We start from the raw sequence: 121,896 nt of genomic DNA on the forward strand, positions 1-121,896 counted from the left end.
ACCTCAAGAAGAGGAGCCTATGTTTTCCTTATCTAAATTGGAACCTTCAAATTATGGGATTCTAAACACAGATTCAAATGACAAAACTACAGGTTCTACACCATCAATCATTCAATTTAATAGAGAACGTATTCTCGAGCATGGTTCTCATCATGACTCTGTTATTATAAACAAAATTCACAATCAGCATCAAGGGGCTGCTGGGATTAGCAGCTATGATGATTTACGGCCTAAAGTTGTTTATGAAGTTCCTAAACACATTAGTTTTGATAAAACGTCAACTCAAGACGCTAATCATAGTCCCAAAACGTTTTGTGAAGGCTGTAAGCTGAAATGCCTTAACAACCTCTCCAAGTGTGTACAAGCAGCAAAACACATAGGTGAATCTATCGCAATGAAAGCAGATTGTGCTTTGAAAAAACTAAACAGTCTTAAAGGAGAACATGTGGACAGTGTTTAATACCCTCTGATAGATAACGCTCTTTCCTGATACAATGTTAGAATTGGCCTCTCTGTACAATACGTTGAGAAAATACAAGCGAGAGGAAAATACAAGAGTTGTGGTAAGTGACATTTTACAAGTATTATTTGCTATTAGACAAGTAAACTCAAATACTGTATTGATAATAATAGTCAAAGCCATTAATAATATTGAGAGTATTTTAAAATTAATCTATTTGTCATTTAGAATTTACTAAACTGAACCTGAAAAAAATATACACTAGATACAATAACTGAACTTAATAGTTATGAGAAACTAGCTTATAGTATTATGTACCAATAGACCCTTAACTATTAAAAAATAACTTATTGGTTGGTAATTGGTAACTCCAATCAGATTACCACAACGATTCGGTATTATATAATGAATTGAAACCTGCTCAGACAAATTTGATTTGATATCCTACTAACAGTTTTAAGAAGGGCTCTAGAAATGTAATAAATAAACTTTCAAACAAAAATATTTTGGTGAAGAGATGTCATTTTACTCTAGAATTTGAAAAGAATCCAAAACTGGTTCATTCTTGGAACTAAGACGGACATTTTGCATATGGTTTGTGATGTACGCAAGATGTGATAAATGCTAATTGGTTTTCGCCACCTACTCATACATGATTGTGGAGGTTACTGCAACCCTGGTGTGACTTATCACACAAACTCTATCACAACCTGATAGGATATCTCAGTACGGGTTTCACACGTTTTGTTTCCACACTTCAGTATGGCCAGTGTCGTAATCTGTCTCCTCTGGCTCTTTTTATGTCCTCGTGTTCTTGAGGTAAGAAATTCCATTGTATCATTAAAAATATTACTTTGTAGGCAATCAAATACGTTTAAGTGAAAGGTTATAGCAAGATTAATCAATGAGTACCAAAATGCATTATTTGTGAAGTAAGAAAACACGACACAGATTTTAGTATTGAAATGTCAGTAGTAATTCACATAAGAATTCCATATTTCATTAAAAAAAATATAATCATTATCTTTCTAAATGCCGGTCCAAACCCCTCAACCATCATAATGATATATACAATTATAAAGTTATTACAATTAATTACAAAGATCGCTATAATAGACATGAAATATTGAATATAAGTCAATCAAGGGTGTTCCAGTTGTATTTTTAGGATAAATCCATCACCATCTTTGTTCATAAACTGTAGGCGGAGAAAATGTATGCATTTACTTAATATTAAGTTCTTCAGAGAAAGTTATCCAAGATATATAAAACAAAAATTTCTCCCTCGTGCCATTTTTAGCTTGCCTACCTTAAAAGTAGTAAGCTTTAAACACCAGCTTAATATTTATTTGTGTTATTAAACACACAAATACATAATTAAACGATTGTCATCCAACGATAGTCACCATTTTCAGCCAAAAAGTATGTACTCATATGATTGACTGTCGCTCATTAAACTGTTATTTACTGATGTGTGATGATGGTTCATATTTAACGTGTTGAGTTAAAATATGTGATCCGACTACCATATTGCTTGATATTTACTCTTTCGATAGCCTCTTATTTCGACTCTCACAAAACTAGCGTGTCTGTTGATCGATTCTTTTCTTAGGGAACATCCTTTATTGATTTCATAAAAAAAACTATAATAAAACTGTGTTTATAAAATATAAGTTATGATTTAAAGCTTACATGTTGAGTACATTTAGAACACAAAACAAAATACTAACTTTAATTTGACCCTATGTTAGATTAAGTCAACTTAGACACCTTTATTTCCACTATTGTTCTTTTCTGGCCAGACACTAATAACGTTTCTGACAAAAATGTTTACTTATCCCTAAAAACCCATATTCTTAGTCAGGTATAAAATACCTATGATTGCTACCAAAACTCTGCTGCGAATGTGGCCAGCCGGGACTGTGCGCATACCATGTTGACATAACTCCTAAAATGCATGCTGGAAATCCAGTAAACATTCAACAAAACAAATGAGAAAATCTACAGTGGTTTTAAGGTAATTATTTTAAATTATTTATCTTAATGATTAAATTACGTTTTAAGACGATATAGAATAGTTAAATGCTGTATAACGGCTAAATTGGGTAGGGATAGTTTTATAGCACTGTACTACAAAACCCTAAAGACACAGGATAGAACAGTCGAGAGGAGTAAAGTCCAGGATTCGGAAGGAAGAGGTGGTTTCCAAGTTCAGCTCAGACCCGCGTCAGTGTAAGAAACAAATACCGAGGAAAATTAGCGCCGATAATCAACGGATCAACAGACTTTCATCATCGCCGATTCGGAAACAAATGGAAACAAAGGAAAGGAATCAGCAGGTGGTTTAGGTCGCTGTCCTCACACCTAATCGTTCCCTAAAACGATCGCGGCTAATTCGAAAGTAAGGAACGTTGGTGCCAACGTACGTCAAGCGATCCAGCGGCCAGGAAAATAAACGATAATTAAATAAAAATTAAACGCGAACCCCTCGTTACTAGCAGTAAAATTTAATCTTATTCGTCTTCTAATTTTGCTACATCTAAGTATTTCCAGATCAAAATGAACTACCTAATAGCGTTGTACGTGCTGTATATATTATTATTAAAAGTTCCTTTAGTGGCTCGGCAATTTATTCAGTACGTGTCAAAAGGCAAGTATATACTAGCAAAGTTTAATATAAAATACGCCTAGACTTACGTGAACCTTAGCGCAATGTATCGTGGTGCGAGGAGAGAGCCAGGCAGGCGCAGTGTACTTATACTCGTATGCCGTAGAACCTTAGCTCTGCGCTGTCAGGTGCTACGCCTTTGAAGCGATCTCCAGCGTACTTACGCCAAAACTCCGTGGTGATCGTTACCTGGTCGGGCTAGAGCCCGTGACCTGATGTCTTCTGAGTTGACGTTGTGCTACTAGAGGGTAATTGTAAGTGACAGAAATAAAGTTCATAACATGTTATTTAAACTAAAATAGTTTATTTAATAAAAAACCCTTTACCTTACTTAGGCCCCTGTACAAAAATAACATGTTACCTGACTTATTTGTGAAGATTCAGAAAGTGGCTAACACTGTTTCCTCCACAAGGAAGTGATAATATTTACTTTTTATCTGATAAAAATGATGTTTTGAACTTAACTGTACATGTCAAAACAGTTGATGCCTCTCAACTAACAAAAAGTTTGTTGCTCCCGGCTTGTGCAAGCATACCTTTAAAGTGGCTATTCTGACTTATGGGTTTACAGATTTCGTTTCAAATTGTAACCGTTAAAATTGTAATAAAATGTTTTAAATAGTTGGTATTTTTAAATGTCTTATAACCATACTGTTTTTTTCATTCTTCGACTTTAAAATTTTTTAACAGTCACCATTTCGTTAAAATTAAAGCAAATAACAACATTATTTTTTTAATTTCCTCTTATTTGACGTAACATACCTGCAAATTTTGGTTCCTGTAGCTTTATAGTTTTAGAGATATTAATATGTTATAAAAATTACAAAATGGCGGCTATCGCCTAAACGACACACTTCTCGACCTATGTTTATAGGACTTTTTGTGTTTGGAACGATGAGTACTATTAGCAACAAAAGCTTATGAAACCATTTTCTGAACACTGTGTATAGGGTACTCATATAATGTAGTCCCGCACAGGCTTAATATTTGCTGAACGATTACAGATAAAGTAATGTAATTATTATCATTACTACACCTCAAAATTTACTTTTTTGAACATTTTTGTTCTATAAGTTTTCTGTCATATCAGGGGGACACAAGAAGCCAGAAGACAATCTTAAATAATGAGAGCATAGGTCGATTATTATATTAAATTAAAGGGCTCTATTAGAGTATGCATTAGGGCAATGAACCAAATCTGACTTGAATCACTTTATCCTTTACAAATGGTGCTGGTTTACATTTTCAAAAGTTACAATATAGGCCCTGTTGTATACGACTTAGTGTTATTTGCTTGACTCAAGTTGGCCAACTTTGTAGTTGCATACTGGGCCTAAGAAATAAGTTTTAGGGTAGTAAGTGATTCTTCACAATATGGTCTACAAGGTTTGATAAAAGTATTAAACGTAATCATACCATAGATGTACATCATTTTAAAGAGTTTGTCTAGGAGAGATGGATGCCGAAACAGCAATCAATAAAAAAGTCAATACTATACAAATTGGGATATGTTCAAAGTTCTTACGGAATAAGTTATGTTTACTTACCAAATATTTTTAGAATAAATGTTCGCACTGTTCACCTCCGGTTATTTGACACATAAAAACTATTTACAGTATTTCGTAGTATAACTAGAGGAATCGGTTGATACTCTTGCATTTTGTATTTTGTATTTTTATCTCAGACCATCTAAATTATTAGGCTTTGTCCTTTAGGTAATGCCAAGAACAATGGTATAATGGAGACAAATCTGGTGAACGCGGTGGCCACTCTGCAGTCCCGCGTAACGATGCACCGTTGTGTGAAACTATTGTTTAATTATTCTATTCCTTGTACGCTATAGTGTGCTGGCACTCCGTTCTGTTAAAACCAGATATTCTGAAACTTTGATTGAAATGTTTTATAAAGTACTGCCATGACATAATTTTGGAGTAAACTTTTTTGATGCTACTAGAAAGGAAGGACCCACAAACTGGGTACCTGTCACACCAAGCTACGGCGATTAAAGTCCTCTTCGTTGAACTCGTGAACTAAACAAACTTTACGAGTATAAGGCTTAAAACGAGACTCTTTCAGAATCTTTTTCACGGTCGTAACAGGTATGTCACGTGTTTGTGTTGCTAAGGTAAGGGACTCCTACGGATCATCAGTAAATTTCTGCAATATCTCTAAAGATTTTTCTCCAATATTGTCACAGTAGTTAACCTTCCTAACCTACAGTGATTGGAGATTTTAAAGTTCAAAGAATGAACAATACATAGATAAGACATTTCCGTTGAAAGTGATACCAGGTTTTCCCGTTTGTCAATAAATTACGACCACAATTATTGTTAGCACTTGTTGATAACTAATTTAATAATGTCCTTTTGTATGACATACATAATTCAGTATCCAATTAGCAGGAATTTTATTTTATTTATAAATGCGCTTAGATTGTGGCTTCTAATAAAATGTTCGTCTAAAACCAACACACACACACGTTTTATAAATATAGGGTTTAAAGTACTACCAGTCAGCTAATATCTAAATCCATTTGCTTTGTATTGATTTAATTATTACTTTAATTATCAGTTACAATACGCTTAAGCCAATAATACGTTACATAACTATGATACAATTTTTATTGAGAGGATGAACTCGTATCTAAATTATAGATTAACAGAGATTTTACGTTCGCTTTTTAAGTTGCGCAGTGTTCTATAGGACAGCTGCCTAGGGGTCATCTTGTATTACCTGTACATAATATGATCTTACAATAAGAGTACATAATTTTACAGTCCATCTGCACAGGTTGCACCAGAGTTATCCATCTAGGCAACTGTAGAAATCAACTTTCTAATGTAACTGAATACTTTAGCAATGATTATGGAGAATACAAAATTTGTTATATCACACTTACAATATTAATGCTAATAAGATGAAGTGCATAGTGCAGTGTATTATGAAGTATCCAGTCTCAGTGATCAGATTATTGATTTTAGAATTGTAGGTTCACACGTAATTTTGACGAGGGTGGCTGACATTAGGTTTCTGCAGGGTAGGTCGATGAGTCCACACCGACACCCATGTGTTACTGATCCTACTTTCCTAAACTGATCTGGTTGGATATATTACTTTTCTACTTGAACACTCTTTACTCTAATGATGTTTCGCATAGCATAATACTAATATAAATTTGCCCAAACCAACATTTAAAACATGTAACCTTACTATATTAAAACACTAATCTGAGTCAACGATCTAAATAACGGAAAATCCAAAACAGCATGAGCATAGATATACGAGGGATGTTAGGGAAGTTTAGATAAGTTAAGTATTACAAAATTCATATTCCACACATATATGTTTCATGAGATTATCTAAATTAAAATTTGTAAGTAATTGCTTGAATTTGATACTAGGGCTTTAGTGAAGAGGACCGCGCAATGGATTGAAACAACTGTTATTAAAAAACAATGGCACGATAACTCCTTATATAACTATATTAACCATTTAACATATGTTTGTTTTAACTGGCCCAGTTTTAGGTTTTAGTTTATAAAGATTATGGGTTTTATTCCATGAGAAGTATTCTATGTTTAGATTATTTTTAACGCCTAATAAATTAAGTTTTCCGTAAATGGGTTTTAAATGTATTTTATAGTTTATTTCGTGAAACAAGTTTTTTTACTTGTTTGAAACGTGTTTTGTAGCTTGACATTTGTATTGATACATTAATGTATTCACATGACTACCTATATGTAATACATTCAAGACAGTAAGCAACATAGTTCAGCCAATAGTGTATCACAGCAGAAATTAGAACTGGACTCAAGATTTGACAAACATAAATGATAAGGATACAATGATCATTTATGGATAAATGTTATAACAAATAAAATGATGTGTGAGTTATGATTAATTGGAATTAATATATTTGATGGCAGTAAAATTAATTAACCAAATGTAATGTATCACACAGTGGCGTAGCGAAGGGGGGGGGTCCAGGGGGTCCGGACTCCCCCCGAAATTTTAAGACATATTAAAAAATAAAGCATGGAGCAGGAGAAAAAAGGACAGTGATCATTACTCTTGTCTACAAACATTAAATTGATTGAAGTGACCGTTGTTAAAAATATAATTGTCCTTTCGTTTAAATCATAAAGTATCAAACGATACTTTTGGGCTCGGCCTTTCGGATAGTGTAGTGTAATCACGGTATTTATATAGGGCGCGGTCACGTGACGTCGCAAAGTAACCTGAACCGTAACACGGCGAACAGTTTAAATTAGCGACCACTTCGTTCAAATTCGTATTGGGGACGTAAAATGACTGCTTAGAATAAAGTTACGACGTTGATTTTAGGTGTCATTAAACTGTAAAAGTGTATATAATTATCGAAAAAAATCACTTTCGGTCGGAAAATACACTTGAAAAACTCTACTGATTAGAACTTCAACTAATTTGGACTTCAGTGATTGAGGTAAACGTGGTGTTTTGTTTTCGATTGAGTTAGGACGACGATTTTTGTTATCATTAAACTGTACACTGTACCTATATAATTATCGAGAAAGAAAATCACTTCCGGTCGGTAAATACCGAAGAAAAGCTCTCTACAGATTCAAGTTTTGACGATTTTGGATTTCATTGGTTGAGTGGTTGAGGTAAAAGTGGTACTTAGGATTATGTTAGGACGGTGATTTTATGTATCAATTGAACGCCGACTATTACCTATATAATTATAGAAGAAAAATTGAAAAAATCACTTCCGGTCGGATAATACACCGGAAAAACTCTTCTGATAAGAAGTTCCGATTACTTTGGATTTCACTGACTGAGGTGTTATTTCATTTTCCTTAGTATATTCCGATCGGATGTGATTATTTTTGGTTTTTTCTCGATAATTATATATTTATTAGTCGGCGTTTTATTAATCTCTAAAATCAATGTCCTAACATAATTATAAGTACTACTTTTACCTCAACCACTCAACCAGTAGGTATTAATTCAACGCCGACTAATACATATATAATTATCGAGAAAAAAACAATTAAATCACTTTAAATTAGCGAATTTTTTCCTATGGAGTCCCACAGGGATCTATACTTGGACCAGTCTTGTTCCTTGTGTACGTCAGCAGGCTGAACTCATCGCTCCTGAGAGGGAAAATGGTTCAGTATGCTGACGATACAGCGCTCTGCATTTAAGCTCCAGCAAAACATAAATTAGAAATCATTTCCTTTTTAGAATTCATGTATTCAGTTTTTTTTCTAAATTAAATCTGCGGACCAACAACTCCAAATCAAATGCACTAAATTTCTGTTTGCGGCAAAGAGAGATTGAGGATCGCGCTGCTGTGATGGCGGACGATGTCCTGATAGAGGAACTGATTCCACCAAGTTCCTCGGAATGTACCTTGAACGAGGTCTGACTTGGGACGATCACATTGAAAGTACCTGCTCAAAGGTTTCTTCAGGCATTTATGCTCTACGGAACCTTCCAAAATTTTGCTCCCGGGATGTACTAAAATGGCCTACTTCGGTCTTGTACACCCCCATCTAACGTACGAGTTGAGGCTATGGGGCAGCTGTTCTAAATACAAATTTGAGCGAGTATTTAAAAGTCAAAAGAAAGTTGTCCGCATCATTTCAAAATTGAAATCCCGAAATTCATGCAGAGATGCCTTTAAGGAGCTTGGATTGCTAACTTTGCCCTGTCTCTACATCCTCGATGTTGCCCTGTACTGCCGATTTAAGTGCGAGTTGGTCCGGGGGGCAGGGATGTCCATCAATACGGGACAAAAGGCAGGGACAACCTTCGGTTACATCCGCACAGAACAGCCGCATTCAAACGTTTGCCATCTGAGGTTGGTGTTAAGCTGATCAACAAGCTCCCTGATGAAATACAAAAATTTGAATGAACCAACAAAATTTAAAGCTCGATTGAGACACTTTTTGGTGTCGAGAGTGTTCTATTCAGTGCAAGAGTTTATGATGAGCCGCTGGGATGAAATTTAAAGTAGTTGGATCATCCTCTATTTCTGGAGGTAAAATTTAGAAGATTTTAAAACGTATGGCTGAGTCTTAGGAATGAGTGTGGACTGTGTATGAACGGGTATGAATGGGGGCAATTTAAAATAGATATACATATTTCTAAATAATTTAATTTGACGATTGTATGCAATTTTTATAATTGTTGACACAATGAAAAGTATTATTATATTATTATTATTATTACTTCCGGTCGGAAAATACCAAGGAAAAGCTCTACTGATTCAGATTTTGACGATTTTGGATTTCACTGGTTGAGTCGTTGAGATAAAAGTGGTACTTAGAATTATGTTAGAACATTGATTTTATGTATCAATTGAACGCCGACTATTACCTATATAATTATAGAAGAAAAATTGAAAAAATCACTTCCGGTCGGATAATACACCGGAAAAACTCTTCTGATAAGAAGTTCCGATTACTTTGGATTTCACTGACTGAGGTGTTGGTGTTATTTCATTTTCCTTAGTATATTCCGATCGGATGTGATTATTTTTGGTTTTTTCTCGATAATTATATATTTATTAGTCGGCGTTTTATTAATCTCTAAAATCAATGTCCTAACATAATTATAAGTACTACTTTTACCTCAACCACTCAACCAGTGAAATCCAAAATCGTCAAAACGAATCAGTAGAGAGCTTTTCTTCGGTATTTACCGACCGGAAGTGATTGTTTTCTCGATAATTATATAGGTAGTCGAGTACAGTTTAATGATAACAAAAAAATCGTCGTTCTAACTCAATCAAAAATACCACGTTTACCTCAAGAACCGAAGTCCGAAGTAGTTGAAGTTCTAATCATTAGAGTTTTTCAGGTATATTTTACTTCCGACCGAAAGTGATTTTTTCCGATAATTATATACTCGTCTACAGTTTAATGATACAAAAACATCGTCATTATAACTCATTCATAAATACCTCAATCAGTGAAATCCAAAGTGGCCGAACTTCTAATCAGTAGAGTTTTTTCCGGTGCATTTTCCGACCGTTAGTTTGATCTGTACCCGAGCAACGCTCGAAAATTGCCCTCCTTTTCTAAAGGATTTTCGGCCCTCAGTGGCCCAATGTCCCCGAAGGGGTATTTCATTTTTTCCACAGAATATAGTTGAGTCAACTATACGCTTGAGTGAAGCTCTGTTTTGTTCTTTTTCTTTCTTATCCAGTGAATCCAACATCACTTTGGTGCCTTCTACTCGGCCAGAATCGAACTTCGTAAAGTTTCTGTAGCTATACAAGAGAATTTGTGGCACTAGAGTTGCTGTTGAGAGTTTAATTTGCCTATTACATCTTTCCACTTTCTATAAGGCGTAGTTACTAAAGCCCATATTTTTTTGTATTTACCTTTTACCAGTGAACTCATTGGCAAATAACACACAAAACGTCCCCCGGATCCCCCGGTTTCGGACCCCCCCCCCGAACGAAATTTCTGGCTACGCTACTGGTATCACAAACACCCCTGGAGCCAATAGGTGTTGAGCATGCAAACATGCCTGACAGAAATTTATCCGGAATGATGTTTAATGTATCCAGTCTGTTTAGTGATCATTAAACACGATATTGTCGCCCTCAGGATCATTGACACCATCGGGGGAGAGGTCGACTTGACGGGGGCGCGATATACTATGCCGCCCATATCTTAAGAACGTTTAGAGATGAACACTGTAATGAAAGCTATTATTACATATTATAAAGTCGTACTTTTAGTGTTTTAAAAGGTAAAAGTAAAATTTCTTTAAATAATGCACATTTCCAATATATTTTGAAGTTGAATTAAGGAATAATGTTTAATTTAATTGAAATTAAACCGTACAAAATCCCAACAAAATGCCTTTAATATCTTTTAAAGATGGTTAGGCATTGTTAATAGTTATTTGTAACTTGTTAGAATGTGGAAAAGTTGACCAAATTGAGCCGCGTCATTTATTTCCGCAATGAACTCAAGCAAGAGATTGAACATGTACTGAAAGTCTGATACAATTTTACTTTTGATTATTGTGAAATATACCATAGTGACTATGAAACACGTTGTTGTGCCCCCCCCCCCAGTGTGATCGATAATTCGGTGTGAATGATGGGGAGCTTGATGGGGGGGGGGGGGTGATTTTCCGCCTATTTTTCAGTTAGAGATAAATAGTTTTAACTAAAGCAATTTAAGATTAAAAATCTTTACTTCCGCAAATTTAACCACAACACAGTCGTATCTATAATACTTTTGAGTTAAATGTAAAATTTATTTTTAGTAATATGTTTTACACTATATTGTTTAACTCTAAACTAATTTTTAATTAACTATTTGTGTGGAAGTGTGACGACAGTCCATTAGAGAATTCTTTGAGTTAAGAAATTTTATAAGCGGTAAGCGGAGTGACTTAAGCAGAAAAAGCAATAAAATTCTTTCTTAATGTATTAAAAAGGAAATACCATTTTTGAGGTTTTCAAAGAGGGAAAGAATAGTATACAAACTTAAAGGAATATACGAACCAATTTGGCGCAGGGCTTGAGCGATAATGTATTTCACAGAATATTAAAATAAAGGCAAAGAAGTGAGGAACATTTTGATCACCAATGTGAGATGCTCAATTTAAAGGAACATTTCCAATTCATTAACCATCGAACAAGTCTTGTACAGTATATGTAAACTGTAATAAAATATAATAAAAATGTAAGTATGATTTAATAAATTTCATCGAAATTGAGACAAATTCCCTTGAAATACTCTTTTAAATCTTCCTAACACCAAGGTACAAATTATAACTGAAATGGAATTAGTTCATTTTCGACACTTGTTGTCGTGTATTATTAATACATTATTGAAAAGTTCCGAAAATGGCGTGTGTATGAAATTATTGGAAATCAATTTAACGCTAAATTGCATAGTGACTCATCAAAGATTTCAAAACGGTGTTCACGTTATATTGCGTTGGAAAGAAACAAGACAAACTTAGTTAAGTATATTTTCCCTTAGGTAATTAGTAACATAACAATCTTATTAAGTAAGAAGTGCTTTTTACAGGAGCTTTTAGTGATCACTTAAAAAATGGCCAAAATCACATAAAACAAAATGAAAACTTAAAAACCAATCAATGGAAAGCAGACACACGGATTTTCTATGCAAAAGATTCCTTACTGTTGAGGTTAAGTGTAAGAGAGGACCTTATAGTCCTAACTTTGCCTCAATAAATCCAAGTTAATTTAATTTACCGAGTAAGTCAGACGGAAACTTATTTGTACATAGTCAAGAGAAAGATGTTTTTGTATTAGGAGTATCGTACTGGAACGACAAAAGATATTAGATGCCACAGTATGTGGTTAGTTGCTGGTGTACGTGACAGGACGACGTTAGGACGCCATTGTTCTTCAGAAGCACTGAGAGTTGTAATATCAAACACTATTCATATTTTCACAGGTTGTGATTTCAAGTCAAGATTACGCTTGATATACAGGTTTGATCTAGTAATCCTAAGATTTATATTTTTAAATTATTACGACAAAAGTAAAACATTGTAATAATAGTACATATATTAGGTCTTGTCATTGTCCTCAGCTGCTAGTGATATTGGTTGTTTACCCGTACATCAGATTCGTTTCTCCAAAAGGTTTGACATAGCTCAACTTTACTACTGGAACAATTCAACTATTCAATTCTTAGATAAGCGTTGACTAAAGTTTATGACGGTTACTACTATGACGAATACAAAACTATTCGTCCTAAAGTGATAAAACTGACATATTTACTTAGCAACTTAATACCGCTATACATCTTCCAAAACTGCTCAAAATTGTCCTGTGGATGTGATGCAAATAAATCGCCTCGCTGCAAGTATTATAAGTGTTAGGGGAAAAGTGAAAAATACTATTTAAAACATGAGGAATACGACAACAGCAAAATTTGAGTGGTGCATGGGCGTACATGGGTGATATTTTTGCCTACATGTATTGGAAACAACAATGAACATAGTGGGTGTTGTTTCAATTCAACAATAACAGTTACAATCAGTGACTCATAATAATCTTACATAATAATCATATATTTTTAATATGTCTCGACTACCGTAAAATTGCATCTACTATGTTGCCATTTTACATTAATTTTAATATCCGGCACAATATAAACTAAATCATAATTAATATTACAGCCTACAATCAGCAACTGATATTTTTGTGAGCTACTACGTACTCTCGATATAAAGAATGAGTACACTTTCTGACAAAGCATTCAGGACAGGTAGAACCACAACTATGCAATAAATCACTGAGAGTATGCATCTCTTATAATGCCAGTATGTTTATCTATTCAACTATTTGATCTGGCTTTGATATAAAACTGATGGAAAAGCAAATGTAATTTTAAACCTTTAACACAGTATTGCACAGTGCAGTATTTAATTTGTTTTTATCTTATGTACACGATATCTATTAAACGTTACAAACTACAAATATTACTATAAATATTTATACTAAATAAAGTTTTAGTATTAAATGCTTTTATGGTAGATTTACAAAAGTTTTAGTTAAGTAAAAATACTAAAGCTCAAATATGGTTAAAACATATAATTGAAAAATGTAATATTGAAAGACACTTTACTTACTAAATAATAAATAGTTAAACTATTGAACGTTTCTCTAAGTGAACATTTTCTGCTATTCTAACTCTGAGTACAATTTTTTATCTCTCTCTCAATGGGCCTTAAGATCTTGATCTTCTTGATTTTATCTTGGACGGCAAAGTAGATTGCGCCCCCGCAAAGTTGCCTCCCCCCGACTCTGTTGTTAACCACACCGGGGAACGAGAACGTCGTGTTTCAAGATCACTATATTATTTTTAACAATAATGAAGATTTATTATTATTATGAAGGTTTGTTTTTCCGAAGGATCTCACAGTTGTCGATGTTTCAAAGTTAAACTTTTAGGTTCTCGTAAACTAGAAGAATTCGGAGAAAATAACAGTTCAGTTATTGAGGGCGTTTAATCATCGGTTGATCAACATAAACCCGAGCTATGTTTAATCAATGAAAACGATTTGTAAAAAAGGAATCATATCATTCTTAAGTTGCATGAAATTAATATATTTAAGTTATACTAAATGATTTGATTGTAAAAAATGCATATTATTTATTATCAAAACTCGGTAATTGTATGAAAAAACTATGAAGAATACGTCATGTTGTGAAATGACTAGGTTTTCAGGAACCGTGTTAAAAATAAAAGAATGTACTGTAGCTGGCGAAGTAAGTATAGATAAGCCCTCTCCGAGACCCCGGGACAAACGGGTTTATAGTTTATATAAACGGGTTCACGAGTTGCCGGTTAAGCGGGCTACAGGTTAGAGCACATGTACAAAGAGTTAACCTAATGAGGTTTGATTCAGGTTGTTTGTTGCAGGCTTGCTCCCTGGGTCCTGACAAGAGCCCTAGCTCCAGGAGGCCGAGACCGGAGCTCGATGGCCCCACTCCGTGTGACAACTACGGTTACATTGACCCCTTACTACACTCCCTCCACAAGGCCTTGTACCGCAAGTGCTCGAGATGTCCCTCACCGATAGATCACAAACTGTGTAACAAGATTTCCAGGAGCTTACCCCTATCTTAGCTTCTCGGACTGTTTTTTTTTTTTTTTTACCTGTATACTGGTCAGTGAGTGACAGGACGTAAAAAATGACATAAATGAAGTCCTTTTTGGGTCGTTAGCAGCCATTTGTGCCACTATTAAATTCATCCAAACTGAGATAAGTGCTGTAAGAAAGGAAAATCACCAGTGCACCTCACTTCAGAATGATGTTGACGGGCTTAAGGAGCGAATCAGGACCCTAGAATAATTTTCAAGAAGAACAAACATTGAAATAAGCGGGATCCCAAAAGCTCCAAGAGAAGATGTTGCCAGGACCATGAAGGACGTGGGAGCAGCGTTAGGAGTGATAGTGGAGGCCAACTAGGTTGCGGATGCACACAAAATCCCGTCATTTAAGCGAGGTCGCATCCCGTCGCTGGTGATCCAGTTCCAGGTCTATGTTGTTAAGGACTTTTTGATCTCCAAGTATAAAGAACACAAGAATATCATCGCCAGGATATTAACTCTGCGTACCCTCCAAACAAGGTCTACGCCAACGAGCATCTGTCTCCAAATAACAAGTTCCTCTTGTCTAGTCTGAAGAAAAATTGTAAAGAGATAGGCTACAAATACGCATGTGTACGGAAAATATTTGCGAGAAAGGCACATGCTGAGAGTTGTCAAAGAATAAACTGTATTGATGACATAACAAACTTAAGTGAGCATGACAACAATCTGCAGGTCAGGAGTTTTTATAAGTTAGTTTTACTAGTAAAAATGTGTTTTTATGGTTTTGTTTTATTTATTAGTTTTAGTTCTCTAATTTATTAATACAACATTTATATATGAGGGCTGACAACATGCATGGTTTTGATTCATTGGATTAATTTCTTTCCGTCCCAGAAAAGCGCATATAGTCTAGATTTCCTTAATGCCAAAATATGAAGCACGAGAAAAACTTTAATAATCTTTTGGTTAAAAGTTAACAAACTAAAAGTAATATTGAATGGAAGTGGCGAGGAAATCTGTATAATATTGAGGGGTATCATATGTTTGCTCATGCAATCATAATTATAGAGCGGTGGTCGTTATATGTTTCATAAGAAGTAATATAAATGTCACAAAAATCACATATATAAATATGCGTACTGCATGTGTAATTTTGTTGTAAATTAAACTAAAAAAATTTGCTACTTTCCTTTGTATATATAGATTACACGAATAAAAGGAAAATAACTTAGTGTTATTAGCAGAAGAATTACCAAACATCAAGACAAATGCTATAGTTGTGCAAGACGTCAACATAAACTTATTGGACTTAACGTCCAGAAGCGCGCAGAACTATAATATGATGTATAAGAACGCATTTATATCACTGGTTACTTTTCTAACAAGAATTACAACAAAATCCAGGTCTGTATCGAATAAAATAACAAATACCATTGACTTAACCAAACCAATTTTTACGCTTCAAAACTTAAAAGATGTCAGCGACCCACATCACAACAATGGAAATTATAAGTAACTTACATGCATTTAGAGCAGATAAGATAGTAAACAAGCTTCTGCTTAATGGTGGTACTATTGTGTGGCCGAGTGTTGAGCCGAAGAAGGAAACAATGATTTTGTTAACGTCCCATCAGATATTGATAATTCGTCCTTAATAAACGACCTACTTACTCAAACTTTTCTCATACAAGTCGATGCTTTTGCGGATTACATAGCTTTATTTTGTGCAAATCAAAATATTATAACCATTTGGAAAACTTGTAACAATGATTTAAATATTTAGAGACACTGGTGTATTATAAATGAAACGGAAATATATTTAAGTAAAACCATGTTTGTTAATTTTGTTCTGAGAGGTTTTTATTTGCATAGAAAGCTTCAGTTTCACAGTAGTAAATGTACTGACAAAGCCTTTGACTGTAACTGATAATAGAGAAAGTAAATAGTTTTAAGTATTTAGGAATTGTCATAGATGAAAGCGTAACCTGGCAAAATCGTATTATCAGCCTACACAAGTCAAAATCTCTAAATATATGAATATTACATTTTTTAAGAAGTATTTGTGACCTATCCCTGTAGCGTACACTTTAATTCACCTTAATTAATTCTCGCCTTTATTATGGAATAACTTGTTGAGGAAAAACTTTTAAATACCTGATAGAAAAGTTAAAGAGTCATACAAAATCACCATCTATGAATTATTATGGCAAAAGAGATACGAGATCTTTCTTTTCCGCTCTGTACAGAATTGAAAATATTACCGATAAGTGTAAATGAATAGGCATTTTATATATCAGAAGTGGTAATCAAGTTCATCTAGTTCTAAACTTGAAAACGAAAATAAGCAGTTAAAAGATGAAATAAAACAGTTACAAATTTCAGGTCAAATGTAACAAGATCCCTTTTACAAAACTAGAAACTCACAAAAAATATTTTTAGAATTCCTAAAGTTACTTTTAGGCAAGCTCATTATTATGGTGGTCCTAAATATTTGAATTAGTTACCCCGTTATATAAAACACACTAGTAGTATTAACACTTACTCCTCTACATTGCATTCTTGGTTTCTTCGAAATAACGAAATCGTTTTTTAATTACAGTATTACATTTAGTCCCTAAAAAATCGTAGGCTGCTTATAAGCTTTTCTCATTTTTTTGTTTATTTGTTTCCATTCCATATTGTAAATATGAGTGTAGTACTTACTTGCGGATTATTTTCTTTTCATCATTATAAAAAGATAGCTGTAATTATGGTATGTTTTGAAACACTGTTTAATTAAGTGTTATGTATTTGTTTCCATTTAAAAGCAAGATGTTGCAGAGCTCATTATGTTACCTTTGTTTTAAACTAATACGGGCATTGTTTTAACTTAGCATTAAGAATGAATAATTTCCTAATTATGTAAGTGTATATTTTAAATAATGGAAATAAATTATTTGCCATTCTGGTATTTCAAATCTAGACTTCTAATATATATATTTATATGAATCTCTTTAATATATATATATATATATATATATATATATATATATATATATATATATATATATATATATATGGAAACAGAGATTGGCGGGTTCCTGACCGATTATAATTACCCTATCATTTTCCTGTTAAGATGGCATAGCACAGCACTGTAGTTTGTTAATGTCTGATAGATACTCTGAATGTGACAAGTCTGACACAAGATTCATATCTCTTGGATATTAAAGGTACTAAAATATTAGATAATAATTTATACATGTGCGTTATTTGTCATGTAATATACATTAGTTAACTGTATTTTAATTTGCATTTATTTTATTGTTTTGATACTGATTTAAAATGTCTGAAATAAAGAGTTTGTACAAGATTGTCTGCTTAAATTTGGCTTTTCCAGTGGGAGAACAAGAATACAATATTATGTATAATTGGAGGGGTTTTAAAAGTAAAAGAATTAAAACATGTATTTTTGATTTTGTTTATTTGCGCATTATACAATAAAATACTTATGTATGATTCATTTCATGTCGTATAAAAACATAGTGTCAAAAGAGAACATGTGCAAGAAGATTACATTCTTATAAGTTTACTGCTTCTTATTCTTGTCTGCCAGCAAGTCTTGGACCTTGGACTGAAAAAAGAAATGAATGTAAAACATACGGCTGAAGTGTTACATTTCCAACAGATATCATTGTTATTACAAGGAGTATAATGCTAATTTTACAAACACTACAAAGATCACATTACACTACTCGTAATTATATACTAACAAATGATCTCGAGTAATCTAATAGATTAAGTAATCTAAGGGGGGGGGGGGTAATCAAGGGTAAGTAATCTAATATGTTCAACATTTTGGAGTGTAGATATTATATAACATTTGGTACTGCAGCTACTGTATCAATGCAACATCAAAATTACTTAAACCTCGCATTTACTGGAAATTTTATCTTAACAACTCCGAGATATTGATGACATCCTGAGGTCTTACAAAGGGTACTCCGTTGTGATAATTTCTTGGAATTGTTTTAGAAAGATTTTGGTCACAACTTTTTAAATCACTTTTCTTGTACACAATAAAACAAATCTAACATTCATCAGGTGATTGTCAGTATTTAGAGTAGTATTTTTGTTCAATCGGAAACGCATAATAATTGCATCCTGAAATGATATTTAAATAACAATTTATATGTAATTTTATTGCATTCCATTTTAATTTAAGAAAAGGATAATTTCTTTAAGACTTAAGTTATTAAAAATGTGCTTTTCCTTCAGTCGCTTTTCGTATATGTACTGTGAAACATTAAATTCTTATCTTCAGTGGTTTTACCTTCGGCATAGCTATAAAATTACCCAAAATTCCCGTTTTCAATGCCTATAATTCGAGGGTAAATTGAGAAGGCTTTCTGTTTGGGAAGTCACATTAAGGGACTATGACTCTAAGATTAACTGGTGCAATAAAACACTGGTAGAGTATTCTGATTTCCTATTTCAAAGACCTTACCTCGAGCTGGCTGACCGACTTGGAGAGCTCAGTGCCCGCCTGCTGAGCAAGAGCCTTGAGATCCTCGGAAGCCGTACCCGCGTGCTGCTCCACTGCGTCCTGCACGCTCTTGCTGACTGCCGCCAGGTTGCTGTATCCGGTCTTCACTTGCTCCAGCAGTTTGCCCACGTCAGGGTTCCTCTGTGCGAGCTCCTCCACTGTCTTATTGATCTTGGTCTGCACCTGGCTCAGCATCCCGGCGAACGTGGTGCCGTTCACGTTGTATTCGGATAGCTGTAAACAGCCGAACAGAATTTCAAGTTTATTGTTACTAAGTACTAATTTCAATAACATCTTACTAAGTAAATATTTATTTAAACATTATACATTAATCAATACAATGCAGATAATGATTGGTTTTGACATTCAGGTAACGTTTATCGAGTATCATATGCTGTTTTTGTTATTTTCATGGACCAATAATAAAATTGAATCACATTCGCTAATATTCTTAATATTTATGAATTTAAATTCTATTATGGATATGTTTCTCATCACTCATATTTGTGATGAGTAACATATTGAGTGATGTGTATATGTTTCTCATCACGTACATAGACATTATCATCACATTCTCTCCACGTAGTGGCGTATGAAAATGACTCAATCTTGAAATATGGAATAAAACAGAAATTAAAAAATGTAAATAGGTGCCCATATCGTTATATAGACAAATTGGGTTTATTGTTCCGGTAAATATAGTTTTAGGGGTGGTATTTTGGTATCCATGATCACTGTGAGAAAAAGGATTATGGCTTTTGTAGAACATCGCGTTATTTAGTTTTCATTATTTAAAACCATTCCTCTTTTATAACGTCTCTATTCAGTGCACTCCTCAAACCTTTCTCTTCCTTTCAATGTTTACCATTGTGGTCAATCACGTGTATGGAAATGGCATTTTGATCAATAAAATGTACACAAAAATGACTCATAGTTTTACTATTTTCAGTAAATCGTAATAGCATTTATTTCATATCAATAGGTATGATTGTTGTCATGATTATTGTCAAAAACATGGGGAGATGTATTATTCCAAAATAATTTTGGCATTAAAATCAATAAATATTTGGAATATTTCAATAACATGAAAGTCTCTGTGATAACAGGATCAGTTGAAATCATGGAACATGTCCGATTTTCAGAGACGCCTCACACAATTAAAACTTTAAAATATATCATATATACAAATAAAACTAAGAAAAAAAGAAGTACCTTACTTAAATCATGATACTCATTTCCCCCACTATAAGATATGAAAATGTTTGTTTGATCGTAAAATTAATCTAGATGTATTTTTTATATAAATTTACATTAACACAAATGTTATCTATTCTGTGAATTAGGATTAGTAACATGGGATTGTTGAGAGTGAACTCTACAATCACGACAATGTTGTTTGAAGATTATTCAACATTCTTGCAAACAAACTTCAATAAAATTAACATTTTTGAAAAATTTTCGTGATTTTGAATTTTGAAGTAGACAATAATTGATAACACGGTAACTAATAAAACATATTTTACTTGTACTGATCTATTATTTATTTTTTTCTTAGCATATGTTTCCTGCAGAGAAATGTAATGATGCTTTTAAAAATTAATTTTAAGGATTTATTTTATTTCCCTTGTATCAAAAATTACCTGCTTCTGGAATTTCTCGGCGCTTTCTTTGATCTTGTCGACGTTTTCTTGGAGTGTAGTCTTCACTTCTTCCTGAGTAGAGGGGATGTCCACGCCGATTATACCTTCCACAGTGTGGGTCACATTCTGGAATTTGGTGTTCAGGTTTTCAAGTAACTTGGAGAAGGACAGAGGCTCCTCCGCGGTCTTATCTCCTCTCACCTGTTGACAAAAGTATTACAATTAGACTTTATAAAACGTAGAAGAACCTAGGAAATATTTTGTAAATCCTAGCAAGTAATTTGTATAGACATGCATATGTGTGTAATGAGCCGAATGATTGGTATATACCAATCACGTTATAAACAACTGCTTAAATCATGGTATTATAGTTAACCTATTTAATATATGTATAAAATATACTAATATGTACTATATATATATATATATATATATATATATATATATGTTTATATATACACACACACGTCATTAAAAAAGTAGGATTGCGTGTGTGTGGGAGAGGGATTACGTGTAATATCATCGTTATATTTTATTAAGATTTAGTTTTTAAATATATAAAAAAATCACATTTACTGTGACGAAAATTTTGATGTGATAAAATTATTTACTGCAGTGTATCCAATTAATTTTAGACGCCTTATTAAAACGTTGATACAAAACTAATAGGCGGCAATTTTCCTTTCTCGTCAATATTTACTACTCAACTATTTCCTATAACCAAATATTTTTCTAAATCATGAAAGGCTTAACTGATGTGAGATATTGATTGAAAAAAAAAACACAATTGGATTTCGAATATTAGCCATCATCATATGTTAGAAAACGAAGTGTTATATATTTTTTGTAACATAACGATGATAAATGTTTGGAATCCTGCTATCTTTTCAAGCATTCTATTGTCATAAACAAAGCTAAATTACTTTTTACATTAAAATACTTCTAACAAAGGTAATCAATATAATTTTTTAACAATACAAGACGATTTATGATTTGATTTATAAAATAAACAGTGTTTGTAAAACAGATGAGAATGGTGTACTGGAAGGGATTCACTTATTAATAATCAGGTAGATGCGGAAATTGTTGCATATGCAACGCGTGTCAACACTGAGACAACCTTGTCTGAGTTTGTACAAGGCTCGGCGACACGTGACAGGTTTGTCTGAGGCAAATGATCGCGACGTTTGTCGGGTATTATATATTCAGTACGTATGTAATCTAATAATGCCGTCCTTGAAATATAAGTAATATCGAAACAATGTTCGGGAAAAGGTGCCTGAAAATTTTGAAAATATTTTTTGTAGAAAAATTTGTTGTAAATATGTGTTCAAAACAAACTCTTCGCTTCCAGATTGTAAATAAATGCCGCGTGTACACTTGGTTGAAGTGGAAATAATATATTTAAAATAAATTGTTATAAATGAAAAATGTTTTAATTAAACTGAATTGATGATATACAAGCCAAAACCATTTGGTGTCTTGCTAATTAAACAAGGCAATAACTTGTAAATTCAGTTGAAACTAGAAAAATTGAAATTGTCTTGTCCAGGTAATGCTGAGTAACTTTCTTATGTGACCCGAGGTGTCAATCAAATTCAAGTCACATATTATTACATTTTATAGTTTTTAATTAATATATATAACTCAATTTTGTATGTAGTAAGTTGACAATTTGTAATTCATTTACGTAGCAAAAGGGATATTCTTATTGATAGTTAATTAAAAATGAAGTAACCATTAATTATTATTATATATGTATGATATTAGCCTACAGTTATGGTCAAATACGTATTTATTTATAGAATGAAGAGAGAATAAACAATTTAGAAGTTCATATTATCTGGTTAAGAACACTTCGTTCTATCTGTTATGTTCAAGATAAACCACACACAATATTCTTACGAAACATACGTAGCCATTAAAGTAGTCCGTTGTCTAATACAGACAAAACACAGTTATCAGCAAGTAAAGGTCATACATAGGACGAGGGTCACTGGTGCCATGGGGCAATCTCTCCTAGCAAGACCTCTTCAGTGTTAAATTGTTACAAACATTTCATTGCCTCATCCTAAGTTGCAAACCAAGCAACATTGATGCCATGGGGCAATCTTTCCAAGCAAGACTTCTTCAGATTGTTTCAAACATTGGATTGCTTCATCTAAAGCAATAAACTCAGGTAGTACTGGAGCCACCTCTCCCAGAAAGACCTCTTAAACGTTAAATTGTTACAAACATTAATTTATTTTTCAGTCAAAGTTGCAAATCAAAGCAATACTCCTATATTAATAGTTTCATGTTCTTTATGAGATTTTGTATAGAGCGCTTCTCAATACTCTATTGTTACAAAGCTGGGAAACGTCGCACCTTACAATTACTATAATTTTCAAATATTTGAATCGGATATAGAAGGAACCTAGTATAAATTAATAATATTTTGTCATATCAATAAATAAAATGGATTTAAGTAATGTAGAAATATCAAATACACCCCTACGACTTATTTAAAAAATACAATTAGCTTTGCAAATTATACAAGATTATCATAACCTTATCGTAAAATAACAACTAAAATCATATATCCTTCCTAGCGGGACCACGGCATCAGTGACAATGCTTATTACTATAGTAATGTATTTGTAGATTTTTTCATGAAATCAGGACCTGCCATTTGTGCCATTTGTGTGTCAAGTATTAATCTATTTTAATTTCTGTTATTTCTTATAAATAGGCAACCTGATACAGTAATATCTGTTGGAGGTCCTATAAAATATGTAAAACATGACCACTCACTTATTTTAGATATGTATATTGTTCATATGAATAAGTTAAATAAGAGATGAAACAACTTGTCGTAAACATGTCGAATAAAAAGATATGTTAATTTTATAAATATTCACCAATTTTATTAATTAGAGAACATGACTGTTGTTTATTTTATATACAACTGATATTTACTAATATAATGCTTTATTAGATATCAATGAGTTATTGTAGTCTTAAAATATTATATATGGAACTGAAGGTTATGATAATTTGTTCCTTTATATTAAATTTATACATTAATTAAATCAATGTGTTATTCATATCAACCTCATTATAAAAAAGTGTTTTAAAACTAAACTATTTCAAATAAAATTTCTCTCAGTTTAGTATAGAATGTAGTGAACCGAAGACCGGTAGTGCCCTTGAGTATGTGTACTCTCGGTCATGCCTATTATTGCTATAATATCGTATATTCTAATCCTTACAACTGAACATTTGTGTTTATATTTGTTTTCGTTTTTTTAATAACTCTATTAATATTATCAGTAACTTTTTACGCTATATCTTGTTTCATTCCATAAAGATTTGATGTTTTTGTGATTGCCAATATACATTTTATAACATCATAAAATCAACATTGTGGAATGATCAGAAAAGTAAGTATATTTTCCATAAAGTATGTTTTATTATATTATATTGCATTTATATTTATTTTCTGTTAAATTTATTATTTAATTTTAATGTCGCATTAAAACTGTTTGTATTTATTAATTAATTTTTAATTTTGATAAAACAAAAATAATTATTTTATAATTATAAAATAATGAATTCTTTTTAATAATAATTATTCGATATAAACAATATTTTTTACAATTGTACACGTAAAAACGAAATAGGAATGAGAGGAATTAATATATTATAGTTTAACAGTACTTACAGAGAGGGCAAGGACTAGGAGACAGACGAATGAAACGGTCCTGGGCGACATGGCTGCAGCAACTGTACTGTGTACTGTGAGTGCCGTGTCCCTGATCTCCTCACTTTATATAGTATCACTTATCGGCTCTGGCTGTAGTTAATCTGACGCATACTACCTTTGTCAACAGTCGACAGGCCACGCCACCTCTGACTCACAGTTGTAATGTTTACTTTTGTCTTTAGCAAAATTATGTTTTTATGACCATACATTATAATGAAAAGATAGTATTTATTTAAATTGAACTTTTATAAAGTTATTTTCGGAGTTATACTTTTCAAATTAATTAGTTAATATTATATGTTTTCGGAAGCTAGATTTTTATTATTGTTCCGCTTTCTCAATTAAGTAATTATAGTGAACTTGTATATTAAAAATACACATTTGAAAAATTATGAAAGATTTGGAAAAGTAAATTTTACCTCTTTTAAACCAAGGACTGGATTGAAATAACTAACACCAAACAATGAAGTTTCAGAGATCTTTAGCATTTATTTTAGTTGTAATTATATAAATATACATTATATCAAACAAATTATATACAATGTATGCATATAAAATATACCATAATTAAGTATAAGGAAGTTTATATTTGGTAAACAGTACAATTATTTTTGATATCAACATTTGATATGGTAAAGGTGTTAAATTTAAATTATTTGACGATTGATCTCAGAAGCATCTTAAAGCAAACTATTTTAAAATCCAATACACTCCCCCTCATCCAAAACCACCCTACAGACTCATTTCGAAAATCTTAAATTATAACGCATGCCCCTTATGACACCTCATCACACAATAACGATCGTACAAAATGTTACTGTAGATTTCTGGTGAAATTAAACCGATTCCATATTTACTTATACTTATACATTAGATTTCACTGTTGAGCACACAAGCTGTACATAGCAATAAAAACTTTTTGATAACTCGGGTACTTCTAAGGGTTTACACGTTTATACAAACTAAAGGAGCGTGAGTGGAATCTCAAGTAAGGTTAATTTGTAGAACACGCAGTCAACGGAAGAATCGGGGTGCTTCAAGAGGGCTGCCCCAGATAGATATTTCCCTCATGTAACAGAGCTGGCAAAAGGAAGGTTTAAGGGACCTGACAAGCCAATGACAAGCTCAACGTACGCAGTCTTTAATCAAAAAAATAAAATATTCTATTACCTCGTTGAAAATGTAGGGGTGTGGATAGTTACATGAATCGCAGGAAAACAAACTGCAGTACTGAGTTTGGTTTCACAAAAAATTTCAGGTTCCAGCTTAGAATTTCCCTTTAAAAAACTCTTCCTACAAAACTGTGAACAATACTTTACAAATGACACAAAGTTCGTAACTCAAAGGGTTTTCTTTACCACCATTTAACACTTTACCACTCAATTAGTCTATTAATTCAATTCTTTTCTAAAAATATAAATCTTTAACAGTATTTTCACTGTGTATCTTGTGGAATACTCGTTTCAGGAACGCTCGATTTGACTCGTTATGTTAGCGTATGCTTTAACATAGAATTAAAGTACGCGCGCGCTCTTGTGTGTAAGTATAATTTGTTATCTTACTGTGAATACTGTAAACAAATTTTCATTGAAAACATGAGAATAATGTTTTATGAATTCACGAGAAACCTTCACACAGTGTCTCAAAAATGTATTGGCATTTTTATCATTTTCAAGCATTTATTCGACGTTTTTTTCAAAAAGGAAAATAAACGTAATGCTTGTATTATCCGAAACTATAAATGTCCCGCAAATAATTCTATTAGTAAATTTATTTCTATGGTAGGCCTAAATAAATTGTTTAAAATATGTCAATAAAAACTGTCCGATTTGACCACTTAAGTTAATCGTTGATTTTAAATGTCGTTTGATCTACATAATTTGTATATATCACCAAATAGTATTGTAAACTCCAAAGTATTTCTCTTCCTGAATTTATTTATCATTAAATGTGATATTCTCAAAATAGACATTTTACTTTTAAATCTTCTGATATGTGTAGATTTTCCATTCCTATAGAATAAGTGTAGAAATATAATTATTGTAAAACATTTTTTTACTTTTTTATTTTAGACCAATGACCTCCTTCAAGGGCTTAAGTTAAAGCTGACAAAAGTTCGCAGATGTATAATCTTTGTTAAAAATCCCTACACGATTCCAAGTAGTGCTCGATAAAATCATGTAGTAAATCCGGTTAGTTTTTTCTCAGAATGTGGTTGGTTACGCAATGAACTTTAATGCGATATTGAGGTTATTGCGAAGTTTTAGAACTTAAATGACCTGTATTGGTTCAATGTACTAAGAGTATGAGATATCTGTATAATTAGTACGATACAATGTAATTTAATGTTGGTTTAAAAAACATAGCTAACTTTGCAAGTGATTTGGAAGTTAGGTATTTGCAGTGAATTAACAATTTTGCGTCATCATCTCCTGGTGGAAGTATGATGAGTCTGAGGCTCAAAGTACAGATTTATTACTAACTACAACAACAGTACAGCTATATATTGATTTAATAATTAGAGAAGTCTACAATTGCTATGCAAATTGGTTACATTGTTAAGTACTGTCTGTGAAAATCACAGCGGCAAATCTAGTCTCATAAGCACTATTATCATGGTTATTTAACAAATCAGAAACTGCGCATTCAGACAATATAGATTCATACAATTATATGGCAAGAATATGGTTGAAAAATACTATTTTTGACACTGTTTCTAACACAAAAAGTGATCATGATTTGCTCTTGTTCGTATGAAAATAATATTAATATTTTCAAACCAGTACAAAATATAAGATAAGTTTACTCGTAATGTACCGAAATAAAATAAAACATAAACTCTTATCAAAAATTTTACAAACCCAGAAAATGTTATCAGTTAGACAATTTTATCAATCCTCAGTGCCACCTTTTTAATGGTGCACCAAGGACCTGCCTCAGCTAAGCTCTTGAATATACCAAATTAGACTGAATTTGGGCAGAATTATGGACCTTTGTTCGTTTATTTTAAAAACATTTCAACGTCTAATATGGAGTGGTGTGACGTTCTCATCTAATAGTGTATAATGCGCAATTACTTTTGAGTTCATTGGGGGTTTTCACAAAGCACTACTGTCAAAATCAAAGCGGTGTCAAAAGAAACGTGATATAGTCAAAATTAGCTTAGAGGAACATTCAGAAATAACAAGATGGAGAATAGTAAGATAAATTTTAGATAGGTAGAACCATATTGCTTACAATCTCTAGCCGCTTATTAACTTAACCAACTAATAGCTTGTAGTCTTGAGAAAACCCACTTAGATAATTGACACGTTTAGGTGTATGTTTGCGACAACGCTTTTTCCGAGGTATTGTCATGGCAAGAAATGAGCTCTACTCGCTTGTTGTCAAGAAGTAAAAGATTGAAATAGGCATTACAATTAATGCCAACAAAATTAAAAATATGGCAATATCATTGTGCACTGACCTATAGGTCAGCAGCTGAGATTGCACTTCTGTGGTGGCAGGGAGACTTGCGCTGCATGTGAATGAATTGGCTGTCTCATGTTTTAAATAGAAACGATACGCATATGGTCACATGGTCAAATGGTCAAATGCCGAATCAATTATAAATTTCGCGATTATTGCTAGGGATGAAGAATATACAACAACTCTAATCCTACTTCAAGTAACACGTAATCCTGAAAACTGGTCTTGTTTGTTATGTTTTACGTTGTTTTCAACTATCAGAGTGTGGCCTTCCTGTTGAATGATAATAATGATGCTACTTATAATTTTAAGAATACAGGAATAATCTTTCTAATTGTAAGAAAGAACAAACATCTAATCACTACTAACAACGATAAATTGCGTAACAACATATTCGTAGGTTTCGTAAATAACAGCTGCGCAGAGATACAGCTACAGTGAGCAGCAAACAATACATACCGCATGAAAGTCCAGTTTATTCTAAATAAAACGGTAACAAATAAGGAAATACTAATACAGGAGATATCTTCAATCAACACCGTGTCAAACTCAAGCAGCACCCTGCCGCGAATACGAGGATATGCGGATGCAATAGGTCAACCAAGCGTATACCTCACTGCAATGATCAATATTCAATTTATTGCTGAAACATGTGATTAATTCTCGATTCCATTAGAGGTTACTGAGTGAGTGGTTGTCAATCCCATAAATAATACACAAACTTTTAATTCGATCGTTAGGATCGTATATTTATTTCCTTTATTCAATAGCGATGCTCACGAAATGCGAGGGCTGACATGTAGTTAGTCTGTGGTTCATTAGTGTATGGTTTTGTGCAGTAATATCTACAAGTGATTTGTTTAACTGAATAAACCGAATCTAATAATTAGCACCGAGGGATATATGTTAATTATTTCATGATTCATTTACGCCACTTTATATTTTGTGTAATGCACCCAACATCCGAACTGACAGTGCAATGGATGCCACCGCAGTAATGTAAATTTCCAAAAATAAATACCATAACTACTATACACTTGTGATCTCAATGCAACACAACACGCTACTCACGTTTTATTTGTTGTGATTCCTAACCGACAGCTGGTCAAGATATATCCACATACATTTACATTAAATGTATGTATAAGAATACACTGGAATACATTTTTCTGTGAAGAAAAGCCAATGTGCTCAGTAAATAGTTGTCAACACACAAATCCTTGCTTCTTCACACGGTGCATTAGTCTTAAACATAATCCCTCCAAACTGCTTCGAAAAAGCATCCGCCACAGTTTCAAGAATGACTTTTATAATGTCAATGAGACTTTATTACTATGGCCTCAATAAATGATTCGTGTACTAAAAGACAGCCACATAGAAACTGACTTGGCATTGAACATATCTTACCACCGCTTTTACTTTTCGTTCGTATTATTGCTGGGAGATAGCTAAACCAAATCCCGGAGCCCACGCTGTAGATACAGTGATATATTGACTACCCGAGCGCAGTGTCTGTGGTTCACTGATGGATGTGGTCTGTGTGACTAATATGTGATTAACAAAAAATCTGTGAAATGTATGCTAGTTTTATATCACGTATTAGATTATATTTTATACTAGTCATGGAGATATCTTCGTATTTTAATCGGCATTACAACGTTTTAGTCATAATTATTTTGGGAATCCTCAAACTCTCAATAGTTACATAGTAAGTAACTTCTTGATAAATACATTTTAGAGTTTAGGAACATTACGCTTATGTAGGGATGAAATTAAGGAAATAATTCATATTTTACGCTCTTGCATATCTGCCGGAACACTCATACAGCGAGTTGTTAATCGGCAAACCGATAGAGCTGGTTTCCTCATAAAGTATGATTCAGCATGAATCACTCTGAAACAACGTAGCTGTTGTGAAAATACACACCAAAGAGTACAGTGTCGACACAGGGTAGGGTACGAAACGAAAAGAGAGAACGTAGTAATTACAAATGTAGTTATTATTATGTAGTATTTTGATTAAATAAATTGCATTTTTCACCATTAAGAGGAAAAACTGTTTTAAGTTATGCCCATTAATGCCTGTCTTTTATAGGATTAACTGAACCATTCTTAAAAATCAGAAAATTAGGTAATATTAATCAATTTATTAACCACGAAGGGCGTGTAACTAGTATTAATAGTTTAACAATCAAAGACTAATATTTTAATTCCATAAACATTACATATTTTGAAAAATTAGTTCAAACAAACAAAAAATAATGTATTTGATTATAATTATTTGATGGTGTATTGTGATTTCATACAAAATATTACAGCCTATTACCTCCTAAACTCCTCTTGAAAATACCACCTAGTAATTTACTGTGTTATGGTGGTGGCTTGGTACCAAACGATCTAAGCAAAATGAGACTTTGTTGTAGTGAGTAGTACTACAGTTTTCGTTCTTCTGTTACAAAATTTAAAAACTACTTCTTAAAAGTTTAATTTTCTTTCTGATAAGAAAACTGTATGAAAACAGCCACATAACATTAGATAGTTTAATCACATATAGTTGTACTGCATATGTTGTATGGAGCTATCCACTCCAATGTTGGTGTTCAGATAGTTTTAGTACATAAACGCTTAATAATTACAATAATTGTTAATTTGTTTAGATTAAGAATGTATCGAGCCTAAAAAAACGTATTCTGCCTTAAAGTTTTAATGCAGACTTTTTTATGCTTGTATACTTTTTTAACATTTGTTTTTCATAGAATGGTAAATTATAATTACAGTTAACGAACTGGTAAGCTATTGTATGTTTATGGTATCATTGGAGGCCTTGTTTCCTTTGTGTATTGTGATCGTTAAAACATTAGCAGTACTAATTGGCAAACAAAAATATATAGCTCTGACGTCAAATATACGAACTTTCACTATCATCAAATCCATTAAAACGTTAAGTCCCGTCTTATGATAGCAAATACTATTATCCTTATATTTGATGTTTATCTAAAATGTATAGTTGCATATCATTTTTGACTATGTAAATACAACGGTACAGACACAAAGTATTTAGTTTTCCTTTGAGATAGATGAAGGCCAATCTGTTTAATGAGTCGAAACTAAAGGTAACGGCTACTCTCATTTTATATCACTCATTCCTCTCACATGATATTGCATTATTCTTCATTGATCTCTTTGGAGTTTTACATAGAAGCTAAAATGGTATTGTATATTGTGTATTTACTTATGAAATTTATCGTTTAAAACCAATGAGTAATCTGACAATAGGTGTAATTCGGTGCAAAGATTATAAATTTTTATCTTAAAGAATATTCCGAGTTCAAAAGTGACATCACAATACAAATTAAAATTTCAGTATTTTATACAAGTTTTATAATAATACATTTAATCTAGTAATCTTAAACTCTCCATTGAATTTTTGGATTTATTTATATATCAATTAAACGTCCTGTGAAATAAGCGGTCAGTCATGACATTTATTCTACAAATACTATGTAATTGAAAAATACAATTTGAATAGGTTACAAAACATGGTAGGGAATGTTAAAGAAAACAAGCAAGCTACATATATTTTATAACATATAAAAATGCGGAGGGATTGATGTAACTCATCTCAAACTTTCTAGATTCTTTTATCTTTGAGAATTAGGACTTGGTGCGTTCCCGGGATGAATACTTTGAATGAAAGACAAGTAAATGTTTCTTTTGATGTCACCAAAAGCCAGAGAGAACAGAATGGGAAGCAGACAAATAGCGAAAGTGTTATGGATCCATCTAATTGTGATTTTTTAATCAAGGTTATGAATTGAAAAAATAAGCTGGAATGATTATCCTTGGTTATGTCACAAATTATCCTTGGTAATGTATTAATTTGACTTATATAAACTCATATGACTTATCTACCTTTGATTAACTTTAATTGAAGCTTCGTTGTAAATATAATTCAAGTCATCTTTAATTATGATTGAGTGGTCCTCTTTGTGAAGACACCAGGGTTGCTAGTTCTGACGCCCTAGCGGCTATCGGACTGATACCATTTCTTATAATGGTCTTGCTTTTAAATACTAATTTTGTTGTGATCATCCCAAAGTTAACCTTTTTCGAGAACATTGTTTCGCTTTTCAAAACCAGTTTAAAGAGTAGCGTGAGTTATTTACAAATATCATTTATTTTGGGCTAGATATAATGTGTCAAGAATATATACAATTGTTATTAGTCTAATGACTAGTTAATTAAAACCTTACTTTAAGTTATGTTACTGCCATACACAATTTTTGGTATTCAACCATCATCAGTGTAAAGTAACCTCTAAATAAGTAATAATTAACTAAATATACATGTGTGGACCATTTAAACATATGTTAAATTTATATGACACAATTGTAATTTTGATTAGTATTCTGTATTTAATATTTTTATTTTTTCAAAAATTGGGTTTGTCTTATTTTTTAGATTGTTGTAGAATGTAAAACATTTGTGTACTGATCATAACTACACAAATGTTGAAAAGAGAGTGGGAATTTTAGATATCGAAAGGAAATGAGAAAAATTAAACACGAAAGAAGAAGAAATTAAAGAAGAATTAAACACGAATTACACATCTATCTAAATTATAATAAAGATCCTCATAACATTTTAAATAGCAATCTGAAAAATAAGAAATAACGATAACCCTGTAATGTGGAGTTAATAACATAATAATTATTATTATAACAATACATCAATAACGTAGTTAAATTCACAAATTATCCTTGGTAATGTATTAAGTTTATTTATACAAACCCATATGACTTATCTACCTTTGATTAACTTAGTTAACTGATGCTTCATTGTAAATATAATTCAGGTCATCTTCAATTCTGATTGAGTGGCCAGGCGTGCACCAGTGATAAATAGTAGAGGTCAAACAAACCATTGCGTCACATCCCTAGCCTCGCTACGCCATTCTATGTCAAGTTCAAGACAAAGCCCAATCAATATTCTGCACTTCCGGTCGCAGCCTTCTGAAAAACCCACAGTCACAGTTTTGTGTGTATTAATTTTACTAATTTTCTTATTTTATATGATCTTTTAAGTAACAAACATTTAAATGATTAATTAGTTTCAGTTGTTAAAGTTTTGTCACGCGTATACTACACACGATTGAAATTAAATAAGAGTAACCTGCATGTCAGACAACGATTTGTGAGAATGAGTAGGAAAATTTCAATGAATATAAAATTATATCTGCATTTTGTACAAACAACGTACTAGAAGTATTTTTTTATCCTATCTAATCATATAACGTAAACAGAAAATTAGTTTTAATTCTCGAAAAGACCATTTGAAATGCAGTTTGGACAAAAACATTAAGAATTCATAAATTGCATATGTATATTACAGTTTGGCTGCTGTTGGATACAAATAAAGGTAAAGAAATATTAACTTTTAATACGTATGTTTTTGTGTTGTGACACTTTTTGCAGTTCCACAAGATCTAACTCTTTACAGAGTTACATCTAACTCAGTATATTGTATACTACAGGTACAATTAGGTATCTGAATATAAAATAAATAAACATAGAATCTAAAAATGTATGAGGCTTTATGAGAAATGATCTGGACAGCAAACTTTCTTCGAATTTCATAAGTAGTTAGGAAATGTCCATACAATATTTTTAGATTTACAAAGAATTATAGATACAACACAGATTTCAACATATTTTAGGTAGACATCTGAACAAACGGACATAATTAAAATCGGAGAAAGATTTCTTATTCAAGTCTAGATCGTGAACATCTTTACTTTTACAATGGTGGACATTATTATAAAATTGTATAGGAAAGAGAACTCTGACTTTTTAATATCACCTACACAGACTGTGTGTGAACTAGTATTTCTTCCTGGGTCATGTGTGATTACAAAATAATATTTATCTGACCAAATATCCAGTGTTTTCACCTAAACAGTTTTATCTAACGATAAAAAAGGGTGTAATCTGGCTCTTGCCAGAATCGCCTTATCCATATTTTATCGTTATCTTGTTATTATCCATATCTTTTTAGACAAGATATGGAAAATTTAAATACTGCAACAATATTAAACGATACACAATCTGTTACTGCGTTATTGCTTCACGTGAGAAAATGAAACGAAAGATCGCATTTTGACAGGTGTCAGCAACTACGTTATCCAGTTACATTTATCTCATTAGATATTGGATTTACTTCACCCTTGAGAAATCAAAAATCTCATATCTATAGTAATGAATACAACCCATACTGTATATATGTACTTATGTATGGCATAGCTCCTCGCGCAAGAGAATGTACGGTACAGTCCTTCGTAACATTATTCATTTCCCATTCTCATTTGAAAATAATAACAGTTAAAACCTCATTAATAGTTTACTTATAATGCCTGTGGTATTTTAAGTCAATATCATCGTTCCTCTAGCTCTATAAAAACTCTGAATTGGAATTTCACCATAAAAAGGTTCAAGAAAATATTCAAATAAAGAAAACTTCATCAGTCATTCAAATACTGTTCTAAGTAGTTTTACTTTGTTATTAAAAATATTCAACTTTGACTTTTTTATGTCCATGGAAAATGCTGCTCTGTAAAAAAGGAATGGGAATATATATTATCGACCCTTACCAAAAAATCTCACGATTTTATGACTACTGAAAATTTATCTAAAGTTTGCAGTTAGCACTATTAAATTTTAGATTTAGTTTTTATATACTTTTGCGTAAGAAAGTCTGCTAGTTCAAAATCAATCTGTAGATTCAAGTAATAGCTGCATCTGGTCCGTTGTTCTATCTGTTTTTGATACGCTGCTGGTAAATGAATCGTCGTATTCTATTTTATGGAGATTGTAAAAAAGGTGTAGATAAGTAAATACAAATGCGGGAGGCACAATTGAATCGGTTTTTTTTAAAAGGGCGTAAGTCAAGAAATGAAAAACTTTTGGAAAACTAAAAAAAAACTGTGTAGGTAAAAGATTATGTAACAAAAGTTGGTTTTTATTTTATTATCCTATAAAGTATAAGAGTAGAGGTATTTTTACAAAGTTTCATTAGTGAACGGTTAAAAAAACAAACGTAATATTTAACTTTAAAATTTGAAAAATATCGCCCTTTTAAAAAAAAATCAAATCTTTGATAGAATGATTACAAGATATTTCATGAATAATAGGCATTTATTTACATAGCAAAGTACAAAATGTACATGAAATTACAATGTGTGTCCTTTATTTAAAAAATAGTAACTAACAAGTTTAAATAAATGTAGAAACCATCAAAAAGTTTAATCAAGTTCTGTTTGTTCTAATTCAAAATCACTATCAAACCACATTATGTTCACAGTCAATAGTTGGCCATTTGTAAATTTCTTCATAAAACAGTGAGTGTTCCTGTGGAATGTAACTTCTTAGCTTCTTTATGTCCTCTATCTTAGGTTTTTTTATCGGTACTACTCGGTTTTCTGGATATGCCAAATTGGCTGGGGGACAAACTGCTTCTTTTGTCTTTGACATTAAGAATGTATGTCGATACAATTCCATTAATATTTGGATAAGGCTTTGATACATCCTTTGCTGTCACTGTTGTACTCAAACATGAACAGAGAGCTAATCTGAAATGACACCTTGTCTTCTTTTTTTGTTTGTTTGCCTTTTGTTTCTTGCGAAACACATGACTTTTTGTAAAATATCCCCTGCCACTTCTTAAAGTCAAACACAACATCAGATGACACTTCATGGACTGTAAATTTGTCAAAGCGTGAGGAACACTGCAAAATGATTTGTGTTATCTCATGAACAGTAAAGATTCGGTCATTTTTCTTCAGGGCCTTGGAAATGATCCCAAAATCCCTATCACAGGGAAGAAAACTGTGACCACGTAAGGGAAAGTATTGAGTCACTTTCCTAAAATCTCCCCGAGTCTGTTAGATACAGACACAAATCTTGACAGGGCTGATTTTTGTTCTGTCCAGAACAATTATCACTAAACAGTCGAAGTTCAGTATACTGATCAGACACCGACTTTAAATACTCATTGAGGAAAGAACAAACTTCATTAGGGGTTTTTTTTGCCACTCCATTCATGGTACAAAAATATTGTTGTCTTGTTGTCTTTTAGGTTGTGTATCCCAAAAACATTAACTGATATCTGCCTCATGTAATAGAGCTCTTGAACCGGTAATTTTGGAATTGAAATTGTCTTCATGTAGTCAAAGGCTAGGGATAACACGTGTTTTTCATTTTTTACCCTCTTCTGATTGCTCATGTTGTAAAGCTGAGTAAAATTTTTTTACTTTTGGCTTTATGGACAAGCAGTTCAGCAACTGCTGCTCTTTTCGCCACATCATTCAAGTTTTGGAGATTTTATTTTAATATTGAGCTCCTCACAAGTGCTACATACATCCACTTGTGGGCGACCAAATGGATAGTTAAAATTATCATGGTAATATTGCCAAAAGAAACTTAGGCTAACCTTAGGTATAACTTGCGGATGTTTTTCTTGATACATTTGCCCACATTTTTTTAATGTTTCAGGTCTGCAGACAGTAGTATTTTTTTTTGCCACAATAATGTGTTTCTTTGAGTGGAAAAGATTGTATGTGCTCATGCACTAAATGATAGATTTCGACAGGCAAAGCATGGGCTGACACCTTTACCTCTTTTGTCCTCAGGAGTTTTGCCTAGAAGTTTTAGATTTCTAATCCTCCTAACTCGTTTCTCTCACTAATGGAGAACACGGATAAAAAAGCTTTGAAACATACCTCATTCCGTGTAAACTCCTACCATAAGATGATAAGAAAAAATGAAGCATTTTTCTTTCCTCTGTTCACGACGTCTTTCTCTAGGCCGTCTTTGTTGCACATCTACAGCGTCAATTAATCCTTGGATATACAAGTCTTGCTCATTTTTGGAAGGAATGTCATAAAATCTTTGGAATACATCAAGACAGTCTTCCTCACGCGAGGTTTTTTAAACATTTGTTGGCACATCTGTAACAACATACAAGAACTGTAGGCTACAATACTTAACCATGACAAAGAAAACCTGTAGTCCTATTCATTAAACAATAACCTAACAATCTAGGTAAAACTCATCATGATAGGTAAGAAAGCATTAGTGAGGTATGCCATATTGAGTTTTAATTTGTTTTAAAGTTTGATTTGTGATAATTAAACAACTTAAACATTTATTTAGCTTACCTGCAATCAAATTGTGGTTTCTTGGCTGGCACTTCTTTCCCCTTATGGCTGACATAAGATTGTCCCTTTACTCGAGCCTCTTTAAACAATATTTAGTTTGTAATTAGATGGATCTCGACGTTTCCTCTTACGAGGACTTCCAATCACAACATCATTCATCATCTGCTTGTAATGAAAGATAAAATATCTCAAGAAAGTAAGGTTAGAAAAACACAAACAACACGTCTTCATTAAGAATGAAGATGTAATGATGAAACAGCTGGCGTGTTTCAATTTTTTTTGAAAGGGCGTAAGTCAAGCATACACACAGCAGCTTTTAAAGGTTTGCAGCTGACTTACGCCTGTTTAAAAAAAATCTAATACTGACTTACGCCCTTTTAAACTGAATCAGAATTTCAAGTATTTTTTTTCTACCATAAATGATAACGATACAAACGCCCTTTTAATGAAAATCAATGTATCTAGTAGTATAGAGTTCGAAAAAAATTAAAAGTGGAAATCGGAAAAATGATGACTTACGCCCTTTTAAAAAAAAACCGATTCAATTAGGACAAAGGCTATCAGCCTGTCTGTTAAAGAGTCAATAAGGCTGATGACCCATTACACCATCTCCTGTAATGGTGATTAGTTTGAGACTTCCCATTATGTAATTGAAAGGTAAAAGTCAATAATAGTTACTTAAACAATTTGTCATCATTATGATTTATGTCATTCGCATTTATTAAAAGAGGACCGCAATTTGTCACGTTTTTTATAATATTGTATATATTTTTTATAATAATCAGATAAATAGAGAAGAATTGATTTTTTACACAAACGAACAACAATTCGTGCTCAGGTATTGAGGTGACAGACATGCACTGCAGATCAAGTATGCCTTAATTAATAGCGGGAATATTAAACACCATGAATATTGAGAAGAGAATGTTAACCATTATGAATATAGATAAGATACAACTTCCAACCCTATCATTACATACTGACATCTCAAAGTTTGTAACAAGTTAGTGTCTGGCTAATCAATAAACTTAGAAAATAAGTCGAAACATTATCTAAGATACACCTTCTTTTTCAATGCATCCAAAAAGTACGCAGATATTATTTTCGTCTATGGTTTTGCCAATGGAAATACTCGTGAAGATAAACGAGAGTATGAAAGACGATTTCAGAATAGAAGAACACCTACTCACGTAACATTGGCATCGGTTTTCAATAAATAAATGTGGTATAGTTGGGGACCATTTAATTGGACATTTGTTTTTGGAAACCGCCTTACTGGTCTTGTGTTGTACAGTACATTACTTTCTAACTTTCTAAAGACGTTTCAGAGAATCAACTGCCAGTTCAACTTGAAGAAGTACCACTTGATAGAACATCGAGTGATATTCCAACATGATGGAGTACCGGCACATTATTTACAAAATGTTAGAGAGCACTTGCAGATAGGTTTTCCAGGCAGTTGGATTGGTCGAGGTGGACCATTTATTGGCCTCCTATATCCCCTGATTTAAATCCCTTTGATTATTACCTTTGGTGTCATTTAAAACAACTTGTATACCCAGAACCAGTTAATTCCAAGAAGAATGATTGAACCGAATTTTAAACGTTTGTGAATTACTCTTAAGAACTACCGAGATGCTATCAGCTACACGTGGTAAACGCACTAGATTGTGCATAAATGATCAAGGAAATCTATTTGAACACCATTTATAAGGTATTCAAATTGGAATAAAAGATCAGCAATAAAACGTTTATTTTTACGAAGAATGTTCATTTAATAAACAGATATTGCAATTACAACGAAAAATGAAAACTCTTAGTAAAGATCGGTTAGTAAAACTATGTTTAAAATGTTATTGCTAATAAATGACTTAACAAATCAAAAACAACTTTATGAATGAACTTCACAAGATGTGTTGTACGAGTATATATAATGTGTTCCGTCAATTATTGTTCTCTTGCCCAACACTAATTAGGTCGGTTTGTTAAACCTCAGTCAACAGAATGTGACGAGCATGTTGTGACCCTGATAACAGTTCAAAGTTCCTCGGAAGATTATGTTATCGGTTATTGTTCTTTGGAAGGGGCCCCTACAAGCAAACAGACTTCCCTAATACTGATAAAAATATCTTCTTGTGTACAAACCTTATTTATTATTTCCGGTTTAGGCATTAATAAAACGTTTGTTATCTTTCATTTTCAATTGAGTATCGACATGAATGTACTTAAATTTTAAAAACTCACAAAGTAAAATTTAAAATAAATCATATTACTTCAATACCTTCTTTTAGCAGTAAGTTTTTATCCTAAATGTCGTTTGTTTCTGTCACTGTTCATGACTTGTAAGTACGTCGATTTATTCCGTGCATTAAATTGTTGTTAAATGTATAGAACTTTTAAAATAATTTATAATGATGATTCATTTAGAAACAGTTTAATCAACTGTGGGAGGGCGTTGGTTATGTAGAAGGGGCAACCCTTTTACATAATACGTAACTTCCATGTTTAGTTGTAACACGTGTGATAGATTGGACCAAATTAAAATGCCGATCAAAGTTGAGTCATCAGAGCCCTAAGAGTTGTCAGCGTCCCCCGGGGGCAAGTACCAATTTGCATTTTTTAATAACATAGTGTAGTTTTTGTGAAATCGATACGGGAACTTTCCCCAAGAAAGGAATCGATCTCAAAAACGCTATTTTTGTTAGGGTCTAAGTGGAAGAGCATCAAAAGCGTTAAAATGAATGAAGTTTATTCCAGTAATTTTACAAGTAATCTTTGATATAGGCTAATTATAACTCCACGGACAACAATATATACATATTTAGTAAAATAAAACAATTTAAGAAAAAAATAAACAGTATGCTATACTACAATAATATACGATACTGGAAGGCCGACATGAGCAAACCTTCCTCTACGTGGGCCTAGTTGTATCTAGCCGCCTCCATTAAAATTGCAGAAAAGGCTGGAGAAATTTAAAAAAAGAGTAAAAACAGCTGTCTATTGCTACTTGAAATTCGCTATGTAAATGTGATTTGGGTTGAAGCGGTGGCAACAATATATATTTTTTGAAACATATAATGGTATGGTACTGGTATAGTTTAAATACATTATAATATATTAACTATAGAGGAACTATAGAGTAGTGAGGTGAGATTGTGTCCCATCAGTAACAGTTACATGTCTGTCAAGGGTCAGTCAGGTCCGCTGTACCCAGTGAAAATGATCTCTGCCTCTGATAAGCCTAATTGTAATAACCACACAACTAATGCGGTTTTTATAATCTGGCAAAGACTGAGCGTTGATTAGATCAGAAGCCTGGAAAAAACGAGAAAAAAGTCAGAACAGTACATGTGATTAACAATGAGAATTTGTTGTGGAAAAGAATATATAAAGTGGCTAAATTCTGTTTCAAGGGCATATCTGTTTTTATATAAATGGGGAATTTCTGAGAATATGGAGTGAAAATTAGAGGAGATATGAACTAAAAGAGATTTTATAAATAACTGACGAACTGAAAGGATAGATAACTCCTGAAATAAAGTGTCGGTAGGAAAACGACGACCTTTGTAGAAACCAATTTGTAGTAAGTGTTGACATAAAAACAATATGTGGATCGTTGTATTATTAGTTCACCAAGCAATATTTCCAAATGAAAGCAACGATTGAATATAAGCGTAATATAGTCAGTTTTATCTCGCATGCATTAAGAACATCACTCAGTTACCGAAAGGTAAAATTTAATCTTCTTAGTAAATTTAACTAAATTGTATGATGTATCCATGTCATTCTGTGTTCAAAGATAACTCCAAGATACTTGTAAACTGTTGTTCTCTCTATACTTTCACATGTACAGAATTCATTAACATACTTTCTACAGCTATGGATGATCAGATTCACCAAATGATACATTTTTCAATCGTATTTTTTTAGCTAAAAACCTAAAACAAATCGCCAGTCATGTGAATAAAAATTAATCATCGGCAACCAACAAGATTACGACCGATTATTTGGCTAAACATTGCAACTTTCAGTACCTTCACCTTATCGACTAACGGTGACATAACTATTATTTAGTTGTCTGACGGTTGGTATTTTTAACGTGTTCATTACCTTATCATTTCAGTCTTCACAAAAAAAAAAAAAACTTTTGTGGCTGACGATACATTTTTCGAAAGGAAAATGTTTATACATTTTCGAAAAACTAGGTTGTTCCCGTATACAATAACAATTAGCTCTTGGATCATATTATAGGACCCATGTAGGTCAGAGGCGCTCCGTGTTGTGCTGTACGGTACGAGGAAAGTAGTCTGTTGGACGATCGATAAGCCGGTAGGCAAACGAAAACAACGAAACCATAAAAGATTATGATACCCCAATCCCTAAACATTAAAAAATAAATAAATTTTGATGAGACTATACAGATTTTAGTTTTATACGCAAACCGACATCGGGTTTACCTAAATTGTGACGTGTGATCTGTCTAAATTAATATACAGTGTTACAGTTGATTCGCTCTCACATATTTTTGTTATCACTAATTTCCAAACCATGTTTGTATATACTATTAAAATCAGTGATATGTGTGGTTATGGCAATTTTCACGAACTCCAAAAGAAGTAAACTTGCGGCCTTCTACACAACGCAGGAAAAGGTTTGCGGAATTTGTATCGTCGCTTTTGTACAGTGATATCAATCTTTATTTTTTTAAATTAATTACTACTTGATGGAAGAGGAATTTAATCATAAGTTTATTGATGCCTATTATTTTAGATTTTTTATTTAGAAGTCACTTTGACCAAATTCAACAATTACTGGGTCCATATGAATCATGTAATGACTCATTATAGATAACAAATCTCATATAATGTGAACAAAACTTGTGAGTAAATTTCTCTTTCATCAAGTAGAACACCATAGTCATTAATTAACGCCATTAAGACGAAGCCAGTCCCTTGTTATTTTGCTGTTACATTTGTTTCTATAGTTCAAATAGTAAAAATCTACACGTTTTTATAAACATGGAAAGTGTGATCAATTTCACGAAACTTTGTTAATTTACGGAGAGCGAAAACGAGCGGCGCAGCGCACTATACAAATTCCGCAAACCTTTTCCTACGTTGTGTAGAAGCCCGCAAGTTTACATCTTTTGGAGTTCGTGAAAACTGCCATACCCACACGAGAGTGCGGTTATATTTTGATTAACTTTTGCTGAAAGTTAAAATGACTACTGCACATTAGAGGCCAAATTGAAAGTAAATGTAGTGCTAGGCCGATTGTCTTTGAGTTACATAATTAAATTAAAAAACTATGATTATAGGAACTATTGATTGATGAGCCATATCCTACACCACTAGACCCTAGTAATAATACGGGTGGGCACAGTACAACATATTCACAGGGCCTTTTATTTGTGTAAAAAACTTAAGTGGAATATAAAAACGTCTAAAGAAAAGTAAAATTATTAAATCTTCTTAGTCTTCTCTCCATTTGATTAATTAATTATTCGAGTTCATATTGGATGGTAAGATAACATTTTTAAATTGGAAAGTCTCGCTATATATTTGATTTAGAAACTATGTTAAGATGAAACGAACGTAATTCTGGTATGAATTTTAAAAAGTTGTATAATGTTGGATGTAAAATTAGTAAAAAGATTTAAATTATTAGTCCTTGATAAAGAGCTGTATACAAAACTATTCTCAATAAAGATGCAAAAAACTAGAAGTTATAATATTTTATATCTCCTGCAATTTTTATTATTGGAACTTGATATTTGTTGCAGTCTCTCTCTCTCTTTACTCAAGCTTGAATAAACACAGATTACTACGGAGCTTTATTTTAAAATTGTAGCTTCCTCTATCTTCTATAGCGAGTCCACTTCACTGTAAAACATAGCTCATTCTATGTTGAAAATTTAATGTATTTAATTATCACCATTTTCTTGGAATCATTCAAATTTTATTTCTTCACATGTATCAAGAGTTTAAAACGAAGTATCACGTTATACTTTTCCTACTGAAAGTACTTTGTTATAAATATAGCTTAATAGTCAATATTTTGTTTCAAAACTCATACTTTTATCTTCAAAATTTGTATTTGCGTAAGCAAACAATACAAAAAAGCGGAAATTACGATAATTTATTTTGGCCAAATGTTGAGAAAGAACGTATCCCAAAGAAACTTTCATTATTGTCAGTAGATAATGAGGGTAATGTTAGGGGGCTTGACTAATATAACTATAGATAATTAAGGCAATGTTTAACGCCTTGGCATTACAATAGATAATAAGGATGGTGTTGGGGATTAGCTAATATAACAATAGATAATGAGGATGGTGTAGGGAGATTGGCTAACATAACAATAGATAATCAGGGTGACGATTGGGGGCTTGGCTAATATTACGCCCCTGATCCCGGCTGCTGAACCAGAGAACATAACGTGCCTTGGTTGTGTAAACTGCCTACCTAAGTGATGTTTTGATACAACCAACTAAAGAAGCCGAGTCAAGGCTCCTTGCGTGAGTTATCATGAGATCTGTATCAACGAACGGCCTTCTGTCACCGATATAACCTACTGCGTCTCCTCTACCCGCAGCTGGAGATCGTCTGTCACCTTACTTCCACCATGTTGCTAACCAAGTGCCTGGGTTTATTCTTGATCGCCGGCGTATTCTTCGCCTCTTCTGCTCAGGTATCTGTCAGAACGCTATAAAATAGTTAAGGTATTGAAATCTGTTTTGGTTTGGTTATTCTTTTAAATTCCAGGATACATTTCTTCAAGATAACTTCCCTGCATATTGAGAAAATATTACAAAAAATTCTTCATTAGTCCACACGGAGACTAATGAAGTTTCATCAGTTTTGTAACCAGGCCCCAGAAACAACTGCTGACGGTAGGAACGAGACTTTTTACAATATGTATATAAGATATGACCAGAGTCAGGCGTATTTTCAATAATTTATCTCCCTGCAGTCATCTCATACTATCCAAATTAGTTTTCGAGATATTGTGTGGATAGACAGACAGACAGACACAGAAACGAAACTTTCTCAGTCCCTCGTTAAATATCGCTAAAGCTCTATTACAGAGAACTACTACATTGTGATATCACAGTAGTATTTTCTGTGTGGCGTGTATGAAATATTATATTACACTTTTATGAAATATACTGATAGGGAGTTGATAATAATGAATAAGCCCTTGGTTCATTTATTACAAACTCAGATTAACTTTCTCAATATCAACGTTACTAGACATTTTATGGTTATTTCACAAACGATGTGTAACAATTAAGAAAAGTAAAATTTTAGACTCAAAGGTAGAAATATTGCTCACGAAAAATAATCATTAATACAGCAGTTCACATTTTTTTACAACTAATTTCTGTGTAACTATTTATTACCTCAATTTATTTTGAGTACCACTGACCACTTTGTAATCTGCTGTGTATACACAAACCGCTACCATGTTACCAACTTACCATGTTAGGAGGGTTTTGTTTTGGTTAACATTGACAAGTATAAAAAGTATAGTTGTCAATAAAATAAATTAAATATGAAATAAATGTGTGTAAAAAAATTAATAACTACTTGGTTGATTAAAATGATGTAATATGCATGCATGTAAAGTATCTGTTCCACCCAGGAGGGATTACTTCTGGCTGGTTTATACCTTTCAGTTGAACCTACCATTAGGCATAGCAAAACCCGATGTGTCACTTAAATCTGGGCAACCTTATGGATGTCCAGGAGAGGCACATCACTAACCGCAAATGTCGAGATTCTTTAGTAATTCTTGAGGGTGCAAGGGTAATTCGATAAGTCTAGTCTACTGCGGGAGATGACGTAAGTTGGTGGGGTTCGTTCCCTAAGTATCAGATGTTCTTGCTAGCCTCAACAAGGCTGTGCTACCCCCTGCCTGCTTTGATTAGAGAGGATGGCTCAAAGCTGGTTTCACCTTCTTCCGGGGAGGCATGACTTTGAGATTAGTGCCCTAATTCTTTCTCATGGATCTCGATAGGAGGCGGCCCCTACCCCATAACCTTACCCATCCTGAATATCCTGTCACTCCGGAAGCAGGGCTGTTTCTTATAGGACTAAGTGAAATTTATACGTATCTTGTCCTAAGAGAACAAAAACGTATCTGTTGTAAGTGTGTGTATAGTGTGTCGTACGTTCTTTGTGTAGTTTTTATTGTAAAGTGTATACTTCTTGATTATTTAAACGATGAAGTACAACATTTTTAAATTTGTTTTTATTAATTACATCTTCAAAATGTGTATATGTTTATATGATGTATATGTGTACGACGAAAAATAAAGGCTTAAAAGTACATGTGGTTTAACATTGTTCTTTTGGGAGATAACTCAAGGTTCTTTAAGTGGTATAACGGTTTTTGTTCATAGTGCACCTTAATTTGTTTTAACTCCAGAGTTACACACATTCAGATTTCGCAACATCAGTACAAGTTTTGATGGGTTGTCATTGACGTTTCTTTTCCATATGCACTAAATGCTATTGTGTCGCTACATAGGCTAATACAAATTCTGCAACGTACGCGAACTATCCGACTGAGTTAAAAATTAGAATGTTAACTATTAGCCTGATCATATGTGTAAGATAGTTACTATATTTAAATTAAAATGTCTGTTATTTGATGTTGCTGTTTCATATATCAATGCATACAATTTATTGAATATTTAAGTTTTTACAGTTATACTTATAAGTAACTTGTAGCTTATTCTATAGGCAGAATTCCTTCAATAAAAACTATAAAATAGTGTCTAGTAATTATACAATTATGCAGGCTACCATCACCTGGCATAGTTTTTATAGCTTTAGTTACTTTTAATTTGACAAACGTTTCATTTTCTGCTTAAATTACATTATTGAACAATTCCCATTAAACTTCTTCTGTGTAAAACTTGAGTATATTAATATATTACATGAATTAAAATTACCATTCTCAAATTGAGATCACTCAAGACTGTTAACTTTGAAAGCCCAAATAATTCATTTAAATTTTATTATTAGTAGATCGGAAACGTACAAAGAAATTTGAGAATGTTTTCCAGCTTCACTAAGGTCCCTTAATATTTAATAAAAATTGTATTTTGAGGTGTTTTAGTTTGTAATCTCGGACAAAATATTTCCCTTTAACAGACAAAGAACGTGGGCAGTTTATTTGATAATGCAGTTACCTACTTAAACATAGTTATATTACTACAAAATACAAGAATGAATACTACATAAAACTAAAAACCTAAGACCTAAATTTTCATACGATACTTTGGTTCTATTAACGTCTATTAATGTTCAGACCTTGCAGCTATTTTACTCAAAAGAGTAAAATAATAAATTTAAGTTTTACTCAGTTTCATCATATTTCCTTCATTTTCCAGTAAAAACATGTATTTTACATTACATTAAAAACTTTAATGTTTGCGATATACGGTAATGAAATGTCTAACAAGCGTCTTATCAAACGTCTCAATTACCTATCAATTTTATATTCTTACATGTTCTTCGGTTAAACGGATAACAGCTTTGAAATTAGCTATCTAAAGTTACTTGTTTTAAGCAAAATAAAAAATTACAAATTTTTGATTAATGAATACTATAAGGTAATTTAACACTTTTATGTAAAGCAGTGTAGATACTGCAAGCAGAAATATGTTTGTCTATTATTTATCAGTATCAGTAAGTAAATTTATGTAAATTATTTCAGTTTCGTTATGTTTGTATGTCTGTTATTTAAAGTACACTACTCGTAATTTTAATCTTTACTATAGAATATTTACCTGAAAGATAATTAATAAGATAACTTCTTAACTTTGATTAGTAGAAATCAGAATATGTTTATACTTGGAAGATTGACAAACACTTACATTTTTATCTAATTATTTGGTGTTGTGGATTTTTCTTGATTCATAAAATGTTCATAAATTCACTTGTAAAATAATAGATTTATTAACAGTAGCGTATGTCACAGGGATCGTGTTGTGATGGAGGAGAGGCCGTGATAGTACCGGTTCCACACCCGGTACCACACCCGGTTCCAGTCCCCTGCTTGCCAGCAGCACCTCCCTGCTACCCTGCAGTCCACCATGCTGCTCCCTGTTACCCTGCAGCCCACCATAATCCCTGTTACCCTGCAGCCCACCATGCTGCACCCTGTTACCCTGCACATACGCCCTTGTACGGCTCCTCTTACTGCCCTCCCGCTCACTACCCTGCGATCACTAAAAAACTCAGTTGTGAGCAGAAGTTGTGTTCCTGTTTGAAAAAACTTATATGTTAATCGAATAATAAATGTTATTATTATTACTACTCTTATGTTATTTATTTGTCACCCACAATAGTAACCGTGCCATAATTCTAGATGAGCTATTACCCATATCTCCAACTACAGCTATGAAAGAAATAAAAATATAATAGTCATAAATAAGTACTTTAGTTATGTAACAATAACTATATATATGTCAATGAAGCAAAATCCCTATAACTATCATAAACATAAGCTTATACGTTTTATCGAGTGATTTCATCTTAAGATTATCTCCAATGATTTGTTTTAATATTCTACAATTTAACTGAAAAATCAAGATTTTTTTACCTTTGTTTGAAACTTCACTCGCGATATCTCCTTAACTTTTGAACCTTGAACTTTGAAATTAATTATGAACGTTTGTAAACACATATGCAAAGAGTAAAAAAAGAAAAGATTCTGAAAATCTCTATGTATTCTAACTGAAACGAACCACAAAAACCACGAGAATGGCAAAGTAAAGCAACGCAATCTACAATAAACTTGAAGTGAACGTTTAAAATTTGAATAAGCATTGAGTTAGGTTTGTATTGTTTGTAGATAAGATCCTATTTAGAGTAATCTTTAACCCTCAAATTCTTAGATATTGATTTTTAGAGATTTGATATGTTCAATTTTGGCGACACTTAAGCTAAATTCATCTCTATTTTTAATATCGTTATAATCTAAGAGATCACAAAAATTCGTGAGACCACAAAGCATTGCAACTCCACCAGTTTTAAACAGATACAGTATTGTATTAAAAACATACCCATTTTCAAACTCACAGATCAAAGCAAACCACATAGTTCTGGACTGTAGCCACCTACAGTTTAACATTTATGATTAAATATTGTTATTTTTGAACCAAACTAATACTAAATTATAGTACTTGAACTAATGCATTATGAATCATAGTTCACTTATTTCATAGTTTCTAGAATGTCTCAACATGTCTATAATCCAAGAATAACACAAGCATTTGCAATATCACGACCTCCTTTCAAGTGAGTCAGGAACCAATAGTGTGATTAGAAGTGACATGAGGGTTCATAAATCATTCCTTGCATTCCTGATTCATTCATTGCAAGCTCAAGATACCAGATTACAACGTTCTGGGAAGTGAACGTGCCTCTCAAGCTCAGTGCCTTAGTGCTTGTAATAAAGGAAACAATTGGTTTAGAAATTGCTATTCTGTTTATATGTCGTGTTAATTAAAACGTCGAAATTGCTGGTTGATTTGTTCTTTAAACTGTAAAACTTTACGATTGCTTGTTCTTGAAACAAATATAACGTCGAGGTATAAATATAAAGTTTGAGGTAAACAATTTCCACCGTTTTACGAATTTAATTCAATGTAAGAGTTCCTTTTTATTAAAATACCACTACCAGTATTTTAAAATAGTTATTTTTATTATTAAAATACGTGTGTTATGTAAATATTCTTATCTATAATTACAAATGAGATGGGACAAATTTATTCTTTAGTTATGTTTCGTTAGGCTTTAAATAATTAGACTAATTGTTTGTAATTCTTGGGCTATTTGTTTGTGCTTTGAACATTTTGATGTTGGATCAGATTTAAAATAAAGTTTTAGTCTATAGTTTGAAACGCAAGTGGTTTGAAAGTAAGCATTGAAAGTATTTTATTGTTATACTAACCCTAAATTAGTTCTTATTAAAAATATATAATATAAAATAACAATAATAAAAAAAACTATTTACGGCATAATTACATTTAAGTGAAAATACAAACATATTAGTAGTGATGAAGTATATATTAATTGGTTCAGCCTACTACCAGAGCTTTACAATAAATACAATAGTGTGTTCACTTAGCATTTGGAGCTAAAGCATTTATATATGAGCCTGAACACCCTTAATCTCAACACACATTGCTTTTGTCCCATCTGTAGAGATACCTATACAATCCGCCACATTAATGGTGTTTTACTTTAAATATATAAGATCAACTTAACTTTTTAACATATTTTACATTTAGGCCGATAGTGTTTTAAAGTTCCATTCTCACTAATCCATCACAATACCAATGTAGTCATCGAAACGCAAATATTACGACATTAAAATAGGTATCTACATAAATGGAAAAGATATAAACGATAAGCAACTACTCTAATGAGAAAGGTGCTGAACTGACAGTTGTCAGTTGACCGTCATGCCAGCAAGCATAGAATGTACAAATAATACAGATGCTCTCCCAGTTTTTCGCGCAAAAATCCTGTCAGTTTGCTTGGCAAACGCGAGAACAGTTTAAACCAATTAGATCTTCCTAAGTGTTGTAACAAGCTGCTCACTAAATGTGTTAACTGTGTCACTATTTGCACCGAAAACGCCTGTAGACTAAGGTGTGAGTCAACATTTTCCCGACGTCCCTAGCATAGGCCCCTAGGTGTCAACGGACCACAAGTTAGCAAACACTTGTACAAGAACCTGGTGGCTGTCAGTAAGAGCGTGCAGGAGTCAGTGCAGTAGCACGCGGGTATTGAGTTTAGGTTATTTCGTGTTACTTTAAAAAAAATTGTAGTTAAATCATTTTGAAACACCTTACCAAAAGAAAGGAAAATATGGGGTCTTTCTACGTACATTCACAGGCTTTCTTATTATTGGCAGTTTTGTAACTAGGCCTAAGGTAAAACGACTGAAGATAAGGATATGAATTTTTAATTAGTATGTACATGAATCATGACTTGAGGGAATGCGATATAACTAACAAAATCGCATTTTAAATCAAATAATATTAAAGAACAATTTACATTTAATGGTTGAAATATGACTGAAGAAAATTATAATTTAATGTAATAACACGTTATTCCTTATATTGTAATACATTCGTATTTCACATACAGCGAAAGTATCATGCCCTTGTTTTATGGACTGAATTCAAAATGGCCCAAATTATTTTATTATATTATTTTTATTATTTTTTTAATGCCTGATATGTCTCATATAAGTTATGAATTTTTCCTCCATTTTTCCCTCAGGCAAGATGCCTTAAAGTAGTGAATATTAATAGTAAATACTATGAAACTGAATGAATTAACAAAACCGAATTCCTCTTGTACTACCTGAAGAACTGGCATCTGCATTCTCATCAGTTAGCTTTGAATGAATACAAACAATAGCCGATTGTACTGAAAACACTATATACATTTTTCATATAAGAACAATATTAGAATCCTTGCAACATTGATTACTGTCCGAGAACTTTTTCATATGGTGATATGGTCAAATAAGGAATTTAAGGACCCGAACTGATTGCTCATACTCTAACATAATACGTGAATGTTAAATTTGAAATGAGTATAGCCATCCATATGTTTAAGCTCAGCATATATTTATATTAATTTCAAAATGTGTCATCAAATACTAATGGAATCATTTTACTCTTCCGGTCAGATTTCCAACAAACCTAGCGAGTTATTCGATTTAGGCGTGCGCCTTCAAAATTTACCAGGCAACACCTGCAGGACGTAATACTTATTGTTACCAAATATTATATAATATTACAAATTTAAATTTCATTAATAGATTTTAATTTAAAAAAAGTGTTTTATTGTAACAGCGAACTATTATTGTTTTCTTAGAATAGAATAAGGCTACCCTGTACTTATTATAATTTTAGTTGGTGCTTAGTGATACAACTTTATATGTGCCACTTCCAGAATAAACTGGGTAGATATTTTAACACTGATGATGTGGTACGGTAAGGTAGAGACTATATGTGACAGTCTATGTCGTCGGTTGATCTCCAGAGAATTAAATAGAAAATAGAGTTCTTATGTATATGACAGTTTTGGTTCATACAGTGGTTGACCAAAACTTTCATTCCTCTCTACCTTAACTTTTGAAGCATAACATTCCCTCAGGAAGTGTTTCATGAATATTAAAATTACCCTACTCTCTCCGTAAAGGGAAATTTTAGCAACACAAAATGTCCATCGAGTGAAATTACATGCCTGAAACTATAGATCTTGATTAGACAAGACTAACGACGATTTCTAACCACTCTGTTCAAAATTGAAACAGTTTGAATGAATAAAGATAAAATTCCAACTTCATTTGGACTCTATGGAAGACCTTCAATTTTTACCATTAAACTTCTGTTAGCAAAATTACCTTTAATTCAAGGTATTACTAGTTAATATTTTTTTAAAGTTTACAGTTGCTCCCTTGCATTAATATTGCCTTTGTAAAAGTCGTTAATAACATTAAAACTCGACAAAAACGCCCTCAGAAGATGTTAGTACATATTTCCAAAAGATATTTGAAAAATCTCAACAGTTCGTTGTATTGTAAAATGATGTTTACATTGCCTCACCAACTATCGGGAAACTATATTATATGTGTAAACTGTATTAATTCAACTAACACAAATAAATCGTACCTTCTAAATTGGCACAACATTTTTAAGTATCATTTATTGAATAAAAGCAGAGTTTAAAATATATAAATTCATATTTTTATTTTTCTACATTTTGAATAAGAAAAATATGGATTTGATGTTAATTATTCTTTAAGAAACGTTTTAATAGTAATGCCTCTGCCTTTGTCATTTTCAATGTATTATTACAGATGCACTCCTTCGATAGTAGCTCTTCAAGCAGTGTTATAAGTACATTTTGTGGCCGAGTCAGTTGTGACTGTCTATAGTGCTGATGCACAAAACGTATGACCACATTATATAAAGTGTAAAAATTAAGAAAATGACGAATATGCTACTAATTAGTAGGAGATTTGTATGTTACTTTAGACGTCACCAAAATGCTTGTACATAATTAAAAGGCGAGTAGAGGAAATCGAGTAGAGGAATGCATATAACTCAGAAAATCCTTAAAGATCAGAAGAGGAAAACAAGAAGGAAACAACTTTAATGCTGGACTTTTATAGTAACAGTGAGCAATTTAGTGTCAGTTTTAACTCCTTAGAAAAGGAAACTTATTCGTCTGTTAAAAATGACTTTGTATCGTGGACTTGAAAAATTGTGTGGGCTGAGTATTGGATTTTGTATAAGTTCAATAGGTACACACCAGAATGGTGTTTCTTTAGTTAAACTTACAAATTTCTGACAGAAGCTACAACAGATTCCTATTGTTAAAAGGCATTTTGCCATTGTCATCGGGATTGGCATTTAATTTAACATTAAGAAATATCGATTTTTTAAGGTACCATTTGTGGAAAAAATTGAATAACCAACCAAAAGAAATTACCACAATTGGGTCCACTTTGAGGACCGCTCAGCACAAGTGTTAAGAGGGTGGTATTGACATAAACAAATCCCTGAAAATAAATTATCACTGAAACTTAAAAGAAGTGTCTGTTTATCGTGGCTGAAATTTAACACACTACAAGGCACTATCTCTGTCAACTCATTTAAATTATGTAAGTCACCAAGAGATCAATTCTGAAATTGGTCTTATCAATGTTTTATCCCTTACGAATTTTGTGTCCCGTTATTTTGAAAGCTCAACAGTTCATTCAGCAATTAAAGGAAATAAGTGTTGAATGAGAGGAGATATTCCCAGAAGTAGTCGATGAGTGGACAAATATTTCAGTGGACTTTAATTAGAATTAGAAATGTTTATGTTCCAAGAAATGTTGAAGTGAATTAGGAAGTTTTTTGGGACAAATTGTTTACTGCTGTATCTAAAGATTGTTCTGCTACGGCTGTATCTAAGGATTGTTTTGCTACTGCTGTATATTTATTGTTAATCAAAGAGGGACCTGCTATTAATTCAGTATTTTTCCAAAATCTACCTGACATCTAAGTCAAACAGAACGTAACCGTAACAAGTTTGGAGTTACTTGGTATAGTGTAATTAGAGTATTACCCTTTGCAGAATATACATTGATGCAACCCATAATACGTAAAAATGGATTCACAATGTGTGTTACGCTGGTTAAATGCAACTAAAACATTTTGTTGAAGAAATATGTTACAAACAAAATCAAACACTGAAGTAAGTATCAATATACCGGTATTCAATTGTGTTTTAATCCAGCGAAATTAGCAACGCGTGGATTGTTTACTGAGAAAATTGAACAGAGTCAGTTATGATGATCAGGTCCAGAGTGGCTGGAGTTTTAGGAAAAACGGCCTCAGTGTGACTTCAATCGACTTGAACACATGTCTGAACAAATACCACATAAAAACAAGCATATTGTAACAGGATTTAACATCATTTATGAATCTGAGCAAGAAGTCTTAGCAGTTAATCGAGAGTATAAAATGCAAACAATAAGTCACCTAAAGAGGTGACTTATTGTTTGCATAATTCTAAAAGTAGAATTGATTAACGAATTCAGCTCTTATTGATTGGTGAAGTCGTTAATGACTACACTCTATTGTGAAAGAGCTGTTAACAAATTTAGAAAATCTCCAAGAAGTACTTAACATGCCTTGCGTTGGAAGAATTTCGTCCAATAGAAATTTTGAAACATAACAAACTGAATATTTGAAACAAACATTTAGATTCCTTCAAGATGAAAACAATTTATTATAATGTAAAGGAAAACTACAAAATGCATAGGTCACCTGAAATTAAGTATCTTTAACTTTAACCTAAGAATGAATATTTCACCACTTTGAACATAAAATATAGTAGCCACACAAACAACACATTTTTTCGAAATAAGAAGGGGTTATAGAATTACGAGTAGAAGACGAAAATCTCACAAGTACTACTAATTTATTAACATTTCTGCTAGATATACAATAGGTGGGAATGAAGACTTTATGCGTGACCTAATATGCCTTCTTACCATTCAGATTGGGTATTTAAAAAGCTTTCTGTTTTGTTTACTGTACTTTATTACTTTGTTCCACTGCATATAAAGAAGGATGAAAACTTTGGAGAAACCAGAAAAGTATATGGATGTATTTTAAAATTTTGTCCTGTTCAAGAAATATATTTAGAACGTGTCAATGACGTGAGTATAAATGGGTTCTTACTTGCGTTCAGACGATGTTTCAGCAGATGAGGCAAACCTAAATTTTTGAAATGGTCTGGAAGTCTTCAAAAACGAAGAGGCCCTATCCTATGTTGGATGTTAGTTTGTTGTAACTTTATGAACGACTTTGCTCCTTGGAATGGAGTATTTTTATTTGAAAAACTAATGTAATTGATAAAGACATGTTTAAAATAACCACTGGACGATTAAAACTGAACTAATTAAAGAGAAATAATTATCTTTGAAATTGATTCGATTTCAAATTAGAGATTTTAAATTTAAAGACTTACGTATCTTCCAATAAAATATGCTTGACATACCATTATTAACTTGAGAATCAAACAACAATGAGAACCAAAAATCATTTGGGTCTGTACGTATGAGAAAAACTATTCTTAATATTTGGAAAAAAGATATATCCAAAGTTACACCAAAGATGAGTATTAATTTAAGAGAGGAATGTGGAAGACGGGAAGAATTTGTGAGGTCCATAAAAACAGAGACAAAAAATAGGAAGTGCCATGACTACCTTCAGCAATAACAAAACGTATGTTGTAGCCATTAGTATTATTAACGTAAAAGTAGCTAAGGACAACAAATACACCGTTATACGACACTGTAGTAGCTTCTACAATAAAAATGCCATAATTTACCTTCTTAAGGGTAGATGTAGGCAAACTTAACTAGGTTTACGACAAAATTGTCTTAGGAAGTATGTTATACATTATAGTTTTGTGAAACTTTTGCTCTGTTTTTAGATACAATTTAGAATATGCCATAGCTGATTCAAGGGATTTAGAAAAAATGTAGGAGTTTTAAATTTTAAGTAACGTTTGTCAAACTGTTAGGGTGGTTGTGAATTAACTTTTTTAACTGTGGTAAACATTTGAAGCTGATATCATTAGTACTTTCTGAGATAATGCGTAATATATATATATATATATATATATATATATATATATATATATATATATATATATATATATATATGAAAGGTCCGCTTAATGGCAAATATTGTTACTAACCCAGTGTTTTGTGCTCAAAGTTGAGTTATATTTAAAATTGTAAATCTCTAAATTTCCGCAAGGTGTTTTAAAATTGGTGTCAATGAGTGAATAAGTCAGTGGTGTTGCGGAACCTCATACATAAAACCCTATCTGGAATAGGGGCAATGAAATTTATAGTAGAGGTACGACGTGATGATAGCGGTGGAACACAGTACTGGTAGTCACGTCACTGTTCTCATTCACATTGTTTGATGACTTGCAAATTTACGATTGCGCGACAACCTACGGTTACACAATACTGACGTGAAATTCAGCTGGTCGTAAATCTACACATTCCACTCAGTCATTTCAGTTAAGCCTACTTTCGTCAGGCCAGTGGCCGGGTTGAAACTTTAGAAGTTAAGTGCAAAATTCGGGACAGATATCCCCTCGTTAATACAGTAATCGGTAGCTAACGCAATATCATGGTCATAAAAATATGTCACACAATTTAAAACCCTTTTTTGTTATTCAAAAATTTCCTGGAAAAAGTGTCGAGTGAGTAGAGACGTCATCCAAGTTTGTCCATCAAAGTTTTTATGATGCATCAACACAAACTCACGGCTAATACCATCCTACAAGTATATAGTATAGTAGTCCGGCGTATGCTTTTAAAATGTTGTCGGATTACCCTTGACGTGACTTATAGCACAACAAATTTTTAGTGCTATTAATACAAATTTGGAAATGAGTGAAATTAAAAAAAAAACTAAACTAAAATTGGTGAAGTGTGAGGTATAAGGGAAATCACATGTTATAATTTAAATATAGAACAGAAAAAGATTCATTTGTAACTAGTCAAACAAATTATTATTTCGGATAAAAAATCATTTAATTGGCCTTGCAAAAGGTGGCATATATTATAGTTTATTTTAAACAATTTTAGATACACAGTATAATCACAAAATAATATACGGGGTTGAATTAAATCGACCATGCTATTGTACTCACAAATTTATTGTTTTTTTGGGATTACGTTCTAAAACATATGCAAAAGGAGATTTACAGCATTATTTTCCTCATTAGAAGAACATAGAACATATTAGTTCCGAACGTTCCATACACATATGCTTTCATGAAATCGTAAGGGATTGGAGTTGTGATGTTTGGTATATGTAGATACTACTGGGTGGCATTTTATTGTCGTCAAAATCGAATTAATAAAAGTCAGATAATCATGATTCATGTAAACTCAGCATAGACCGAGTAGTTGTATTACACACTACCGTGGTAACCCAGAGTACCAGGCTGTGATGTCATAGCTAGTAATCGTTGCACAGCATATACAACAGCAGAAATACTGTATTTATTTTATACAACAGCCATATTTACATTGTTAACATTGTGTCCTGTACATGTACATTTTTTAGTGTTCAGGTATGATAGAGTAAGAATGAGCAGTTCTCAGATTATTACTCGTAATACAATTATATTGAGATCAACTATTACCATATATTTGCTTATCACATTTTTCTCCACTGAACATATTACACCTAAGAAATTTTCAGAAAAATAATTTTGAAAAATTTTCCATTTACTACAAACAATTTTATCTGAATTCCTTCATGTTAATTTACAAGACTAAGGTAGAATTCCATATATATCTTGTCTGCTGAGCATTTAGGCATCAGTTCCCTGATAGCCTCTGGACTCAGAGTGCACATCACATCTGGAGTAACCCTGGAACACTCTGTAGTAACCCTGATTAGCCTCTAGAGTAATGTCACGAAGAACTCGGTGTATATGACCCCAGCTATGTCAAATTAGGCAAACAATCATACAAAATTACATATTCGTAAACTTTAACTTTGTATGAGCTATGCATATTTAAATGTAACACACAAGCAGGCAGCGCAGAAAGAAGCACCTGAGTCCTATACTGTAAACTATGTTTAACTCAACCCAAGGGATAGTACAAGAAAGCTTCTTCAGAGAGAACAAGGATGCCCTGTTGAATATTAATATTATTACATATCCTTAGGTTTTTTTGGGCATGATTGCAGGAAATCCCATATTCTACTTTAGATGTCAACAAATCCTAGTGGAAAGGTCAAACAAGTTTTTACCTATAATTTCATGTCTTCAGCAAAGATGATTTAGAGAGTTGTAGTTATACAAAAATTACAATACAGCTCTATCACGTTTAAAATCCACTCATATGAACAAAAAAAACCTCAAATTATCTCGACATTAGAACCAGTAGTCTAGTTTGTGAATCCAGTATTGGAAATATACTGCTGAATGTGAATGTCGAGTTTGATTTACAGGTTAACTTATTTTCATTTTATTTTAGTTGGTATACAAAAGAAAAAGAGAGATAAACCCATTCTGCTGAAGCCAAGAACTGGGTCAAACTTGCGCTAGCTTTGTATTTATGATCAAACCTTGTGTTATTTGCGCTTACTCGTTCAGTTACCTTCTATATTCAAAGTTTGGAAGCAGGCGAATACATTTCGTATATGTAACTTTTCCCATACTTGTATTTGAGATCTTCTGTGTATCAATTTTCATTTTCATTAGCTAAATCACTAAGAAGTTATTCGCCTGTTTTCGGACCTATCAGCACCCTCTGTATGAGAAATACAGATTTTCTATAGTACCACCTTGAGTGTAGGGAGATTTTTCACACTTTCCTGGTACATTTAAAGGTAAATACAATAAAAACTCAATGCCGCTGCCGTACAGCTTCGAAACTAATTAACTTGTACGCTTATAGTTTATTGTGTTGGCACTAAAGTTAGTGTAGTTCCAATGCAAACGGGAGGGTGGTGAATAATGACTTCTTGGCTAAGTTCGAATATTCAAGCTGAAAAAACGTATTTCTAGTTGCAATAGAAACTGGTAAAACCTCTCTACGAATATTTTGTGTTGTCGCATCAGGAATGAGTGCGTATCTATTCACCACCAATTATGTGATACGTTTGTGTTACCTACTTTATAAAAAATACTTGTCATCCTTTTTATTGACTGCCAGTAAAGGTATAACAGACGATTAATAGTGTGTGAATATTTATAATAAATCATAGGAAGTGTGATTTACTATAAATTTAAAAACATACTCGTATATTGGTATAAGGTTTACTCCATAGTAAACCAAGGAACGTTGTTACGGGGTTTCTTTAGAAAAGACACTGAATTATATACAATATTACGTTTAGCTACTGGTTTTTACAACATTACCGGAATGAGTCCTCCAAACAAACTTTCACAGACCATTTAAGCCCCTCTTTAAACCCGAAATCTGGCACCCGATACACATATCCGGCACCTGATACACATATCTGGTTCATAATACAACAGTGTTTCCACGTTTCACGAACGTGATATATAGCCTATTTCTTCCGAACCTGCTTTCACTAACAAAATATATTCTATTTACCCAAATCACTTGAGCCATTAAAAAAATCATATATCCACGTCTGTTACAGTGTTGTGCGCCTGTTAAACATGTACGTTTTAGATTAGCACATACATTCAGAAATTAGAATCTACTTCGAATGCGTGCAAATATGAAATTTGCTAAACCAGCGAACCAAAAATTCCAAATAGTCATAGATGGTAACTACGTAACTGGAACAAATATTATTTACATTTTATCATTTTAAAAAACCGTGGCGTGCTGCAGTTTTTTTTTCAGAGTTGTTTTCAGAAATGTAAATTTGATAAATATAAAAATAATATACAAATAAAATAATAATATTAATAATATATATATATATTATTAATATTAATAATAATATATATATATATTTGTTTTGATTAATATTCCTTGTCAGTTTTTAAGGGGGTTCTTTTTACGCCAATGGCGTTTTGATTGAGTACATTGAGCGTCTTTTTACGGGAAAAGGTCCAAACCCCCTTACAAATATTTATTGAACTCCCCGGGAATGGAACCGTGACCTCTCAGTTAAAGAGCTGCAGGTTATGCTACAGTGAAGGTAGTTTGTATTAAAATAGCTTAATTGATCTAGAATGCATGCATTATTTGAGTAAAATTGCATATAAAAGATGTCTTGTAAACACTCGCGGTTAACAATTCAATATATTACATAAAACATTTATTAAAATCCACTCAATCCATATTGATTAAGATGTAAAGATTACAAAGTTTTTGTAAATTAGATTTCAAAACTTAAGGTGCCGTCGATGAAAAGCATAAATAATTTTAAAACTAATTTCTTTCTAAAACGTCAACTCTGCTGGTGCCGTGGGATGTTGGCTAAACAGTCAAGAAATGTTAAGTTCAGCTCCATATCACCTTCCACTTAGTGCAGCGTTTGAAATCTAACGATGTGACTGACTTGACTCCTGGAATCTAGAATCAAAATCCATGCGAAGAGATCCAAAACAGTCGGCTTTCAAAGATCTCTTTACATCGTTTGACACAACAGAAACTGTAACAAAAATGTAATCCAGATGAAGTGGTGTTCTCATTGTCACAATTGGCAATACATCAGGCATTCCTTACATGCCTTTTAGTATTATATTTAGCTTTTAATATATGAGTAGAAATCTTCTTGTGACGCCAGTCTGTGAGGGTAGAAATATTGACTTAGAGAGTAAAGTGAACCCAGAGATTAGTAACCCTATAATACAGAGAAGTTTATATTACTTGTGGTACCAACGAAGTGTTTGGTTATATTTGTAATATTTTTAAAATTACTTACACCCATTTAAAATACAGCTGTTCTCGTGAATAATTAAAAAATGTACTCTATATTACGGTTTTCTGTGTCAGATCCCAGATAAGGATGCAACAGGCAATACTACAATATTACATACTACATTATGTAATATAAATATAATTTATAGATTATTGATAAATAGAGTATATACATATATATATATATATATATATATATATATATATATATATATATATATATATATAGTATATATATATATATATACAGGGTGTATATTATGTCTGGAAAACACCCAAATATATCCTTTAATAATTTAAATATAAATTTGAAACCTCTTACAATCGTGATAGAGATTGGGCATCTACTTTTTGGAACAATGTTTTGTTATGTCACACCAACGGGGGACGTCCTGCTGCCGAGGGTATCGTGAATATTCTTAATGGAAGCCTATACCTTGTGATACATAATTTTTAAAGGTAATAGCTTACTGAATTGAATGCCACAAACCGTCATCTCAAGGGAATTATTCTATCAGAAAATAGAGCATTTTTAGTATTGAAAATTTACTGATGTTCAACAATGTAATTTTAAACATGGTTCTTTGCCACAAAATGTGTTACACTAATTTTTTTAGCATTTTTTTAAATGTTCAATTAAATAAACAAAAAATTTCATTTTAAGCTGGTTTCTATTAGCACAAATTTGCCAGTTTCTATTACAGTACAATTATGGAAATACTTATGTTATTGATTTCTTATTACAAATAAAAAATAATGTATGCTGTTAGAAAAGTCTTACAACAAACGTTTTACCTGCATTTGGTGTCAAAGCAATTGTTCGAACTGTGTTCCTTCTACGGTTTGACAATGAGCCAATCTTGTGTAAAATGATTCGACAGAGTTGCCTAACATTTTCTTCAGTTAATCAAAGCAATCTCCTCTATAATCCCTGTTTCTTAGGTCTTCCAATTATGAGGCTTTGCTTCTATAAACATTGGATTTTAAATGACCCCATAGGAAATAATCGATTGGTGACAAATCCGGAGATCTTGGAGGCCATTCGATTTCTCCTCTTCGGCCAATCCATTTATGAGGAAGGAAACCTTAAAATCCAAATACTCTCTTACCTGTCTCCCATAATGGGGTGGAGCACCATCCTGCTGAAACCATACATTATCAAAGTATTCTCCTGATGCAATTTGAATAGCTGGGATTATTTTCATTTTGGAGCATATTGTAGTAAAGTTCGGCATTTAAATTTCCATTGATGAAAAAGGGTCCAACAATTTTGTTACCTAAAATTCCACACCATACGTTCAGTTTTTGTGGTTGCTGTGAATGGGACTCAGTAATCCAATGTGGGTTTTCACTAGCCCAGTAACGGCAATTGTGCCTGTTAACATTGCCATTTAGGAAAAAAGTTGCCTCATCAGAAAATAGTATGTTGGTCAGAAAATCTCTATTGTGTCATCACATTTGCGCATCACAAGTTCACAAAACTCAACCTCTTCTGTCGTAATCATCCTCACTTAACTGTTGGACTAAATGAACTTTAAATGGTTTTGTATTTATTAATTTTCAAAATCTTACTCACTAGACATAGGGTGCATATCATGTTGCTGTGCAGCTTTTCTGAGCGATGTATGTGGGTCTTCAATAAATGTTTTGCAAAACATCTAGTGCATGTTCCTTCATCTGTTGCAGATTGTATCCTACCCGACTTTGGCCCGATTACGTACACTCCCTGTCATTTCAAAACGCTCAATAGTTTTTGATATTGTTGAAACACTTATGGGATTCCTTTCTGGGAAAGTGTCATTAAACAAATTACAAACTTCCCCGATAAGATATTTGACGATCGCCATATCCTCGCATCATCAACAGAGTAATTCGTTCTCTTTCAGACAATTCCATTAAAATGCCAAATAAAAACTGAACTACTGTAATTAGATAACTTGTTGACAGCAATGCTTCAGAGACACTGATTAACTCGACAGGAATGATATGACCTTTGTCCATTTGTAATTCCCAAGCTTAGACTGTCTAGTGAAAGCTCCATGCTCAACAAACTGAAACCTGTAGACCAGATGATTAATAACACAATAATGTTTCCTCATAGGATAGTGACCTTTGTCTCTTTAAACCTTCCTGCTGACTGGAAAACACCAAGTACAGATTCATAAGTAATCAGAGAAAGTGACTCATAAGTTTTATTCATTTGTAATAAAAACTGGTAAATTTGTACTAATGAAACCAGCTTAAAAATTAAATTGTTTATTTTATTTTAATTGAACATTTAAAAAATGCTAAAAAAATAGTGTAACACATTTTGTGGCAAGAACCATGTTAAAATTACATTGTTGAACATCAGTAAATTTTCAATACTAAAAATGCTCTATTTTCTGATAGAATAATTCCCTTGAGATGCGGTTTGTGGCATTCAATTCAATTCAGTAAGCTATTACCTTTAAAATTATGTATCACAAGGTATAGGCTTCCATTAAGAATATTCACGCATACCCTCGGCAGGACGTCCCCCGTTGGTGTGGACATAACAAAACATTGTTCCAAAAAGTAGATGCCCAATCTCTATCACGATTGTAAGAGGTTTCAAATTTATATTTAAAAATTATTAAAGAAAGGATATATTTGGGGTGTTTCCAGACATATATACACCCTGTATATATATATATATATATATATATATATATATATATATATATATATATACGGCATCAGCCAATGAAAGACACTGGTCTCAGAGTGCACATATCCCTTGGGTGTATATATATATATATATATATATATATATATATATATATATACTGTACTCAGAGGAGTTATCGTAAAGGGCTGTTGGTTTTGAAACAACAAAACCTGCCCTAAAAACGATTGCAAGGAGTTAAAACTTTGACAGTAACTGTGACTAGAAGTTGAATTCTTACGTGGGGTCGTACAGACCACAGATTTCTAGAAGTTGGGTTGCCCCAAGGGATATGTGCACTCTGAGACCAGTGTCTTTCATTGGCTGATGCCTGAAGGCTTAGAATTCCAGATAACTTATGAACTAAAAGGAAGACCCACTTTATTCTTGCTACTAAAATTGTTTCTATTAGTTAGTTATAAAATATTTCAAGATTATATTTTTGAACATTGGTTAAGTTTAATACTATATTACAATGTTCATTGCAGAAAAATATAATAATTATAATTATATAATATAATAAATATAATACTTGAGTTCGATACAACTGAACTGAAATCTGAGAGTGGATTATTCTTACTCTAGCATACCCGTAAATTAGATTAAAAATTTTAAATGTACTACATTTACTTAATTAAAATAAAAGTACGTGAATTATTGTTATGAATGATTCAAAAACTGAGGTATGTGTAGTGTTTGTGGTAATTATGATATTTGTTGTCGTATAAATATTTTTTTACAATTGAATCCCTCAATGGACATTAATACACTGATACATTAACAGCTGCGTTATTGCTTTAAAATGTTAAAAATTAACTTCATGGATGTGCATAAACCGATATATTCAAAATCAGGATACCACAAAATAGGCCAAAAAGATACTTATATAACTCGATTTCCGTTTACTTACATTAACCCATTGAATGATAGATGGCAATTTGTCAAGAATTGTATTGGACTTAATTTGTATGTAAATTGGGTTACAGTATGGGGGAAAACAATATTTGTAATGTGAGTATTTTATGTGTGTTACTAAGCCCCTATCATTGTAATGAACTTACAGAACAGGAAATAAAATCAAAGTAAGCATATACTAAAAATTAAATATAACTTGAATTATTTAAACAATGGATAGGACTAAAAAGAGAAGCTGGGGTAAATCTATGAAGCTGGAGAAGTAAATAAGCTAAACATTTTAGTGGGTGCAGTGAAACCGGCTCGACAAGCAAGGGGAACACTACATAGAGTATGAAATGTTACACGTGAAAAGATAAATTTATTTTTATGAAGATCACTCATAATACTACTATTACGTTAGGCCACTCCATCTCAATCTTAGATATCCAGGGGCAACATATCAATTGGCCTGTTGATGCATATACAGTAGCGCGTGACTGTCATATCGAATAGCTTATAGTCTCTGTCAAGATACAAGTATTCGGATACCCTGTACAATGGAGTATCATTATATAGTAGAATTCGGACGTCGCGTACAATAGGGAATCATAGCATAGTAGAATGCAAGGAGTGCTCAAATACGGCTTCAGTTCATGTGGAGCAACACTAGTTGCCCCCTAGGAAACTATTATTGTCTAGTATTATTTAATTCAAATAAAAAGTTTTTATTAATTCTGAGTTGACTAGTTTATAGTAATTATATAACAGGTTTCTCTCAGTGCTTTTACAATCTAACTATTTCTCTCAGCCCAGTACTAACCAATATGTCATTTGGGAGCAAACGTGGCAAACTCTCACCACTTCCAACGATTATACTCAAGCCGCAAAATTGTAAAATGTTCCTTCGCTCACATTCGCAGGTATGAGCGAATTATATATGTCCTTGTATATGCTCCCAGAGCACTCAGACCTTGTATGTCAAATGGTATCTGTCAAATAATGTCATATCTAGGAAACAGATTGGGAATAGCGCCTCGGTGTGGTCTGGTTTCATTTTAAATTACATCGCCTGATGTCGTCACCTCCAAAGGACGTTTTTCGTGTTGTCGATTGAATATAGTTTAAACAGCAGACTAAGGTGTAAACGGTGGGAAATATCCATGGAATGCACTTTGCTATCTAATAGAGTATTATTAGCAGATTGGCTAAGTGGCCGACTCCACCACTTCTTCACTTAAGTCTCCTGAGAACTCTCTGCCGCCCTTCTGCTCCTTCGCGAACCCAAGGTGATCTTACACCTTACACATTAAGGAAGAGTATTTTTGAGTTTGATTTGGTTCAGAAGTTATTTAAAGGAACATGTACTTTCCTCGAAACCCCCATAGTTACCCATATCAGAACGTTTTCGTATTCTAAACATATTAGTAAATGGCATATTAACTATGGCAAATTGTAGTAGGCTATAATGAATATCAATCACGTTTTCAATATTAATTGTACAGTAGCACAATAGTTGTTTAAGCTGATAGCCAGACACCTGACACCAATATAACCAACGTTTACAATGTCTTATCGATCATTATTAATGTTTACATTGTAAATTTATAATTTGAATTTTTTCCGACCGCACTGTTAAATAAGGAACACGTTTATTTTTGTTTATTAAAATATCCTATAACAATGTGCTTTTAGTTCTTACATTTAAAGTACTAAAAGAAGTACTTCATATTTCTGAATGGTATTGTTGTTGTTTGGCATTTGAATTTGGAAAATGAAAATACCCCAGTTATTGTGAAATGATTGTCGAATCATGTCTCCATAGTTGTGAATTGAGAGGAATTAAATGAAAAACACATTTATTTAATTTTAAATTTTATTTAAATTACTTCAAGTAGCATTTTTATGGTTAGTAAAAATTCAGAAAGTTCTTATAACTAAGTGTAAGTGATGTGTGCGTGTGTTGATCTTTGTGATCGTGCGATCTAGTCGTCCAGCTTGTCTTTGATGTTGTCTGCCGCTTTGCTTATTGTGCTCTTGACTCCCTGGACGGTATCCGAGTCCTTAATGTTGTCGCCGAGCTGGGACAGCTTTTCACCAGCGTTGTGGATTTCGCTGCTCACTCTCTCGTACGCATCGGAATTCTTAATATTGTGCCCGATTTCGGATATCTTGTCACCAGCAGTATTGATGCCGTCCTTGACGCGTTCGTAGGCGTCCGAATTTTTCACGTTGTCGACCGTCTCAGAGATGCCATCCTTAGCCTTTTGGAACGTGTTCTTGAATGCGTCAGTCCAGCTGTGTTCCTCACTGCTGTCCGGGGAGCGCCTCTCTCGCACAGTGCGGCTCTGGACCTGCAACAAATCCACCTTTCGTCATCACTTCTGAACTCAAAAAACAATTAATAACGACCAGTATTGAACCAAAACCTGCAGTGAATATTATATGATGATTATTAATATACGAATATCGATGAATATTTCGTCAAAATGTAACATGGTCCTTGTAAAGACACCACACAGCATCGATTTAGAATGAAACTAATGTAATAATGCAATTCTACAAGCAGTCCACAGATTTACGGAGGATAAAATTTGAAATATCCATCTAATAATCATTTACAAGACAATAGAAAACTTTCAAGTTTTACATCCCGTCGTGTTTTATAACAATGACCAAGTAACTGTGTGACGAAGTCAATTCTATCGAATGTATAGAAGAAGTACACACTTAATTAACTCCACAAGAGTTTTCAGTGAAACGTATTCAAGGCATATCAAAATATGACGTCACCTATATATGAGCAACCCAGTTGATGGTTGTTCGAACCGTAAATGTCGGGATGTTTAGATCTCCAATCTGCCCGCTTTATTAACTGATAGAATTTGAAAAGTTTGAATCTATTCTTTCTTATTCAATGACCAAGAGTTTCCCTTTCTATGTGGTTGTTTTTAAGCAGAATCTCGACAGGAGGTACTCCAGGTTTCTCTTACTCATCCTGTATACCCTACCACTGAAGAAGCCACACATATGACTTTTTAGGTTTAAATGCAATAAGCATTTAATCGGCTTCTTATTCCATAAGAAAACATAATCAGATATGTAACTGCATATTGTTAAACATTTGTACAAAACATAAAACATTATCCGAAGGATTTGTAAACGGACGTGCAAATTTTCAACTTTAAAAGTATGCCCCATAAAATTGAAAAAGTACTGTATGTTAAACTTGCCAGTAGACCCACATTATGTATGAGCCTACTACCCGTCACCTGACCTCCAATAGGACCGGGGCAATGCCTGGCGAGATAGAATGTGTTCAGCAGTGTGGAAATTGGTGAATTATTCACTTGTTTATTCCAGTACAATACACCAGTCAGGTCAACAGTTTACACTAATACTGAGTATTATTGTATAAATTTACATACTCAAAGTCACACGAGGTCTGCTCTTACATGTCGTCGTATTAACGCGATACGTTGGTATTGTACGTTGTAAGGGAGAACATTAAAATTAAATTAAAATAAATGTATGCTTGTTTTGCATAATATAGGCAAACTAAATTACTGAAGAACTGTATTATTTAATCAGTAAATAAAAAATTAAGAAAAATGCGTTCAAAGCACGTACTCACGTACGCATTTTCACATTCCTCTTAAATGTTTAACATTTTTCAATGGTGGTTGAACACACACACATACACCATATGCCATGCTCTCAAGCATATAATCTTAAGTGACATGTTTTATATCATGTCGTCTTACAGACCCATGTGAAATCGTCATCAAACTTTGACTAACGTAAAATATCCAACTATTACGTATGAAAGATTAACTTCTGGGTTGAAACGAAGCTCTTACGTAGACTTAAACATTAATGATGTTATAATCATAATTCTACAGGTTTTTAAAAATGTATACATCTTTCAGATCATTATTACCTTTTAAGTTACACAGTGCAAACTATTATTAACAAAAAAAAAAAAAATAAAAATAAAAATAGAACCATCTGATTAAAACTGCTCTCTGCCCTTTCACCTTTTATTACATAATTAATTGTAATGGGGTTTCTTCTTTCTTAAGAAATAAGATGTTTTGGCGAATTGGTTCTGTTACTAATTACTAGTTTTGTTTCAATAAATCTTATCCAATGTTATTTACTTACAAATTTACATCTGTTTAGTTTAAAACACACAATTTTGGATATTACATTGTATGAATCTGGATGTACATTTCACATTCCTCCTCACACATCATTGGATGATGAAATTAGATGGTGTACATTTTATGTCATTTCCAAACCACTTTGAATAAAAAAGTGTCGTAAATTGTAGTAATCTATTCTATAATTTGTGGTGAGGAAATATAAGATTAAAACCCATTCCCTTCCTCTTACATGCAAAACTTTAAAAGTTTGTATCTATAATGTTAGAATTTCTTGTTCCTGTTAAGAGTAATAGTGCAAACGATATTTCAGACAAATAATATGACTCTGTTTCCCTCTTGAATTTGTTTCCATTGGCCAACAAGAAATAAAATAGTGTGAGGTAATTAAGGGTGTGCGAGATAAAGGTCAACTCTAAATACACTGGGTTTTTCGACTGCCGTTATGAATGGCAAAATAAACATAATGCAGTAAATCTTTTGGCTCTCACTAATTGCCAATGGCGCGGTATAGCGGGTACAATCATGCAACGTCGAGCGTGGCTGCTGCTTGGATGGGCGACCGCTGACCGATCTTGTCCTTGCTAGCAGCCCGCCTACCCGGCCGTGGGTGGCGGTTCGAAAGTCACCTTTAAGCCGTTGGTCCCCAGTTTGGATTCTTAGCCCTAACTTCGCCTGCTAAAATAATGTATCTTTAATTTAAAAGACTTTACTTTACCTGACTACACTAATGTGACACTACAATAAATTGATATATTGCTGTTTTACTTTTCCGTATATTAATTCTTATTATAACCCACCGCACATTCTCATTTTGTTTAAGAAATTTGTAGGTATTTAAAGATTGTTTGACAATACCAGTTATTCCTAAACATCACCGAGTAGAATAAACATCTCAGTCAATGATAGTAGACAAGCAGAGGACTTACAAATCAGAAAGAGCAGCTGATAGGAGTAAGTCAGATTGATTTAACTCACTAATCAAAGTCTTCAGGTTGGTATTTTAGATAGTGTCGCTACATAAGTTACAATTTCCTCACTAAATAATTCTAAGAATTATTATTGTACCTTAATAATTATTTAATCCACGATTTTATAAATGGCGTAGTACTTTAGCAGTAGAATCGGTACCTACAGAAGGACCGTTAGGGTTTTGAGGGTGAGCAGAAAGACAATGATTTTGTCCTGGAGTTTATTCCAAGACTTCTCACGCTTAGAAGATATTTTCCAGTTAAGCACTGGGTTTCATGCGCTCTGTTTACTTTACAACCAGCTATCAGTTGTTTGAACTGGATTGTTAATGAAACAATGAGCTGCAATCACTAACAAAGAATAATGATTACAATCTCGTGATTCATCACTGCAACAATACAGTGATTCATTTAGACCATTGTTTGAGTGATTTAGACCATGTATAACCCGTTGACTATACGACTTGCTTCAGTGCGATTACTAATTATTGTGTTTAAGCATTTCGAAAAAACAAAACCAAATGTTCTGAGTAGCTATCATCTGACAGTGTTACTTGTTCAATGTAGTAAAAGGTTGTGTTTTACCTATTATTTGTACAGTTATTAATAAATAACTGTACAATTAACATTATTTCCAAAAAAACACACATATAATATGTGTGTGTACACACACACACACTCACTCACTCACACACACACACACACACACACACACACACACACACACACACACACACACACACACACACACACACACACACACACACACACACACACACACACACACACACACACACACACACACACACACACACACACACACACACACACACACACACACACACACACACACACACACACACACACACACACACACACACACACACACACACACACACACACACACACACACACACACACACACACACACACACACACACACACACACACACACACACACACACACACACACACACACACACACACACACACACACACACACACACACACACACACACACACACACACACACACACACACACACACACACACACACACACACACACACACACACACACACACACACACACACACACACACACACACACACACACACACAACACACACACACACACACCACAACACACACACACACACACACACACACACACACACACACACACACACACACACACACACACACACACACACACACACACACACATTTACTTGTTCAATTATGTAAACGTGACCTAGTTGAGCATAACAACAATAGTGACGAGCGAGTTAATTGACACATGCAAAAAGAGGCTTTGAAGGCAGCGGACATCAAATGAATAACTGCGCCGAATTACGGGCAAGGGCAGTTGATGGCTGCGTTGTTATGGCGAAAACAATGAAGGAGGAAACAGCAACCAATTGGTCCAATTGAAGGTTTCGTCAGTCGGTCGGTAGTTTGCCACAACGACATCCTCAGCCTACTCCCGCCTGCCCCACACCGTGACCCCAATCAATTTCCATCCTCACTAAATGAATACGAAATAAGGCAGATAATGTGTTATTCTGTTTTCTTTTAAATTTCGCGTTGAATTCCAACAGTATTTAGTTATTTGTTATTGTATTGTATTTCATTATTAAGTTATTCTACTACAGAGACAGTGCTCAATACTTTGCAAGACAAGCGAAAGGATAACAAACTAGATAACTAGGATAGGATATCTTTGCTAGAGAAAGACGAATTTGTGAAGCTTCAGAGAAAGGGTGTTAGAAAAGCAGATTACTAGTGAATACAAAACTGCTCATCTGTCGAGTATTGAGTAATTATAGCCTTTAAAGGCCAGAAATTGAAAACAAGAGAAATACTGTTCAATTCTTGTTTCAGATTTGCAGTTTTCAGAGCTTCCCGGTTCTTAAAGACTTGTGCTGACCATCCGCTGATAGTAAGATCCTTCGCCTCTGTCACAAACCGTGAACGGCTTTCAGTATTTTGATGCAAAAGAAAATTAAATCCTCCAGCGAAAATGACAGAAAGTACGAGTGATTTACGGAAAGATTGTCGATATTTAAGTTTAAACATAGTAACTACATTGTGAATTTCACTGTATTACTTTTGAACCTTCTCGGCGAATACTTTAAACTGTTTTATTAGTGATAGGGAAGACAATTAGTTAATTTGAGATATCTTATGTGATTTAATCCAAAGTATGTTTATGACTGTTCGTGAATTCCTCTTAAAATTGCGAATTAATCAGGCAAAAAGTCTGCAAATCAGTTATTGTTTCAGTCCACATAAGGAGTAGTGTTAATAGCTAGCTCAAGGATCTTCGTATTGTTCCAAACCAACTATTTATAATGTTCTGTTTACGTTTAAAAACCAGATTTGTACTCTGATTACTAGATGTCTGCGTAAAGAAACACAGTAACATGACATTGCTGTTTGTGACGTGATGAAATATTTGCAGCAAACGTGTTTGAGAGAGATATGAAGGACAAACCTAAGTGTGTTGACACATCAAGGTAAAGATGAGGTACGTAATAGGAGGAAGTAATAGACAAACACGGAGTAGGGTTTGGAGTTAGTTTTTGGAGGCTGTTGTAATTGAAACGAAATTGTTATATAACATACAATTTATGAACTTTACTCAGATCCCAGAGTGTATATGTCACTCTGAATATTTTATCTAGAGGAGTGTGATCTTTAACAAGAGTGGCCAAATTGAACTGCAATTACAGTATAGAAACAAATAAACTTGATTTCTCTTATTTGTTTTATTGCATATTTATATAATTTAATCGATAAAATCCAGTTTTTTCATATTTAAAATTTTAGTGATAGAGCGTTAAAAAAAGTAACGTTCTGCACTTATTTGAATGAAAATATATATAATATGAAAGTAAACAAAACGACTCAAAGGAAAATATTAAAACACTGGAGTAATAACTGAGATGAAACAAGTTATTGCTTAACAATCTTAGTTTGCCATTGATCATGACCTTATTACATTCTACGAAGGTTTAGCTTCATGGATCACGCTATTACTCCAATTATTTCTTCTTCGAACTGCTGTTACCGCTTATGTTGAAACATACATCCAACAATTTCAATGTTAATTAGTATACAACTTTGTGAAAGTTGCAAAGCTTTAGTTGTGTTGTTGATATTTTTTTACCAATAAATAAAGTATAACACTGTAAAAACGTAACCATTCTGTGTGTTAATAGAATTGTTAAGTTCACTAGTAATGTCAGTTAAATTAGTTATAATAAAATCAGGAACATGTTATTCAAAGATCACGAAGATCTCACACTGATGTGCTTCTTCATAACCCTTTAAACAAAGTTTCCAGCTTGATTTCCGGTATAAATGTTATTTTAAAATCAGGATATTCAGGGTTTTAGGACTTTCAATCAGATATCCTTAACAGCTTGGAGCACTATTCTAAAAATAGAGCCTGTAGTTGTCATTTACTTGTAAACATTAATTGGTAAAATTATTAGCGTCGTAAGCAGCAATTCTACGATGTATCATTTTTATGGTAGCCTTTTTTTGTATGATTGTCTGTCTGTCTGTCTGTCAGTAGGATATCTTGAGAATGACATGAACTATAGATTAAATTTTTTTATGCAACCTCAGTGAAGCCTGTTCCAGCACGTGGTGTAGTCTACTTGTAACTTGCAATATAATAATTCTAATTTTTAGTTAAATGTATATTTAAGTTACAATTTAAACTACTAAATCGTAATTACAGTTAATCTCAGACAACTTCTAATTAGTCGGTAATCGCGCGGTTCTGGGGAAATATAATTAGTGGAATATTTAATGGAACTATATCTAAGTAAAAGTATGTTATTAATTTTCGATTAAATTCATTCAATTTAAAAGTACATTTACATTTTTTGTGCTTAATGTTAATTGTATTTCTATTGTATTGCATATGTATAGTCTCATTGTATTTTTGCAACCAAAAGTATGTTAATCTTGTCTTAATTCTGCTTATACGGTACAGATTCCGATTAACTGACTCAGTAATATTGTGTGAAAGCTGATGTAGTTCACTGTTACTATTTGCTGAACAGATTAATTTGGATTATTGTGAGACTATTATGTTGGATTACATTAAGTGTTGCCTAAAGATATTGTCACTAGTAAGTATCAGGAAAATACCAGAATTCAATCTTACTCAATTAATTGTTATCTTCAATTAGTTGTGAACTCGATATATTTAATAGAAACAGACTTACATATGTACGTGATCAAAATCGTATACGGACATATATTAAGTCTTATGTTTTAAGAATAATTTAAATATTTAAAGATGTACATCTGTAGCGTTTCTGGGGCAGTATATAAGTCGTCTTACCTAAACTTCGAAACTGCAGCACTATATATTCATACAAAGCACATGCTATAAAAAGCATTGTATTGAAAAATATAAAAAATGACAACTGAATTGAGCATATAAGTGATGTACAGAAACGTTCTAAACTCTAAAACGTTATCGTTGATTGGTTCAAATAGCGAACAATGGAAAGTGGAGACTTTTACGTCTAGAGCCGTATCTGAATCATTATTTTCTTCACGTGGTTTGGCTTGAATAGAATAATATCATAATATATTACATTTTTAGTGCAAAGGCTCTCAGTCAAGAAATTTAAGTTATACTGTTTACCAATTTCCTGCGATATTATTAAAAGTCTATTTTAAAGCTTTTCAACGGACTTATCTCCTATTAAATTTTATATAAGTCAATACTATATGTATGTTACGTAATATTTTAAAACTTAAATGTAACATAAAGTTCATGACAAAAGAAAATGTTGCTCACATTTTTATACGATCGGATTTTTTTTAATATAGGTTTTGATTCACCGGAATTCCACGTATTCTTCGCGATTGTGCACCATCGACAAAAATTACATATAATATGGCGTTAATTAACAACTGTCTCCTCACAAAAAATAAATAAATGGCAAGGATATATATATATATATATATATATATATATATATATATATATATATATATATATAGAGAGAGAGAGAGAGAGAGAGAGAGAGAGAGGAGAGAGAGAGAGAGAGAGAGAATTTGGCGTTCATCGACAGCTGTCTGATTCACCGAAGTGAGTTCCAAGTTCCAACTCCATCCCCCAACAGTGTCTTGCCTGTTTTGTTTTGATGTAGAAAAATCTCACCCTTTACGGATTTTATAAAATATATTTCGTAATGCCAACTATTATGATGTATCGATAGAGAAAAATAAATAAAATTCCAAAATTCCGGTTTTCAAATTAATTGCATTTGTATGGATACACTCATATCAAGTCCTTCCTGAAATTACGAATAATTTGTAATTCCAATGGAAAATATCTTTAACCATGTCTGTTAAGAACTTTATCTAAAACCTTCGGGATAACCACATAAATACAAAATAAAAATCAATCTTCTCAAGTCAAATGTAATTATTTTTCTGAATGTAAAACGATAATTTTCTTGGTGCTAAAATCTGTTCCATAATGCTGAGTGGGATATAAGCGTATGTATTACATTTAGTCAAAATATTAAAACCGTACCGTATTGGGAAATCTACTTATCGTTGATTTTGGATTATGAAAAAAGAAATAAAATAGGAAAAGATAGAGGAATGATCTGAATATCAAGATGCGCGCAAATGCTGAATTTAATTTAAGTCTGATTAGCCATTTGAAGATATTATCATAGGCTCCTTCCATCGGGGGTATTATTGCAGTAGACAAACGTCTCACGCCACAACCTTGGCGTGTGACGAATTAGAAAGAAAATCAATTGAGAAGTACTATTAGAGAGGAAAACTTTTTAAAACAACTTTTCATTGCAAATTAAGTCATTCGTAAGACGTATAAAATTACAGAACATTAATATCATTTCATTAAGGGCTGTGTTATTCTTACTTTTGTTTCAATTTATACTTACATCATATGAATTAAAATATTTTTTTACGCTAGACTGAAATGCTCGTGAAGGTCTGCATTTCTTTTTTCACATACTTGTGTTATTCGAGTAAAATGCATTTTAAAATGTTTGATTCAAGTTATTCTATATCAGTGACAAGCGTTTCAGGTTTTTCTTCGACTGGTCACCCAACAAAAAACGAATGTTTTGATCATGTACAATACGTAAATTTTTACCTGTATAATCTCCTTTTAAGTTATTATTATCTTCTTCTGAGGGAACTACAACTAGCAATATACAAATATAATATTATCTTTGTAACATATAAAAAGTCAATCCTGTATATAACAATCCACGGTCATGGAAACACATTTTTTATGGAAACGCATGAAATTAGGGGTGATCGAGGGGTTGAAATAATATGCTGTTGAAGTGGTAAGCTATTGAAAAAGAGCATTCTAAGTTCAAAAATCTGGTGAAAATAAGTTTAGATTTTTAAACAATTATAAATGTTGTTTTACCGACCTACTCTCTCAAATATATTTATTTCTTCAGCCCTCTCGAATTCAAATAGATACAACTTAATCATCGCTGCTCCTGTTTCCATACTTCGTCTTAGTGATTTTAATGATTTGTGAACTCATATTACCCAAAATTTTGAGCTGATTGTATCAGTCGATAGCTTACAAATTCGATTTTGTTGATCGAATAAGATGACAAATACTTTTTTTAGTTAAAAATATCATAAGGCTATCAAGAGGCACAAGGTGTTGATAGAATCACTGAGTGTGTTTGAAGGGGGACACCACTTCCCGTAAGAACTTATGAAGGTTAGTTACAGTGATTTCGATTGCTGTCTTGCTATTGCCTATTGTTACATACTAGTCCTCCTGGTATTTGACCGAATCTCCACTTTATTCTCCTCGTCAATTCACCCATAGAGGTTGATAAAAGAAAAGCCTAATGCAAAAAGCCGCTTCTCCAGGACGATTATACTGTGGAAAAGCCATCATTCCTAATCCCACCTGGTTTAGGTCAAGTAGGTGATGTTACTTAATCTAGAGTGGTGATTCTCTTGTAGAGAATATTTCCGAAGAATTCCATTTCTTTTCCTATGAACATTTATGCATAAACAGTATGAATTGCTTATGGTAAGGTCATCCCAGAAACGTTTTCATAGTATTTCACTTTAGCTTAACTTATTAAGGCATATTTTTAAACATTACCGGATTTGTAAAACGCAATTCTACGAAATATGGTTTTGCTCTACTAATTTGGCTTCAAATTACAATGTCAAGCTGTCCAATATTGATTCATATTATTGTATTTGAATTGATGAAGACTTCTGTTAAATGTGATAGACATATCAAATGTTTAAAGAAATATCATAGAGAAATATGGGTACTTATTGCATGCTTCAAAAGTCCAATTTGCAAAAGTGAGTTTTTACAATGACTCAGGTCCTTGGACCATTCATGCACCGGATCTCACACGCCGTTTCTAAGTGGTTCTAACTTGTCCAACTCGTGTTGCAAAGACTAATACCTTGCAAGAGTTGGCAAAACAACTAAGGTTGTGTCCGTATTGTCAGTTTATTCTTATTTACTTATCCTAATGGCAATACAAATTTATAATTAACAATGATTTAAATATATACTGCACATGCATGCATGAATTTAAAAGAGTTTATAGTAAAATAGACCACAAAATAAATAGATATTTAACAAAAATCCAATTTTATAAACTATAAAACAAAACCAAACTATAATAACTTTGCAACATACTGTGTGAAAGTGAACGTGAACGACGTTAAGGCCCCGAATCACAAACTTTAAATGAAACTTGGTGTTTTTGTAACTTTTTATTTAAAGTTGCTTTTATGTTTGAAAAATAGCCTGTCATACCTGTCAGCAATTTGAAAAATCCTCAAAACTGACGGTCATTCCTTTTGTAAATTATTTCATTACATTGCATAACCTGGACCAACGAACACCCGTACAAAAAAATTTAAAATCTGTTTTCAATCAGTCGAGAGAAGGGCTCTGCCTCTCAAATGATATGTAGATAAGTGATGTTTGGAGTAGAATTTGAATTTAAATGATAACGGTTAAATGAATTAAAGGGTAAGCCGCTTTCCAAATTTTGGCATATTCCTCACTCCTATGCCATAGTTTTTTTTATGCAAATGTCAAAGGTTCAAAAGGTAATTGGCAAAGTGGCATAAAATGGCGTTTCCAAAAATACTATTAGAAATGAAGTGTAATTGTTAATTGGTTACTATGAAGCATATATCTAGAGTCTACATTGAGAATTGCTATAAGTAAACTAATAATATAATTTTAAATTAATATAACTTACAACGTAAAACCAAATCATTTATATGTCAAAGTTCTGCACTTGCATTATTAGCATTGGTTCTTTCCGGCAATGTGTCGCGGAAGGCTATATCACGATCGTGAAAGAATATCTCCTTAAATCGTTTTCGTGATTTGTCATATAATCACAGTCTCAAGGAATTGCACAATAATTCGTGAAAGACATACGAAAAGTACTATTAAGATGACATTGCCAAATACTCAATTTTAGCAAAGATTACAAAGGTGGTATCCAGCAAATAACCTGTCTTTCCTTTATCTTTGCATGCTTTCATAAGAAATTTTATGAATTCACTATTATACTCATGGTAAGTAAACAAAGAAAAATAATTAAACAGCTATATTCAGCTTTTTCAGGCAGTCTTAATGTAATAGGTTTAATATTTATTTTAAGTACGTAAGCCTAGAAAATTGTTTAAATAAATTATAAAAAAGTTATGTTGAATCAATTACATTCACAAGCTCAATATATAGATATATTACAGCTTGAAATTTAAGTAAATGTCTGTTGTGAAGAGTTGTGAAGTGGTTTAGAAAGCTGGGCTTACCGCAACAAAAAGTGCGAGTGCACACAGAAGCAGAAGAGAGAGTCTGACAGCCATGGTAGACGGTGAGTATCTGACGCTTGTCCGGCCGCTGGTTTCGCGCTCAGTATTAGTAGTGTGTATGTGTGTGTGTGTGTGACAGAGAGAGATGGGGAGAGAGAGAGACTCTCACAAGCGAACACACGTCGCAATGCACTTACCACACAACGTCTTTGTACTTAGTATGAAGGTCAGAGTGGTTAGTCATAGGATTTGGTAATTAAAACGGTTAGTCATTGGTATCGCCATTGCGTTAACTGTGCTAATTATACTCGAGCGACTCGAATATCAATGCATTATAGTTTTCATTGTGATGCATTCATATTCATATTATTTGCCACTCACATCTATTAGTTCGTTAAGTGCACACATGAATAATAATAATAATACCTTGTATGCATACGCCATACATTGAGTAGCTATTGTTTGGTTTGATACTGGAACAGCAAACCCTAAAGGAGAACGATTGTAGAACGAGTCCATTTTGTGATTGTAAAGGAGAACAATTATCTGTTATGTGTAGTGGTGAGTAGGAAAGGATAACTTAATCGAGAATCTGGGAATCCATACATGGAAAATTTAGAAAATTCTATATTTGAACCTTTGACTTTGTGCCAATTACAGAACAGTAATCATCCACCATAGACATGGCAGTAACAAAACTCTGGAGATGCAATCACTTTTTCATTTACACATTATTATTGAAAAACTTATGGAAAATGAGGTATATTTAAAACAAGATTAAACATAAAGATGGTAGCATCAACAATCAAACCTATAAAAGTGGCCGCCCAATTGTTAATTAAAACAAATGTTGTTAATTTGTTGTAAGGCGTTTCGTCTGTCAACATATATTTTATATTAAGTTAAAAAATACTATTATTATCATTAAAATTTATATTTATCACTGAAGTGGCATTCAATTCAAAATGTAAATAGATCATCTTATGTTCTAATATCACCCATTAATATTTTTAAAGTACATGTGTATTTAAGGGTGTTTTTTTTTAAAAGTATTTTGTAAATAGTAGTAATTGAGAGATAACAAATTACATTTTCGCGTTATTTAGAACTAAACGCCAGGGAATCTCTTCTGCACTAAATCCTAAAAAGTCTTTTGAGCGGCTTCCGGAGTGAAAAATAATGAGAATATTTAAATTATTAAATTAAATTGTTAATATCATAAATATTAATATTGGAAATTGTGACAACCTTCTGCCAATATGCCAAAGTACAACCAAGTATCATGGTTGAGAAAAGTGGGCTATGATCATTCCAGCCCTAAAGATCAAAGTGGGTTGGAAACTGTTCTCTCACTCCTGTTTTGGTTTGCTTTAAACCTTAAACACTAAGGGAGCTTAGCAACCCATTGGATTGTTCAGAGGTAAGATACATATGGGAATTCATTATACCGCGTGTGTTGTAAGTTCAAACAACTGCAGCACAAAAACTAGCCGGAAGAGAACCCTACTGAAGGATAAAACAAATAACAAAGAGGAAATATTAACAAAACTACTCTTCCTAAACAAATAAAAACACGGCCTCGGTATTAGATTGCTATGTTTACGTAGTATAAATATTGTCTGTTTTTTGTCTTTTTTTGAAACTTTTACGTGGTTTGGCAGTCTTAATGAAGGCCAATATTTAGTATGTGTTTATAATTTATTACATTTGTCATTACTCATGATATCCATATCTTATTACTGTTGCAATATGCAGTGTATCATATCAGGACATCCGTCCCACAAGTATTTTCTTGTAGAAGACTCTTTTCTTTCACATCATAAGAGTAAAAAGTAAAGATTACTGACGGTGACCTGATATTTCTCATGAGAGGCATCTGGTCTGATAAAGAATACTTCCTCTTCCAACTCTTACTTCCTAATTACAAGGATAAAAAGCTACCAAATTAAAGCATAATTTGTTCATGTTGATAATTTGTTGAGCTGTGCTTAAAATTTCAGCTTTTTGTTCCAAAAACACACTAGGATATCCACTTTAAAAGTCTTCCCAATTACATAGCCGTACAGAAAAAAGGCACTAATGTGTCTAAAGCGTGTTTGTAAAGGCTTCAACAGTAGCTTTGCCTAATTTCGCTAATACCAACCCTTATACGCCAGTTTTCCAGGCTACCTGGAATCTTTTCCTGTCGGCTAACTTGGCTACATGGCAAAGGTTACTCGATGGATGTCGTTGAATTGTCAATAATACGCTTTGGCGTTCTCTTTGGGGAACTCTAATTACTAATGTTGTCTTTGTTGTTGCATGTTTAATTCTTTCCCTCGGATTCTCCTTGTACGACACCCAGTTACTGTTTCTATTATTTCCATCGCTGAGTAACTGGCAGAAATGTTTATCTTCAGATTGATTAACGCAACAACTTTGCTGTCTCCTATTGAATATTGTTTCAGATCAATACTCGCAGAATATCTTTTCTCGTAACTTATTTAAGCCTGACGAAAATCGAAAAAATAAACGGTACACTTCAGTGAGAGCTCCATATAATCAGGTAAGGTTACTTACGCTTAAAAATCTGTATTTTTCACGAGGGCTTCGTTTTCGACGCACACACTCCGCGCCATGTATTACGGATCACCTCACACCAAGGGATTGGAGTGACTAAGTATTACAGATTCCATAATACTGCTCTGGCAGCCATGCAGCGTGAAGAAATTCCAGCCAAATTGGACTAGACTGTCTTCACTAGTTATATCGATGAGATTATCGGATTTTGCTCTTTAAGATCATCAGTCTAGATCCTAAGGCCCTGAGAAAACAAGGTCACCATATGCAGACCATAACTTTAAGATGTATAAGTATAGCCGCAAGGAAAGGCTGAAACCCACATTGATTTTGAGTTATACATAGGATCTGGATGTGTACCCTGGCTCGGTACATTCCTTGGGGATCATACGGTCTTGGATGGCCCATCCCCTAGATCTCATCTACACAACTGTGTATGGTTCTAAAGACATTTTTGTTAACCATAGATAACTAACCAGGTTATAGAAAAGTGAGAATTCTACATAAGTAAATTCAGATGACGTTGTATGTGAACAAACGGAATGTCTGGTTGAGATTCCGAAGTTCTCGGACAACGATGGGAAGGAGATATTCGCAGGAACTTCCAGAATCTGATCTGTTGCATTTTCTAGATAGCATTATCCTGAGCAGTAAACGATAAAAAAATACACCTAAATATTTCAGTGGATAGAAAATGTTAATTTTGAAAAATTTTGCTTCACGTGAAGCAAGCCCTATTTCTTCGTTACGAAACATAAATTTCTAGAGTATTTTCCCCGCTTAAATACTTCTTGTTACATAGTTCTCCTCATTGAATTCGTCCTGATGAGCTTTCAACGCCATTAGGTGTTGAAATAGAGGAAATGTACACATTTTCATGTCTGAAACATACCACAATAATCGCTAGCAGAAAAGTCGGACACAATCGTCCGAAGCAATAACATCTCAGACACTAAAGTCATTGGAGCAATAATACGCCCCATAATAATCTCAATTATATGCTGATTAAGTAATATAACGCCTTCCTGTCTAGTAATTGCCTCTTCTCTCAACAGTTCACATCTACTTATGATCGTCTAGGCGCGTGTATTTTTAATTCAAGGCTCGCGTATTTTAATTCATATCGATGTTCATTTATGAACACTTGAGTCAATCATATTAGTAAATGTAATTATGCATTTTGTGCTTTCAAATTCATTAAGAACTACAGGAACACGAAGGAAGTCAGGGTAAGGTTGAATATAGGAGAGAAGTGGTCGATGGGGAGACCCAAATCCCCCTGAAAATGAGATTGTTATTTACCCTACGCATGAAAAAGGCCGGTTTTAAAGACAATCTTGGAGGGAGGAAACCCTAGTAAGCCCTTGCCCTTGTTACGTAGCGTAAGATTCTAAGGCCAAGGTTAACTTTTTTACCAGACCCTACTATCTAGGAGCACATACGTTGATATTTATGTAAGACTAGTCCATATGGAAATATACACCAAATGTTTATTTTTTTATATTCTCACCCCAACATCGCGAGCACCAATTGAGTATCGATTTGCCGGAATGATCCTCAAAGGTACTTGCGGTATCTCACCGGTTATTTGGAATAAAGTTTCTTTTATAACAAGCCTATTGGAGAATATAAGCTTCCATGTCTGGTTACCTTAAAACAAAATTGATATGGTCAAAATGAAGAAAAAGTATGCTATTTGAAATGTTTTGAATTATTTTGAGGGATTAGAATTATTTTGGAAGGTATTACCCAAATCTCCAAAATGAACTATAGATTGAAAAGGTAAAAAGTTAGCCACCGTAATTGAATTGTGTAGCAGAGACAGCGTGTATACAAAATGAGGATGTCCGCTAAATAAAGAAAAGTTAAAATGAATTGTGTTATCATTGAAAAAATTTGCTAAAATTTATTTCAGTCAGATAATCGTATAATAAAATAACTAAATTTGTCCTGAAAATGCTAAGTTTACTTTGTACAAAGTGAGGCAGATCACCCATGCTGTTTGTATAGCTGTCACATTTACGAATTTTAACAGTTTTTCAATCTCATTTTCTATCTATTCGGCCTCACAGAGTCTAATAAAGTTATCTTAAAGTTTCTTAGATAACTCCGAGAGGGTCCAATTCGGTGGGGGGGGGGGGGAGTAGAGATGCCTCTTGGGGAATATTTTTAATGTAAACATGATTGCGTAGACATCAATTTAAAGGTATATTTGCACTAAACACTTTGGCGCAAGAAAAAGCTAATTTATCTTTAACTATATTTGCAGGGGGTTCCAAATAGTTTTGAATTAAGACTATAAAATTAAGTACTATGGTGGCGTCATTAAATAAGGAAAAGCACCAACTATTTCCTGCCTTATTACTGAGCTATTCTTTAAGTAATAGTTTGGTAAGAATACTTTTCATTGCATTTTTCAAATTTTAAATGCTTCAACTTAAAGATTACATGAAAGCCTAAAACGACGAAATCTATTTAAAATAATAGTTTTCCAATGTTAAAATTTAATATATGGAGTTCCCTCCAACTGATTTATGAGTTGTAGGGATATACTAAAATGTGCAATATACATTTTAGTATATCACCAGATAAAGAAATAAAAAATAGGTATTTGATACTTCATAGTTACAAAAATACATACAAAAATTAATTAGTTTACGAGAAATATGACAGCCAGCTCTTTACTCCGGGAGCCAAGAGCCCATTTACACTTTATAAGCACACACCCTGGTTTTGTTTAATCGATAGGGAAATTTCACTATAAATGAAATATATTGTGAGCAGTGCTAATATTTTTTAAGGACATTGAATGGGAGTGCATCGAAATAGTTAAAAATAATAAATGTTGTTATAGGTCATATTTGTTAGCTTCATATACTTATAACCAATAACCAACCGCCAAATACCAAAATAATTAATATATCAATTTTTGGGAGTGCCGATGGCCGAGCGGTCTAAGACGTCGGACTTTGAGTCTGAGTTAGAGATAGCGCAGGTTCGAATCCTGTCTGTGACCCTTGCACTTTGTATCAGTACCATTGACCTTGTACTGTATCGACTCTCCCCCTTATTCTGTTTCATAAGATCCTCGCACAGGCCAGTGGCCCATGAGGACGGGCAGAATAAGGCTTAAAAGGGGATCTCGGCTTCTCCTTTAAAAAAATAAATAAATAAAAAAAAAGTCAAACGTAGAATTAAGAGACTTAAGTCGTCATTCCCAAACAGATAGTCGATTTTTCCATACTTGAAACAGATTTAATTTTTTTTAATGCATATGCCTGACGACTGATTTTAAATCAGTTATAAAATATAATGTAAGGAAAAAATTCTCGTTTGATATTTATAAATCCTTTGATGGCTATTTCCACCATTTTTAAAATCCATTTCCACCTTCCACAAAATTAGATGACGATTTATTTGTTTCTCATGGTAAAGCCTCTTGCGTAAGACTAGATTGTGAACTTTGCAATGGACATTGGTTCTAGGCTCCCTGATTAATAATATAATAAAACCTTTGTCATTGGTTTGTTATGCTAACACCAAGCAAAAGTAAGTATAAAGACACTCACAATTAAGCGTAACTAGAAGAGGAAGTGATTGCGTGGCTTGTCGATTCTATATCCGTAGCGGGCTGTCTCTATGATATCAGATATCAGACCGTAGATGGGACGAGGACGCCATTCACGAGGGTACGAGTCCGAGTAGTCTCCGGCCTCGTTTGCGTCAACCTCGGAATCAGCATGGCCTCGGTGGCAGCCCTGGCGGCATCCGCGATGAGACTCGTGAGGACGCAGCCTCCTCATCTCTACTATGTCATTCTCCAGATTGTCTTCTGGAGTGTCTGTTACAGGCCATCCCCTTACTGCTGCTGCCTTCAATACAGGAAGGAACATTGTCAGTCATACATTTCGAAAAATGTGCAATATACATTATTTGGAGTAATTTTTATATCGAATCAAGGAACTTATTATTAAAGACCGTGAGGTAGATAAAGGAACTGTATACAAACATCAGAACATGATGGTTTCTTACTTTATTATCACAGAGGGTTCACGTTTTTTTATGCACTTTTCTAGAAAGTTATAGACAATAACCGAAGAGGACAAAGAACAGTCAAACTTACACTTGCAACTTTTATTCTATACAAGTTCTTCCACCAATCTTTTACTAACATCACAGGGTGTACTACAGTGGAAGGGCCGTTATAGCATCGCTCTTAATACACTTAAAACAGCGTATCCTAGAGCCTAGAGCTTGGGTTATCATGAACAAGTGAAAGAAGTTAACCTTACGGAAAATGCATTTTCAGGTACAGAACTTTTTCTGTAGAGTGTGTAGTTATCATGATCAGTATCCTAGAGCCAGAGAGGTGTTGTCTTACACTTATGTATTGTTAGCCACTTTGGGTTATCATGAACAAGTGAAAGAAGTCGACCTTACGGAAAATGCATTTTCAGGTACAGAACTTTTTCTGTAGAGTGTGTAGTTATCATGATCAGTATTATGTGCCCTGGGGTAGTTTTATAGCGAGCAGATGCACGTCACTTCTACATATTGAGCTGTATTTGTAATTATATATAGTGGTGGTCACTAAAAATTCTATAAGCTATGTTCTAGTTATGCCCATCGGTGAAGTCTTGCATTCAAATGGAAATAATACCATACATACAATTATGTATAGCATTATTCTCGTAAGACGAATTACAGAATGTTTTGCTTAAGATTCCACGTCCCCTACTTAGCTTGGGTGAAATAGAGAACTATGTTATAGTCTTTAATGGTTAATAAAGCCGTCACAAAAATACTTCTTTCTGGTTTCTTTGATAGTAGTTCTACCTCGGAAAAGCCAATGTCAATATATCTGAAACGTATCTTATATGCCCTAGATGTGCAATAAGATGAGATTTCAAAAAGTTATTATAAATTTCGAAGTTGTTAAAATGGTCTTCAACGTAAATGTTATGGTTTTCCATGTTATTTCCGTTCCCTATAGATGAAAAGTTTTAATTATCTTCATGAAATTTATTTACATTGTTACTTGCAACTAGATAAATCTCTTCAGCTAACTGAAACCATCATATGACGTTTTAAATTAAAACATGGATAGCTTCAAAGTTTGAATTGATTAGGTCGTAGAAGTATGGGAGTTTGATTAAGACTACCATAACTAACCACGGAATTCATGGAAAACCAAGGTTGCTTCTAACTCGTTGCAAATATTGGAGCTGAGAATTTAAGTTGAAAACACGCACCTGAGTAACAAGAGCTCGCTAAGAAACTGTTACGCAACCAACTGTTGAAGGTTGTGGAAAATTACTCCAATTTTCATATATATTTCGTTAGATGGCGTGTTTTACTACATAAAAATGTAATATTAGATCCTAAAGTTAGTTTTTATATTATATTTTATCTGCTTGCATTGCCAATTTGCGGTAATTTGCGTAATATTACCCTAAAACTTAGTACCCAATATACTGAAACTACCAAACTTACGAGTAATAATAACACGAAATGTCACCTCGAGATGTGCAATGAATAGTGAGTTTGTTATGTGATCTTCACGAAATTTATTTCGATTGTTACTTGCAAGTAGTAAAATGACTTGAGCTATCTCAAACTCATTATCTGACTTTTTCAATTAATTTATGTGCAAGTTTATGACAGCTTCAAAATTTAATTTTATCAGGTCGCATTAATCGCTAAAATTTATTTTTTCTGACACAACTAAAATATCTAAACTAAATTTATAGTATTTTCTGAATACCTCGAGGTAATACCTTGACATAAACACATCTATAGTTTCTCGCTAATAGTACATCTCTATCAATTTGTACTCTCCCTTTCCGATGGACTAAACGTTTTAAAGTCACCTATTAAATATAAAAAATTACTGACACATTAAATTCTGTAATAATGTTGTTGAACATTCCGAGTTTCAGATATCCACTCATTAGCCTTTACAGTTGGTGCTAAAAGAAATAACTGAACATGCTATCATAGATAATATGACAAATAAACACTGTGACAAGTCATTGACCTTGTGGCCTTGATATTCGTGATCTACACCTTCAGGACAAAGGGCTAGTAAGATATGACAGCATTTATCTCAGAACCAAGAAAAAAATGTCAAGAACGTTTTTACAGATGTTCGTAATACTTCTTAAGTGCTCAATGGAAATTTTTGACCTCTAACTTCGGGGCTCGGGCATAGTGTCTCTAAATTTAGTTACTAAAATAATTCCTGAAAAGACGACATCTTCCAGTAACAATACCTCATCTCAGGAATGTTAATTGGAATACTGTTTGAGAGGGATTTCCATAACGATCTTGTTATATTCACAGTATAAATGTGTGCTAAAACGTGGGCTATGGATCTAAGTATTTGTAAAACAATTTTCAGTAAACTTTATGTGAAATTTAAGAATAATTTTGGGAACAATGAAAATCATAGATTACTTACTTTAACTAAACAGTGAACTTTTTATTATAGCAAACTTAGTAAAAGTGAAGTTCATTAAAAATTATATAAAATTGTGGATTTTATTTTAAATACTATGTTTAAAAAATAGTTTGTTTAAATTTACATTTAAAATTAACTTTAAATAATAATTTGAATAAAAGTCTCAAAGTTAATAATATTTCCGTATATGGTAAGAAATGAACATCTATCGTTAAAATCGAAGTTAGATGAGACCAGAATTCCTGCCCCACTTACCAACAAAATAAGGGTCAGGACGAAGTGCAGGTTCAGCATTGTAGACGATCACGCAAGCAACGCGGCACTACGTCAGGCCTCCTAACTAGCAGTTGGGGAACGAACTGTTGGAGGTTGTAGTACTGTCACCATTTATATTGCTGACTTAGCCGCTGATCTTTTGTTTGAACTTATTAAAGAGTGTAATCAACAAATGTACGCATAGTATTATGGAACTACATTCAACTACGATTATGTAACTTCCGTGCTGAGTGACCTGGTTATTCGAAGGTGGTCAAGGACTTTTCAATCAAACCTTATTTATTATGCATTGGCTAACGTTTATTTTTGCGAAAGGAATTTACAATGAAAAGCTCTTGTTTTAAGAACATGAAACATTTAAATTTTGTTAGTATAATTTAGTAATAAATTAAATAATATTGTGAATTGCAACTATATTTTATTTATTAACTTGGGATACTCCTTGAATCCCCGTAAACCCGTTACGTACCATCTAAGATAGTAGTTTTATGATGTGAGTGACTGTTTATGGTAAACGTCCCCTAGCTAGATAATCTAATAAGGTGCATATATAGACTTTGTATTATTGTGTTTATTTCTTTAATCCCAATTGTGTATCTCAAATAAATTATTTTTATCTATACAAGCATATAAATTATATTTTTAGTAGTTATTGATAAAAAAGAGCATGTATAATGAATAATAACACTTTTGAAAAACTGCAGCAAAGACAGAAAAAATTATTATCAGGGTAAACATTTTAACGCCTTAACTTATTAAGGTAATCAAGGTTATGACAACTCTTTACACTCTACCTCCTCAAAATGATTTAACATAAAATATTTAAACTATTTTTTGTCGGTCTTTGTTGTTTGTACAACTCTAATAGTTGGCTGGTTTTAGGTAATACTGTTACAGTGTCTTAAGTAACCCTAAGATTCTATAATTAAAATCACAAATATTGCTTTTGGACTTTGACCCCAAATAAAATGATTGAGTGATTCATCTAGGTTTTGCGTTTTACCTAACAGGCATTTTCACAACAACCCATTGTCTTGTAGGTCTTGAAATCCAAGTTTAATGACAGCTAACTACAATGTGATAATAATAATAATAACATCTTTTGCATTTAGAGGGTTAGATGGGCTCCCATCTCACAGTATTCTGCTGAAAGTAGAATTTCGGCACAAAAGCTTCTGACATACTCCTGTAAAAAGTATTTTTGTAAAGAATTTATATTAAATAAATTTCAAGTGTTATATACTACTGGAAGTACAGCATAAAATAAAAATCAATAAAAAAATAAAATAAGTGGTACATCAACTCCCTTTAATGTAAAACAACATTCATTCACATTATATTCTGAAATCGTGAACTTAAAACTAAGAAATCCAACTGAAAATCGTACAGATTGTCAATCTTTCATCTGTAGTGACGAACGGTCTCCACGTATCTGACCGTAAGCACATCGTATTTATTACTTCAATGACTTTTGGAATTTATCATCAATTACTTCAGTAATGTCATTAATTTCAAAGTTGCGCCAGTTACAATAAGATACAAGAGAGATTCAACGAAAAGTAGCTGGCAATGATTAAAAGAACTCTATAGTGTTTTTGCGATTAAACTTCTTCTGCGATCTTAGCTACTCGCTTAGTCGGCGCTCAGTTCTACAGTTTATCATCATTTCAAGGTTTTCCATTTCCTCGTAACATGGTAGGACGCTTTTAGCCATAGATAACACGTTAACCATGTCGAAGTATATTGTGTTCCTTATACTTGCATGACATGTAATAATAGGTTCACTTTTTTATGATACAGTAAACGTTTATATTTATATATCGTTCCACTTCATTGTGCAATTGATGTTCTCTTTGAATTTAGACACAAAATCATTTATGTCACCACCTGTACTTATCCTAAAACCAGTAAACACCAAGCATCTTGTGATATTACACTTTTACAATGTTTTAACCCATCCTATACCTTAGGTTGCTTAACGACTGGGTTGCCTGTATTGTCCTTTGAGGCTGTGCAGGCACTTTGTGCAAATCAAAATTTAATCTCAAATATAATTTTTGATTTTCCTGTGATTGTAGATAATATTTTCTTACTGCAACGTTCTGAACGGGAAACCAAAGCCTGAACAGAAATCTTTATTCACTAAATTTTAACCTCTATGAATTAATTAAACAAAGAGTAACCACTTTAAGTAATCACCTCAATCACAGAGCGCCTTTGCAAATAAACTGGAATGAAGAAAAGATAATCTAAATAAACTAAAGTAGAGAATATCTGCTGACAACTTTGATGTTACGAGTACATTGTTGTCCCTCCCTCCAAATGTGATAGGAAAAAAAGATATTTTTTAATGAGGCGTACTGGATTACTGTTGAATTTATCCCACACCATTGTAGGTACACGAGTTTCTGTCAGACTGTATCACCAGCTTGTGGGAGTGGTGAAGATAATCCAGCCCAAGATCTGGAGAAAATTTATGATTACTAAATTATTCGGCTTTGTTTGATATTGGGATAGCTGAAAATGAAATAAACCTTCAATATATTCAGGGGAATATGGATTAGCTGTGAATCGAGTGTCACAACCCACGACTATATTTTCGCTATAACTTGCTTTAAGCCTGCTTCTTATTTTCGAATATTGCTGAGTACATTTCATTCTGCAATCTCATAATAGTTGTGTTTTCTATTCCTGAGGAATATTTGTTCATTATTTGTTTAATGTTGGGAACGTTTCGCTTTCCTGTAAACACAATTGCGTCGTTACTTGTGGGACTGGAAGAGGGATAGCATAAACTCATCAGCAAGGCATCTGTGCCAAATACGCCCATTCCAATTAAAACTAATTCAGACTCATCCGAGCGTCTAGAATCTATCAGGTTATAAACATGTGTTTTACTACAAGTAGTTAACGGTATATCTCGTAAACTGCAGCTTCGCCTCCAGATCTCTTCAATGTGTCTTGAAAAACAGAGTGCGTTGTAAATTATGAGTATTGTGATTTATAGATTTAAGGATCTTTTTTAATCTTGTGCTTTAGAATTTGTGTTTTGAAATATGCTCTAAATTGTTGTAAGTATGTTGTTGATTTTGGATAGAATAGATAATGATTCTTTATTGAGGCAAAATTAAACCATCAGTTTAAGGTTTAATAACTGGCTAGTATGTAAAATTTACCAAAAAGTTAACTTAATTAATTCAATCAGAGGATTAAGTTGAAGAGAGTACAAAATTGACCAGAATATTTATACTTTTAGCAAGGAGTTAACACCAACAGCTTACTGTAAATAATTTTAAAGTAACTGATTAGGTACTTCATTTTACATACTGTAAGCCAAAAAGGCGGCTTCAAGTTTAATTTTAAATGTAAGCTAGAACAGACACTCTATAAGATTGGTTTGTGTTATAAACAAGTGGGATTGACAAGTATTAATCAGACTAGGGTTTTTGATTTCTGTTCAGATCAAGCTATTTTATGATATGGGTTATCCTAAAATTGATGGTGTATAACTTTCTTAATAGTAGTAAGAGGTTATAAACAATTTACAAGAGCAAAAATATCCAATTTTATAATTTGTTGCTTTAAGACTTAATCGTCAGTTATGACAAAATTGTGGGTTCTCTCAAATAGATAATCAAGGGGTAACAAAAGTTCTATTTGTTATAGGATAAGTTGTGCCCAACGAACTATACTACTGGAACGCGCACTGCCCATAAGCCACATGTTGTGTTTTCCGGTCGCACACAGCTGTGCGTTACTGGTGTATCCATGGATTTGCAGGCGCTTAAAGTGGGCAAGAACTCACTGAGTTCTGTACTCCATACCAATGATGCTGATCTTAGAACACATTAACTTTTTATTGATTTTAAATCTAAGGGTAAATTAAGTAGATCAAGTGATGATGTACGGTATTAAAAATTGTAAAATATTCTTATTTGCTCTAGTTATCTCAAACAAATGCGACCACTTCTAAGTTGACGAATTCACTGAAAGCCACGAGTTATTTTTAATTAAAACTGTGACTAAACTATTATTTTAAATAATATCTCATCACATCCAAAAAACAGAAAACTTTTGACATTATAAGAAATCCAACTTAGAAATAAAGCAAAAATTGGTCAAAATAATTTTATTTTCTAACACGTAGATTAAGTGTGTCATGTTTGTAAATTTTATGTAGTTTACTTTGAAATAAAATACTGTGAATAAAAAGTTGTTTTTTTTCATCTGGGAAATATTTTAATGCCTGTAATCTTTGTTTCCGACTTTGTAAGAAAAATAAAAGTCAAAATCTCAGTTATTTTAATATTGTACAAAAGTCCGTTTTTTTTTAACTAAAAATAAAAATCCACGGTGAAAAGCAGCTACTAACATTTGTAATAATAAATAAATTGTAGTATCTAACAATTGTATTAAGTATAGAAGGCGTTTTAAAGTGATGTTAGATCATTACTATAATGCCTGCCATATGGGCGGAGTTAGTTCTTGCCCATTTCCAGCGCCTGCAGACTCGGAACGCAGCCCAGGATTTCGGCTCGGTTTCTCCGGCCCAGAGCGCGTTCCATTATTATAATTCGATGGTTGTGCCTCATTGGGGTTTTCTTAAAACCTGGAGCATGTTGCTGTTAAGATGTTCACTCTTCCCATGTTATTTTGCTAGGAACGTTGTAGAGATGTTTTCTTCGTGGTATTGTGTTTCTTTTGAATATACCTTTAAAATGACGACACAAGAGGTTGCAATTCAAAATTTAAAGCTATCCCCTTCTACCCCCCTTTGAAATTGGGAGAAACATCTTTTGTCCCTCAATCTTTTGAGGGAACATTATTTTAATAAGTATGGTGAAGGTTTTACATCGATATCTCAATCCGTTTGGAATATATCCAGGCGTATAAGGACTTAATTTACAACCTGATGTAACGTACCTACTATGTCTCTGGTGTATATTTTTCCTTCTATTATAAAATTTAAATGTATGTTTTAATACATATTTTAGTATTGCTATATTATTTAATGGCATCATTATATTGTTAAGTATAAGGCAATCATTTATAGTTAATGTTTACATCCCACTAAAAATTAAGTATTAATGGATAAAATGCATTAGTTCTATATTTTACTTTGGAGTAGGAATTGGGATTAGGCATTAGTGAAGTAGGACATACAATTTCTAAATTGTGATACGACAATAAAGAAGTTATTTATTGAGTGATCGATTAAAACCACTTCCACTGTTAGTGGTATTCCCTACCATGTAATCATGTGTAATAGTTATCACAATTTATTATGTATGAGCATTCAACAAATAACGAAACTGTATTGTTTTACTCTGTTAATTCTTCAGAATAAAGGATAAAACAAAAACACAGAAAAAGTAACGTAACACTTTTATTCCTGCTTAACACTCATCTTGTGGATTACATTTTCAGAACCAAACCAATTTTCTAGCGCGATTAATATATTTAGTTTTTTTACAAAATCTCTTTAAAAGCATCGTCAAGATTCACTAAAGTTATAATTGCAATGTCGCGTTGAAGAAGAATATTATGAAGGGCAGGAGTAGCAATTAGCAATTATTCCTGAATTCTGAATAAGTATGCTGTTTATCAGGAACAAACTGTACTTCCTTTTCGTTGGGTGTTCGCTGCTCTGTGTTATGCCGTGTGTTGCGGCAAGATTTCGAAGGACTAGATTGGTTTTCGATCGTGATATCTCTATCCAAATTAAAAACTTCAACATCAGAAGAATGAGGATATTCATCTGAAACACTTAATTTCAAATTTACGTTTGTATCCTTACTCAGGTTAGGACTATTTTTGTTAAAGTATGTACTGTAAATTTCCTTAAATACTAAAAATGGAATGCTGTAATCAGTATTTGGAATATTTACCAAACAATGCTTCGTATATTCTTCTCCCAAAATTCTTGAGAGTTGTATAAAACTTGTTAAAGACATTGTACTCTTACTAGGTAAGGTAACAGTAGCTTGGTTTAGAACGTATAAATTACTTATGACTGACAAAAACTCCTTCAGTGTTATTTCTGTGTCCGAACCTATTAATTTCACCTTATCTTCACTGGATTCGTTATAACCTGATTCACTTGTATACTTATCGTAAATTTCCTTGAATATTAAGTAGGGTATGGGGACTTTTAGGTTACGAACCAAGACTTTGATAAGTTTTTTATCATCGAGTGATAAACTGTCGATGTAAGTGCTGTAGATTTCGTAAGGTACAACTTCATTATTGGTTGTGATGATGAAGTTCTGATGAGGAGTAGTTGCGCTAGCGACAATGTTCGCTACTGTCGTGGGGTCTATATATTCACCTGTCGACAACAGTGTACCAGACGGTTCCGAACCACTACCACTCTGGTGCATAAATGTGATGTAATCGTAGCAATGGTACGGTACCAAAAGACCACTGGGCAGCTGAACAAATCCCTCATCGCTGTTCACGCTAGAAGGAAAACTCTTCATTACATGAGAGAATTTATCCAGAGGTCCACTGAACAGATGAGGCACTGTTAACACACACTCTTCCGGAATTTTCATACTGTCGACAATATCTTTAAACTGGCTAGTTGTCATAACGCAGCCGTCGTAGAATGACACCACATTGTCGTCAGAATATTCTTCGTTTCTTTCTTCATTATCAGAAGCGGTAGACGATGAATCCGGAGAACGATTTCCACCATTCGAGGATTCTCTCAAATTGTGTTGGTCTGTATTTGCAAAGCCTTGGTGCGACTCTTGTAAAGATGTATCTGCAACAGTCAAAATTGAATAATTGTTCTTACGTATCCAATCCACTGTACAATTACGTGTTGATTTACAACATGTCATGTTAACAACATTATCATGTCATTCATTAACCACTAAAACCGATACCCTTATAACTTATAAATGATAACAAATGAGGTTTCAGAAGTCTTAGCAATCCAAAAGGTTGATTACAGGAATCGAAACGGAATCGTCTATCATGAGAACTGTTGGACACCAAATAAACCAAGCACACTAGTAAGCACTTAGATGTGCGTATAAACTAGTAGCAACGCGTATGTGCCGTTCACATTGATCAGTACTGGCAAGCGGACGTATGAACAAGCGAGTGCTAAAGTTAAAACAGCCGCCTCTTTCAGTAAAACTAATTTCTTCTATAGACTAGCCTCATGCATCCACAGGGCAGGGACACATTAACTTGATTAATAGTGTGCTTAGTTTTTTGCTGTTCATGTTTTTCATCATGGATGGATTCATTCATGAGGGCTCTATGAGTAATAGCTGAAATCTAAGGAAAAAGAGTAATATATGATACAACCTCAAAGTTGCAGAGGTTATATTAAAGTCTTGAAAAATTCGATGATATTCCCCATTTTCTATTCTGTCTGCAAAATGTTTATTTAGCCATTTTTCTCTAAATGGTCTATACCTAACAATCTGACTAAGCTTTAAAATATCATTTTCTGTGGCTGAAACTGGAACCGCAATTGCGCATAGTATGACTACACACCTAGTACCTAGTTCAGGCGTGCTTGGCCAAGCGTACTTTTTCAGATTATCTGTCGAAGCTGCTTCCAATGTGAACGCGGCCACAGTCATGTTTGAAAACAAGCAGCGAAGAAAAAGTTCTGAGATCAAATGGATATAACTGTTTCTGTATCCCGATAAATAACAAAATATTGAAGAGTTTGAACTTATTAGTAGCATTATTATTGTTATACTGTGTATTCCAGAAAGTAGGAAAATATTTGAAGACATGGTTCAATAGGTGAAAAGAAACAAAAATTGGCCCTCTACTCGTATGGTCCATTTCGCTTCGTTTAACCTGTCTGCCTATGGTTTTGTACATTAGTATGTTTTACTGAAATGTTACATTATGCTGGAAAAAAACTACGTAAAAATGCTTCAAAATGACGCCCTTTAAAAATGTTAAAGCAAATATTCATGAAAACCGACTAGAAGAGGAAAACTGTCTAGACGAATACAAGATAACTTGTAAAAAAGCTTAATACCTTATTTGATATGAACAGATCATAAGTAACGGAATAAATGCGTGTTCACTCATGCAATCTGTATTCTGTTTAGGTTATTAACTGCAGTGGATTGTACGAGAGTAATAAACATACAGTTATTCCGTTAGTTGCCTTCCGTTAATAACAGTGTTAACATTTTTATACTTTTACAAACTATATGTTACGCGTATAGACAATTTCTTTCTCTGCTAGTCGGTATTCATTAAGTTTAGCTTTATAATTTTTAAAAGGCTACCATTTTGAAACTATTAACGATGGATTTTTTATTGCAGCAGGTAATAAATATCACAATAATAATTATGAACATGCATAGTTTCTAACTTATAACCTTTTTCATTTGAAACACAGACAGATAGAAGGCGATAAACAAAGCGAATAGATCATAGTGTTGGAGAATCTTTTGTTTCTTCTATTCAACCATATCCCAAAATATTTCCTCAATTTTTGAACACTCTGTATATACTAGATCAGTTCTACGAAAATGATAAAATGCCGATCTGAACTATCTTATCTCCGATCAATCTTCATGCGATTCATTGAAACGTTTTTAAGTTCTACGTCAAAGTAGCGCTGAGAAGGTTTGGAGAGATTGTTTAAAATTTAGGCAGTACACCTTAAACCCACTCGACACTTGTTTAAAATTTATGATTTTTATAACATTTAAAGTAATGTAGTTTCTTAGCAATATTTTAATTTGAAAATAATGAATTCATATTATAATGAATTTATTTAATATTAAATTTTACTACTATTGTTATTAAGCTGAAAAACTGCGTTATTGTGAAACTTATATTTCATCAGTGTAAAAAGGCGAAACAATGTCAATACAAAATATACTCAAATATTATAAGTTCCCTTAATCAAGTAGTTAAAATATAAAACTACACCGTATTTATAGAGCAAACAGGACTATTAAAGTATAAAGCACTCTAGTAATAATTTATCTTAGAATAATCCAGACATGCATATCTGACATAGAATAGAATGTTCCCGAACTCCCCTTACAAACATCGGGATATTATTCAGTAAAATAGAAACTAAAAATAACCATGTTTTACATATATATATATATATATATATATATATATGTATCGTTAACTAACTGTTGTGTTTCTTTAATCCATTGTCATGTGCATATCAGCTACATATTAGATTACAGCTACAAAATGGGTACCATTAACAGTAATTCCTCACTTTAAATAACTTATTAAAAATATTTTAACTAGTATCAAACAGGAGGAAATTTAAAATATGGAATTAAAAACACCTAAAAGCCAGAAGGGATGCCAAGAGTTTTGAAAATTGTATTACAAATACAAAACCATCTTAGTGTTGAGAATTGGATAATAGCGAACACGAATAGCGATAATTAGCAAAAATAATTGTTTTGCTAAACTTCATTTTTGCCCTATTCAAAATGAGATAAGTATAACCTAACGATTCTTCAAAAGTATTATATAAAAATTATCACACTTGTTAATATTTGTTTGTATGTATAATATAAAAATATAAATAAATTATAGTTTTTTAAATAAGTTTTAAAATGATTCAATCAGCTAAATAGTATGAGAATAACTTTGTATCGGAAGATATAAATCTGTGCAGGCCTAACAGTAAACATGTTTAATTATTTATAGAATAAATCATTGCCATGTAATGTAAATTCATATGTTAAATACTTTAACCAATTATTACAGGGCTGACTGTAACATTACAAAAAATCGCCTTTTGATTTAGTATCGCGGATCCCTTGGAACATATGCCTAGGTAAGGAGAAAATTCTTATAACAATTTGAGTTATTATGAGAACGGAGTTATTGTTATTTGAAAGAATATATTGTAATTACTTACCAACCAACAAATTATTGTCTGATTGCGCTACACATTAACTATGTAGTTTATCAATTGCTTGTTTGTCTTCCTGCTGTTAACTTTAAAACCTTAGCACAAATTAAAACACGTACAAGAAAATACTGGTTTGCCATACTATATATTCATATTAATTATTTTTATTAAGGAAATTAATGGCAATACATGTTTCTTCCTATATTTCATTGACCTATTGCGAAGTAATTGAACTGTTTATGATGATGTTGAGTTCCAAAATTAATCTTTATTATGATTTTGTATCAATGTTCTATTTCAATACTTATGTCGAGTCGCGTGGTCTATTCATCTGTGAGTCTGTTGGTGGACTGTCTGTATCTCGAATTCGGTTTCACAACTCACGAAAGAAACAACAGCTGGAAAATACATTTGTTAAATTAAAAAGTACAATATTGATTTACAAAGTATAGCTGACACATCAGCGGGGCCTGTATCGTATACCTTTGAACACCTGAAATGAGTTGTGTATGGAAATCAAATCATGCTTTTATAAGGAAGAAAATTGTACTCACCTGAGTTCCTATAATAACTCGGAGGCATATTAACGAAGTGTGCAGTGCGTGTTGGTGATTTTTCTTTGAAATAATTAAATATTTTCTTAGATCCAGGCAAACTGGGCTTATTGTGTCTATGAAAATACTCCGGATTTTCATTATTTTCTGTCCTATCCGACAATGTTTCAGGATGGTTCCAGTCAAGAAAAGTGTGAGGGTTTTCATTTTCCTCTTGTGGCTCAGTCGTGTCGATTCCAGAATCATCAACTACTCGAGTAACATATGACGATGGATATACACTCTCTGGATGTTGTGTTGTCGTTGAAGAAAGTTCAGGTTCCCGAGAGTGCCCATCAACACTTAAGCTACTTGTTACGTATGATTCAGGATCTGATTCATTTTCTGAAGGATAGAGTGATTTTATACTAATTGAATCAGGTGTAACAGACTGACTTTGGGTACTACCTCGTGGCACAGTTACTCCTATTCTAGAATCACCAACCAGCGGCTTGCCATATGTTTGTGTGTGGACGACTCCTTTGATAGATTGTGTTGCCTCAGCAGGCAATGCAGGTCTCCTAGGGTACCCTTCAACACTTGAAGTAGGAGTAACATATAAATAGGGGTTGGTTTGGTACCCAGATTGATAAAATTTAACAGGTTCTCCAGGATGATTCTGTGTGCTTAATTGTGACTCGGATAGGCCTACTACAGAATCAACCACTCGAGCATCGTGTATCGAAGGGTATACACTTCCTGGTGGTAGTTGTGTGGTTGTAGAAGGCAATGTAGGTCGCGTGGAATAACCGTTCACGTTTGGTGTATTCGTAACGTATGAATCAGGATCGGTTTCATAACCGTATGTGTCAGGATATTTTCCAGCAATTAATTGGGTTTTACCAGATAATATTTGAGTGCCGTCTTGCGATTGAGGTGTTCCTACTCCAGAATCAACTACTGGAGCAACTTGTTTCGATGAGTAGCCATTGCCAGGTTTTTGTTGTTTATTAGTAGTAGGCAATCCAGGTTGCGTAGAATATCCGGCATTGTTTTGCGTATCTGTAACGTATGGATCACGATCGGATTCATAACCGTATGTGTCAGGATATTTTCCAGCAATTAACTGAGTTTTACCAGGTAATATTTCTGTGCCGTCTTGCGATTGAGGTGTTCCTACTCCAGAATCAACTACTGGAGCAACTTGTTTCGATGTGTAGCCATTGCCTGGTCTTTGTTGTGTAGTAGAAGTAGGCAATCCAGGTTGAGTTGAGTATCCATCATTATTTTGCGTATCTGTAACGTATGGATCAGGATCGGATTCATAACCGTATGCATCAGGATATTTCCCTGCAACTAATTGAAGTGCATCAAGTAGCATTTTTGTGTTTCCATGCGATTGAGGTATTCCCACCCCAGAAGTAGGCAATCCAGGTTGGGTTGAATATCTGTCAGGTTCAGTGTTATAACCATATATATAATGTAATTTTCCAGCAATTAATTGAGTTTTACTAGGTAATTTTTGCGTGCCTTCTTGCGATTGAAGTGTTTCTACTCCAGAATCACTCCCAGTTTGTAGTTGTGTGGTTGTAGTAGGCAATCCAGGTCGCGTTGAATAACCGTCCACATTTGGTGTATCCGTAATGTACGAATCAGGATCGTTTTCATAGCCGTATGGGTCAGGATATTTCCTTGCAATTAATTGAGTTATACCAGGTAATTTTTGTGTCCTTTCTTGCGACTGAGGTGTTCCTACTCCAGAATCAACTACTGGCGCAACTTGTTTCGATGGGTAGATACTCCCTGGTTGTTGTTGTGAAGTAGAAGTAGGCAATCCAGGCTGAGTTGAATATCCATAATTGTTTTGCGTATCTATAACGTATGGATCAGGATCAGATTCATAACCGTATGCATTAGGATATTTCCCTGCAACTAATTGAGGTGCATCAAGTATGTTTTTTGTGTTTCCATGCGATTGAGGCATTCCCACCCCAGAAATAGGCAATCCAGGTTGAGTTGAATATCTGTCATTGTTTTGCGTATCTGTAAGGTAAGAATCAGGTTCAGTTTTATAACCATATATATCATGTAATACTCCAGCAATTAATTGAGTTTTACCAGGTAATTTGTGTGTGCCTTCTTGCGATTGAGGTGTTCCTACTCCAGAATCACTCCCAGTTTGTAGTTGTGTGGTTGTAGTAGGCAATCCAGGACGCGTTGAATAACCGTTCACATTTGGTGTATCCGTAATGTACGAATCAGGATCGGTTTCATAACCGTATGCATCAGGATATTTCCCTGCAACTAATTGAGGTGCATCAGGTAAGTTTTGTGTGTTTCCATGTGATTGAGGTGTTCCTACTCCAGAATCAACTACTGGAGCAACTTGTTTCGATGGGTAGATACTCCCTGGTTGTTGTTGTATAGTAGAAGTAGGCAATCCAGGTTGCGTAGAATATCCGGCATTGTTTTGCGTATTTGTAACGTATGGATCTCGATCGGATTCATAACCGTATGTGTCAGGATATTTTCCAGCAATTAACTGAGTTTTACCAGGTAATATTTGTGTGCCGTCTTGCGATTGAGGTGTTCCTACTCCAGAATCAACTACTGGAGCAACTTGTTTCGATGTGTAGCCATTGCCTGGTCTTTGTTGTGTAGTAGAAGTAGGCAATCCAGGTTGAGTTGAGTATCCATCATTATTTTGCGTATCTGTAACGTATGGATCAGGATCGGATTCATAACCGTATGCATCAGGATATTTCCCTGCAACTAATTGAGGTACATCAAGTACGTTTTTTGAGTTTCCATGCGATTGAGGCATTCCCACCCCAGAAGTAGGCAATCCAGGTTGGGTTGAATATCTGTCAGGTTCAGTGTTATAACCATATATATAATGTAATTTTCCAGCAATTAATTGAGTTTTAATAGGTAATTTTTGCGTGCCTTCTTGCGATTGAGGTGTTCCTACTCCAGAATCACTCCCAGTTTGTAGTTGTGTGGTTGTAGTAGGCAATCCAGGACGCGTTGAATAACCGTCAACGTTTGGTGTATCCGTAATGTACGAATCATGATCGTTTTCATAGCCGTATGCATCAGGATATTTCCCTGCAAGTAATTGAGGTGCATCAGGTAAGTTTTGTGTGTTTCCATGTGATTGAGGCGTTCCGACTCCAGAATCACTAATCAATTGGGTTTCACATATTGATGGATAATTACTCCCTGGTTGTAGTTGTGTGGTTGTAATAGGCAACTCAGGTCGCGTTGAATAATCGTCCACGTTTGGTGTATCCGTAACGTATGAATCAGGATCGGTTTTATAATCGTATGAGTCAGGATATTTCCTTGCAAGTAATTGAGTTATACCAGGTAGTTTTTGTGTCCTTTCTTGCGACTGAGGTGTTAATACTCCAGAATCAACCACTCGAGCAGCTTGTTTCGATGGGTAGACACTCTGTGGTTGTCGCTGTGTAGTAGAAGTAGGCAATCCAGGTTGCGTTGAATATCCGCCATTATTTTGCGTATCTGTAACGTAAGAATCAGGTTCAGTTTCATACCCATATGGATCACGTAATTTTCCTGCAATTGAATGAGTTTTACCAGGTAATATTTGTGTGCCGTCTTGTGATTTAGGTGTTCCTACTCTAGAATCAACTACTGGAGCAACTTGTTTCGATGGGAAGACATTGCTTGGTTGTTGTTGTGTAGTAGAAGTAGGCAATCCAGGTTGAGTTGAATATCCGGCATTGTTTTGCGTATCTGTAACGTATGGATCAGGATCGGATTCATAACCGTATGTGTCAGGATATTTCCATGCAATTAATTGAGGTACATCAGGTAAGTTTTGTTTGTTTCCATGCGATTGATGCATTCCCATTCCAGAATCATCAATCACTCGAGCACCATGTATTGATGTATAGATCTTCCGTAGTTTTTGATGTATGGTAGTAGTAGGGAATCCAGGTTGCGTAGAATATCCATAATTGTCTCGCGTATCTGTAACGTATGAATCAGGATCAGTATCATAACCGTATGCATCAGGATATTTCCCTGCAACTAACTGAGGTGTATCAGGTAAGTTTTGTGTGTTTCCATGCAAGTGAGGCGTTTACGACTCCAGAATCACTCACAGGGTGTAGTTGTGTGGTTGTAGTAGGCAATTCAGGACGCGTTGAATAACCGTCCACATTTGGTGGGTCGGTAACGTATGGGTCAGGATTGGATTCATAACCGTATGCATCAGGATATTTCCCTGCAACTAATTGAGGTGCACCAGGTACGTTTTGTGAGATTCCATGCCGTTGAGGCATCCCTATTCCAGAAGTCGGCAATCCAGGTTGCGTTGAATATCCGTCATTATTTTGCGTATCTGTAACGTAAGAATCAGGTTCAGTTTTATAACCATATAGATCATGTAATTTTCCAGTAATTAATTGAGTTTTACTAGGTAATTTGTGTGTGCCTTCTTGCGATTGAGGTGTTCCTACTCCAGAATCACTCCCAGTTTGTAGTTGTGTGGTTGTAGTAGGCAATCCAGGACGCGTTGAATAACCGTCAACGTTTGGTGTATCCGTAATGTACGAATCAGGATCGGTATCATAACCGTATGCATCAGGATATTTCCCTGCAACTAATTGAGGTGCATCAGGTAATTTTTGCGTGTCTCCATGCGATTGAGGCGTTCCGACTCCAGACTCACCAATCAATTGAGTTTCACATATTGATGGATAATTACTCCCTGGTTGTAGTTGTGTGGTTGTAGCAGGTAATCCAGGTCGCGGTGAATACCCGTCATTGTTTTGCGTATCTGTAACGTGTGAATCAGGTTCGGTTTCATAACCATATGAATTAGAATATTTACATGCAATTAACTGAGTTATATCAGGTAACTTCTGTGTGCTTTCTTGTGACTGAGGTGTTCCTACTCCAGAATCAACCACTCGAGCAACGTGTTTCGATGTGTAAACACTCCCTGGTTGTTGTTTCGTTGTAGCAGGTAATCCAGGTCGCAATGAATATCCGTCCACATTTGGCATATCCGTAACGTAAGAATCAGATTGAGTTACATACCCATATGGATCAGGATATGTTTCTGCAACTAACTGACGTGTGCCTGGCAAGTTTTGTGTGCTTCCATGCGACTGAGGGGTTTCTATTCTAGAATCATAAACCTCTTGACTCCCATATATCAATGGATAGACGCTCCCCGGCTGCAGCTGTGTCGTTGTAGTAGGGGAATCATATTGCGTTGAATACCCGTCAATGTTCAACGTATCTTTTACGTTAGTATTAGGTTCGGTTTTGTATCCATATGGATCGTATATTGATGTATCTTTATTGATGGTGTATGGAGGCATTTTATTTGTGTTGTCATAACCAAGTAATTTCAAGGAATCCGTGGATTCACCTATATTATGGTGGCTTGCAAAAGGAGATTTATCTGTACGCCCGCCGTCTTTCTTATTATTACTAGTATCATGACCTTTGTGTTGTGAAATTATTTTGTCGCTCTCTGAGGAACTCTTTCCAGGGTATTTGGGCGTTCTATTTGATTGTCCGTAACCAAATATTTCTAAATATTCTTCTATATCAGGATTGCTAGTTAAAGGAGTGTCAACTCCATAGCCATATACTTGCATATTTTCAGCAAGCGGAGGGTCGTATGGTAGTATTTTACCAGGATCATTTATTAATGGATTATTTTCAGTATATTTCGGAGGTACATTGGTGTTTCCATATCCAAATATGATCGTTTTGTCTTCAGTTTCAGAATGTTTGCTTGGAATCTCATAACTATTACCGTATATATTTATAAGCCCCTTTGTATCAAACTGGTTGCCTGGAGGAGATTCATTTCGCAAGTTATTTGCTTTCTCAGGATCAGAATGATTGATTATAGGAGAGCTTTCGTCTCCATAATTGAGTGTGTCTCCGGATTCAGTATCGTCAATGCTGGGTAAGAGTGTGATATCTGTGCCATATGGCACATCCTGTGGCACTGTAGGGGAATCTAATGGTTCTAGTTTCAATTTAGAAAAATCTATATTGTCCTTAAGGATTGGGGAATCATTTCTTATCTCTTCCTTATCTGTTTTGTAAGTTTCAGAAACAACCTGAAATTTATTCTGAGGTATGTAGCCTTGGAACCTATAATCATTATACTCGGTTTCGGGGATTTGCTGTCGAATCCAAGGAAATCCATTTCGATCAATATAAAATGTCCCCTTTCCCCATTTACCTGAGGGCGATTCTTTAATATTTGTGTTTCCTTGTGAAGTATAATCGTGTTTGCTGTTTATTACCAAAGGGAATTTGTTTTTCAAGTCAAATTTGTCGTGCTCTGAAATTCCATCCAAACCAGCTCTCAAATATTCTTCTCTATATGGCTTCGCTTTAGGTTGTTTACAAGTACAAAGAAATTGTGAACTACCCGCAGGATAATTAATGTATCTTATCACGTGTTTAGGCTTATCAATTATTCTTTTACATAAATGTAGTGGGTAGCGAGCTGAGCACTTGTTTTGTTGTAAACAGATATTTTTAACCGCAATAGAATAAGGGTCATGTTGTTGTACGCAGTTAGACCGCTTGAAGACAGGTTTATCATCCAATTTAGGGGAGACCACGTCGCTTCCACTCTTGAGCCCATTTTGTGTAAAAGTTGTTTCCTGTAAAAACATTGGTGGGATTAGAAAGAAATATTGTTTTTTGTGTTTTTGTTTGTAAAAGTTGTGTATATTCCTGAATGGGAACCAAGCACGGTGGAGGTACAAATTAATCGAGTTTTATATTTGTGCTTAAAAATTCTCCGTTTAAGAAAACATAACACTACATATTGTACATTCCTAAAACCGGTGGAAAATGTTACTCCATTAACAACATATTTAAGTCGTGGGCTCTTTCAGTTCTACATTTAGTGGTACAACGTCACTTCCTGTTGTTAACAATATCTTGTGCTATTTTCCTTTATTTTTTGAGTTGATTTTCATTCGCATGCATTGATAGAGTATTACTGCCTACTATTTCTTGTTTGCAGAAGATTAAAGAAGAGTATAAAGGCTATCAAACATTAACAGTAATTAAAAATAAAAGCACAGAATGAAAGCGTCAACAGTTTTATCTGGTAAAGGCCTGCCTAAAACTACATTTGCAGAATTAAACTCTCAAACTTGGAGTAACTGATATAATAACTTGTTTCGAAGGACGCTTTATTGCAAAACCTAATGTACTTGAGCGGATGGAAATCAGACCATAAAACTTTATGATCGATAAACTGATTAAAATTGATGCAAAAAGAGTAGAAAAGAGCCAAAATAGAATTAAAAGAGAAAAAATAAAGAGGAAAGTGAAGAAAAGACTATTAAAGATAAGAAGAACATGGTAATGTTAAACTCGTCTCGCCCACTAACTGCTGAGTATATTGACGCAACTTTATTGAAATATATTTAATTTTATGGAAAATACAAAATATTTAATATTTACGAACATGTAGTTTGTTTTATATATATGTATGTATGTATTTATTTATATTTGTATACCGTATGTTCACAAAAGGGTGTCACTAACTTCTGTGCCTCAAAGTAATCATCATTTCAAACAAGACCAAATGTTTGCTGCTCCCGGCTTGTGCGAGTGCCTTTGAAGTGGTCGTGTTCGCTTATTTTTTCGGATTTCGTTAAAATAAGTACCGTTGGATACGTAATGAAATAGTTCAAATAGTTGGTGTGTAGTCAATATTTTATAACTATACTGTTCTTTGTTCTTGTACTTTTATTTCAACACTTCTCAAAAGAAGTCATTTTGTTAATATTAAAGGAAATAAAAAAATTGTTTTGCCAATTTGTTTCTTATCTATTAAAAACTATGTGCCAAATTTTGTTTCTTTAGCTTAAGTATTTTTCAAGATAATAAGTTTTTTATAAAAGATACAAAATGGCAGCTGCCGGCTACATGAAACATTTCTCGACCTATGTTTATATGACATATTTGATTTTAAATGATAAGAACTATCATGCCACAGACGTTTTTGACGCCCTTTTGTGAACAAACTGTGTGTGTTTACGTGTATATGTAATATACATATAACATATATGTGTGTGTGTGTGTGTGTGTGTGTTTTATTTTAAACTTATTTGCAATACAAATTATATATTGAATGGCCCTGCTTAGTAACTTCTATATAACAACTATTGCTAAACAGTTTGCTATTTATTTAATGCAGACACCTTCCCCGCGCCTGGCTTCCCTTAAGAGAATTTCAGGTTAAATATTATTCTACTTATTGGCTACAATATACAACTATTTCGTGGTTATGTGTAATATAGAAGTATTCCTTAACACTCTTTCTTACCAAATTGTTTAACTAAAGATACACTTTTCCATTATATAAAACTTATATATCTTTACTAAATTAAAAATTGTATCGTCAATCGATTTTCGGTTGGGAGATATGTAGTATAATTTTCATTTACAATTCATAACTTGTTTATATAACTTTCTTGAAGAAAAAAAATAGAAAGAATTTTTTAATACGCCATGATGAATTAGACATTTAAGTAGGCATATAAAGCAATTATTAAAGTAAAAATTTTTGCAGTATGTACACGAGTTGTAGCTTCCTTAAGTTTTGAACCAATTCACTAATGGTCCAAGGAAATGTATTTATTTTTTATTTAATATAATTTAAGAATACAACAAGTTTTAAATAGTTTTTTCTTGACGAAATTATTTTTTTATAAACAAAAAGCATTGCCCTCCCTCAAGCCAGCATTAATATGCATATTGTAAAATTGTTATATCGATCCTTATCTTCAACAGTTTTTATTTGCGTCTGATCCTAAGATGTTCAATAATTGTGCTTTAATTTTTTACCACTCCTCGTGATATAAACGTATTTATATTTTCCTGTCTTCAGAAATTGTATCTTAAAGGGATGTCACCATAACATGTTTATTCAAAATTCAAAACAAAATATTTCCACCGAAAACCAAATTGTCCCACCTTAAAAGAAGCTCACTGTGACCCATGTTGCCATATGCATTATCAACTTCATGTATTTGCCTAATATGAAAATCTAAATTGTTGGGCGTATCACATGCCATATTATACACTCCGAAATGAGAATTAACGATTGGCTGTCTCATCCGAGAGGCGTACGCCAAAACACTTTATGTTAATACACTCCTACCGTGCTAAACTCTGTACAAATATGATGAAGATGTATTCTGTCGTATTAGAGGCTAATCGACTTGTCTGTACTGAGCCATTCGTATGGTAAAGATTAATGAAATCCATGTGGATAATGGGAATCCATAATTCATGGGAAAATGGCTCACCAACACAATAATTAACTGTCATGATCAAAATTATAATGTTGATAGTAAAAGCAAAATAACTACTGTTAAACTAAGTAAAGTGTACTTTTCAGCAATTTTCATTGTAATGGAATTGTTTACAATTACTAAAAAATATCGATCGGTTCATTTATTTCTTTATTATAGAATATGATATTTAAACCCGTGGGAAACGTATAGATTCACTTTGAATCTATTTTAGATAGTATTTTACCAAACAGGAATCTACAACAAATTTATGCCATAGATCAAGTTACTTTTTACTGGTTCCTAACAGTATTTTCCTAAAAGAGCAGGCTGTAATGGGTGGCATCTTGATTGTAATGATGGGTGATGTCTCGTTTAAAGATATAATTACTATTCAAACCATTTATTATTTAGATTAGTTTATAGAGATTTTTATTGATTATTAAGATAAAAATCCCAGTTTTTTTGGACTTAACCTTTGAAATACTAAAAGAGTATACACTTAAAAAAACTTGTGATGCGTTTTAACTATATGTTTAAAACGAGACATTTCCTATAACGGTACGATGAAAAATAATAAACATGCACGAGTTTTAAACTTGTTTTTATACAATGCCGTGTTTTTATTCAAACACATGGTTTTCTGGTTGTGTATACATCTTCATCAATAAGGAAAATATTTTCCTCCAGTGAACCTTAATATTTGCTGCTAGCTATTGCTGTTAAATCTTACTAAAAAGATAAAAAAGAAGAACTTGCGTTCGCCTTATAAATACTTTGCGTCTTACTACGGCCAGTACTATACATATTTTGATAAATCTGTTATCTTGTGCGAGAAATGGAATTGCTAAGAATACTAAGTAAAAGTATGTGTAACTACAGTGGATCGACCAGTGACCTTAAAAGCCAACGGTACCTACACGCAGCCATCTTGATTTTAGCCGCATAAGAAAAGAAAAATGTTAAACTGCACACAACTTTACTCTCTCATTTGAAGTAGAAGGGTAATGGAAAATGTTTCAATTTAAAGATACACTTAATACACGTCCAAAGGTTTTTTACATTTTAATCGATTACTCAAAATAAATCTGGAACGTTCTTATACTTCTTCTATTTTTTTATAAATAGGTCTTGGACGACAATTTAGATGCACCATAAGTACTCGTATATCGAAAGTGTTACGGTAAGTTGGTATAAATAGTTAAGAAAGTGCGGGGACATAATGCAAAAAAACCCAATAACTTAGTCTTACCAGTATGTGGGATATGAAGAAAGAATATTTTTTTTACATTCATATAATCAAAATAATAGTTTTCACACATCGTTCAACAAATCTTTGATTTGTACATGAAAGGTTTTAAGATACAAATGCGCATTTGCTAATCAACTATAGATTGGCGGATTAGAAACCAAAACATACTTTCCTTAAAAACTTGTACACCATGGACGAATGTAAAGTTCAGCAAGACTTTTTTCCCATATTTTGACTGTACTTGAAAGGATATTTATATTCCGTTACAAACTTGAGAAACCCCTGAAAATTATTTTCAGTACTTCCAACAATCGTCTGGAGTGTCATATTTATATTTTAGAACTAAAATCGTGTTCTTCAAGGTTATGCATTTTCTGCTTTCGTTCCAATATTTGCTTTAGTTTGTTGTCTTTTCTGCGCAGCGTGACTGCAGGATAAGATGTCGGTAGGGATTTTGTAGAATCAGAAGGCACAAATTATTAGTTTGGTGGCCTCGAAGGCAATGATCCTTTGGACAACTACATTTAATCAAACAATGTTTGAAGATGAAAGTGTAAATGAATGATAATTAAATTAATTATAGTTCCTTTATATTGCCCAATTCATTAAGTCAAATTGTCCCTTGCTATGCAATTGTTGCTATGGAATTCTACAACCCCTATTGCACATTTTTTTCAAGACAAATTCAAATCACAATGCTTTCAAAGACAATGCTATATTTAGCTTTATTTTGTAATTTATTTTTTCAGAACGAATGAATCACAGTCAAAAGTACTATTTTGAAATAATTGATCTATACTAAATGGCGTTGCTTACTTATAAGTAGGCTGCCAAGTAATTCTTACACTTGTAAGACACGTACTAATATGCGTTCAATTTCACTCAGTTATCGTTTTAACAAAAATTATAAAAATTAAAAATACAATTCAAGAACATGCAGCAGTGGGCGTGTAGGAAGCAATACGGTCCCGGGTTGTATGAGGTCAGGTCGCCCGCCACGCCGAGCCGTAGCTTGACTCAGAAAAAGATCTTGCTCAAATTGATTCGATGTTCAAGTAAATTAAAAAAAAACATTGTATGACTATTAAAATATATGGAAAATCAATAGATTTTTATGGTAGTAAGTAGTTGTAATTGATTTTTTTTTAGCAAAGGTTTCATATAGGTTAAAACATTGTATACTGAATTAGACAACTCTTTCCGTTATATCTTATTTCTTTTTTTAATTATAATTTTAAGTAGAAGCTGCACAAAAAAGTACTTAAACTTTTTCAAAAACTAGAACTAAATTCCACGAAAATTAATATTAATTTGAAACATTATTAAACTAGTACTTTTAATATTGTACGGATTTAATCAAATATTCTTAACTGCTTATACGTTGTAACCCTTACTGATTACATATTTCAAGTCATGTAAAAATCAAGAGTGTATTTAGATTAATAATTTCTTCTAAACGATATGAACAAAGTCATTTTCTCAACAAAACCCCAACTATTATTAGAAGTAGCACCCGCATAGAAAACCTATCACACTGTGCAAGAGCCAACCTTCCAATTTATACGCGTAGGTGAATTGGGCCACAGATTTTATGGAATGGCTGTATTATTTTAATGGGTAGTGTGGTGGGTATGGCGGTTATCACAAAAAGTAAAACAAGATATCCTTTACTTTGCTTATTAATTACGCAGGCCAGTACATTCACGACGTCTAAAATCTATAAAAGCTATAGAAGACATACTTGTGGCAGGACTAAAAATGTCTTAAACAATTGGAGTAAACATTTACTAGCCTCCTAACAACCTAATGGCAACACACAACTAATTTACAAAAAAGAATTTTAAAAGTACAAGCTTTGTAAAACATTATAGTTACAACTATACTGCTGCAATATTAGCAGCAGTACTATTTTGAAATAATTGATCTATACTAAATGGCGTTGCTTACTTATAAGTAGGCTGCCAAGTAACTAGCCTACTTAACCAGCTTACTTTGTTGGTTATAATAGTAGTCAACAAAGTATTGCTAACTACCCCCATGTTGCCGTATGGGTAATTAAAAATTCCTACTAGACCTGATTTAAGTGCGTTCTCCTGATTCTGGCTAAAAAGCGGTAACCATAAGGCAACCATACATACTCTCACAAAGGCGTTTTGGACGATTAAGGCAGGTTTAAAATACAAATATTAATGTCAGATTCTTCTATGTGCCTTATATCTATACACTTCACTGTTTATGGTTGAGTAACAGTAAGTGCTCAATAAGTGTTCGTAAGAGTTCATTTTGTAAGGAATATTTTGTTATGTTCAAATTTTCCTTCATATTATTACGAATCTTATACCATATTTTAACAACTTTGTTACACACAAACCATTAAAAGGGATGTTGCTAATGCTTCCGATGTATACGCACGTGAATTTATAATGTCAATGGCTAAGTTAATCGCGTACTTACTACAGAAGAGCGCTCTATTTCAACACTGGCATCGATAACACTTACAAGGAAAATTGCTATAGTTGCTCAACGAACGGATATAAACTCGTTTAGCAGATTCATTACAATTTACTCAAATACTTTGGTGTCGAAAACGTAAACATAACAAATAATACATCAAAACATATGTAAATATCAATAACATTGCATGTTTCAAAAGGACACAAACCAGAGACTATTTTTGAACCTTGACCAACTTTACTAAGCAGACCTCCGTAACAAGTGAGTGACTTTTAATGTTCCCTCAACTTACCATATCTTTACCACCACTATACGCAAGCTCCGCCAGTCAAATTTGCCAATGCCTTTATATTCTTTAAGCAAAATTTATAAGATAACATACATATCAAAGGTATTACATTACAGCTACAATTACCAAGGATATAGAACCACAGTCTATTAAAGTTTAGCGAAAATGTTTCATGGGAGAGATAAGCGAAAAAAGTTGCACTGAACATATAACATTGTGACTTTGTTTACCGTTTGTCTTTCTTCTCTGTGCATGTAATGTATATGTACAGTATGTACTCTTACCCTAAGACTTATCGACAATCGCCGAAATGCCTGTAATGTAACCGTCTTGCTATGCATTGCAAGCACAACAAATGGGGCATAAAACCCCTTAAACCCTTTTAACGTAATTTACCTGAGTGGTAGCCAGAGGCAAAAGCAGAAACACGCCGATAGTTAAAACTTTACAAATCATCCTGGAGCTAGCTCGTGCTTCACTCGGAACATTTTACCAGTAGAGTGGACCAGAGAGCGAGAGACGAGGACACCACACCGGTTTGTCTAAACTGATAGCGACAAGAACGATAAGGGACGTGCAGGACGTCCTTGGTTCGGACCCGGGGAATCAATGACCTGGTATAGAATGTGTGAATGCTGACCCGACATCCTCGCAGTGTATGATCTGCCCTGACCCGCTTGACCCTTGGTTGACACTCCAACACGGCTGACTGATCAGGTAACGTTCAAGGTTAACTGTGAGGTAATCACTCCATCGTGTTTAAGTAGGTTATTGTGTGACCACAAAATTCTACCGTGAAACTATTCAATTGTGAAGGTAACGTTCTATAATGAGATACACGTTCAATTATATAAACAATATCTTACAAACTCACATGACATAAACTGATAATTTCTGATCTCCTTAGCAGTTGTTCTTTTAAATATAACGTCGTCAAAATATTGTACAGTCACGCAATTTCTTCATAGAATTCAGATTCATGCAGCTGCATAACCAGAAACTAGCCAGTTTTGGATTGTTTTTGACATTAAGAATTGGACAGTTCTGGAAGAGTTTTCATATTCCATGTCTTGGCTCTCCTTCTCATCGGAGAAACTCTCCATGACTATATAGAAGAAATCTTAAATGTAACCATACGTTGAGTTGTATTTGATTTGTAAGATTTCTGACAACCGAACCCTTGTTATGATTTCAACAAAAAATAAGGAATAACCCCAAAAGGAACAAAGAGAACAGGGCAGGAGAGGAATATACTGTTTTCACTTTGAGGGAAGTTAAGTGTCCTTGGTTGTTTTAATATCTTTGTATGACCACGCTGGTGAGTAGATTTTCATTTTCATAACTTATTACCTATATCAATAAAAATATAAATAAGGCAGTACTATATGTCTACCACAACTTGTGTATTTAAAACTAGGTCGAATCTGATATTTAATTATATTGAATCGCAAAGTACTTTTGTGCTAGATGCGCCTTTTATTTAGAGATAGAATATAGAGTTTCTTATTGGAAAATATATACTGAAAAGTATGAATTATAAACAATTAGTATTAACAGATAATTTTATTGATTCGTTAGCATCGATGCGTTAAATCTAAGTTTATGAAGTGAAAAATTCATGGATTTGAGACAAGTAGCCTACTCGTACTTATTTATATCGCATTTCTACACTTTAGTCACTTAAGCAACTGAAACTCTTAAAAGCTTCCGGTTGGTACTGCTATCTGAAGACCTAGCAGCAGTATCACGCACACATACGTGCTTATAGTGAGGGTCGGCGTTCGCTATTTATAAACCTTAGAACGTAATCAATTCCTAACGGAAAGCGAGCTACGAGCATTATAGTATATCCAGCACTAAGGTTAACTTTGTTATATAGAAAATTTTACAGAATAACGCCTATTTATTTGTTAGAAGGAAATATTTGAAGGACGTGCACGAATAACCGCTAAATTATCAGTCAGTTTAGATTCTAGCAGCACCCACTTATAACTAATTGTTCACTGCAGTAATATGTACTAACGAAAGACATTTTTCAGTTAGATAGTATGATTTTCAGGTTGTAGAAATGTATAACAGAATTCATAAAAAAGGGTTAGTTGCGTTACTTTCTGATTTTAATTCTTATTTTTTATCAATAATGACTAGATTACAAAAAATATTCTATATTTAATGCTTATTATGTAATATAAATAAACTTGAATTTTGGTTAACCGAAATACATAATTCCGGATAATCACATACCCAGTGTGTATAATAACTAGCGGCATAGTTCGAATATGGTGTAGTGATTTCAACAATTTTGGGGATGTCAGACAATAGTTATTGGATCTTTTTACCTGCATTTAACTGACTTTTCCTACTGGCCCAGATTTTGTGGCATTGAGTTAGCTCGATGTTGTAAACATAATTGGTAACCTTATAACAGCTAGGGTATTAAACTTTTCTTGATATTTATATTTGGTAGATGATTGCATTATAAAGCAACTATATAAAGCTTACTGTATATAGATTCAATTAATTTCTTTGGCATCTCGCAAACTGTAATTAAAAAAGAAACTCCTTTCCCTCTATTCAGAGAGGGTCCTAAACAATAAAAAATAACCTTACCTGAATTTATCAGGAGTAAATCTAGTAGCTCTGGAAAGGACCACTTATTAAGTATTCTAGCATAGCAGATTGTTATTTATGCTAGGCGACAAAATCATATTAAAAGATTTGTATCTATGTCAAATGTGAAAGACCAAAAAATAAAGTAATCTAGAACAATATAATATGATTTATGTCACTTGAATACTAATTCTCAACATTGTAATACTTCTAAAAAAAATAAAGTTTAGAGTTTCAAATTTATTTCAGTATGAGTACAGACATTATTATTCAAGATTTGAGGATCTCTCTCTCTCTCTCTCTCTCTCTCTCTCTCTCTCTCTCTCTCTCTCTCTCTCTCACACCATCTTCTCAAAAAGACAAAGTCACAAATAGCTTAATGCTCTAATCAAACTTGATGTAATACTCTATAAAGAACATTAAAAACACAAAAATAAAACAAAACTTGTAATCCAGAAAAAAACTTGAAAAATAATCAGAGTACAGGGAATGCAATATAACTAGAGTAAAAGGTAAGTTTGGGTTCCAATTGGTTCTAGCTAGCACATGGGTGTAAAGAAACCGAAGAGATGGGTCTTATCACACCCGAGCCGGATGCACACTCTGGAGGAGGTCTCCTCATTAAATAGTGAATAACCAAGGACCTGGCTCCCTACCATGAGTTAATTAATTCATCAATAACATTGACGAAAATCTACATCATTAGAAAATAATGTCTCTAGACCTAAACAATGGAATGGCATCTCAACTCATCTGGCTCCCCTCCCTACAGAGGCTACTGACCAATTGGCTTAGGAAGTTCACTGGATGTTCTCAAAAGAAAAAAATGAAAGAACAATTTTTTTTTCTCAAGATTAACTTTTTTGTAGGGCAATAATTGCTCAGTAAAGAATACTATAAGTTTATTTTAAAGATAAAATTGCTTTTATGGATAGGCCTACTAGCTGGTAATTATTGTCTTTATATTTCAGTAGAAATACATCCTGAATAAAATGCTTAGTGAAACTGTTTTACATCTTCCATGTTAAAACTGTTGAAATTAACAATTTTGATTCTTTTGTGATTATTTTCAGTCATTGTAGATAGGTTTAGTAACATGACTTTTTCAATATTCTTTTACCAATTCCTAAGATTTTGGACGACTTTTTATTTCACTCACACTTTTAATTAGTACTTATACCCTTGTTTCACCTTATTTAAATTAAAATAACTCATTTTAAACATTAACTAAACCAATTAATGCTTACAGTGCAGCTTCACTTTTTCAATTATCACGTTTTCTAAGAAAAAACAACAGACTTTAATCCAAAATCACAGCAGGTATTATAAAACGTTACAGAAAATTTAGATAATAATTTGACATACAATAACATTCTGACTTTTTTGTTTTCAATTATTTTCCATCTGTTTTAAGATAGTTAAACAATTCACCTACTCACTTTAACCCGCCTCCTTTTTGACCCTCTGTTTCACTGTTTGCTTTTAAGAAAGTAATTTTGTAATTGAATTCATTAAAGCGATTTTTAAAACCAGCAGCGACTAGCCAATTTTGGAATGTTTTTGGCATTATGAATTTGACAGTTTTGGAAATGTTTTCATATGCCATTAGGCTTATATTGAAAATATATATAAGTTTTTAGATTAAATTATTCAGGCAACTAGTGAGTTACGGTACTGTGAAACTATTTGGCCATTTCAGTCTCATAAACTAAACTCAATAAAATTTTCAATGTTTTAATGTTGCTTATTAGCGGCTTTTGATACTAATAAATAAATTAAAATGTCTCTATTCAAAGGAAAATTAGGACTATAATATTGTCCAAAGCCACCTGGACAACTGGACTGGAGGAAGGAAATGCCTGAATCTACTGTCCTGGAACCGGAATCCTGTTTCAATTCATTTTTCACCTCATTCATGTTTGAATTTGACAACCTCTTCCCAACTAAAACACTTAGTGGAGTTAAGAGTAAAAGAACTAGGCCTACTGCCAAAATTGTGGACAAAACATGGTACACGCCGGAATTGCGTCACCTTAAGTCTCTTGTGGTTGCAGTTCATGATCGCTACAAATCTGCCAGGTCAGTGGAAGAACAAATCAAACTCTACTCGACCTATCTTAGAACAGACTCTACAGGTCGAAGGTTACTGACGCAAAAAGGGCCCACAATGTACAGTACATTGAAAATTCCCCAAACCCCTGCAAGGCTGCTTGGGAAGTGGTTAACGACTCTAGATCTAAAAAGCCTAAAGTTGTCAGTTCTTCGAGTCCAGACTCCTTAAACAACTTTTTTGTCGACACTGTAGAGGAAATTGTGTCAAGCATACCAGCTGGAGTACAGGACCCGTTAAATTTTAGAACTATAAATGCCGAGCATGGCCAGGGCCCTTGCCTAAGCCAATGGAAAGAGGTGACCCCATCAGAGGTGGTCAAAATTGTTAAAAACTTCAAAGCATCAAGTAGCCCTGACATCTACGGAGTGTCATGCAAGGTATTAAAGGCGGTGATTGATACTGTGGCGGTTCCTTTGTGTACAGCTATAAACAGCTGCCTTAGACAGGGTGTTTTTCCTGCCAAATTGAAAGTTGCACGTACTGTGCCTATCTTTAAAAAGGGAAATGCAGAAGACGTTGCAAACTACAGGCCTATCTCTGCCTCCCGATAATATCTAAGGTGCTAGAAACAATTCTAAAAACTCAATTGACAAATTTCTTTGAATCTCACCGTCTGTTGGGAGATCACCAACATGGCTTCAGATGAGACAGCTCTACCACCACTGCTCTTCTGTCTTTGTCTGCTGAAATTATCAGGTCATTTGAGGATGGGGATTCGCTGGCCTTAACGCTATGCGATCTGAGTAAGGCCTTCGACTGTGTGCCTCATAGAATCCTACTTGATAAGATGAAGAAGTATGGAATAAACGAAATTGCTCTACAGACCCTGGAAAACTACTTGGAAAACAGACGCCAGATGGTGGTGCAACATCTAGCAGCAGGGAAATTATGCACGGCGTCCCACAGGGCTCCGTACTGGGACCATTGCTGTTCATCGTCCTAGTTAACGACCTCAGACTAAACGGCCAGGCATTACTTTTTGCCGATGATACCACACTGGTCTCAAGAGGAAGGTGCACGGATGAAATTCTCAGAGATTCCGAAGATCTACTGTCTGTGGCGAAAATGTGGTTTGCAGCAAACAAGCTTAAATTAAACGAAGATAAAAACCAGCAGATCTTGTGCACTTTGAAGCGGACAAACCCGGAAGATAATGTGGAGGCTGTTAAGCTACTTGGTTTTTGGCTTGATCCTAAGCTGAATTGGAATCAGCATATAACGCAAATCTGCACAAAGCTCTCTAGGGTAGTTTTCCTTCTCTGGAAACTCAAACATGTAATTACGGAGAAATACCTTGAAATTGTGTACCATGCACTTTTTCACAGCCACCTGTCCTACGGATTGCTTCTCTGGGGACACCCCTATGTATGGTGAGGTATTGCTGCTCCAGAAGAAGGCTATGCGCACCCTAACATCTGCCAAACATCTGGACCACTGTCGTCCGATCTTCAGACGACTGGGAATTTTGACAGTATATGGGCAGTACGTTTTAAACTCGTTGTTGTACGTAAAGAATAACCAGCAGAATTTTACTCAAAGACAAGACGTTCACAACTACAACACCAGAGGAGCAAAAGCGTTGAATATCCCTAATTGTAGACTGTCAAAGTCCCAAAAGTGTTTCCCCGTAGCAGCATTGAAACTCTTTAACAGCCTACCTGAAGAGAAAAAAGCGTTGAACAGTTTAAAGTTCAGAAGTGAAATCTACAACAAATTAATAGAAAGGCCCCTATATTCATTCACTGAGCTGGATGCGACGCCACTCTTCTAGTCCTACCTTCCGGGATCAACCAAACTGACGCAATCTATCTGGAATTCCAGTCATCGATGAAGACTTCAAGTATCAATCAAGTACCAAGAGGGAGGGGGCAACTACCTAGGGGCCCGGGCTTGAGCCTCACCTAGGAATACAAAATTATAGACTAAGAAAAAAGTAACTGATTTGTTTATAACATATTGATTGAATCTATATACAAGCCCTAACTTACATAGAAAACAAATGCCACATTAAAGAAAGTAGCTTAGTTCTTATGAGTGATGGTGGATGGAACAAAGATATGTCCTGGTATAATCTTTACTACAAACTCTCTAGTCAAGAAGTCAGTGAAAATAACCAAAACTGCTATGTAAGTGAAGGAAGTTGTAAATGTGTCTTAAAAAGGGTCTGATATTCATTTTCAACTCTATCTGGAAGTATCGGGGCGAAGAAAGTATTGGAAAGATTTGTTTCAAAGATTACTTGCAATTAAATTTCTTTTAGCTGAGAGACCTTCCTTTCAAAGGAGAATTATTGAATGTTAATGTTGCCTTAATGATATATTTGAACATTAATGTTATTTACTACTTACTATTTTCAAATTTTTAAAAATGGCAGAATTAACAGTACTAATATTATTTTACATTCTTTTAAGTTAAGGCAGTTAACTAGTTATTTTTTTAACTAAAAAAAGATAATTTTATAAAAAAACACACTTAACTCAGACTGGAAATTTTATAATAAGTTATAAAATTATTAAAAAAAGTGATATGGTACTTACACTTGTTAATCTCTGATTCATAGTGCTTCTTTAAATAATCAATTTCAGCTTGCTGAAGCATCTCTCCCCTAAAGGGACAGAGACTGGAGGAGTAAGGAATATTTGGAGAGATGTTATGATTTATGTGTAACATTCATCCTTGTAAACAGTTGATTGTATAAGAAAGTCAATTCAGGTTCAGCATTTCTTAAATTGTAGTCTAATTTAAGGCCATGCCATTTAAAATTTTATATTTCTTTGACCAACTCTTCAGTGTTTAAACCTTCTGGATAACTGTCAGCCAATGTCTTTGCTCTAATGTGTAAACTCTTTAAATCGATTTTGCTAATTTGAGGGCAGTAGAGTAACCAGACAACACGCTAAGCGGGACACAGTCTTATGCAAAGGAAGGTCTAGTATGAGCTTTGCCCACTTGAATACAAAATTTATAATTTACTTCTTCAATGCATCAAATCTGGTGTTCATATTGCTAAAAACTACATACGAGTAAATACAAGATAGTCGCCACACTGTGTGTCACGTAACATGCCTAGCAAGGGTTTCATACGCAATTTGAAACCTATATAGCTCATTGCATTCTCCAGATGTCCTATGGACGGACAGATAGACAGACATACAATTATACAGAAAAGAAATTTTGTAATCTACCTGGCAGACAAAAGATAAATTATGTTAGCCTAATGAGTGATAGGCGTCAATGACGCTCAGCCAAATGCCATGGTTGAACATGCACCATCACAGACAGATTAGATGTCATTCTTTATGTAGAAATGAAGTGTCATGCAAAATTTAGTCTACAGAAAAAACCTTTCTCAAGATATATTGCCAAATGATACATTAACATTTTTTGTTCAGTACGATAGATTTTATAGCAGTAATCAAATAATAAAAGTTCCGGTAAGCTAGCGAGGAGTAAAGTATTGTCACCGACTTTTAACAACATTAACTCCACTTTATTGTATTTTATTTTTACTCTCTGGATAAAAGTGTCACTTTTCAAAATCCCATATGAACATATAGAGAACGTTTCAAGTAGTGGTTTACAAAATTAAAAGTCATAGATAATGGATTTAAGAGTTCTATTTAACGTGATCAATGCCTACTTTTTGAACCACCCGGTCAAGAGTAAAAGTTAAGATGTCAATTTAATAACAAACATTTTCATATAATTCTAAAATTACATATGAAAAACAGTACACTTGCAGCTATCTTTTATGAAAAATTGGTCTTAATTGGATCTGAAGTTTCAGAGTTATTAATTTTTAAAGTTGCAATTTGGTTGTATATCACAAAAAACCAGTACCTTTTTTCGTTCTTACTGACATAACTGGAAGTTATTACCTGTAAATTATTGGTTTTATATGTCTAAATTCAGAAATAAGCAAACTAAATTGTAACTTATTTCTATAGTTGTACTTTTTCTATTTACTTTGTGATTAACGTCCAAACACAGTTATCTGTACTATTTGATCCAAGTAGTAAAACGATGAGACTGTCTAAACTATGTGTAAACAGTAGATGTAACGCAACAACTTGATCTTCTATAATTTTTCGACCCCTAAAATTTTGCCACCCGGGGCAAACGACCGCCCCTGCCCCCCTCTAGCTGCAGCTCTGACCATGTGTCACACAGGTAGTTCATTTCTACTATTTGTCAGCACATTTTTGGTTCGCTGTCATGAGCACCTTGATGAGTTCACTGTATTCACTCAGCTACCGCATTCATCCTGGAGTATCTTATGGTTTTATTTCTAATGTTTGTTGTGCCATGGAAATACGCAACATACAAATAGATGTTAGCTTTGCTTACTTGATGATGACATGAACTTGGATGGTAAAAATATCTTAGTGGACAATATATAAAAAACAAAAATTTGAAAAATTACACTGCAATATTTTTTTCTTTGTATAAAAAAGTATGCACCTAAACTCTTAAAATCTGTCTCTGTAAAATAAAGCAAAATAAAAAATTCAATGAAACAACATAGTTCAAGGTACAAAAAGAAAACCATTAAAAGGTATAAGTTTAGGGTTCTCTTGCTCATCCAATTAGTTATTTTTATAATAATCCTAATATACGTATGTGTAAAATTTATTTGAAATTTGAGCAAAATCGATTAATAATTTTAAAATATAATACCAGGTTAACATGATTTCAGATAATTTGATATATTTCTTGTTATATCTGGAACGTGTTGAGCTGACATTGTAGAATAGCAAATGGTACCTAGTGACTATTCTAGATTTATCAATGAACTCTTTTTTCTCTTTCCTTGAATGACAATGTCCATCAAAGTACTGAGAGAGTGTGGTATAAGGTATGTTTCTCATATCCCATATCATGTAAGATGGATAAATAGAAAAATCAATTAGTTCAATTGGTTGGATATCTTGTTTAATTATTTCCACACCCATTACAATAGCACAAAGTCTTTTCCAGTTTTGATATATTTATTTCTTTGCGAATACCATTCACTGTCTAATATATTGTGGGTGTGTCTGTAAAAGTAATAACTAATGGTCTACTTCCCAATCTTTCAATTATTCTAAAAATAACTTCTGAATGTTCTTTCAAATAAGTTTTAAGAGTATAATGTTAAATTCCATAGCTTTCTCCACCAGATATATTATTAATTAACTCTTTGAATTAAAGTAAAGTGTATTGATAGTCATCATTGTTTTTAATATATCCAACAATAAATAATGTTGGGTTTTATTACAATTGTAGTTTAAGACTTGTATAGTGACTGAATTGCAGTATTTTTTTTTTATTCAAATATTGCTTTTTCTGGCTAAACAGCTAATTATATTACAAAACTGCTAAGAAAAATTATTGAACCATTTTAACTCTTAACAAATTTGAAAATTTGATTCGGTAACATATTTCTGAAAGATTTGCTTTCTGAGTAAATGACAAGGAAGTGTTTTAGGGTGTAATTTTCCAAGATAGGGGCCATAGCATACTTTTTTTGACGAGGACTTTTAGGGTGTTACTCTGGTACCTAAATACAAAACATTTTCTGTGCATTTACTAGTTTTTTAAGATAATATTTCTAATAAGAGTGGAATATTAATGAAGTGGATGTTCTGCATAGGAACATTTTGGTGTGTAGAACCATGATATTAAAAAAAATCCAGCTAAACAAAATCTGGTACCCCAGGCAATTGCCAAATCATTTATGTAATTTGGAATATTGTATAATGTTATAACGATATTATATCATGTGAATTATTACTTTTATAACTAGTTAACCTTTTGTAGTCTTATAGTGAGAAAATGTATAACAACTCTTTATTATTTAGATATAAATCAATAATGTCACATTATTCTTCATTTCAGTATTCATTACTGGGATATAAACAAAATATTCTTAAATATAATGTAGCTTTATGTATTAGGAAATCAGTCTTTGTGAAGGTCTAGATACTGACAATGTATAATGCTAGCTACTGTATTATTATGTCAACTACAAACTTGTCAGTAACTGTCAGCAGTTCCAGATATTATGGAATTTGCTGATTTCATGTCAACTAATGTAAGCTAGTCAGCACAGACCCATAATGAAACACATCTAGCCATCTATTTCACTATTGACTAACAGTTACAGTTATGTTTTGTTTAACAAGGAAAAATGAGAATTTTATTAAGTGAGTAATTATGAAATAAAACCACTATAAATTACCTGTTTCTTTAAGTTTTACTTAATTTAGTGTTTTAACAAGGCATATCAAAAAATCTTCAGAATTGTGAATTATA

At 33.4% G+C, this 121,896-nt stretch overlaps 5 protein-coding genes across 5 annotated transcripts; 1 reads left to right on the forward strand and 4 right to left on the reverse strand.

Annotated features, from left to right (window-relative positions):
• Positions 1 to 18,162: 18,162 nt before the first annotated feature.
• Positions 18,163 to 24,736, reverse strand: LOC124369202. Its single transcript, XM_046827037.1, has 4 exons — positions 24,585 to 24,736; positions 20,882 to 21,082; positions 19,203 to 19,475; positions 18,163 to 18,329 (listed from the first exon to the last, which is right to left on the reverse strand). Exons 1-4 carry the CDS (start codon positions 24,633 to 24,635, stop codon positions 18,285 to 18,287), a joined length of 570 nt encoding a protein of 189 aa, XP_046682993.1. The 5' UTR covers positions 24,636 to 24,736; the 3' UTR covers positions 18,163 to 18,284.
• Positions 24,737 to 43,847: 19,111 nt separating this feature from the next.
• Positions 43,848 to 47,636, forward strand: LOC124369203 (sperm mitochondrial-associated cysteine-rich protein-like). Its single transcript, XM_046827038.1, has 2 exons — positions 43,848 to 43,998; positions 47,299 to 47,636. The coding sequence occupies exons 1-2, from the start codon at positions 43,933 to 43,935 to the stop codon at positions 47,605 to 47,607; spliced, it is 375 nt and encodes a 124-aa protein (XP_046682994.1). The 5' UTR covers positions 43,848 to 43,932; the 3' UTR covers positions 47,608 to 47,636.
• An 18,097-nt stretch (positions 47,637 to 65,733) lies between these two features.
• LOC124369204 lies at positions 65,734 to 78,028 on the reverse strand. Its single transcript, XM_046827039.1, has 2 exons — positions 77,857 to 78,028; positions 65,734 to 66,225 (listed from the first exon to the last, which is right to left on the reverse strand). Exons 1-2 carry the CDS (start codon positions 77,908 to 77,910, stop codon positions 65,857 to 65,859), a joined length of 423 nt encoding a protein of 140 aa, XP_046682995.1. The 5' UTR covers positions 77,911 to 78,028; the 3' UTR covers positions 65,734 to 65,856.
• Positions 78,029 to 83,988: 5,960 nt separating this feature from the next.
• On the reverse strand, positions 83,989 to 87,244 carry LOC124368526. The gene is made up of 2 exons (XM_046825766.1): positions 87,131 to 87,244; positions 83,989 to 84,287 (listed from the first exon to the last, which is right to left on the reverse strand). The coding sequence occupies exons 1-2, from the start codon at positions 87,167 to 87,169 to the stop codon at positions 83,997 to 83,999; spliced, it is 330 nt and encodes a 109-aa protein (XP_046681722.1). The 5' UTR covers positions 87,170 to 87,244; the 3' UTR covers positions 83,989 to 83,996.
• Positions 87,245 to 92,521: 5,277 nt separating this feature from the next.
• Positions 92,522 to 111,403, reverse strand: LOC124369205. The gene is made up of 3 exons (XM_046827040.1): positions 111,276 to 111,403; positions 97,586 to 104,232; positions 92,522 to 93,917 (listed from the first exon to the last, which is right to left on the reverse strand). Exons 2-3 carry the CDS (start codon positions 101,439 to 101,441, stop codon positions 92,716 to 92,718), a joined length of 5,058 nt encoding a protein of 1,685 aa, XP_046682996.1. The 5' UTR covers positions 101,442 to 104,232; positions 111,276 to 111,403; the 3' UTR covers positions 92,522 to 92,715.
• Between the last annotated feature and the right edge of the window lie 10,493 nt (positions 111,404 to 121,896).

The sequence above is a fragment of the Homalodisca vitripennis genome, chromosome X, assembly GCF_021130785.1.
Source record: "Homalodisca vitripennis isolate AUS2020 chromosome X, UT_GWSS_2.1, whole genome shotgun sequence".
Lineage (NCBI taxonomy): Eukaryota > Metazoa > Arthropoda > Insecta > Hemiptera > Cicadellidae > Homalodisca > Homalodisca vitripennis.

Coding starts and splice junctions, on each gene's coding strand:
- LOC124369205 (XM_046827040.1), bottom strand. CDS start 101,441: ATGGGAATGCATCAATCGCATGGAAACAAACAAAACTTACCTGATGTA. Junction 93,918..97,585: donor GAGTTATTATAGGAACTCAG/GTGAGTACAATT, acceptor TGACTGTTGCAG/ATACATCTTTACAAGAGTCG.
- LOC124369202 (XM_046827037.1), bottom strand. CDS start 24,635: ATGTCGCCCAGGACCGTTTCATTCGTCTGTCTCCTAGTCCTTGCCCTC. Junction 19,476..20,881: donor CCGAGAAATTCCAGAAGCAG/GTAATTTTTGAT, acceptor GGCTGTTTACAG/CTATCCGAATACAACGTGAA. Junction 18,330..19,202: donor AGTCGGTCAGCCAGCTCGAG/GTAAGGTCTTTG, acceptor TTCTTTTTTCAG/TCCAAGGTCCAAGACTTGCT.
- LOC124369204 (XM_046827039.1), bottom strand. CDS start 77,910: ATGGCTGTCAGACTCTCTCTTCTGCTTCTGTGTGCACTCGCACTTTTT. Junction 66,226..77,856: donor CACTCGCACTTTTTGTTGCG/GTAAGCCCAGCT, acceptor GATTTGTTGCAG/GTCCAGAGCCGCACTGTGCG.
- LOC124369203 (XM_046827038.1), top strand. CDS start 43,933: ATGTTGCTAACCAAGTGCCTGGGTTTATTCTTGATCGCCGGCGTATTC. Junction 43,999..47,298: donor TCTTCGCCTCTTCTGCTCAG/GTATCTGTCAGA, acceptor CGTATGTCACAG/GGATCGTGTTGTGATGGAGG.
- LOC124368526 (XM_046825766.1), bottom strand. CDS start 87,169: ATGCTGAACCTGCACTTCGTCCTGACCCTTATTTTGTTG. Junction 84,288..87,130: donor TCCTGACCCTTATTTTGTTG/GTAAGTGGGGCA, acceptor CCTGTATTGAAG/GCAGCAGCAGTAAGGGGATG.